Below are 121,896 nucleotides of genomic sequence, written 5' to 3'. Positions count from 1 at the left end.
CTGAGGAAATAAAATCATACAATATTTTTTAGAAACTCAATCACTCAATCACATACCACATGAGTATATGATTCAATAAAAAGCAAACAAGTTTGACACTCCAGTTACGGAACGACCTTCTTAAGAGCCACTGTGTGGACCAAGGACCTGTTCCAGGAAATATCCACATCCTGCATGGATGCCACTTTCAACAACCACATGTAATGTAGAGTACCAAACTACCAGGATAGTAAATATGACTAAAAAATAATCTGAAATTATTACTTTTCCTTTTAACAGCACTGCTACTACAACACAGATGGTGAAATAATCATTGGGGGGATTACATCTCACAATTATAACAGTGATCGCTGCCTGGTTGATCCAGGCTCTGGAAGTTCTCCCACCCTGCAGGAGTGTCCACTGGCAAAAACGAATGAACTACACATGCACTGGGACTTCAAACAAGATCTTGGCCTAGACATATTGTTTTTAGAAACACTTGCTGTGCACTGTCTCATAACGTCTGTCAACCTGTGGCAGGGCCAAGCAATCATAGACAAAGCAACAAACAGATCCCTTGAAATCGCCCAGAGAGCAAACTTTTACTATAAACTCATCATTCAGCAGTGCAGTGGGCAGAGCTGGAGGATCGAGCATCTCATCACAAGTTTTTAGTGCCGTTTTTAACATGAACATCTGTTATAGTCAAGTGTGCTCAAGCTTGATCTTATGAACACTTTTCACAGATTAAAACAAAATAAAGATCAAAATTATTTCTAAATACCACTAATAATGTTTTAATTCCTACAGTACTCACTACAAATAACTGGGCTGCACATTTTCCACCTGTGAAGCATCTGCATGATTCCAGGAGTTTAAACAGTTCAGGCTGAATGACATAATCATGAACAAATAACTGAACATTTTGAAGAGATTTAAAAACAGTATATATTTTTTGTCCATTACATTGATGACTCTTTTATGACCAGTTTCAAGCTAATTTTAGGCTGTTCAGACATTTCAGTTTTGCTTTTCATCAGAGAAAATATGTGAGAGGTCACAGTCACTTTTTTGGGAGTGGAGGGATGTTGACGCCTCTGCTCAGCTAACGATTTTATGACATTCACATCAGGAGTTACAGTGTCAGTTAGGTCAGTACTGTGTGTGTTTTTGTGTGTCCTCTGACGTGTTATTATCTGGCTAGAAAGTCGGTGTTATCAGAATGAGGGTAACATTGACAAAGCGACTATTGTTATTAGTGGGCACTGGAGATGGGCAGTAACGCGTTACTTTTTTAAAGTAACGAGTAAAGTAAGGGATTACTATCGCAAAAACTTACTTTCCCGTAGGAACGCTGCGTTACTAAAACTGTGATTTTTTTGCGAGAATGTCTCATGACAGTGGTTCGTGACAACAGCTGTGTGCAGATCAACAATGGATCATATATGGAGTGCAGGAGAGAGTATGAGCATGCAGCATTTAAAGCGTGGAAGTACTGACCTTACTTTGAGTTTGATTCCATAAAAAGTGACAAAAACATTAGTGTCCGCTGTGCGTGGGAAGAAAACTTCTTTTTACAGCGAAAAAACCCTAAACCTCCGAACAAGCACCGAGTAGCTACGAGACGTGATGGGAAACTCACAGAGAAACTCGCGGATTCTTCCACTGACCGCGGCACACCTGCACCAGGGTAAACCTCCGCCTACCCCACTCCTGCTTTACAGGTGAAAATAGAGCAACAGGACCGCTGAGTCTTTGACTTTATTTATTTTCTGCTGTGTTTTACTTGCATCTATTTGAAAGACTGAGTGTAAACACAAAAAATATTTTATTTTATGAGCTGGAATGTGCAGAAAATAGGTTTAAATGTTAAACTAATTTCTTCCAGTCAGAGAATGTTGAATATAATTAAATGTTTGCTTGATGCATAAAGTTAAAAGATTAAAACTAATAAAACAAGTTTTAAAAAGAGACTTTTCCATTTGATTACATTTTATATGATGGATTATGTAGAAAAAGTAGAATTGGGCTGAAAGATCTATCGCTTTATCACCTATTCAGGTTGTAAATCGTGTTTTTAAAAAGTAACTAAGTAACTAATTACTTTTGAAAATAAGTAATCAGTAAAGTAACGGGATTACTTTTTGGGGGAAGTAATCAGTAATTAGTTACTGATTACTTTTTTCAAGTAACTTGACCAACACTGGTGGGCACTATGGGGGTCATGCTGTACTTTGGCTTTCTGAAGAATGGAAACCAACATAATAATAATAATGGATTGGATTTATATAGCGCTTTTCAAGGCACCCAAAGCGCTTTACAATACCACTATTCATTCACTCTCACATTCACACACTGGTGGAGGCAGCTACAGTTGTAGCCACAGCTGCCCTGGGGCAGACTGACAGAAGCGAGGCTGCCATATCGCGCCATCTGCCCCTCTGGCCAACACCAGTAGGCGGTAGGGTAAAGTGTCTTGCCCAAGGACACAACGACCAGGACAGAGAGCCCAGGGATCGAACTGGCGACCTTCCGGTTACAGATACGCTTCCCAACCCCCTGAGCCACGGTTGCCCTGACATAGAGAGGAGACTGATAAAGAGATAGACACACGGCAAGAGCTCTTCCGATCTGGAGGAAATGATCAGTAATCTCAGTGATTTAAGTCAGGGGTTAATGTTCCTCATTATTATTATTATTATTATTGCATGATAACCATGGGACTTTAAACCAAATAAAGATACATATGGTAATGCAGTTTGTTAATGACAGATGAAATCAAATTACAACACAGGTCTCTGTCCGTCTTCTATAAATGTGTTTTATACTGTAATTTTAAAATTTTGTTGATGTCTCCAATTTGTTATCGTTTTCAACTGAAGACGATGCACTCAGACGTTTTGAGCAAAAACAGGATGTCATGCAAAAAATGCTGGGAGAGCACAGAGACGAGCAAAGAAAATCTGCAGAGGTCCAACAGTCCAAAAGCAGACATTGAAGCAGACAGAGGATGATGCAAATATCCAAACCCAAAACAAGGAGACCCAAATGAAAAAGTCTGAAAAACTGTTCCCTAACTCGGCCTTGTTCAAGACATGGGGGGAGGATCTCTCTGAGGGTGACCAAAGAGAGGCTCAGAGCCTGTATGAGAAGTATGGGTACAATGTTTATCTGAGCGATCGCCTCCCTCTGGATCGACCTCTTCCAGATACCAGAGATCCTCGGTACAACTTTCATTTTATATGATTTCAATCTTTCATTCTCTCTTCTGTACATACAAAGAAAAAAAATCCAGACAGTTTAGTCCACTCAGTTCATTTCTTGCTCAAATATTTCAAATTTCTAAACAAATACAGTGGTATTTCATATAATTCTTTTTAATAAATAGGTGTTTGAAAAAGAGTTACCCCAAGGACCTGACAAGTCTCAGTGTGGTGCTCATGTACCTGGATGAAGCCCTGTCTGTTCTCCAAAGAGCCCTGCGCAGCATCATCGACCGCACTCCTAAAAACCTGCTGAAGGAGATAATAATAGTGGACGACAATAGTTCTAATGGTAGGCTGGTTATAAAGAAAGAACATCTGTGACAAAAAAAAGTAATTATAGGGCATGCAGATTATTGTAAGTCAATACAGGCTGTTAACATGTTGTTTTATGTGCACGCCTCTCATTTTCCTTTCCTGTTCACATCTGCCAATTCAAACAAACCATCAAAAGTTGAGTGAAGATCATCATGTCACATGTTTGTGACTAGTTTTCTTGTTTGGACGGCTTATATACATATCTGTGAAAACTGGTGTTCACTCTGTGTTGTAGCATTTTGATGACACCCAGTTTGTGCTCCAGTGGATGATGAGAGTCAAACCTTAAATACTAATCTGTATGCGTAGGTTTACGTCAAAGACTGATTTCTAGAACAACAAAGTGACCAAGTGTTCCAAGCTTTTGCATAATTTAAAAGCTGAACATGGGTGTAGTATTTTAATTGTAAAAGACACCAAGTGCAGGTGACTTCCACTTAATACCAATATTTACCAGCTGCCATTAGGGCTGCCACGATTAGTCGACTAGTCACGATTACGTCAACTATCAAAATCGTCGATGACTAATTTAATAGTCGACACGTCGTTTGACGCTTTGTAAGATCCCAAAAGCCGCAGGAATAAGTAGCAGGATTTAAGAGTGTAATAACGGACTGAAACAGAAGATGGCAGCACTGCATGTACAAGGAACCAGCTGCCGTTAAACCCCGAAGAAGAAGAAGAAGAAGAAGAAGAAGCTGTATCCCAGAATTCATAGCGCAGCCCAGCTCAGTTTCCAACAATGGCGGCAGCTAGTTAGTTTTAATATTACTCTTATTATTCTTTCTGGGTCACAAAATAAACGTTTAACATATTTTCAGGTAAGAATGTAGCTGTGTAAACCTCAAATATCTGCTCAGTTTATCAAGACACCGCATATTTTCAAAAGCGCTCCGACGTTTTCGGAGACGTCTGTTACCCACTAGCTCGTTAGCGAGCCGGGGGCGAGGCTAACTAGCGCCGTGAGAACACCGGACTCCCAGCAAATCGTCTTCAAACCCACCGCCGTCTTTCGCTACTCAGGTTAAACATGACATATGAGTCACTTAGATAACTTAAAAATGTTATTGTTTGGCTTTTTTTAGTATTTTATTTGTTCCTGAGTAAATCTGTTTGGCTGAGATTAAAGTTGAAAAGAGATTTAAGATGCTCGAGAATTTACTCCGGTGTCCTGTTATATTTTAGATAGCAAGGAGTTTATTAAACTCCACTGAAACAATCTGCAAATTTCATTAAAATTTAATAAACTATCATCTTGTCTTTATTTTTAGTTAGCACAGACCTTAAACGCTTAAAGCTGTAAGCTAATGATAGTTATATAAGAGCAGATGCTGCTGGTGCAATAAGCTGTACGTTTTACGTCCAATGGATGATGATCTGATTAGTCGACTAATCGCAAAAATAATCGGTGACTAGTCGACTATCAGAATAATCGTTTGTGGCAGCCCTAGCTGCCATCCAGAAGTCACAATCAAGCATCATGACGTGATTGAAAAGTATTGAACAAGACATCTCACCAGCATTTGAGAAAATTTATTGTGTGAAATTGTATGAACCATTTCCTTTTTTCCCCTCCTTCATACAGGGCTGAACCTCTGCTGACACAGATTAAAGCTGACAGAACTGTGGTGGCTTCCCCGGTGTTTGATAGAGTCAACTTTGATGATCTCAAAGTTATTAAATATCATCCCAGTGCACACGCCTTCGACTGGGCTCTGTGGTGCATGTATGAGAGTTTTACACCCGAGTATTACAAACTTAATGACGGTTCACTGCCTGGCAAGTAAGTTCAAGTGAAATCAGCATTTAGCCAATGCAACAGCCTTATTAACTTTATTTTTTTTTTCAATCTAACTGGTTTATTAAATATTGTTATATCAGTATAGAGCTGTAAAATATGGTTCTCTTCTTTGACTTTAGGAGTCCATCTGTCATGGGGATCCTGGTTGCTGATAGAAAGTTTCTGGGGGAAATTGGAGTCCTTGATGAAGGAATGAAAGTGTATGTTGGAGAAAATGTTGAGCTGGGAATTCGTGTGAGTAAAGATCATAGAGTCATGAAGTTCTCTTTCATGGTAAAGTAACTATGATTTCTGTATTTGTCATCTACTTTTTAAGAAAATGCGTATTGTGGACTATAGTTGTAGTTGCATTTTTTATCCTTGCAAAGTGCAATTTTATAATTTTTAAGTTACACTTTGTTCATGTAGGTATGGACATGTGGAGGCAGTGTTGAAGTTGTTCCATGTTCCAAGATCGCCCACATCGAGAGGGCCCACAAGCCCTACATGCCTGACCTGGGTCCTGCCATGAAGAGAAATGCCCTCAGAGTTGCAGAGATCTGGATGGATGAATACAAGCACAACGTTAACGTGGCTTGGAACATCCCATTTGAGGTGTTTTGTGGCACTGACACAAACAGCAAATGACACTTTCTTTAAGGGATATTTTATTCTTCTATTATTCTGACAACGCCACCTAGGGGAATTTCACCCCCAGGAAATATATATTTAAGAAAAATAGATAAAAGGAATAAAAAGAGGCCGCACACATTCAAGGATGCACACCGAGGCAGGTTGGCTCCAATATTAATACAGTTTTATTTATGGTTAAAATAAATGAAATATTAGAAAGCAAAATGTAGCATCGTTGTTGACAGTGTCCTAAAGTGAAAATAAAACAATCGTGGAACTTGGACTTACCAGCAGCCGTGGACCCAAAAGAAAATCACACAAAAAGAACACAAGCCGGTCTGGCTCCCCACAGGCTGAGATCGGCAACTGAGGCAGTTTAAGGTTCCCAGCACGACACTCGGGCAGAGGATCGCTCCAGCCCGATCACAGAGGCGTGGGTACAAGCAGCAATCCAGAATAAAATAAAACCAGGTGAACCAGAAAAAGGTAAGCCTACTTAATAAAAACAGTTTCACGACAAGACAAGACAAGACAGCAGGCTCCACTGAGGAGGAGCCCTCACAACAGCAGCTGGGAAGGTGTTTCACTCTTCCGATTGAGGTCGGGCAGTTTGCCACAGAGATGTGAAGGCAGCAATCAAACCCTAAAACAACAGATAAATATAACCTTAGCCTCCGGTAATTGTGAATGCTAATAAAAGTAGTTTTAACGGCTTACCCCAGGACCGGAGGCGCTATACTCTCACTGGTGGAGATAACTCGAACACCCCTCTCCGCAACGCCGGGATAAAACAGAAACTACAATAAGCCACAAAAACTATATTACTACAGATTCTAGTACTTGGAAACTTTGAGGCTGTCAGAAAATATGAAATAGAATTACACAGTTGTGAAATCTTAGCAGGGTCTCGCCAAGTATATGTCTTTACTATGGTGGCATGAGTTGCACTGCATTTACCTACAACACCATACCTCATGCAGCCACACATGCACACCCTGTACAACAAATCCATTTTACTTCACATATTCTATCCCGGTGCACATAAAAGTAAAATTCATAGGAAATATGGAAACGTCTTTGCCACGCTTTTCTGCAAAACATCTATTATGACAGTTAATGGATTATTGCTTACTTGGTTTGTTCTGTGAAGAGGTTTAAGTTTTATAAGCCTGGTTGATGATCCTGAGGGAGAGTTTGAGATGGCACTGTAGGATTAAGTGCTGGCTAGTAGACTAAGAGCCATGGAGTTGTAAGTTTGCATTTTGCAGCTTTCTTATTTTGTGGTTCATACCACCAACCTGCCTTGTTGTCAGCATCTGTAAATAAATTGCATGTTGGGTGAAGAGAATTCCTGCTTCCAGGTGTTCGTCCTTCACTGAGGTGCTATTACAATAACCATCTGACCTTTCTTTTTATTTTCACACACATTTTATTGCTTTACTGTGTTCAACTTTTGGTTGAGAGAAAGAAGAGAGAAAAATAGAAATGGACAACAAGCATAATCTTATCTGTAATATTTAATGCTTCAAGGCTGTCATTTATCCTAAATGTGCTAATATTTTTACATCAATTACCAAGCCTCATAGTGCAGGAATATGAGGTGAGGCGCACACTGAGGGCAGTGAACCCCAGGAAGGCCACCGGACCAGATGGGGTAACCGCAAAGGTCCTAAAAGAGTGTGCAGACCAGCTGGCTGGGGTCTTCACTAAGATCTTCAACACTTCACTGTCCCAGTCCTGCATCCCGCCGTGCCTAAAGTCAGCCACAATTGTCCCACTGCCAAAGCGTACCAACATTAGCAGCCTCAACGACTACCGACCAGTTGCTCTAACACCTGTTATAATGAAGTGCTTTGAGAAACTGGTCCGACGTCACATCATGTCCTGCCTGCCACCCACACTCGACCCGCTCCAGTTTGCATACAGAGCTAACAGATCAACTGAAGATGCCATTGCTACAACGCTCCACACCACCATCTCTCACCTGGAAGTGCAGGGCCGTTACGCCAGGCTGCTCTTTGTTGACTTTAGCTCTGCTTTCAATACGATACTCCCGGACAGACTAATAGATAAACTGCTGGAAATTGGACTTCCTTCCACCACCTGCCGCTGGATCAGAGACTTCCTCTCAGACCGTGTACAGAGAGTTAGAGTGGGGCCTCATCTTTCCTCAGCCCTCAGCCTCAACACCGGCTCTCCACAAGGCTGAGTCCCCTACTGTACACTCTGTACACACATGACTGTGTTAGTTCCCACCCAGACAACACAGTCATCAAGTTTGCAGATGATACCACTGTGGTGGGGCTCATCTCAGGGGGAGATGAGACTGCATACAGAGCTGAAGTTCAGAGGCTGTCAGATTGGTGTGCAGACAACAACCTGGACCTCAATACCACCAAAACAAAAGAACTGGTAGTTGACTTCAGAAGGAGGAAGTCCGAGCTGCAGCCTGTCAGCATCAACGGGGAGTGCGTGGAAAGGGTCTCCAGTTTCAAGTTTCTGGGTGTGCACATAGACACAGACCTCCAATGGAGCTCTAACACCTCTGCGGTCTTAAAGAAGGCCCAACAGCGTCTCCACTTTCTGAGAATCCTCAGAAAAATGGACCTGAAGAAGGAGCTGCTGACCGTCTTCTACCGCTGCTCCATTGAAAGTGTGCTGACATATTGCATCGGTGTGTGGTTCTCCAGCTGCACCACAGCACACAGAAAGGCACTCCAGAGGGTCATCAACATGGCCCAAAAAATCATTGGACATCCTCTTCCCTCCCTGAAGGACCTGTACAGCACTCGCTGTCTCAAGAGGGCACGCAACATTCTACGGGACTGCACACACCCAGGACACCGGGTGTTTAAGCTGCTGCCGTCTGGCAGGAGGTTCAGGCTGCTGAGGTCCCGAACAAATAGACTCAAGGACAGCTTTTACAACAGGGCAACAGCCCTGATCAATGTAAATAGCTGACCTGACTGGATACCTCCCTGGACTTTTTAGGGGGAGGTAACAATGTTTAAAACGATAACAATAATATTTATATTTATAACAAGGTGCAATAATAATTAATGTGCAATAATAACAGTGTGCAATACACATACACTTATTCTTCTTTTTTATACTAAGTTAATATACTGTGTTGTGTTGTTTGTTACGTTGTGATGTGTCATATCGTGTCGTGTTGTGTTATATGTAGTGCCGACGTAGGACAGTTTTTCCAATTTCATTGTACTACTGTACTATGTATGACTGTGCAATGACAATAAAGAGTTATCTTATCTTATCTTATCTTATCTTATCTTATCTTAAAAGAAAGGAGGCTGAGTAAGTTTTACAAGCACATGAAATTTACTGTGTGTACTTTGAAACCTTTATTGTTAGCCTGATAACGGTTGTTGGCATCACCTCTGCACCTTTACGTCAGTAAAAGACTATTTAATAGCTGTGTGAGTTTTTTTTCTTTCAGAAATGTTTAAACTTTAAGATAAGATATGATTTATTATACAGCTTGAGTTTTAAAGCCTGTTCAAACGGACACAGAAAGCTGAAATGCTGCAGAGGACATAATTACACTGTGATCCTCTGTGAGAAACCACAATGAAGCTAAACATACGAAGAGTTGGAATAATCGGATCATTTCTGTTGTCACTATACATTTTCATCATCTACACAAATAGAAGTTGTACACCCAGAAAATCTATTCCTGAGGGAGTAGCTGATCAAGAACTTTTAAAGAGAAAACTGGAGAGGATCGAACAGACTCTAAACAAACTGAGTGAGTATCAGTTTCAAAGTTCACATTCTCACACGCTGACTTCTTTTCAACATTATTGATAAAGTTACCCTTCAGTGAAATAGCTTAACCTGTTATTAGCTATCACATTGTAAAAATCCACCATTCACAAGAAATGTATGTGTGTCAAAAGTAAATGTGTACTCCCAATCTCATGGCTCTCTTTTTATGAATAGTTGCTCTGTTAAGTCATGGTGGTGTTGGTTGGTGGTTGGTCTGGAGGATGTGCTTCCAGTGTAGAGCAAAATGCTATTGGGATTCTACATCGCCACCACCGCTACCATTACCTGAAAGCAGAACTGAATGAGACAGAGCAAGCCAAGACTGCTAACTATAAGGGTTGCAACCAATGAGAAATCTCCTTTCAATGCTTTTTCATTAATGCTATTCATTGCATAAAAAAAGAATTGTCCACTAAGGTTTCCTGTGTATAGTTTTCTTGGCGAATGTTGCTGTTAAACACAGCTTGGTCCATCTCATATGGTCTTCAAGCGTATTCATCCATTTTTCATTTCTATAGACATTGCTTTACCCTGCTCATGTTTTGGTTGTTGTATTTAATCATAACAAATAAGATAAGATAAGATAAGATAAAACTTTATTAATCCCTCGGGTGGGTTCCCCTGGGAAATTCGGTAATATAGATATAAATATGGCCATGATGAAGGTGGTGTTGTACTTTTTTTTTTCTTTTTCAATGTTAGGAACCCAAAGGGGGAAAGATGCATGCTAGATTTGATCTGTGTGACGAATTTTTGAAGAGCACTTGATAAGTCGAAACAATTCTGCCAATTTCTTCTTTTTTTGCCCCAACCATGAATAACAGTTTTCATCCTTCTGTTTTTCAACCTCCACAAAAGCAAAGCTAACCGAGGTTTTAGGTCAAAAGAATTTCACAAATTCCATTTTACGAAATGTGGACAAAGAAGAAGAGAAGATCGTTATGCCAAAGTTATACCCAAACTCCGTCCTGTTTACCAAGTGGGGCGATGGCCTGACAGAACAAGAGCAGAAGGAAGCTGAAGGTCTGTTTCAGATTTATGGATACAATGCCTTCCTGAGTAACCAGCTGCCACTTGACAGGAAGCTTCAAGACACAAGAGACAGCAGGTACATTTTATTAATGAGATCCATGACGGTCAAGTATTTTTAGTTATTTATTTATTTTCTGCTGCAAATTCCAATGTTGTCATCCTTTGTCCTAGAAGAGCTTAAAACTATCTCACTACTCCCAAGTAAACCTCGAAAAACGGGGCTGGGCTAATGGTCTGTTTGAGCTTACTAAAACATTAATCTAATACACACCATCTCACGCCGTTTAGATGTCTGGCAAAGAAATATCCCAAAGATCTGCCAAGCATCAGTGTGATACTCATCTACATAAATGAGGCCCTGTCTGTCATTAAGAGAGCAATACAAAGTATAATCACCCACACTCCAAAGAAGCTGCTGAAAGAAATCATTCTGGTGGATGACTACAGCAATTACAGTAAGCTTACAAAGATAGTCCTCGCTAATGTCACTCAGTATTTTGAACTACATCAGCTTTGTCACAGATCTCTATTTCAATTCCAGATGACCTTGGAAAACCCTTACAAGACTACATAGATCAAATTAACAAAGAGATGCCCGGATTATTGAAGAAAGTGAGACATACGCAACAAATGGGCTTATCACAGTCCCGGATATCCGGTTGGGAGCATGCCACAGCTGACGTTGTGGCCATTTTAGATGCCCATATTGAAGCCACAGAAGGATGGTAAGTACATGTTTTAACTTTATGGTTTGTTTTTTCCCCCAGGAAAACAAGAGTAAAGTAGGAAGTCGAGGAACACATCCTCCACCAATGAAGTACCTGTTTCCCTCCTTATTTAATGAATTATTTCTTTTGCTAGCGCTTCAAGTTCAGATAAAAACAGTAATTTTGGATGAAATCTTATGAACAGAAAAATGACATACTGGAAAGTTCTCTTGGTGTCTTATTTGTTCCTCTTCTGCAGGGCAGAACCTTTGCTGGACAGGATCAAAGCTGACAGGACTGTTGTAGTGTCCCCTGTCTTTGATAAGGTCCATTTTGATGACCTACACGTGGAAAGATATATCCCATTTTCTCATGGCTTTGACTGGGCAATGTGGTGCACATACGAGCACTTTAGCTCTGAGTGGGTAAAGAAGATGGATGAATCACAACCGGGGAAGTACGTGAAGCGTGCAAGCAAAGAGGCGATAGAGACAGCATCACAAAATGTATCTCAAGTGACATTGGATTGCAGACAATATAGGTAGAGAATTGTTGGGGAAAAAAACTCATGTGTTGGTTTTTGCACAGGAGTCCCTCTGTTATGGGAATCTTTGCAGCAGACAGAGCTTTTCTTGGAGAAATTGGTGGGCTGGATGGTGGGATGACAGTTTATGGTGGGGAAAATGTTGAACTTGGAATTCGTGTAAGTTATTAGTAATAATATTATAGTCCACGCTTTTAAACTATTTAAGATTGAAGATTTGCCGATCACGGCCGTCTGATCTGTGTCTACTCAGGTGTGGCTGTGCGGAGGAAGTATAGAGGTTGTGCCCTGCTCGAGGATAGCCCACATCGAGAGGGCCCATAAACCATATGCACCTGATCTCAGCCCTGCCATGAGAAGAAATGCTCTGAGGGTGGCAGATATCTGGTTAGATGAATACAAGAAAAATGTATTTATCGCGTGGAACGTCCCACTGGAGGTTTGTATGATGATTTATAATCTAAAGTTTATGTTTAGTATAGAGATGGACCGATCCGATATTACGTATCGGTATCGGTCCGATACTGACGTAAATTACTGGATCGGAGCGAAATAAAAAATGTAATCGATCCATTAAATATCAAAAAAGCACCTCACAAAACTTGCGACACGCCGTAACTCGCCTCATAACTGTAGCACTTTGGAGCAGTATGCATCATGTGATAGAGCGGTTGTGGCGTGTGAGACCTGTCGGCGGTCTGGTTGAGTATTTGGAGCTTCGCTACCAAACCAGCATTTCATCTCCGAGGAAGTTACCCCAGAGAGAAGTAAAGCAAGTGTGTAAGTTCATCTCTGAATGTTTGTAAAGCATTCCAGCGTTAAGCTTATCAACCGATATATAGAGCGACTGCCTCTCTCTCTCTCTCTTCTGCTGCTACTTCAATGTGAAACTGATCAATGATCAGCTGATCGGCTTTTCTGTCGCGAGTCCGTGTCTCTTGTTTGTTTTTGGCCCACTTCGTGCCAGAAAGAGGAAACCAGCGGCTGAACAACAGCAGCACGTTTAAGCTTGATCAGCTGTTGTTAGAATGTATTTAATATTACTTTCTACACCAGGATCTTTTTCTACGCAGCTGACAGCTGGTAACTGTGCAGGGGCGGATCTAGCAAAGTTTAGCCAGGGGGGCCGATAGGGCATTAACAGGGAGAAGGGGGCACAAAGACATACTTTTCTTTCTTATTCTCATTTAAAATGTCGAGCTTTTAATAAATAATTATCTGAATCTTACACCCAAAGTTTTAATCTGATGTAAAATGTATAGAAGTCCATAACTGTATATAGTAACTGTTAAGTCTAATATACCCTAGTACAGTACTTTTTCCTTTGGGAAAGTACCATCTCTGCAGTTCTGTTGAAGAAAGATGTTGAATCTATTTAATTATTCTTGAAAAATAATTGATTTCTGTGCATTGTTTTTCACACTGCATCAAATTAAAGTTGATTACATCGATTAAGCATCATGAGGTGGAGGGGGTTCCCTATTTTTTTTTGCTGGGAGTTTTAGAGCCCGATTAGTTAGGATGCTTACTCTTTAAAATACCAGAATAGGGAGGATGGAGCAGGTTTAAGTTTATTAGATTGATCAGTTTTGCTGAACTATGAAATTTTTTGGGTGCAGTGTATTTTTTGCATACAGGTTTAACAGAATAGCTTTAGTGTTTTGTTTTGTTTTTAACTTGAGTATGAACTTATACAAAAAGCAGCAAGATATTAAAAAACAGTTTTATTGATTAAAAAACACTATATCGGATTCATATCGGTATCGGCAGATATCCAAATTTATGATATCGTATCGGACATAAAAAAGTGGTATCGTGCCATCTCTAGTTTAGTATATGTATTCTTGAGTGTTTTACTTGTCAAACTCATTAGATTATAAACAGAACATGTGAAATCTGTCCTTCACATGAATACGCTGTAAAATTTTGTATTCTTGAAACATTGTCTGTTAAAAATACTGCATATCATGTGTGCTAATGATCTAAAGGTGTTTTCACCTAATTCAACTTCTTCACACACATTTATTAATTTAAATTGTACCTACTGCACTCTTGCTTTTTTCTGTTATGTATTGGATACTCATCTGAAATGTGACTAGATTTCGAAATAATTAGCTCAGTATGTGTAAATGCAACCCCTGTTAGCTTAATTTGCAATGTTTGTTTCCAGTCTTGTGCTAACATTATGTCAGTTTGGCACAGATTTCCTTATATGGTCACCGCAGACATGAGGAGGCGGGGTTTTCAAGCACTGAGTTCTGATAAGAAAATGGTAGCTAATCAATCGAAAGTGGGCTTTCAGGGAGGGGAGTCTAATGGAAAATATAACATGTTACTTCAGACAAAAGGTGAGGCTGTATAAAGTTATTGGTGGAGTCACCATATAGGACGACACATAGTGTGTAAAAGCCACCAACACTGGTGACTCAGAAACTGGAGAGTTTCAAACCTCATCTGGCATTAAGATCAGTGTGCCACGAGCTTAATGGTATTAGTTTCCATGGTCTGCTGTAGGTGGGGTCTCAAACCCCTACTTGTGGTACTTATAGACGTGAAGAAATATAATGCAATTTGGCCCCTGAAATTTTTTCTTGGATTTGTTTGTTGTTGAGTACAATGTTAAAAATGAGTTAATATGAAGGCAATATGAGCAGAGAAACATGTTGAGGGATTGGCTGTGTTAGTTCAGTGACAGAGTCAAAAACTAATGTGTACACTTATTTCTGCATTTTTATTTTGTTAAATAGAAGCCAAATGATAGCAGAAGTGCTGCTACATGTCTGGCCAGAAAGAGAGGACCAAGTGCTCGCAAAATCGCTAGCCCGACGTCCCGGGGCTAGCGATTTTTCTGTTCGGGCCACCAAAATCCATCTCAGCCCTGCCCGTCAGGCTGTCATAGGAAGAAAGAATATGTCAATGCTTTTGCATTCTTTGGCAAACGTAGCTGTCAGTATGTGACATATTGAAATCGCGTTTGAATTTCCGCTTGTTTTTTGCTTCACTTTCACTTTGCGATGGCGCAAACTGTGAGAGAGCGGCAGCTACTGATTGGTGAGTGACAGATTAGTTGCGCACCAGTTCCTCTGACATCGTCTTATCACTCATTAGCTTACTATTCAAACGTGACAAGTGAAATCTCCCGCAGCAAGCTTAAACCTGTGATGCAGGTTGATTGCGCAGAGAATCGCTGATCATTATGCAAGTGCCTGTGTAAAAGCAGATGGATTTATGCAGGTATTTTAGTTCTGCAGAGCCAAATAAGACAGGTCAGGGTGAAGAAGGGACCACCAAAGAAAAGCCGATCACAAAACGGAAAAGATATGACAAATCAGGCTATGAGGCAAAAACAAAAGCGCAGCTTTTTTTGGTTTCATGGACAAAAGAATTTCTGTGGCTGGAATATGACGAGCTAAATAACATCATGTTCTGCCGGGTGTGTCTTGTTTCCCTCGATTTCTGAGTCGACAAGCACCTTTGTTACTGGGACCAGTAATTTTAAGAAAGACCCCATTAGAACCCATGAGAAATGCAAGAAATGCATTATTGCTCAGTCTGCAGTATCTTTCCCAGAACAAACGCCAATTGCAAAAAAACTACTAAAAATAAACCAAGCACAACAAGAAGTCCAGAAGAAACGCAGAAGAAAAAGCTGTTTAGAACAGCGCGATGTTGCAAAGAGTGAACTACCTTTGGCACAATTTAGCAGCCTTTGCAAACAAAGCAAATGATCTTGGTTCCACTTACCTCTTACCCGTGACTTCAGTGGAAATGTCAGATTCAGGATCTGACACAGACTGATCCATGTTCTACACAGTTCTTACAAGTTCATAGAAATTTCTGTTCAATTAGAACCAAATATTTGAGTTGATGATTGTATTCTTTTACAGTTGTTGTAATTTGTGTTTTAACAATTTTTTAAGTCAATCAAAAAATTGTCCTCTTTTTTTTCAGGCTACTTAAATTTATTTTGGGCTACCAAAAACTGAAGAGTGTCTGCCGGAAGGGCTACCAGAGATTTTGAAATTTTGCGAGCCCTGATTTGGTACTTCAATGAAAGACTTCAGTTAGTTAAGAGGGAGGGAAAAAAGTTGTGTTCACGTTTGCAATTTTGTCTTGTTATACAGTATTTGAAAGACTACATTTTCAGAAATATTTGTGAGTGTTTTCTTGTTTGTTTGGTTGGGTTTTTTTGTACTACTTGAACACTAAAGTGTCCCTCACATGACATGACAGTGCCAGCAGGGGCCCACAGCTCATTTAAGTTTGAGACCCACACAAACACAAACTGCAAATCTTGCAAGGCTACTCTAACAGAGTCCAAGGATATAGATATGGACCCGAACATAAGAAAAGTAGGTATCCAATAAAGTTTATTTCTATATGGACAGATCTGGATCATCACAGCTGAGTATGTATAGCCTATATCAGGGGTCAGCAACCTTTAACACCCAAAGAGCCACTTGGACCCGGTTTCCAAGCAAAAGAAAACACTGGGAGCCGCAAATACTTTTTGACACCTAAAATGAAGATAACACTGCATATATTGTTTGTTTGTTTTTTACCTTTATGCTTTGTGTGAACAACTAAAGTAAGTAAGTAAAGTTTATTTGTTAAGCGCTTTTAACAGACAGGCAGTCACAAAGCGCTGTACACAAAGATTAAAATAAACAATACAATCAATAGACATTATACGCAATGTAAAAGATCAAATGTAAATAATGTAAAGAATATAAAATACGTGGATCAACAAAAGGCTTGTTTGAAAAGAAAAGTTTTTAACTGCTTTTTAAAAGAATCCACAGAGCAACTAAGGTGTGCTGCTTGTGAAATCCATGAAGTGCTACAGAGAAAATTACATTTTATTTATGTAATTAACACATTTTGAACTCTTAAAGAAATATAACAAAAGGAAAGCTGAACTACAATGATCCAGCAAACAAAAACTGTTGTGAGCCGCCCCCCTCATATCGCCTTTGGGCTTTTGGAGCCTTGACCTGACTTTTAAAAAGTAATTGGAAAAAAAGCACCATGCTGCTAAAAAAAATAGATATTTGCAAATTTCTGCCTAAATATGTATTTTACCTGAGATGTTGAAAAGTGTGTTCATGGAAACATCGTCGGGTCTGCTGTGGTATGTTTACAATGGGACTTCTGCTCCTGAACCTCTGCGCACAGCGTCTGCAAATCGGGGCTGTACGAAGTCACTTTCATCTTTACGAAGGACTGTAAGCTGTCATCTGTAAGGTGTGAGCGGTGTTTGTTTTTAACTTAGTTCACAGTGAAGAACAGCTGCTGGCATAATGTGGATCCGAAGATCCATAATTGCCCTACCTGGGGTTGAAAGTCTCGATAAATGCACGTTGTTTCGGCGGGTACACCGGCTTCCGCGAGTGTGATGCTTATTTTGAGCGATGAAAAATAATAAAATATAATTTTATTTTTATATTTCAATATCACAATAATCTTCCAATTTAGAGCTACAAGTTAAAAAAGAACTAAAGACAAATAAAATACACTTCAGCTAAATACTTCTAATTTATTTTCCCAAACCACGCGGAGCCACACTATAAGGACTAAAGAGCCGCATGCGGCTCCGGAGCCGCAGGTTGCCGACCCCTGGCCTATATTATAAATTACTTTATAATGCAAATTAGCTTACACTACCAATTACAAGCTTAAACTGAGGAATGTCTTTCTTCAACTTTTTTTGTACCTGGCATACTATTTGTCCTATTTATTCAGGAGAGATGCTTCCTTTTAGTGGTTGGCTGTTTTGTCCCTAAATATATTGTTCTATTTAAAAGTTCACTGTATAAGTCTATACAATACAATAAAGTCTATACAATATTTTCTTCTTATTGATCAGAAATATCATCAGAAATAAGAATGTTACTGTGGAAATCATGCTTTCTGGTGTGACATCTGACACACAGGATCACGTGGTCGATATTGGTGATGTGTCTCAGAGGAAGGAGCTCAGAGAGACGCTTAAATGTAAACCCTTCAAATGGTACTTGGAAAATGTCTACACCAGTCTGTCAACATGGGATAACATGTTGGGTTATGGTGTGGTAAGTGGCTTTTTATTTTGCTTTTTGAGCACTTTGTCACAAGGACAAAAATATCTATTAGAGTAAGTTCAAGATAAGAAATGTGGTTGTGTTAAAAGTTCAGTTGTATTTCAGGAGGATTTCCATGATTTAAGACTCTAAATGTGGTAAATTAAAAAAAAAAAAAGTTTAAAAAAACATGTAGTAGCAAAGCCCAGGAGATTTAAATATATATTTGAGAAACTGTACCCACACAGTGAGTATATGATTCAGTACAAAGCAATTAAGCAATTTTGACACTCCAGTTACGGAACGACCTTCATAAGAGCCACTGTGTGGACCAAGGACCTGTTCCAGGAAATATCCCCATCCTGCATGGATGCAACTTCCAACAACCACAGGTAATGTAGAGTACCAAACTACCAGGATAATAAATATGACTAAAAAATAATCTGAAATTATTACTTTTCCTTTTAACAGCACTGCTACTACAACACAGATGGTGAAATAATCATTGGGGGGATTACATCTCACAATTATAACAGTGATCGCTGCCTGGTTGATCCAGGCTCTGGAAGTTCTCCCACCCTGCAGGAGTGTCCACTGGCAAAAACGAATGAACTACACATGCACTGGGACTTCAAACAAGTAAGATCTTGGTCGATAACAATCATGGTAATGTTTAAATGGCATCCCTGTATAGTGTCTTTTCAGGTGCCACTGGTGGGAGGTGCTAAAGTCAAAAATGTTCAGATGCTCCTACTGACATACTCCAATGTTTTTTTTTACAAACACTTGTTGTGCACTGTTGCCTCATACTTTCTCTCAAACTGTGGCAGGGCCAAGCAATCATAAACAAAGCAACAAACAGATGCCTTGAAATCGCCCAGGGAGCAAACTTTTACTATGAACTCATCATTCAGCAGTGCAGTGGGCAGAGCTGGAGGATCGAGCATCTCGTCACAAGCTTTTAGTGCCGTTTTTAACATGACCGTCTGTTATATTAAAGTGTGTTCAAACTCGATCTCATTTAAAATACATTTCTTTTTTTTAAAAAAAGGTCAAAACCATTTAAGCGTGTTTTTGCAATGACATCGCTGACTACCCTGGAAAATGTTTGCAATTCTACAGTGCTCACTACAAATAACTAGAGTACACATTTTTCTACCTTTCCTGGAGTTTGAACAGTTATGACATAATAATGAACAGCTAATGTGCAAATTCCAGAAATTGACATTTTGAAAAGAGGTTTATTTGATTCATGAAAATATAGTATAATATATCCATATGTTGTGATACAATAATTATGATATAGTGTTGTGCAAAATATTGAAAAACACAGGTGTGCAGGTGCAAGCATTCAAGTTCATTAGACTGGTGTGTCATCTCTTTTTACCCCTTCTATTGTGCAAATAGCCACAAGTAAAAATAGCTTTATTGCTCCGGTTAAATGTAGTCACGACCTGTAGTCTTTGTCAATACACAGATCCACAGATAATACCTTTTAAGAATTATCTTTCACAGAACTGACATTGAACAGTTGCAGCAAGAAAAACAGGAATGCATGATGACTGTACGGCTTGGACGTCACCTGTGAGTGAATAAAAGGGCTCTTTGTCCACTTTATGTAAACCTGATTGTGCTGCAATGCTAAACTCCAACTCCATTAACTCTGCATAATTTTACAGATGCAAAAACAATACTTTAATTCATTTAAGATTTAATCTCTTTATTGTATCGTGTTTAGATTTGGAATTTTTAAATCTCTTTTGTATATTTAAAATTTAGTTGAGCTCATTCTTTAGTGTACTTTTTCATTCTGAGATATTTATCTTATTGAGCTAAGCTGTGGGTTTTTTCATGTTTTGACTGGTGTAACAGTAATTTCCCAACTTTAAGGACAAATTAGGTTTTTGTTTTCCTTCTTTTTTGACTGACTATAGATTGACTATAGATTAACGAGCAATTTTAATTTTTTATTTTATTTTAACAAAATTATGAGTGAGGTGATGGTGTGATATGTATCTCAGATGCAGTGGAGGGGTGGTCCAGTGGGTCCTGGTGTGTGGTGTCCTGGCAGGCATTGTGTTATTAAGCCTTCCCTATTTGAGTAACTGCTGGAGCCCAGAGAAGATAGAGAGAACAGGACAGAACTGTTCTAAGCACATATTCAGCTGCAGAGAACAAACAGCTTAAAAAGCAACAGTGAATAAACATGCATTTACCTTGTACTGCTGTGTGCGCCAAATCCTTTGCCACAACAGCCTCACTAAATCAATTAACGTCTGGCTCGAAAGGGAAAAACTATGACCAAAAACAACAATTTGCTGTAAATGTATGCACTCAATTGACTACTAAAAGTCAAATGTAGTCTGGAAGGTTTCTAGGTGTGTAGTTGCCATCAAAGTGAAGCCATTGTTTAAAACTTTGTTGGATGTGACTCATAAATACTTGGAAAAAGGTACAGGAAATAGGGATGTGTTCAGCTGGAGCACCTATTTTTGCACACACCTATGCATGTGCCTCCCTGTCTGGCTATGGACAGAATTTCTAAATGGAATAATGTCACACAAACTCAAGATGAAGTTAAGAAACTTTACAGGTATGTCACTGACACGAAATTTACAGCTCAATTGAAAGATATGGGTGGTCTAAGACATGCTGCTGATAAATGTAACCTGTTTCATAATGGAACCGTAACAACCGTGACAACATTATACTTTTAACCTTGGGTGTGTCTGTGGTTTTTGTTCCAAGACATGCAAAGTATGAAAGACCACAAAGGCAGTTTTGAAAACAACATTAATCAATATTTACACTCTTTCACTGTCAAGCTTTTACATATTAGGATTTAAATTTAAAGAAAGAAAGAAGGATAAAAGAAACATAAACAAAATATCATCTGATCTTTAGAAGGTCTGGAGGATTTGGGTGTGTGTCTGGGAAGGGTTACAAGTTTCAAATACTTTGAAGTTCATCATTCCACACCGATAAAGATTATTCACGAGTGGAAAACAATGTCAGACACATGCCAATCTTCCCAGGACTGGACATCTCAGCAACATCACCAGAAGGTCAAACTGTGCAATGTTCAGAGAAACTGGAAAAGAAATGCACATCGCCGACTCTACAGGGCTCTATTAGAATATTCAAGTTAATGAAAGACTCGCTTGTTTGGAAGGATTACCAGGAGAAAGCCTCTAAATTCTAAAAAGAACATGGCAGCACAGGCTAGGGTTGGAAAATTGTATCTGAACCACAAGATATCTGCAAAAATGTATTTTGCACACACAAAATCAAACTATGATATTGAGCTATGGTGCACAGTGCCACAATTGGTGAAAATCAAACGCAGCACATAAACTGTCAAGCAGAGTGGTTGATGGGTAACAATTTATTCTTGTTGTGCAGCCACAGGACCTGGGCACTTTGCACTCACTGAGGTGACCAGGAACGCCTCTGTACATCAAGTATTCTAGAGTGAAACGTGAGTCCATCTGTCGGACTTGACCAACAGAGCAATGATGCCAAACACACCAGTCAATCTAAAACAGAATGGCAGAAAAAGCTGTTGCAATGGCCCAGTCAATGTCCAGACCACATTCAAGCCAATTAAAAGGCTGAATGAGCTCTAAAGAAAGCTGCGCACACACAAATGCCCAAGGACTTCAATGAACTGGAGCAATTTTGCAAAGAGGAGTTGGCCAAGATTCCTCCATAATGGCATGAGAGGGAAGAATTATTTTAACTTATTGGTGCTAAAAAGTATTGAATTATGGGGTCTACTTAGTTTACACACTGCTTCTGTTATTTTTGAACCAATAACGAGAAGGTATAACAGGTCACATGTTGTTCATCTGGGATTGTAAAATAAAGTTATTTTAAAACCTGAGGAGGACTCGATTATTTTTTATTATTAAGTAAGTAAGTAAAATTTATTTATATAGCACATTTCACAGATAAAAATCACAAAGTGCTTCACAATAAGATCAGGCATACAAGTTAAAATTAATTAAAAACCCGTTTGTATAAAAATGTCTTCAGCTGCTTTTTAAAGGAGTCAGTAGAGTCTAGACAGCGTAAAGACAACGGCAGGGAGTTCCACAGCCTCGGTGCCTGAAAAGCTCGATCCCCACGTGTTTTAAACCCGGTACGTGGGACCACCAGTAGCCTCTGACCTGAAGACCTAAGTGCTCGGGATGAAGCACGAGGTTTCAACAGGTCAGAGTTATACTGGGGAGCTTCACCGTGCAGAGCTCTAAAAGTTACAACTAAAATTTTAAAATGAACCCTAAAATTTACAGGCAACCAATGAAGAGAAGCCAGAACTGGAGTAATGTGTGACCTCTTGTTTGTACCAGTTAAAAGTCTTGCCGCTGCATTCTGTACAGACTGAAGGCGATCCAGAGCTGGTTTGTTGAGACACGTAAAAAAGACTGTTACAATAATCCAAACGAGAAGAGATAAAAGCATGAATCATCTCAAGTTCTGCCTTTGACACAAGTAGCCTGAGTTTAGAAATGTTTCTTAGATGATAAAAACAGTTCCGGACAAATTGTTTAGTGTTTCTCAAGAGACATCGAACTGTCAAATATAACACCTACGTTTCTAAGGGTCTAAAAAACGGATATGCTGCCTAATTTCTGAGAGCATGTGATCAGGTGCAACAATCAAGGTTTCTGTTTTATCTGCATTTAACTGAAGGAAACTGTCATTTAACCATTGTTTGATTTCTGACAGACAATTATTTAAACAAGACAATTTATAAAACTCAGAAGTTTTGAAAGAACAGTATAACTGAATGTCATCAGCATAGAGGTGATAAGCAATATTATTGTAACGTCTGATAATGTGGCCTAGAGGGAGTATATACAGCAAAAAGAGAATAGGACCTAAAACAGATCCTTGAGGTGCCCCAGAAGGCAGAACTGATGTTTCCGACAGCACATGATTCATACAGACAGTAAAGGATCTCTCAGATAGATACGACATAAACCATTTTAAAACAACACCAGTAATCCCAAGCAAGTCCTTCAGCCTATTTATCATGATGCTGTGATCAACAGTATCAAAAGCAGAGCTGAGATCCAACAGAACCAGAACGGTGTTCTCTCCAGTGTCTGCTGCCATCAGAGACACTTTAAGCAAAGCGGTTTCAGTGGAGTGCAATTTGCGGAAACCAGACTGGAAAATGTCCAGAACATTGTTCTTCTCCAAAAAGTTGTTAAGTTGTTCTGCAACTGTTTTTTCCAAGATCTTTGACACCAATGCTAATTTTGATATTGGCCTGTAACTGCTTGGAAGAGATGGGTCCATATTTGGTTTCTTTAATATTGGTTCAACAATAGCTTGTTAGCTGGGAACTGAGCCAGTATAAAGAGAAGTATTAATTATTTCCAGAATACAGGGGCCAATAGAGTCAAACACACTAATGAAAAATGATGGAGGACGTACATCAAGGTGGCTTGAGTCAGTTTCATTTGACCAAGCAGAGCACTGATGTCCTGTAAGGTAACAGGAGTAAAAGAGGACCAGATATCAGCAACGTGTCAGTGTGTTACTGAGAGGATGGTAAATGGCCTGTATTTGTATAGCGCTTTTACTAGTCCTCCCTAGGGACCCCAAAGCGCTTTACACACCCAGTCATCCACCCATTCACACACTGGTGGAGGCAGCTACAGTTGTAGCCACAGCTGCCCTGGGGCAGACTGACAGAAGCGCCATCGGCCCCTCACCAGTAGGCGGTAGGTGAAGTGTCTTGCCCAAGGACACAATGACCGAGACTGTCCGAGCCGGGGCTCGAACCAGCAACCTTCCGATTACAAGACGAACAAGACAAACACCCAACTCTTGAGCCACGATCGCCCCGATCGAGGATGATGGAGAAATATTAGACCTGACGGCAGCGACCTTATTAATAAAATAGTTTAAAAATTCATTACAATCAGATTTAGTATAGACTGGTACATGAGGAATATCAGGAGAGACAATGTTTTTAATTGTATCAAACAATACTCTGGGATTTTTCTTTTTTGAAGCTATTAGATTAGCAAAATATTCAGTTCTGGCATTTTTTATCATGTCGTTAAGTGAGGAAATTGATTCCTTGAGATGTACCCTATGGACCTCAAGCTTGGAAGCCTTCCATAAACGTTCTAATTTGCGACAATATCTCCTAAAATTTCGAATATTTTCATTTATCCAAGGACAGAAATTTGAAGAATGGACAACATTTAGTTTCAGAGGTGCCACCGTATCTAAAATAGATTTACATTGATTGTTAAAAGACAAAATAAGTGAATCCATATCATTTTGAGCCATGCGAGGGTCAAACATGGCAGAGAACCTAGCAGCATCCTGGTTTATAATCCGCCTTTGGATCATCAATTTAGGAGGTGAAGGATCCACGTAAAATGACAAATTAAAGAATATACAACTATGGTCACTCATGTGGACATCTTCCACACATACATCATGTATATTTAAACCCAGGAGAAAACAAGATCCAGTGTGTGGCCCTTTGTATGTGTGGGGCCAGAAACATGCTGCTTAAAGTTAAAAGACTCAGTGATAGTGATGAGCTCAGCAGCAGTGTTACAGGAAGCGTCATCAATATGAAGGTTTAAGTCTCCCAATATTACAACCTTCTCCAGTTTAATGATCGATGTCAGAAGGTCGTTAAATTCAGTTAGAAAGACCCCAGCAGGTCCAGCAGGTCGATAGATTAAAATACAGTAAAAGGTTTTCAGAGAACCGACCTTCATCATCTGTGACTCAAATAAAGAAAAGAAGTCCGAGGTCATCGGTTTGCATATGAGTCTGTCCTGGTAAACAACAGCGGCATTAATATGTCCTTATATGTAAAACTTAGACATACGTTTATGTTATCAGTATGATAAATGCAGAAATGTACAGCCTCTCAGTCATCATTTCACCATAATTTCTTTCTTTAATCCAGTCACATCTTACAATCAGTACTTAGAAATATTCAGGGTTCAGGGTTCACACATACTTAGAAATATGAATAAAAAAGAAAAGACACAGTTTACTTGTGGACTCGTAATATTAATGAGATGAAGTAGGAGTTGATTTTTGTCATTAGATTTATCCTTTAGCCACTGAGGAATGTAGTCATTTTTGTGTGATAGTCTGTTGTGCACCTCCCCTCGTCATCTGGTAATATGGTGGTGTTTTGGTCTTTGCAGACTTTTCTGCAGACCTCTTTTTAGTCCTTATCAAGTCTGAGATTTCTGCCCGCTTGGACTACAGGCTAATTGACTGGCTATTCAATGAGGAGATGAGAGTTGTTTTTAATTAATTTGGCTGGACCATGTTTATTAACACACTATTCTTACAAAGAATTCTTAAATATACAATATATCTTTTATTGTCTGTTACATTCACGAGGCACAGTCACTTTTTTGGGCAGGTCTGGACGCACAGGGCCCGCCCATGACCCTGACGCTGCTTGCTGCAGGGCGTACCTGCCGCGATGGGCGGGTAGCGATGTTCACGTGTCTGCTCAACTAACGATTTAATAGCATTCACATCAGAAGTTATCAGCTATTTGATCTCGTCCAGTCAGTAGATGAGCTGTGTGTGTGTGCTTCTTTGTGTCCTCTCACGTTGGATTGTCTGGCTGGGAGGCTGGTGTGTTATCAGAATGAGGGGAACGTGGATAAAACGGCTGTTGTTGTTAGTGGGAGCTGTGGGGGTCATGCTGTACTTCGGCATCTTTCTGAAGAATGGACACCAACATAGCGTGGACACTAAAAACGAGATGGACACACCGCGCATGAAGACCTCGTCCAACCTGGAGGAAAGAATCAGCGATCTAAGTGAGTTCAGTCAGATTAAAGTTTCTCTTTTAGATGATTATTATTATTATTAAGATTAAATGCTACCTGTGGGTTTTATACAAGAAAGAAAGTTAAATATGGTAATAAAATTAAGCGAAATATCAATTAAATTCAGAGGCAGTTTTACATGCACATGTATTGAAGATATGACATTAAGTCAATGCCCGCCAATGATTTATTAGTAAAAAGTATAGGGGGAAAGACATTAATGAAAGCACTGGTTATAAAAAGAAATAAATAGGTCTTTTGCAGTTTATTGTTGACAAATGAGATAAAATGATAACACAAGTTTATGTCCCTGTTCAATTAAAGTGTTTGTTGAGCTTGAAGAGTTTTCTTCTTCTTCGGCCATGTTCTCTTAATAATACACTCACTTGGTTGATTACTTTGCCCGTTTCTTTTATTGTTAGCAACACAGGAAGGGAATGAGATACATCATTGCTGCAGTTCGCGCCAACTGAACACACACACGGAACAGGAAGAGGAAATGAAAAAACAATCACCAAAGTAAAATCTCTTTCAAAATAAAATGATAATCAGAAAACGACAATCAGAAAAAACGTCTCTCCCAACATAAAATAAATCAATATATTTACTCATGAGAACACAAATCTAACACCCCCCCTTGTTCTCATGCTATCAACCCATAGCATCTTATGAATTTCCAAAGAACCATTTTTGAAACTTTCTGAGTCTCACTCTTGTGACTGGTTTTGTTAGTATGTCTGCAGTCATTTCTTCTGATGGACAGTATTCAATGCAGATTTTCCCTTCATTTACCGCCTCACGAATGAAGTGATATTTCACATCAATGTGTTTGGACCTCTGTCTCTTCACAGGGTTTTTACTCAAAGCAATGGCCCCTTGGTTGTCCCCAAACAGTTTCGTGCATGTGTATCTTTTCTTGTCCATGCCGTTTAACAGTTGGGTTAAATACATGCTCTCCTGAGTAGTGGTTGCAAGACCAATGTATTCAGCTTCACATGTTGAGAGTGCCACTGTAGGCTGTTTCTTTGTTTTCCAAAATATTACTGGTCCCTCTTTAGTAAGTGCACAACAGTAGCCTGTTGTACTGCGTCTGTCTTTTACAGAGGATACCCAGTCAGAGTCACCGTAAGCAATTAGATCTAGATCCTCACTGCTTTTCTTAAAGATCAGTTCAAAGTCATTTGTACCTTTCAGATACCTGAGGACTTGCTTTGCCATTACTAGGTCCTCTCTCATGGGTTGAGCTAGTGTTTGAGATAGTCTGCTAACAACCCAGCTTATATCTGGTCTCGTACACGTCATGGCATATATCAAGCTGCCCACTATTTCTCTATACTGTCTTGAGTTAACAGTCTCATTTCCATCATTTTCTCCACACGTGGTAGTATCCGTTTTTAGATCACACGGTGTGGATCTGGGTTTGCATTCAGATGTCATGTTTGCTGTTGGTGCAAATGTCTCTTGGTAGTCTATCCCTTGTGTCTGGTTGTAACCTTTTGCTACAAACCTGGTTTTGAATATTTGTCCTTGTTAATTTTCTTTGAGGGCGTAGACCCATTTTCCTCCAATGGTATTTCTACCGGTAGGTAAAGTAGTCAGTTCGAATGTGTCATTCTCTTTCAGAGGGTTGATTTCTTCTGTCATTGCCTGTTTCCTCCTTGGTGCTTCTGGTGATTTCAGCGCCTCTTTATAGGTTTGGGGGATTCCACAGGTTGCTCTGTAACAGTAATCAACACTCACAGAGGTTACATTTGTTAAATCTTTGCAGTTAGATGTGTAATCCTCTAGATATTTGGGAGGTTTCCTTTCTCTGTTAGGATAGCGCTCAGTTTGTTTTTGCTCATCATCCTCATGTCTTTCTATGTCAGGGTTTGGTTCGTTTGTGGTGGTTTCCTCATCTCTAGGGGGTCTGTTCTCTGTTTCATTTTCGTTTTGTTGTCCTGTACTTTCTTTTGAGGGTACTACAAACTCATAAGTCTGAATTTCTGAGTCATATTCATCAGTCTGTGTTTGTTGTTCAACAGTGTTCTTCTTGATAAATCTCACAAGCCTGTGTTTTGACACTTTTCCTGTGCGAGGGTTATAGACCAGGTATGCTGAGCTATTTTTACTATAACCCACAAATATTCCTTTTTCACATCTGGGATCAAGTTTCTTGTGGTTATGTATGTATGCATAACAGTCTGATCCAAATATCCACAGTTTTGAGAGATCTGGTCTTTTCCCTGTTAACATTTGATATGGTGTACTTTTAGTCCTGTTACTGTAGCATCTGTTGCGGGTGTGAGCTGCATTTTGAACGGCGTAAGGCCATAATTCTTTTGGCAGCTCTTTTTCTAGTAAGAGACACCTCCCCATTTCAAAGAGAGTTCTCCATTGCTTCTCAGCTGTGCCATTTTGATGAGGAGAATATGGTGCAGATGTTTCATGCTTTATGCCTTTTTCCCTTAAAAGAGACTGAAAGGAACTGCTTGTGAACTCTGTGCCATTATCCGATCTAATGCACTTAACACTGCCGTATGGTGCACAGTCGGCTAGAAACTTTGCTGTGGCCTCTGTCGTGTCACTTTTTTGTTTTAGGAAGTAAACTGACACTGCCCCTGAAAAATCATCGGTAAATACTATAGCGTATTTATGACCACTTTGGCCACTTGGTTCAATAGGGCCGGCTAGGTCAGTGTGTACCAACTGTAATGGTTCACTCGCTTTTGGGTCGCTTTGTCTGTTTCTGTTGTTAGTGAATTTCCCTTCTGTGCACACATTACAATCTAGCATCCCACTGCCTGTGATTTTCATGCCATCTACAACATCAGGTAGTTTTAACACATCGCTAACATTACAATGTCCTAAAATTTCGTGCCATGTTTTTACATCACAAGCCAGATTAACAGTATCACAGGACATTATGTCATTGAGTGATGTTTCAATGTTTACCGTTTTCAAATAGTAGAGTCTGTTGTATTCTTCGATGGGGAAGACTGTCCCATCTTTGTTCACTAGTTCGTTCTGTCCCTTCTTGAAGATCACCTGTGCTCCATAGTTTGTAGCTGCCTTCACTGAAAATATGCTCTGAGGGTAGGATGGGATGAACAGAGCATCTCTTAGTGTGATGGTAGTACAGTGTCCTTGTGTGTCTCGTAGAGAGACGTTCGCGTCTCCCCTCTTGAGTGCAACGTTGTTTGTCCTGGATCCATCAGCGAGCTCCATGTAGTGTTCCCCAGGATCAAAGGTCTCGTCGAACTTTATGAACTTATTCTTCTCCGTAATGACGTGTGAAGTCGCACCACAGTCCACCATTAGTCCTTCTCTCATTATGTCAGTAGTCAGAGGTCTTTGACTGACTTTAAATACAAAAGTCTGCTCTTCTTTCTTGCCCTCTAGTTTTACTACAGTTAGTTTTGCGTCATCTCTGTACTTGGTTTTTCTTCTACATGTCTCATCACTGTGTGTCGAGCTTCTATGGTAGTTACACCACTTAGGTGTTCCCTTTTGGCGACAATCTTTTACAAAATGTCCTTTGTTTCCACATCCATGACAGGTGATTGATGTTAAATCAACCTTCATCACACTATCCACTTTTACTTTGTTGTCAAATTTTTCTGTTTCCTCGTAACTTCGTAGGTTGCTTTTGAACTGTGTGAATGTTAAATCTTCACTGCTTTGAGTTGTGTGGATAGCAAATGGCTTGTAAGTTTCAGGAAGCCCCTTTAGAATCATAGCGATAATAAGTCCATCACTGATGACTTCTTTTGCATTTCTTAGAGAGGTCACTGCTTTTTCAGCTCGGATAATATAATCTGTCACTGTCTCATCTGGTTTCTCCTGTAAAGACGTCAGCTCTGTGTACAGTGCGATGATTCTGGGCTTGCCTTTACTATCGTAGTGGTCACGTAGTATTTTTAAAGCTTTTCTTCCGTCGTCAGCCGCATCTCTCATTACCAGTGACAGACTTTTATCATCGAGAAACTGTATCAGTTCAGCGTAGCATTCAGCATTCTTCTCTGCATCTGGGTTAGTGACTGATAATATAGTGTCCTTTAGGCCAATGATCCGCATGTGGCCGAGAAACTTCGCCTCCCAAAGTTCGTAACTGTTTTCGTCTCCGTTGAACACTAACCTCTGCCATCTTCCTCCTGTTGTGTCACGCCTGGGCCCATAACCTGTTGAGCTTGAAGAGTTTTCTTCTTCTTCGGCCATGTTCTCTTAATAATACACTCACTTGGTTGATTACTTTGCCCGTTTCTTTTATTGTTAGCAACACAGGAAGGGAATGAGATACATCATTGCTGCAGTTCGCGCCAACTGAACACACACACGGAACAGGAAGAGGAAATGAAAAAACAATCACCAAAGTAAAATCTCTTTCAAAATAAAATGATAATCAGAAAACGACAATCAGAAAAAACGTCTCTCCCAACATAAACTAAATCAATATATTTACTCATGAGAACACAAATCTAACAGTGTTTAATACTGCAATTTTAGCTTTTGAACGTGCAGTGTATTTTTATTTATGCTTTTGTTTTTATCCTTCTGTATGCATGTAAACAGAGGTAGGAAATGTAGCAGATGAGTGCATGTATGAAAGTTACTCATTCCATTTCTTTGATCATGTTTTTTCTTACATTCTCTTTTACTGAAGACAAAGTACTCAGAGGTTTTGAGAAAAAGCAGGATATCATGCAGAAAATATTGGAAGAGGACAGAGAAAAACAAAGAAAATCAGCAGAAGTCCAACAGCCAGCAGTTCAAAAGCAAGCAGAGAAGAAGAAAGATGATGCAAATATCCAACCCCAAAATGAAGCAGATCAAATGAAAAAGTCTGAAAAACTGTTCCCTAACTCGGTCTTGTTCAAGGAGTGGGGGGCAAATCTCTCTGAAGATGACCAAAGAGAGGCTCAGAGCCTGTATGAGAAGTATGGGTACAATGTTTTTCTGAGCGATCGCCTCCCTCTGGATCGACCTCTTCCAGATTCCAGAGATCCTCGGTACAACTTTTACAACTTTTCATTTTAATCTTTCATTCTCTCTCCTGTACATTCAAAGAAAAAAAATTACTCTATCCAGTCTATTTCTTGCTAAAATATTTCAAATTTCTGATCTTTTTAATAAATAGGTGTTTGAAAAAGAGTTACCCCAAGGACCTGCCAAGTCTCAGTGTGGTGCTCATCTACCTGGATGAAGCCCTGTCTGTTCTCCAAAGAGCCCTGCGCAGCATCATCGACCGCACTCCTAAAAACCTGCTGAAGGAGATAATAATGGTGGATGACCATAGTTCTAATGGTAAATTGGATACAAACGATTGGTTATAAGCCAATTCAAATATATCATCAAAAGCTGAGTGAAGACTATCACATCACACATGTTTGGGACTAGTTTTCTTCTTTAGATGGTTTGAATCTGCTGGTATCACTTCCTTACCCACACTTCCTTCAGAAAAAAACATAACTATCTTTTTCCATTCAGACAATCTGAAGGGTGACCTTGACGTTTATGTGAAGTTGCTTGAGCAGGAGAACCCTAATCTCCGTATTGTGAGAGTGAGGCACAGTGAGCAGAGAGGTCTCGCTCATGCCAGAGCATCCGGGTGGAGGGCTGCTACTGCTGACGTGGTGGCCATCCTGGACGCACACATTGAAGTCCATGAGATATGGTAGGAACATGGCAGAAATACATATATTCAGTTGTTGGTTTAAGTCTTATATTTTCTGTTTTCTTTTATCATTATATTACCACATTGTGTTAAAGAACATATCAATGCTGTCTTCATGAGATTAGCTACAAGTTTACCAAATATAAATTGCCATCAGTGATTTTTTGAGGCCATGGATGTGTCAAAGTTTCACGACAGATTTGCTGAGAGTAATACGTTTTTCTTTCTCACATACAAACACTTTACATGTCTGGTGATCTGGTCCTCCTTTCCCCACATCCCCACGGTCTGCCAGCCAGACTGTGACACATAATTCCAGTTTATACCAGTTGCCATAGTCATGCTGCATAGTGTGATTGAAGAGTGTTGACCCAGACATGTCAGCAATTAATGAAATGTACACATTAGTTGACTAACTTTTCCACCTTTTCTTTGTTCCCCTCCTTCATGCAGGGCTGAACCTCTGCTGACACAGATTAAAGCTGACAGAACTGTGGTGGTTTCCCCGGTGTTTGATAGAGTCAACTTTGATGATCTCAAGGTTACTACATATCATCCCAATGCACACGCCTTCGACTGGGCTCTGTGGTGCATGTATGAGAGTTTTACACCCGAGTATTACAAACTTAATGATGGTTCACTGCCTGGCAAGTAAGTTCAAGTGAAATCAATGTTTAACAATATAACAGCCATATTAACTCTATCATTATGATCTAATATCAATGTACAATAGTTAAAATAGAGTTCTCTTCTTTGACTTTAGGAGTCCATCTGTCATGGGGATCATGGTTGCTGATAGAAAGTTTCTGGGGGAAATTGGAGTCCTTGATGAAGGAATGAAAGTGTATGGTGGAGAAAATGTTGAGCTGGGAATTCGTGTGAGTAAAGACCACATGGTTATAAATTCTCTTTCATAGTAAAGCAAACATAAGTGTCTTTGCCATCAGATTATATAGAATATTTGTGCAGATGGACCTTCTGGATTTTGTTATAATCACCACAGGTGTCCGAATCTGCAGATCATTTAAAATGGCTATAAACATACCATAGAAACTGAAGGTGCAGGTAGCAAGTAAATGAATTGCATTATGTAATACAAACAAGGAGATGAGGTCCAAAGTTATATCTTAGCCATGGAAAGAATAGTGACTGAGTTTTATTGTGCTTTTTTTTTCATGTAGGTATGGACATGTGGAGGCAGTGTTGAAGTTGTTCCATGTTCCAAGATCGCCCACATCGAGAGGGCCCACAAGCCCTACATGCCTGACCTGGGTCCTGCCATGAAGAGAAATGCCCTCAGAGTTGCAGAGATCTGGATGGATGAATACAAGCACAACGTTAACTTGGCTTGGAACATCCCATTTGAGGTGTTTTGTGGCACTGACACAAACAGCAAATGACACTTTCTTTAAGGGATATTTCATTTGTTTACTTACATGACGCAAAAAAACATTGGTTAATTAACAACTTTATGAGACTTTGAGTGCTCTTAGCTTTTTCTACATTGACATTCAAAGGAAACCTCTCTTTAGATTCTTCCTCAGTCACATGAAACTATAAGCTGATTAACACCTTATTTTGCTTTTTGCAGAATCATGGAATTGACATAGGCGACATTTCAGAGAGGAAGAAACTCAGAGAAAGGCTGAACTGTAAACCTTTCAAATGGTACCTGGATAATGTGTATCCTAAGCTGGATCCCTGGGACGACCTCCTCGCATACGGAGGAGTACGTTTACTTTTCTCTGATGCTTAGTATGTTTGGTACAGAGAGGTCCTGCACAATGTGTGGGAATCTGTGTTTGATGATTTGCCTGTTTCCATTTGTAATATTCATAATGTTCTCCTGATGACAGATGAAGAACCTTGATGCTGACATGTGCCTAGACCAAGGTCCAGTACCAGGTCACACACCGATAGCCTACAATTGCTACTACTATGGACCTCAAGTAAGTGAAGCACCTTATAATTATGTTGATAATCATGATTATAAGGCAGTGCAGTTGTAAAAAACAAAAATCAAAACGAAAAACACTATAAATTGATTAAATCTTTTAACGCATACTGTATCATATTTGATACAAATTTGGGAGTTTTTCAGACTCCCCCCCTCCCCCCCAAACAACCTCAACAAATTGCACAACACAAGTTTAAGCAAAAAATGAAGAAAAAATAAATTTGGAACTCATATTTTTAAAATTTTTAATGGTAAACACTCTATTTTCTATTTTCAAAACCTTTCTTGCAATTATTTCATGGTTCAAGCTTTAAAGGGTTACAACTGAGTAATTTTGTCTTTAAGCTTGTCTCTTTGTTAAGCTCAGGATTGTTGACAGTGCAGCTGGTATTTTTAGATCGCACCCAGGATGTCTCTTTCAAAACACAAGCATTTGTGCGTGCAATTCCATCTGAAATGAATGTCACAGTCCACAGAGATCGAAGAAGTTAATTATTGTTCCTTATTGTCTGTTGTTAGCATTTTTAACATCCTAATATCATTTTGCCCTCTGTATCGCTCTGTCTCTTTCTCTTTCTTCCTTTCTAAGTTCACATATTATCGTGGAACGGGTGAGCTCTACATTGGTGGCATGAAGTCACATAAGTACAATGACAACCGATGTTTAGCTGACACGGGCACAAAAGAAACTGAGCCTGGCCTGTACAACTGTAAAGAGGCTATGCAGAAAGGAATGGGGATATACTGGGACTTCACTCAGGTACTACAAAGTTGTTTGCTGCATCTCAGAACAGGTTGAATGAGCACTGTTAGTCTTAAAACACTTTGCTTTCTTTCCCAGGGCGAAGAACTGAAGAACAGACAGACAAAGAGATGCCTGGAAATTATAAACAAGAAACTTATAATACAGGAATGTACAGGTCAAAGATGGACAATTCAACACATAATCAAACCCTTTTAAAGTGTGTTTGAGCTCTGCTCATTGGGCAGTGGATAAGTTACACCTGGGTGCTCTATTGAGAACAATACATTTACTTTTGCTTCCAATACTTTTAATGTGAGTGTGTGTATTACAGATTTTAAAGCCAAGATATTTGTAAAAATACCTTAGATATTAAATAGGTTTTGTATCAAAGATTTTCAGTCTAGAGTAGCACAACAAACTTTGAGTCTTTTCAACATTCAAGACAAAGTTAAACAGTTGTGAAATCCTAGCAGGGTGTTGCCAATTATATGTCTGTACAAGAGTTGACATGAATTGCAGCAAATCCATGTTCACATATTCTGTCCCAGTAAAACTCATGCTTGGTAATTGCAGTTTTAAAGTGATGCTTTACTTATTAAGTTTCAGCTACAATGGAGACCATAAAATAATATCTTTTAATAACACATTTGCTCTGTCTGTTAGAAGTTTGAAGGACTTGAGTTTCCAGTATTTTAACAGTAGTTACCGTAGCAAAATCTATAATTCATATCTGTCCTTGTGATGGCCAAACCCGTGGCCACACTCTAAAGTTGGTAACTTTTGTATTTTCTTTCTTCATTTGAACATAGTAATACATTTTAGTTTCCAATAACTTTATTGATTGGTTTGGATACATTTGTTCTATTTGTAAGCGCGCGCATTTAGTTTACTTATGTATTCATACTTCATTTCTTTGCTTTCTGACTAACCTTTGTCTTTTTATTTCTTACCTGCCATAATCCCTGGGAGTTGCTGGACAAAAGATGGTAGCCAGGGTTTGAAACCATTAAATGAAAAGAAGATAATTGGACCACACCACCACTTCCTGCTGAAGGGGAGAATGGGTGTTTTCTTTACTTTAAAAACAAAGTATTTGTATTTAATTAAATATTTGAGTTTAGGGTTTAATGGGGTTTTTGATTTTCTTCTTTAGTGTTTAGTTTATTAGCAAACTAGGTTGTACTGCATCGTTTGTGATTTATGATTGTGTTTTGTTTGTTACCCCTCATGTGTCACAATGGTCTGATCAGCCATTATACAGGGAGTGCAGAATTATTAGGCAAATGAGTATTGTGTCCACATCATCCTCTTCATGCATGTTGTCTTACTCCAAGCTGTATAGGCTCGAAAGCCTACTATCAATTAAGCATATTAGGTGATGTGCATCTCTGTAATGAGAAGGGGTGTGGTCTAATGACATCAACACCCTATATCAGGTGTGCATAATTATTAGGCAACGTCCTTTCCTTTGGCAAAATGGGTCAAAAGAAGGACTTGACAGGCTCAGAAAAGTCAAAAATAGTGAGATATCTTGCAGAGGGATGCAGCAGTCTCAAAATTGCAAAGCTTCTGAAGCGTGATCATCGAACAATCAAGCGTTTCATTCAAAATAGTCAACAGGGTCGCAAGAAGCGTGTGGAAAAACCAAGGCGCAAAATAACTGCCCATGAACTGAGAAAAGTCAAGCGTGCAGCTGCCAAGATGCCACTTGCCACCAGTTTGGCCATATTTCAGAGCTGCAACATCACTGGAGTGCCCAAAAGCACAAGGTGTGCAATACTCAGAGACATGGCCAAGGTAAGAAAGGCTGAAAGACGACCACCACTGAACAAGACACACAAGCTGAAACGTCAAGACTGGGCCAAGAAATATCTCAAGACTGTTTTTTCTAAGGTTTTATGGACTGATGAAATGAGAGTGAGTCTTGATGGGCCAGCTGGATGGGCCCGTGGCTGGATTGGTAAAGGGCAGAGAGCTCCAGTCCGACTCAGACGCCAGCAAGGTGGAGGTGGAGTACTGGTTTGGGCTGGTATCATCAAAGATGAGCTTGTGGGGCCTTTTCGGGTTGAGGATGGAGTCAAGCTCAACTCCCAGTCCTACTGCCAGTTTCTGGAAGACACCTTCTTCAAGCAGTGGTACAGGAAGAAGTCTGCATCCTTCAAGAAAAACATGATTTTCATGCAGGACAATGCTCCATCACACGCGTCCAAGTACTCCACAGCGTGGCTGCAAGAAAGGGTCTAAAAGAAGAAAAACTAATGACATGGCCTCCTTGTTCACCTGATCTGAACCCCATTGAGAATCTGTGGTCCATCATCAAATGTGAGATTTACAAGGAGGGAAAACAGTACACCTCTCTGAACAGTGTCTGGGAGGCTGTGGTTGCTGCTGCACGCAATGTTGATGGTGAACAGATCAAAACACTGACAGGATCCATGGATGGCAGGCTTTTGAGTGTCCTTGCAAAGAAAGGTGGCTATATTGGTCGCTGATTTGTTTTTGTTTTGTTTTTGAATGTCAGAAATGTTTATTTGTGAATGTGGAGATGTTATATTGGTTTCACTGGTAAAAATAAATAATTGAAATGTGTATATATTTTTTTTTTGTTAAGTTGCCTAATAATTATGCACAGTAATAGTCACCTGCACACACAGATATCCCCCTAAAATAGCTCAAACTAAAAACTACTTCCAAAAACATTCAGCTTTGATATTAATGAGTTTTTTGGGTTCATTGAGAACATGGTTGTTGTTCAATAATAAAATTATTCCTCAAAAATACAACTTGCCTAATAATTCTGCACTCCCTGTATATACCCTTGTATGTCATTTCATGTTTAGGTCAATTATGTATGTTTGTAGCAGTCATTTGGTTTGTTACGTTTGCAGTCTTTGCCTGAGTTCAGTTTTGTTTCTTTGACCTCTTTTATGAGCTCAACATTTATTATTCTTGTAAATATAATTTTTGGGGGTTAAATAAATGGAAACTATATTTTTCTAATAATTCCTGGGACTCCTTTTTTTCAACTCGGTCCATCACAGTCCTGTTGGCACTAGTGGGTAGTTAAAAGATTTTGAAATGTATTTTATAGATCTTATGTCTGTTATGTTACTAATGAAAAATAAATGTGGTAAAGACCTATGAAGGAATATCATTCAACTGAAATATAATATAATTTAAATATTTAATTTAAACATGACTAACATCAGGATGCATGCCTAAAAGGGAACAGATATCTGACTATTTTGTAGAGTTCTCTGGAATGTAGTGCATCATAATGAAAAACTAATACAAACACACAGTCCTGAATAAAACTGCTCATTTATTTTTTCCTAATGCTTCAGTGTAACTGATTCCCATTACTTTTAAGCAGATCCCATTCTGTTAAAGGTGCTCCATTACACTGTTCATACCGACACCACATTGCCTGTTTCAATTTTAAATCAAAAACTTTCTACATTAGACAGACAACATTCCCCCCTCCGTGAATCGCTACCTTCTGTGTCCCAGGGATCCCAAGGGCTATATTGTCGGGGGGAGGGGGGTGGGGGGCTTTTGCCCCCTGGTAGGGTCTCCCATGGCAAATTGGTCCTGGGTGAGAGACCAGACAAACAGCAATTCAAAAGACCCGTATGATTATACAATTAAGGGAACAGTTTACCCTGCCCAGGATAGGGTGACCGGGGCCCCGCCCAGGAGACAGGCCTGAGGAGGGTGCCCGACGGCAAGCGTCTGGTGGACGGGTCTTTGTTCCCCGTTGGGCACAGACTGGACATGGGCCCATCCTCCTTTAGGTCCACCACCCGCAGGAGCTGCCATAGGGGTTGGGTACAATGTGTGTCATGCAGCTGCCAGGAGCAGGGGCTCTGGTGGACCGATCTCCGTCTTTTTTTTTTTTTTTTTTCTTTTTTTTTTTAAATGACATCAGAAACAGCAGTATGCGACATTACGTGATGGCAGAGCTTCAGTTCATCCTTTGTCATTTTTTTTTTTTTTTAATAAATAGGACAGGGGGAATGAATGAGAGAAAGAGGGGGAGAGAAAGAAAGAAAACCAAAGGGGAGAAGAGACGGTGAGAAGGGGGGGGAAGAGAGAGAGAAAAAAAAAAAAAGAACTCCTGGGTCACCTGTATGGAGAAAAAAAAAAACAAACAAAAAAAAAACAAACAGAGGAGACAGCAAACAACAAAGAGCAACATAATAATAGAGAAAACAAAGCACCATCACAATAAACTAGCTAGCCATAGATATCAATATTTACTAAATAATAAACGATATTGTGCAGCACGCAAGATAGACAGCGCACAGTGTGCTTTGAGGTAGCAGCCAAGAAAGCTTTAGTCCGCGTCTGTGAATACCCATGTGTGCATACCTGTGTGGATCAGCATGCTTGCATTCCAAAGGTTTCTCCATGTAATGATCTGCTAGGGAGTGTGGGGGGGCCACAGCCCCGTCCTCCAGGGTGTGAAGCGGGTATGGAGGAGATCAAAACTCCAGACATCCAGAGGCCCCCAGAACACAAGAGACCATGGAAGACCAACAGAGGGGCAGCCGCGCCACTGTTCCAGTAAGAGCTGAGGAGAGTCCCAGATGAGGGCTCGCCCAGCAGCCGCGGAGCAGAAGTCAGGGGGAGTTGCAGTGACGCGCCCGTGAGCTCCGCCGGCCCCCAGCTGCGCCTGAGTGACCGAGCCCCAGGCCGAGAGGCCGGGGGCACCCCACCTCCAAAGGGGCCCGAGCGAGCCCCAGGCCCCAGGCCCCGACAAGCGGCCGCCAAGGAGTGAGCCGGTGTGTACCCGGACGCCCACCCCCAGACACAAAGAACCACCAACACACCGACACCTGAGGGAGTCCGCCACCGGCAGGGGAAGTGGTGGTGGGTGGAGATAGGCCTCCAAACCTTGGAGGGCCTGAGGTGTCCCCAGAGAGGTGGCGTCTGATACCCAACCTGACATATAGACACAGACATACAGGCACACACAGACACAAACATCCATTCCCACCCTCATGCTCTCATATGCACTCACTCCACACTCAACCAACGTGGAGACAGACATAAAGAGACGTTGTACACACAATCACACTCCCCAAGCGTACTCTACAATCGATCTCCGTCTAACAAGACTCACAATTGGGATATGGAATTTCACATCTCTGGTGGGGACGGAGCCTGAGTTAGTGCATGAGGTTGAGAGGTGCCAGCTAGATATACAGGGAGTGCAGAATTATTAGGCAAGTTGTATTTTTGAGGAATACCACTGCTTGTAGAAGGTGTCTTCCAGGAACTGGCAGTAGGACTGGGAGTTGAGCTTGACTCCATCCTCAACCCGAAAAGGCCCCACAAGCTCATCTTTGATGATACCAGCCCAAACCAGTACTCCACCTCCACCTTGCTGGCGTCTGAGTCGGACTGGAGCTCTCTGCCCTTTACCAATCCAGCCACGGGCCCATCCATCTGTCCCATCAAGACTCACTCTCATTTCATCAGTCCATAAAACCTTAGAAAAAACAGTCTTGAGATATTTCTTGGCCCAGTCTTGACGTTTCAGCTTGTGTGTCTTGTTCAGTGGTGGTCGTCTTTCAGCCTTTCTTACCTTGGCCATGTCTCTGAGTATTGCACACCTTGTGCTTTTGGGCACTCCAGTGATGTTGCAGCTCTGAAATATGGCCAAACTGGTGGCAAGTGGCATCTTGGCAGCTGCACGCTTGACTTTTCTCAGTTCATGGGCAGTTATTTTGCGCCTTGGTTTTTCCACACGCGTCTTGCGACCCTGTTGACTATTTTGAATGAAACGCTTGATTGTTCGATGATCACGCTTCAGAAGCTTTGCAATTTTGAGACTGCTGCATCCCTCTGCAAGATATCTCACTATTTTTGACTTTTCTGAGCCTGTCAAGTCCTTCTTTTGACCCATTTTGCCAAAGGAAAGGACGTTGCCTAATAATTATGCACACCTGATATAGGGTGTTGATGTCATTAGACCACACCCCTTCTCATTACAGAGATGCACATCACCTAATATGCTTAATTGGTAGTAGGCTTTTGAGCCTATACAGCTTGGAGTAAGACAACATGCATGAAGAGGATGATGTGGACAAAATACTCATTTGCCTAATAATTCTGCACTCCCTGTAGTCGAGCTCACCTCAACGCACAGCTTGGGCTCTGGAACCAGTCTCCTGTAGAGGGGCTGGACTCTGTCTCAGTCTGGAGTTGCTATTGGTGAGATGCGGAAGACAGGGGTATCTCCTTGGCTTGCTGCCTGTCCTTTGTGGTTTCTCCTGGTGGACGAGAGGGTTTGTTCCCTGCAACTTTGGATCGGGGAAAAGGTCGTCTGTGCTTTGCCCTCATATGGGCAATGACAGTGAGACCTGGAGGGGCGTGATTGGGAGGAAAGGCCTACCGGATCTGATCCAAAGTGGTGTTTTGTTGTTGGATTTCTGTGCAAATCACCATTAGTCCATAGCAAACACCATGTTCGAACATAAGGGTGTTCATAAGTGCACGTGGCACCAGGACACCCTAGGTCGCATTGCCAAAGCTGCTGCATTGAGCTGCAGCCACAAGATAGTTTGTGCCTGTCATGGTGATAATCAGGTGTGGGAGGAGTTCCGAGAGGCCATGGAAAAAGACTTTCGGACTGCCTCGAAGAGATTCTGGCACCTCAAGATTGGCAGAGGTACCAGGGTACTGGAAAGGAGAGTCCGTCCATTAGTCGAACCTCCTGTATCCGAGGTTCCATTAGTCGAACCTCGGATACAGGAGGAACAATGCGGTTTTTGTCCTGGTCATGGACCACTGGACCAGCTCTTTACCCTCTCGAGGATACTTGAGGGTTCATAGGAGTTTGACCAACCAGTCTACATGTGTTTTGTGGACCTGTAGAAGGCATTTCACCATGTCCCTCAGAGTTTCCTGTGGGAGGTGCTTGGGAGTATGGGGTGTCTGGCGCATTGCTACTGGCCATTTGATCCTTCTACAACCGTTGCAAGAGATTGGTCCGCATAGCTTCTGCTGTGAAACATTTACATGAATATTATATACATTTAATGCCCTTTGTATTGTAGATGATTGATTTGATACATGAGTTTCTGAGAACTCTATCTCATCAACATGATCAATTGCCATAATTTCAAAATGTTACGCACAAAACTCTTTCGTTAGTCTATCTATCAATCAATTAATCAATCAATCAATCAATCAATTAATCAATCAATCAATCAATCAAAGCTTTATTCGCCACATGCAGGTTGCCCTGCAGTGAAATGGGACCCCCCCCCCCCCCCCCCGACCTTACACACACAACACAGACATTACATGTCCATACAAGTCGGAGAAAAACACTGAAATGTACACTACAATGGGAAAGTACAAGAGGAAAAAAAGAGACCTCTACTCATGCTGTGCTTCTGTTACACCCCTGAAAACAGGGGGAAAAGTATCACGAGAGTGATTATGACTTGCATCTCTCATGCAGTAGTTTAATGCAGTGAGGAGAATGCGCGAAAGCCCCCTAGTGGAGAATAGAGACACTACTAATCGATCCCAGAAAAGGCTTACTAGCCGATCACTGATGTATAGATTGTAGTTCTCTTAAGTAACATGAAAGCCATTAATATAACATGAAAAATAATAAACTCTTAACCATTTTCTTACCATATTTACATTATTTTCGTCCTTATATCAACTAATATGAATTAGTATTAACTGAACAGTTTTATATGCAGTAGTCCTTCAACCTGTCACACTACTACTGCTACTACTGCACATTCACCCAATGTATATACTACAAATATATATATATATATATATATATATATATATATATATATATGCTGTACGCTAAGCGGAAGGAAGGGGGCCGGGACTGGTGAGTGTCAGCACCACAGTCAAGGATGAGACAAGGAACATCCAAGAATACATTGGGAAGATGGCCCCAACTGACCGAGTGCTCAGTGAATACCTCAGGCAGCAGAAACCCAAGAAAGAGGGGGGAGACGAGGAACCATCATGGAAGGACAGGCCCCTGCACGGTATGTACCACCGGCAGATAGAGGAGGTGGCTGATATCCAGAAATCCTACCAGTGGCTGGACAAAGCTGGACTGAAAGACAGCACAGAGGCACTAATCATGGCAGCACAAGAACAAGCTCTGAGTACAAGATCCATAGAGGCTGGGGTCTATCACACCAGGCAAGACCCCAGGTGCAGGCTGTGTAAAGATGCCCCAGAGACAATCCAGCACATAACAGCAGGGTGCAAGATGCTAGCAGGCAAGGCATACATGGAACGCCATAACCAAGTGGCCGGCATAGTGTACAGGAACATCTGTGCCGAGTATAACCTGGAAGTCCCGAGGTCAAAATGGGAGATGCCCCCAAGGGTGGTGGAGAATGACCGAGCTAAGATCCTGTGGGACTTCCAGATACAGACGGACAAAATGGTGGTGGCTAACCAACCGGACATAGTGGTGGTAGACAAACAGAAGAAGACGGCCGTAGTGATCGATGTAGCGGTTCCGAATGACAGCAATATCAGGAAGAAGGAACACGAGAAGCTGGAGAAATACCAAGGGCTCAGAGAAGAGCTCGAGAGGATGTGGAGGGTGAAGGTAACGGTGGTCCCCGTGGTAATCGGAGCACTAGGTGCGGTGACTCCCAAGCTAGGCGAGTGGCTCCAGCAGATCCCGGGAATAACATCGGAGATCTCTGTCCAGAAGAGCGCAGTCCTGGGAACAGCTAAGATACTGCGCAGGACCCTCAAGAACCCAGGCCTCTGGTAGAGGACCCGAGCTTGAAGGATAAACCGCCCGCAGGGGCGTGCTGGGTGTTACAGCAGTGAGCTTGAACTCTGGGTCAAAGATTCAAGTTGCAGTTATTTATATTTCCTGTCACCTAAAATCTTCACTCAAAGACAAGCATCTTTGACAGTGTATATACAGATGTATTATACATAAGAGACAAATATTGTTCGTTTAACATGTTGGCATTACATTACATTTGGCTCAATGCTTACATATATGTGTAAAAACAAAATGTAGGAGCTGTGAAAACTTTCTGATAGAATGAAGAGTAGACTGATATAAAAACATTATACATATATATATATATATATATATATATATATATATATATATATGTTTTTCCTCTACACCCCCCCCCCCCCCCCCCCCAATTTTTTTGCACATGTCGAGGAGCGTGTCAGGCTACATTTCACTGTGTGTTATACTTGTATAACTATGCATGTGACAAATAAAGAACCTTGAACCTTGAACCTTGAACTCTCCCCCACTCAAAAAACGTCGTCTCGACATTATACCAACAAGATGCTTTTCAGTCTATATTCTCTTGTAGTCAGGACATCAACAGCAGGGTGAACCAATGTCCTCAATTCTGTGGGTTTAACACCTGTTTCACCACAGTCCATCACTGGTGACTGAAGACAAAGTCTATAACCAGTCCATATGTGAGTCTTCACAAAGTCTATTGTCTATGGTTATAATCCACAGATGGGGAAAGGTTCATGTCTTTTTCTTGATGACAGTCTGTAAGTACAGTTCTCAAGTCATCAGTGAAAAAGTGTCAACTTACATTTGCTGGAGTTCATACAAACCAATGGGCTGGGTGCAGTATGACTGCACAGCTGGAAACCATGGAACCAGGCCCGGGTACACAGGAAGCAGTTGCGGTGCTGGCTGAACACTGTAGCAAGATGGGGTGCCCAGTTGGTCATACGTCATCCGTCTTGGCGGGTGTCTCTCTCGCTGTGGCCGCTGAGGTGTCTCCTCCTCAAGTCTCTCGAGTACAACAGGTGGAGGAGGGGCAGGTATGTCACCTGCAGCGGGCTCTGCCTCCTCACAAGTTGTCCCCACGGCAGCTGGGTCAGGCGCCTCCAGATGGTCTCCAGCAAGAGGCTCTGGTGTTGGTGCAAGAGCAGGGACTGAAGCTGCGGGCTGAGACGTTGCTGTGAGACGTTCTTGTTCTGATGGCTGGGACACAGGTTGAGGTGGTGCGTAATGACAGCGGTATTCATCAACACTGCCCTCATCATCAGAGTCTGGCACAACAGCGACGGGTTTATCAGTCTTTTTCTGTTCATGTCTTGTACGATTATCGTTTTCAGGCACTTATTCAAAAGGTAAGTGGTCACATGACATAAGCAAGTTTCTGTGAAGCACTCTAGAGCGCCCTCTGCCTCTCTCCGGTCTTACCTCATAGATCGGGAGGTCAGGCCCCATTTGTCTGACTACTGTGTGAACAGTGTCCTCCCAATAGTCTCTCAGTTTCCCTGGGCCTCCTCTAGGTGTCAGGTTTCTGACCAGAACTCTCTCGCCAGGTTGTAACACAGAACTCCTTACTTTTGTGTCGTAGTGTCTTTTGCCCTTTTCAGCAGCTTTCTTTGCATTCTCATTTGCTATAGAGTATGCTTGTTCCATGCCCTTTCTCCATTTTTCAACGTAGTCTCTGTGGTCACTAAAATCTGTTTCTGAGTACAGTCCAAAGAGCATATCTACTGGTAGCCTGGGTGACCGTCCAAACAGTAGGTAAAATGGGGAGTAGCCAGTGACTTCACAACGTGTGCAATTATATGCATACATTAGCTTGTTGATAGATTCCTTCCAGTTTGACTTTTGTGTTTCAGTTAGCGTTCTGAGCATTTGCAACAATGTCCTGTTCATACGTTCAACGTGACCGTTCCCCATTGGGTGATAGGGTGTTGTCCTAGAACCGGCCATGCCACAAAGTTTCTTGAGCTGACTGAATAGCTGATTTTCAAATTCACCTCCTTGGTCATGGTGAATGCGACAGGGGAAGCCAAACTTTAGGGCATAGTCATTGAATATCAGGTTTGCAGCAGTTTTGCCTGACTTTGAGGTGGTGGCATAGGCTTGCGCAAAACGTGTGAAGTGGTCAGTTATCACTAGAATATATTCATAACCGCCTTTGCATTTTTCAAGATGGAGAAAGTCTATACACACCAGCTCAAAGGGCTGCGTAGTTACAATGTTTGTTAAAGGAGCTCTTGTTTCATGGCTGGGCTTTTTCTGCTTTACACAGGAACAAACGTTGGTCACATAATGCTCGATGTCTGCCTGCATGTGTGGCCAAAAGAAGCGTTCACGTATCAAAGACATTGTGCGATCAACACCTTGATGGCCCATATTATTGTGCAGCTCTTCAAGTACAGTCTTTTTGAACTGATCTGGCAGGACTAGCTGTTTCCGGGCAGAAGTGAGCCTGTACAAGATGCCATTGTTATCTAGTCTTAACTTGCCCCACTCTCTGAACAAACATTTTGTCTTAGGGTCAAATGTTCTTAGCTCTTTGGGCAGTGGTTTTGAATCTGTCTGTTTACACTGTAATACAGGGCTTATAACAGGATCAGACTTTTGCGCTTCATTAAGCTGTTCTTTTGGTATGGGTGTGAATGTTGCTTCTGCTGGCTCACCTTCTGCTGTGACTGACATTGCTGCAGCTGAGAGTGTCCATGCAGCAGGTGTGTCTTTCTGTACCTCAATGGCCTGGATAGCAGCTGCAATAGTGTCCGGTGGCACTTCCTCAGAGCAGTCTCTCATCAAGGTTTCGACATCAAGTGGCAGTCTTGATAAAGCATCTGCATCACTGTTTTCCTTCCCTGGTTTGTACTTAATGGTGAAGTGAAAATCAGCGAGCTCAGCGACCCATCTTGATGTGGTGGCATTCAGTTTGGCTGTTGACAGAATGTACGTTAGCGGGTTGTTATCGCTATAGACAGTAAATGTTGGGGCATAGTACAAATAGTCTCTGAATTTGTCAGTGATAGCCCACTTCAATGCTAAAAATTCTAGTTTTCCTGCATGGAAGTGGTAGTTTTTTTCAGCCGCTGTTAGAGTACGGGAGCCATAAGCAATAACTCGCAGCTTACCATCTTGTCTCTGGTACAACACTGCGCCTAGCCCTTTGTGTGAGGCGTCTGTGTGTACGATGAACGGCTGTGTGAAATCTGGGAACCCCAGCACTGGTGGGTGGAGCAAACAGTCTATTAGTTCTTCAAGCGCACTTTGATGCTGGCCAGTCCACACGATTTGTTTTGAGGAGGGCACAACTTGACTGGTTCTCTTTGGTCTTGCCCTTGTCCCTTTTGTGGTGTCTGAGTTCTCTGTGGTTTTGTCAGCTTTTAACAGTTCATACAAACAACCTGCTTTTCTGGAGAAGTCTTTTATGTATTGTCTGTAGTAGGTCCAAAGGGGATGCGAATCCACTCATATAATCCCCAGGGGGTCACAAAAGCAGTGAGTGGACGACTTCCTTCTGACATGAACCCCTGGTGGTACGCTTCCCCCTGATCTAAAAGCGAAAACCAGCAGTTTCCACCCAAACTGTCCATAATGTCCTGGACGCGTGGGATGGGCTGGCGATCAGGATGGGTTTTCCGATTCAGGTCTCTGTAGTCTATGCACAGTCTTAAAGTACCATCTTTTTTTCTAACACAAACAACTGGTGAGGAGTATGACGAGTCTGACTTCCTGACCCAGCCTTGTGCTATTAAATCATGCAGGTAACTTTTCATCTCTTGGTAGAGCGGCCGTGGCACAGACAGGTATGTGCGTTTGACTGGTTCGTAGTCTTTGAGTGATATGGTCATTTTCAGTTTTTCAATACAGCCTGTCTATCATTGTCTGTTTTAGAGAAAGACTGGCATTCCTCTCTGAGCATCTGTTTCGCTAATACTCTCTGCTCTTCACCCAGGTGGCTAAGATCTACAGGTGGGTCCCACTCTTCACTAGCGCAACACTGGGCTTGTGTATTTGTCTGGTTAACAGTAGCTACAGATGTGGCTTTTTCAAACACCTGGGCAGGTAAAACAGCTGTAATAGTCTGAACCGAGCCAACTAATGTACGGCCTGGAATGACAATTTCATGGTCAGTTGGGTTAGAGACACCTAGTGTTATGACGGGTAAAGTACCCTTCTTAACTTTAACCAAAGTGTCAAAAAACTCAAGATTGTCTGGCCACTGGGGGTTTAAGTCTGGCTCAAATATCATGACCATGTCTTGTTTAAATGGTCCTGCTGCTATACGACCCTCAACATGCATGTGGCTTTTTTTAGGTACAGTAATACAGTCTTTCTTTGTCATCACTTTGTACTCGTCAACTGCATCTGCACTAACAGCCTGTATAAAAGCTTTCACCTTGTGTCTTTTGAGGCTGGGAAATGCTTTTCTCACTGTGCTGTACAGTTTAGCTTGGTCAGTCTTATTCACAATGTATTCAATTACGTTGTAGCCTATAATAGGGCATGTGAGCTGAAAACCTTTCATTACCAACATGGGGATGGTCAATTTCTCAGTTTGTTCCGTTCCGGAAACAAGTTGGAAGGTTGTCTCAACCCACCCAAGATATGGCATGTTGGTCCCATTTGCTGCGGTCAGGGTGAGTTCAGATGTGTCCATAATATCTGCTACATCTCTCAGCTCTGTGTGTGGCAGATAGTCCTTTTTCCACTTCTCATCGATGATTGATACCTGTGAGCCTGAGTCCCATAGAGCTTGAAGCCTGTGGCCGTCCAGGAAACACTCAACCAGACACTGCCTGCCCACCAGAGATGTGACTTTGTGAGGGGAATAATTTACATGAGCTGGCGACAGTGGTACCTGGACAGTCTCATTTTCTTTCTTAATCTTTAAGCCAGTGCATTGTCTCTTATGTTGTCTCCAGTGTTGTTTCTGGCATGTTCTTGAACAATAAAGTGCGTTTTTACATGCTGAACACTGTCTCATGCCTGACTTTTCTTGTTTACAGTTGGAGCAATGTTGGGACTTGTGGATGATGGGCATGGTTAACACTCGTCCCTCGGTGGTAACCATTGCTGGTTTAAATGTTTCTCTTTATATGGTCTCATACCTCAGCTTCTACATCCAGCCTGAAAGTGTTCTCTACTCCCACAGAGGTAGCAGTGGGTGCAGCGCTCGTTGACTCCATTCTGCTGGCAGATGTGGCACCTCCTCTCACGGCGGGCTGGACTACCTGTGTAGTGCTGTACAGGATACTGAGGGGGTGGTGGTCTTTGACGGGGGCCCTGGAAGCTATAATACTGCTGGTCCCTATCATACTACATAACTGGTGGTGGGGCATATGACTGAGGACCAGCCACCGGCTGCTGTAGAGTCTCTTTAATCTGAGCTATCTCTGCACTGAGACCTTTCAGGGAGGCTACACCTGTCTTAAGCTCCGCTAACTCAGTTAAAAGATCGGGTGGTATCTTAGCTTTAACTTCTTTCACAGGGTTCTTAGCTGGTGACACATCATCTGACTGCACTGCACTCACACTTGTAGCAGTCTGTGATGCTAAACATCTCTTCTTGTTTTTCCTTTCTGCCTCATTGGCACAAGCCATATTTAACCTCTCTAACAGGAGTTCATCAGGTGTCTTAGAGTCTAACAGGAGCGGCTGCATATCTATCCTGACACTGTCACTCTGGAAGCCTGTGAGTATGGTGTGTAAACACATACGCTGGACTAAAGCTGGGTCGTATTTGAGTCCTGACTCTGACTCTTGGGAAGCAAATAAGACCTTCTGCTTTAGATCTAAGACTCTCATTAGAAAGCTTTGAGCAGTCTCTTTTGGGGTCTGTACCTCAGAGGCAAGTTGTTTATACAGTTCGGTGGCGCTCTTCTCCTGGAAATGGGAGCGCAGTATGCGGCGTAGAGTCGGAAGGGTGAGTTGAGCTTTTCCCTCCAAATAGCTGCGTAGTTGCATACCTGGCAAGATAGCTCTGATGACAGCATCTACAATGTCAAGCTCTGAGTAGCCTCTGCTCAGTCCATTTTCGATCTGGTGAGCAAGACTGGAAAATGTCAGTTTATCTTTTTGACCTGGTTCGCCAATCTGGCCTGATATTTTGAAATCTTTCTGCCAGTAAGGGCTTGGTCGTTGGGGGGTACTTGACAGAGATGAGTTAGGGACAAAGCGATTACCTTGGGAGTGAGAAATAACCGCTGTGTTGACTGCATTAGCTGTCTCTGTTACCAGCGTGGTTGCAGTGTTTGGTTTCTTTCTGTGTCCTGAATCACCCTCTTCATTTGCATTTGGTTCAGTCTCAACAATTGTCTCTTTCATTACTTCAGCAATCTTATCATTAAGCAACAACAGTTCTGACATTCCTTCATCTTCAAGTACTGTTATACCTTCTCTCTCAATGTGTATTTGGATGTGTGTTAGCAGTGACAGTCGTGTTTTTCTGCCAACATCTATTTTCTCTGCAATGCCAAGGAACTCGCAGATTGACACTAGTTGATCTTTGGACAGAGTGTGCATTTCATGCACAACCTCTTCTCGCAGCTCTTCCACCGAAGACATTGTGGCAGTAGGCAGGAAGAATTTTACATGTACGGGTGACGCTGAGCTGAGTCGTTTTTGTAAGGGTTTCATGAGTAAACTGGCTATTGTTCTTACTTGGGGGTCATTGGGGTCATTTTCAGTTGAATTTACATGAACCACAGTCTGTACAAACTATCTCAGCAGTTCAGTAGCTTAATGTCTCTGAAGTTTTATTATCTGACTAGGAGGTCAGTGCGTTACCACCATGACGGGAATGTGGACAAAAAGGCCTTTTTTTTTACTGGGGACCATACTGGTCATCCCCTTTTTGGGAATGTTTCTGAAGAACGGATACAAACATGGTGTGGATACCAATAAACATTTGGAAACACCGCATATGATTGACTTGAATTGATATACCTTTATTAGTCCCACAAGGGGAAATTTCATAAGGCTGCCGACCTATTGCACACAATGGCAGCGCCATCTTACCCTCCGACCATACATACATTACACAAAACATCACATGGGGAAGACAGGTCAGAGAGGTATAACAATGGAAAATGCACCACATGAGGAAAGATAAGGAGAAAACAATAACTCCCCCCAGACTGAGCTCCAACAGGGAGATCAGTTTGAGAACAGAAAAAAACACCTCAGCACATGAAAAAACTCTTAATACACCAAAGAAACACATGACAAGCAACAGGAGTGGGTAAAGGGTGCAGCATCGGAAGGGGATAAGCGTCGAAGGCGTTTGGAAAGGGAGGGGGGATGAGTGTGTGCATATCAGTGTATATGTATGTGTGTGCGTGTCCAGAGTTCACCTGAGAGAGTGTCCTTCGTCCTGCCAGGCTAAGTAAACAGTCTTCCAGCCAACCCAGGTGGCCTTGTATGGAATGGGAAGGAACAGACTAAACACAGTCGTTATCAGGGTGTTTTTGTTCAGCTCCAGCCTTGAGACCGCAGCTGGCGCCAAAGGGGGTATCCGCATGAAGTGATGGTGGTTTTTACTTTAGTGCGAACAGCTCATATGAATTTCAAAGCTGTTCTACAGTCCAACACTGGTCTCTCAATCTTCCGTTGGAGAGCCGCGAGCTTTGCCATACTTGCGCTCTGTGATGTTGTCATTCTTGTGCTCAAGGAGCTGATTCTGAGAACACACGACAGTGTGCCTCCCCAAGATGTCATCCAATTTGCACCCAGAGATGTTATTCTGAGCGAGCCCTTCCGAGATGTATCCAGTCTACAGTCAGAGATCTTATTCTGAGTATTCACAGCAGCCGTAGCCTCTCCAAGATCTTATCCGTACTGACTCAATGAGCCCATTTTGAGAAACTCACGCCTCTTCCCATCGTTTCAATCCCAGCGGGCAGCCTTGTGGGGGTTTGAACAGCCAGTTCTGCTTTCTTAATTCTTTGATAAGTCAGGGCCAAGCCAGCTCCAATCAGCCAGAACCCTGTTATCATGGTTCCGAATAGGTAGATATCTTCAGCACTCAGGCTCACCCGAGCCCAAACTTCTCGTTGAGAAAGGGGTGTCAATTGCATTTAGGGACCAGTTGATCAAATCCATAATTCCTCTTTTAGGTTTTAGAGAGCAGACTGTGAGAGAGTGTTCCAGGGAAAAGTAATACAAAAAACACGAGACTAGACAAGGACATAAGAGGCTAAGCAGGGAAGCTAAGGGAGAGGAGGAGGAGGAGAAAAGTGCGACCGCCTTGGTCAAGAGCAAGAGCAGGAGTTTTTCCAACCTATCTAAGTGAGTTCAGTCACATATTAATATTAATTATGATTTCATGGTACCCATAGTATTTGCACCATAAAAAAGAAAAGAGATCAAGTAATAAAAGGAGTTAAAATCGTAAAAATAAATTGACGCAGTAAAGGGTATTGCCTGCACATGTATTGAATACATGACAATAAGTTGTGATAAAACAAACAAACAAACAAAAACATTCATGGAAGAACAGTATGTGTAGTTATGAAAGAAAGAAATGGCTTTTAACTGAACTTTTGCAGTTTGTTAATGACATACAAGGTCAAATTATAACACAAGTGTTTGTCCCTTTTCTATAAATGTGCTTTTTATGCTCTAGTTTTCAGTATTTTCTTGTGCAGTGTTTCTTTTGTTGAGTAGGAATGTTAACTATTGAAATTCCTTGATTGTGTTTTTTTACTCGTGTTGTTTTCTACTGAAGACTATGCACTCAGATGTTTTGAGTAAAAATAGGATGTCATGCAGAGGATGTGTGTTCCTTCTGTACTGTCTTAGTTTTGAGTCTCTGTGTTCATGTCACTTCCTGTTTTATTTTGACAGTGCCATGTCCTACATTAGTTTGTCTAATTTTGCTTCCCCTTGTCTCATCATGTCCAATTCATCCCAGCTGTGACTCCCTCCTGTCTCCCATTCCCTGATTGCCCTGTGTGTATTTAAGCCCTGTTTTTTCTTGTGTGCGTTGCTGGTTTGTCTGTGTAGTTCCCTGCATTTTCCTGTGTAGTTTCCCTGAATCTCCATTTCTGGTCTTTTCTTAGTTTTCTCCAGTTTAGGTAATCCTTAGGTTCGGTGTCATGCCCACTGCGTTTCTCTTTGTTTCACCTCCCTAATAAAACTCACTCGCATCTAAAATCTGCCTGCATCTTGGGTCCTTCGTTAAATTACACACAGCCTGCCCTACTAGCCGTGACAAAGACAGCGACAGACAGAAAATCAGCTGAGGTCCAAAAGCAAGCAGAGAAGCAGAAGAAAGGTGATGTAAATATTCAACCCAAAAATGAGACAGCTCAAATGAAAAAGTCTGAAAAATTCATCCCTAAGTCATTCTTGTTTTAGCACACCTCTGTTGCTTGTGAAGCTTGCACACAAGAATTTCAGTTGCATGTGCTGTACCAGTGTACCTGCACATGTGATGTGACAATAAAAGCGATTTAATTCGATTTGACAAATGGAGGGAAGAGAGGCTCAGAGCCTGTTTGTGAAGTATGGGTACAATGTTTTTCTGAGCAACCCCCTACCTCTGGATCGACCTCTACCAGATACCAGAGATCCTCTGTACCACTTTTATTTTTCAGGATTTTAATCTTTCATTCTCTCTTGTGTACATGCAAAGACAATTTAGTCCACCCAGTCTATTTTGTGCTAAAATCAATATGAAGAACGTGAAAGCAATTTGGGCTAAATGTGGAAGGAAAATTTTTCATTGCCATTTAGTGCTGTATATTGCTGATTATACTGATTTGTTGTTTTGCATTGTTACATAAAGATACATGTTAGAGGGGTTTTTTGGAGGTTATTGGCGCCCTCTTGTAAGAATAATTGGATTGCAGATAGGGGGCAGGTGCTAACAAGAATTTATTCTTCTTCCTGCTCCTTTTCACCCATGGGTGCAGTGGTATATTAATGGGAAGGAGGATCTGTATGTAGGAAACGAAACACTGTTGAACCATGTGTGAAATAAATAAAGAAATTAAATGATGTTAGAAATCAGGGCAAGTCCAATAGATCTTTGGTAAAATTGTATGCCATTTTCCATGTCACTTTGTACCGATAAAGGATAAGACAAGGGAAAGTTAGAAATTTGTAATGGTGGCAATTTAAAATATAGTATATCAGAAATACTAGCATATTTCGTGATTAAAATTACAGGTAAAAGAACTGGCATATCAGTGAAACATGGACGCAAATATCCTAAGTGATGGGACACATTCTCAAGGGCTGGACCAGACTGGTTCTCAGCCTACATGAAACTAAACCCAACTTTGTCCATTAGAAGTGCAGAGGCTACAAGTCTGGCAATTCAATTCAATTCAATTTTATTTATATAGCGCCAAATCACAACATAAGTCGCCTCAAGGCGCTTCATAGATACAGAGAAAAACCCAACAATCATATGACCCCCTATGAGCAAGCACTTTGGTGACAGTGGGAATGAAAAACTCCCTTTTAACAGGAAGAAACCTCCGGCAGAACCAGGCTCAGGGAGGGGGCGGGGCCATCTGCTGCGACTGGTTGGGGTGAGAGAAGGAAGACAGGATAAACACATGCTGAGGAAGAGAGACAGGTTAATAACAGATATGATTCAATGCAGAGAGGTCTGTTAACACATAGTGAGTGAGAAAGGTGACTGGAAAGGACCACCAGTTTTAATAAACACAACGTAGCAATGTGTGACAGGTGAGACCTGGAGACTTGGGACCACCCCTGGTGGGCGGAGCTGGTCTTCGCTCCTTTCATAAGCGCAGGTGTGGGCAATTGGGTATTCCTCTGCAAACCTGAAACTGCGAGTGCTTGGTCCGAGTTGGGCAAGTTGGTGTTTCTTAACTACGAAAGTCTGATACGGGTCTTCCCCTAAACTTCTGTTAGAACGGTAGGTTACACAAAAATGTACCACTTGAGCTCTGGCTGTTGGCAGAGGTTTACAGTTATTTGCACCCTTGTAGGTGGGAAACATTGCTCCCGTGAGAACGGTATAGTGGACTTCATCGCCACTGACCCACATTTATTAGGGTGTGACACGAACTTGTGGACAGGTAACAAAACCAATTCAGTGGAGGAATATTCCTGTGTTTTATTGTCCAGCTAGTGATCTCCTGCCTTTTATTCACAGAGTACCGAGCTGCTGCTTTGCCAGGTGGATTTCTGGCTGCGGGCAAAGGACCCGACACATCAGTGTGTTTTAATTTGTTTTAAACTGGTGTAAGCCGACAGACTGACTGCTGCGGCTGTCGATGGTTTTGGTTTTTTGTTTTACTTTTTCTGTATCAGTAGGCACCACAGATATTGATTCGCAGGCGGTGAAGGCGCTGCAGGGAAAACAAATCCTTTTTTGTCTCCCCGCTCTTGCATGCACAGCGGGGGGCCCGAGTGAAGACGGCACCGAAGATTTGCCTTTTTTTTCTATAGTGTTTTACCCATTTGGGGTCATGTGTGAGTTGCCGTCCATTTTTAACCTGTGTGCTATGTCGATTTGTTTTTAAACTGTTCTCCGCAGCGCTTGTCCTGCCTCACGGGCAATCATACAGTCTTATCGTTTTTTTAATAAGGTAACGTTTTTAATTGTTTTTAGGTGCTGCTGTTACACTGTTTCTTTTATTTTGTATTAAAAATTAAACTCTTTTAAACTGACTGTGCGCCTACGGCTCTGTCCTATTTTAAATAGGTACCTACCACGGGTCACAAACTGGCGTTGTCGGACAGGACGAGCCTCTAGGTGTGCACAGCGATTAGTCAGTTGGTTTGTGTAAAATTTTTATTTTTATGGGTGTGTGTTTTAAACTGTTTTATATTTGTATTTTTTTTTTATTTAGGCAAAGCAGCAGCTGGTAAATCCTGGTGGTAACAAAGTGTAATCTGCATTTAAACACAGTAGGCACTTACTGTTGAGGGTTTTTATTTTTTTATTATGGAGTCCCAATCAGGCATTTCTAGCCCCTGTAGACCTCATGACTCTACCTCTATGGAGGGCTCTCTCCAAGAGAGGCTGGTTTATATCCCTAGAGAGAGGTCGTGCCCCCTGTTTAGTGGAACTGGGGAAATTGGTGTCCAAAGTTGGGTGGAGGAAATAAAATCTGTAATGCGCACTCGTAGACTTGCCCCTGTTGATAGAGCCCATTATGTCTATGATCATTTGACTGGTGATGCTCGTGAGGAAATAAAATATAGGTCCCAGCAAGTAAGAGAAGATCCAGACTGCATTTTTGATATTCTCCTTAGCCAGTATGGTTGCCCCATGTCCTTTATTGCTGTTAAGGAAGCTTTTTATGCAAGAAGGCAGCAAGAAGGAGAGTCACTGAGGGAATTCTCCCATGCATTGTTTTCTCTCATGGACAAAATGATCCAAAGTTGTCCAGAGAGGCGAATTCCTGAGGCTGCTAGACTGCTTTCTGATCAGTTTGTAGAGGGTGTCCGGGATGGAAATTTGAGCCGCGAGCTTAAAAGGATTGTTCGCGAACATCCAGATTATGACCTCCATACTTTAAGAGATGAAGGCCTCAGGTGGGAGCGGGAAGGCAGAGTAGGAGTAGAACCCGGCCGGTTCAGGACTTATTCTGTCCCAGCAGTCTACAGCATTCAGCATACAGGACAAACAAAGGGGCCAAGGGATACTATTGGGTCAGAATTAGCAGAGGTTAAGGAAATGTTAAAACGGCAGCAGGCCCAGATTGATCAGCTTACACATGAGTTGAGAGTTGCCCATACATCAAGTAAGTCTAGGTTCACGCAGAGAGGAAGGCAGGTTATTTGCAGACGGTGTCAAAAGCCTGGCCATTTTGCTAAAGACTGTGATAATGAGAGGGTAGTAGCCTTTGAATCTACAGCCCCTAGCAGGAGCTCATCTGGGCAGGGTACGTTTTCCATGCAGGCGGAAAACTAGCACCCTCTGTTATGCTGAGCCACATATCAGATGGGGACATAACTGGCTCCAACAGTTGTAATGCTCAAATGTCTGGTCCCCCACCCAAGTTGGTAGGCTCCTGTCCAAAGGTTACCATTAATATGGGAGGGGTAGATGTCTCCTGTTTATTAGACACTGGATCCATGGTCACTACCATCACGGAGAGTTTTTTTGCCAAACATTTTAAGAACTGGGGTCCAGAGAAACTGAAAGCATGCCATTGGCTGCGGTTACGGGCAGCTAATGGGCTAGATATTCCCTATGTTGGCTACCTGGAGCTTGATTGCCAAGTGTTAGGGAGGCAAATACCGAAACGTGGTGTGTTAGTTGTTAGAGATCCTTTGGAGCCCAGCCCCAACTCAGAAATATGTGGAGTACTCGGCATGAATGTGATCCGTGAGTGTTATAGGGAGCTGTTTTTGGAACATGGCTCTGCTCTTTTTGACCTTCCTTTAGTGCAGGAGGATCCTTGGCAGCAGGCTTTGCAGCGTTGCCATACAGCGCAGCTACAGCCTGAAGCACAAGTTAGTGGCCCAGTGAGAGTTAAGGGTAGGAGAAAAATTTGCATCCCCGCAGGCACAATGAAGTTTGTACCAACTACATGTCGGAAAGTCCCTTCAGCACACACTGGAACAGCGCTTTTCGAACCATTAGATGCCGGTTTGCCTCATGGTCTCCTTTCTTCTCCAGCTTTGGTCCAGGTGGTCAGTGGCACTGCATTTATCCCAGTTACCAATGTGGGATTAACTGAGGCCATTTTGCCACCTCGCAGTCAGCTTGGCACCTTGTGCCAAGTTGAAATTGTCAGCCAATCGGATGGCTCGACCAGGCTCTTGGAAGATTTGGGAAAGGAAAAACGTGTTACCGTGGCAACCCAGAGTGTGGAATCCAACCCTCTGAAAACTGCAATTAATGCAATTGATCTCTCAGCCCTCACTGTACAGGATCAGGACAGGGTAAGGGCCCTTTTGCGTGACTACCAATCTGTTTTTTCTTCTCATGATGGTGACTTAGGGTGTACCAATTTGATGACTCATGAGATCCCACTTTTAGATGAGACTCCGGTCCGCCAGCGGTATCGACGGATTCCACCTTCAGAGTATGAGAGCGTTAAGGCCCATATTCAACACCTGTTGGAGAGTCAGGTGATCAGAGAAAGTTGTAGCCCTTTTGCATCCCCAATCGTGGTAGTACAAAAGAAGGACTCCAGTATTAGGCTTTGTGTGGATTACCGTCTGCTGAACTCAAGGACTAGGAAGGATGCTTTTCCCTTGCCCCGAATTGAGGAGTCCTTGGATGTGTTGTCAGGTGCATGTTGGTTCTCTACCTTGGACTTGGCTAGTGGCTACAATCAGGTCCCTGTTGCTGAGCCAGACAAAAAGAAAACTGCTTTCTGTACTCCTTTTGGGTTATTTGAGTTCAACCGCATGCCGTTTGGCCTCTGTAATGCACCAAGCACCTTTCAGAGATTGATGGAGCGAATGTTTGGTTCCCAGAATCACCAGTCTTTGTTGTTGTACTTGGATGATGTGATTGTCTTCTCTACCACAGTAGACGAGCATATTCAGCGCCTAGGAGCAGTACTGGAGACCTTGCGGGTACAAAACTTGAAGGCCAAGTTGGAAAAATGCTGTTTTCTGCAGACAGAGGTAAAGTACCTTGGACATGTGATCTCCAAGGACGGGGTAGCCACGGACCCAGACAAAATATCTGCGGTGTCTAATTGGCAAATTCCTAGCTCTGTTGCTGAATTGAGATCATTCTTAGGGTTTGCTAGTTACTATCGCCGCTTTGTTCCAGGTTTTGCATCCCTAGCTGCTCCGCTCCACCAGCTGGTGGCCGAACTGGCTGGGACTAAGCACAAACGCCCCTCCAAGCGTGCATTGCAGGAAGTTTGGACCGAGCAGTGTGAAAATAGCTTTCAAGAGTTGAAAGCTCGGTTGGTGCATTCCCCCGTATTGGCTTATGCTAATTTTTCACAACCTTTTATCTTGGAGGTTGATGCCAGCCACTGGGGTCTGGGGGCAGTGCTTTCACAACAGCAAGCTGATGGCAAGGTGCGTCCTATAGCTTATGCTAGTCGAGGGCTAAAGCCCACGGAACGTAACATGTCCAATTACAGCTCCATGAAACTTGAATTCCTAGCCTTGAAATGGGCTATGACTGAAAAATTCAGAGAATATTTGCTGGGTAACAGGTGTGTTGTCTATACAGACAACAACCCCTTGAGCCATCTGACTACAGCAAAGCTTGGAGCTTTGGAACAGCGCTGGGCGGCTCAGCTCTCTTCTTTTGATTTTTCAATTAAGTATCGTCCGGGTCGTACAAATGGCAATGCAGATGCTTTGTCCCGACAGTGTCAGCCATCCGATCAAACTGTGTCTTTAGAAACACTGCTTCCTGGTACTTCCCTTCCAGACTCTTTAGTGCAAACAGTTTTACCACCCCAGCAAGTAATCCAATCTATGATTTCGGTTTTACCCTCTCATTCACTTGCAGACCTTGCTACTTTGCAGAGGGAGGACCCCACGATTAGTGGTTTTTTGAAGTTTTGGCGCAGAGGAACTGGCCCTACTCGCCAGGAGAGAAGAGATTTGCCAGCAGCAGTGCTGGAAATGTTGCGCCAGTGGAGGAAACTGGTAGAAAAGGAGGGCGTCCTTTATCGGCAGATCTTTCAGCCAGATGGGGGGGAACCAGTGTGCCAATTAGTGGTCCCTCAGAGTCTCAAGAATGAGGTTTTACATGGCTTGCATAATGACCATGGTCATCAGGGAACTGACAGGACTGCAGACTTGATACGCAAGAGGTGTTATTGGCCAGGTATGTCTAAGGAGGTTCAGGATTACTGTCAGCAATGTGAACGTTGTGCGCAGGCTAAAGCAGTTTATCCCAAACCTAAAACAACCATGGGTCACCTCATGGCTGCGAGGCCCAATCAGATTCTGGCAATTGATTTCACATGCCTTGAACCCTCCGTTGATGGCCGTGAAAATGTATTGATTCTTACTGATGTGTTTTCAAAGTTCACTCAGGCCATTTCTACTAAGGATCAAAAGGCAACTACTGTGGCCAGTGTTTTGGTTTATGAGTGGTTTTATCGCTTTGGTGTTCCCTCTAGGATCCACTCCGATCAGGGGAGGAGTTTTGAAGGAGCATTAGTTCAGCAGCTATGCCAGTTATATGGTGTGGAAAAGACTCGCACCACTCCTTACCACCCACAAGGTAATGGCCAGTGTGAGCGTTTTAATCGGACTCTGCATGATCTGTTGAGAACCCTGCCCCCTGAGCAAAAGCGTCATTGGCCCATGTATTTACAGCAGCTCACCTTTGCTTACAATACCACAATCCATCAAACTACCGGTGAGTCACCCTATTTTCTTATGTTTGGCCAAGAGCCCCAGCTCCCAATTGACTTCCTGTTAGGCAGAGTGGAGGAACCCACCCATGGCCCGGTGCACACTTGGGTCCAAGAGCATCAGAAACGTCTAGATGTAGCTTATAAAGGTGTGAGTAACCGCACCAAAGCAGCAGCGACGCTGCGTGCAGATCGTCAACCTGCCCCAGCTTCTGACCCCTTGCCATTGCATCAGTTAGTGTATTTGAGAGATCATAGCATTCGGGGACGGAATAAAATCCAAGATTTTTGGGGTGTTACACCGTATTGTATTGTCCGTGCCCCTGCTGATGCTGGTCCTGTGTATACAGTGGCCCCACTCCATGATCCAGAACAGAAAAGACAGGTTAACAGACAATTGATCAAGCCGATCCCTGCTGATATCTGTGAGAAAATAAGGGCAGAGCTCCAGCAAACTCCTAACCCTAGAAGTTCACCTGACCGGTTACCCTTGTCTGAGGATGAGGGAGACTTTTATGTGTGGCAACGAAGGGAGTCCCCAAGAGGTGACCCCCAAAGTGTACAAACTGATTCTGCAACTTGTCCCCAACAACCCCCAGAAGACCTGGCTATAGTAATGAGGCCGCAGTCCAGTGGGACTGAGCCTGGTACCCTGACTCCACAGTGTAGTGTCCCCACTCCATTAGCTGAAAGTGGTACAGTTAGAAGAACGACACGCTCAACAGCTGGCCACCATTCCAATCCACATCATCTGCCCCAATCAGCTGAAGCCAGGCCACCTACTGTACATTCAGTTACAGCTTTTTATAGACCGTGGCTTTAAAGTTTTATTGTCGGGTCGCCAATGCAAAAACCAGGGGGGAGAATGTGACAGGTGAGACCTGGAGACTTGGGACCACCCCTGGTGGGCGGAGCTGGTCTTCGCTCCTTTCATAAGCGCAGGTGTGGGCAATTGGGTATTCCTCTGCAAACCTGAAACTTCGAGTGCTTGGTCCGAGTTGGGCAAGTTGGTGTTTCTTAACTACGAAAGTCTGATACGGGTCTTCCCCTAAACTTCTGTTAGAACGGTAGGTTACACAAAAATGTACCACTTGAGCTCTGGCTGTTGGCAGATGTTTACAGTTATTTGCACCCTTGTAGGTGGGAAACATTGCTCCCGTGAGAACGGTATAGTGGACTTCATCGCCACTGACCCACATTTATTAGGGTGTGACACGAACTTGTGGACAGGTAACAAAACCAATTCAGTGGAGGAATATTCCTGTGTTTTATTGTCCAGCTAGTGATCTCCTGCCTTTTATTCACAGAGTACCGAGCTGCTGCTTTGCCAGGTGGATTTCTGGCTGCGGGCAAAGGACCCGACACATCAGTGTGTTTTAATTTGTTTTAAACTGGTGTAAGCCGACAGACTGACTGCTGCGGCTGTCGATGGTTTTGGTTTTTTGTTTTACTTTTTCTGTATCAGTAGGCACCACAGATATTGATTCGCAGGCGGTGAAGGTGCTGCAGGGAAAACAAATCCTTTTTTGTCTCCCCGCTCTTGCATGCACAGCGGGGGGCCCGAGTGAAGACGGCACCGAAGATTTGCCTTTTTTTTTCTATAGTGTTTTACCCATTTGGGGTCATGTGTGAGTTGCCGTCCATTTTTAACCTGTGTGCTATGTCGATTTGTTTTTAAACTGTTCTCCGCAGCGCTTGTCCTGCCTCACGGGCAATCGTACAGTCTTATCGTTTTTTTAATAAGGTAACGTTTTTAATTGTTTTTAGGTGCTGCTGTTACACTGTTTCTTTTATTTTGTATTAAAAATTAAACTCTTTTAAACTGACTGTGCGCCTACGGCTCTGTCCTATTTTAAATAGGTACCTACCACGGGTCACAAACGTTTTTCAAAAAATTTGATGAATTGCTAAAGAGACACAACTTAACTGCAAATGACATATGGAATATTAACCCCAGACAGAGTGATTGCAAAACGTGGCACTAAACAAGTTGGGGCAATGACATCAACAGAGAGAGGTTCACTGGTCACCCTTGTATGTGCAGTCAATGCCACTGGCAACACAATTCCTCCGATGTTTCCCACACATATGTTATGCAGACCACTTTGTCAGAGATGGGCCAGTAGCAAGTATTGGCAGTGGAAATCAATAAGGATGGATGCAAGAAGAAGAGTTCCTCATGTTTCTGAAGCACTTTGCAAACCACACCAAGGTCCGCCATGAAAAAGTGATTCCTCTCATGGATAACCACAGTTCACACCTGTCAGTTGCAGCCATTGACTTCTGCAAGAGCAATGGAATTGTGATGCTCACATTTCCCCCTCACTGTCGTCACAAACTCCAACCACTCGACAGGAGTGTTTATAGCCCACTGAAAAAGATGGTGAACAGTGCAAGTGATTCCTGGATGAGAATGAATCCAGGAAAGACCATGACAATATATGAAATACCAGGTCTCGTCAGGATGGCACTTCCAGCAGCAGCTACGCCAAAGAATATACAGGCTGAATTCCAGTGCTGTGGAATTTGGCCATACAATCCAAACATATTTGAGGAAAGTGACTTTGCTCCATCACAGGTCACAGATTGTCGTTCTCCAACAGTCCATATGGACATTTCTCCAGCTGACCAACAGTCCGCTCTTCTTGCTGCTCATTTCACCAGTCCTACAGCTGACGACATGACCACTCCTCCAGATGCTCACATCTCCAGTCTTCTAACTGACCTCCAAGCTGCTCCCTCATCAGGCTGTGATGAAAACCAACAGACCTGCTTGGGCTTTAACCCAGAAGATGTGCGACCCTTACCAAAAGCTGGATCTAGAAAAACCCCTTTAACGGGAAGAAAACGGAAACAAACAGCAATACTCACCGATATGTAACACACCCAAAGAAAGATTCTAGGTCTAATCAACCGTCTCTGTCGTGGGCAAAAAGATGACAGTCAATAAAATTCTAAAAGATAATTTATTGACAAAAATATATATCAAGAGATAAAAGATAAAACAGTCCAGTGTCCCATTTATGAATCATATAAAAAACACACAGTCTCAAGGCCAGAGCCAGCTATGCCACACGGCCAGTTGCACTCCACGTGTTGCCTGTAACAGGGTTAGAAGTTGTCCTTGGAGACCCACCACCCTGCAAGCATATAGCCAGTGGTCACTCCAGCCTCTGCAACTCTGCTACCTTTAGGCTGTGGCATATAATAGGCCCTGGCCTGCACAGAGAGACAAAACGACACTTTCACTATAGAATTCATAGGACAAAACCCATCCATCCCAAACATATCTGATTTCATCACAGTACATACCTGCACAGAGAGACAAAACGACACAGCAGTGTTTGTAGTGTGGGCTATAAGTAGACCAGTGTATCAGTGCAATCAAGTACACCTGCCTCTAATTAGTCCAACCCCATTCCAGCCATTGGCTCACCAAAAATGTGACACACACACACACAAAACCACTCCCAACCCAGTGCAACTTCACACAATAATATGGAGCTGAATTAACACAGGCACATTAGTCTACCATGTTACACCCCTCCCTGCTGAAATGGTCATTGTCCCAATGACCATGTAATCTATAAATATTAGTCTCCAAATCTCTGTGGAGGCAGTCCTTTGGTTGTTCTTGTTGACTGTCTGGGTTCTTGATGAATGAGTCCTGTCTCGATGCATTCAGCCTCGAGAGGGATTTCTGTAGGAAGCCAAAACCCAACCCAGGGTGGAGCAGCTGGAGATCTACCAGTGTGTGGCAATGCATTTCCAGTTTTTAAATCTTCCTGCCTGGCTGTCTCCACCTCACTCCTAGAGTTCTGCATATCTTGTTGCATAGGTAGCAAACAAGGTCTCATTAAGTTACGATGCATCACTTTCTCAACATTTCCCCCTTCTTGTCTAATCACATACACCGGAAATCAGGATCTGCTTGTTTTATGACGACATAAGGTCGCTGCTCCCACCTATCTGCCAACTTACCTCGGCCCCTTGCTCTCAAGTCCTGTAGCAATACTCTCTCTCCAGGCAGCAATGGAAGAGCATCTGCTTTTAGGTCATGATATTTCTTTTGCTGGGACATTTCAGAGTCTCTATGGTCTTGAGCTTTTCGGAAGGCATACTGCAGCCGTCTCTGATGGTATTGCACCCAGTTGCTTACAGAAGAGCAGCCCGCATTTTCAGTAAGGCCCATCAGCCGATCCTGGGGAAGAAATCCATGCCTTCCAAACATCAAATAATGTGGTGAATATCCTGTAGAACTGTGCACTGTATGGTTATATACCTGGATCATCTCAGGCAGGTGATCTCGCCAGTTTCTCCTCTCTTCACCTAATGTGCCCAGCAACCCCAGAAGAGTCCGATTAAGCCGTTCACAGGCCCCATTTCCAGCTGGGTGATAGGGTGTTGTATGATCCTTCTTTATACCATACAATTCACACAGCTCCTGCACTAGTTGCGATTCAAAGTTAGGACCTTGATCTGACAGCAGTTGTCTCGGTGCACCGAAGGGCTGAATTACCTTGCTCCAAAGTGCTTTAGCTGTCGTCACTGCAGTCTGATCTTTTGTAACTGCAGCCCAAGCAAATTTACTGAAGTGATCCACCATGACCAAAACATTATGATACAGATCTTCTGGACCACCTATAGACAAAAAGTCTACAGACAACAGTTCCATGGGTGCAGATGTCTTAATGGGAATCAAAGGAGCATGTTTCGCAGCAGCCGCTTTACGCAGTACACAGGCCTTACATTGGGAACACCAATTTATAACATCAGCATTTAATTTGGGCCAGAAATATCTTCTTTTAATGAGGGATATTGTTTTTTCTGGGCCCCAGTGTCCTGCATATTCATGGTACAGTTGCCATATAGAATACTTCTCACCCTCAGGAACCAAAATTTGAACTACTGGATCGACCTCCTTGGTATCATGTGATGTCCGACACAGCACTCCATCTTTTAGTGACAGTCGTTCCCAGTGCCACAGAAGACAGAGAACAGGTTTAGACTCCTGTTGCCTCTCATGCTTATTTGGCTGATGGCCCCTCCGTAGATACCAGGCCACCCTTCTTAGCGTTGAGTCCTCCCCTTGCAAGGCAGACCGCTGAGATGGCGTGCGTTCAGGAAACAGAGGCACACCACAGGTTACATTTTGTAAACCCTCCTGGTTAGAGTTGCTTACGCCAACACACATTGCTCTGACCACATTTACTTCAACCTGTTTAAAGGATGGAACCTCTACTTCTTCCCTTTGTCCCTCTGTAGCCTCGGATACTACAGGTGATGGATATCTGGATAGTCCATCTGCACTCTGATTAATACGCCCTGGCCTATATTTGATCTCAAATTGAAAACTAGCCAGACGTGCTGCCCATCTCTGCTCTAAGCTACCAAGTTTGGCTGAACTCAAATGTACCAAAGGGTTATTGTCTGTGTAAACTGTAAAGGGTACACAATACAGATATTCAGCAAATTTCTTGGTTACTGCCCAGGTCAAGGCCAGAAACTCAAGTTTGAAGGAGCTATAGTTCTTATCATTTTTCTCAGAAGGGCTCAAACTCCTACTAGCAAAAGCAATTACTTTCTCTTTTCCATCCTGAACTTGTGCAAGTACAGCTCCTAAGCCCTGGTTGCTGGCATCTGTGTACAAGATGAAAGGTAGATTAAAATCAGCAAAAGCCAACACTGGTGCAGATGTTAGAGCCATTTTTAAAGAACTAAAGGCTGTGTCACATGTAGAGTTCCATTTAGTGGACAAGGGAACATCCTTCCTCTTAGAATTTTGTGATGCTCCAACTAATATTTGATTTAATGGTTGGGCAATTCTTGCAAAATCTTTCACAAATCTCCGATAATAGCCTGCCAGACCCAGAAATGATTGTAATTGTTTCACAGTTGGAATAGGCCATTCTTGAATACATTTAATCTTGTCAGGGTCTGGAGCAACCCCTTTTGCTGAAACACGATGACCCAAATACTGAACCTCTGGTTTTAGAAGACAGCACTTCTTGGGTTTTAATTTGAGGCCATGCTTTGACAGTTTACCAAGGACTGCATCCAAATGAACCAAGTGGGTGTCAAAATCTGGAGAATAGATTACTACATCATCTAAGTAGACAAGTACAGACTGTAAGTTTTCTTCACCCAGGTGTGGCAGGATGAATGTTATCCCGCGGTCCAACCCACTTTCAGCCTGGCCCATTAGGGGGCGCTAGTATAAATAGTGGCCATTTGAGTGTCTCTGGATCGCTTGCCTGTGATCTCCTTTTTGGTCACCTGACTTCCTCGGTGTGGTAGAGATCGTTTGTGGGTTATTCTTCTGAAGCCTCCATCGCGGCTGGTCGTAGCTATAGAAGCCTCCTCTGAGCTATTCTGCTTACGTTCTGTGACCCGGCTTACTTGGTACGTAATCAACTTTTGTTACGCTCTCTGCCTTCTATTGTTCTTTTATAGTAATTATTTATTATGTTTTGCAGGAAGTGTGGACCTTAGTTTTGCGCCAAGTTACGTGAACTGAAGTGCTGCTGTTTTGCCTTGCTGTGCTTTTACCGTCTGTTCCCGTTGTGAGAATTCTCTCCCTGCTGCTGTCAGCTTTTACAGTGGACGTCGGCGTGGACAACGGCCATATGCATGCCGGTTATCGGAGTCAGCTGGCGTGCATATTGATTGACTGTTAACTTATCGTCGTGTGGACGGCAAGTTGGAGCAGTACGGCGATTCCGTTTGCTCCAGATTTTAGAGTTTTATTCAGATTGTATGTGGTTTTATTGCTTTTTGATTTGTAGTTTGGATTCTCTGTTACACCACTGGTGGGAGGCCCTTTTTCTAGCTGTGGATCACCAGTGTGGTCCTGCAGTTGGGTTATCCCCCGGTGCTACACATTAGTTTGTTGTAATATATTAAAATTTTCTTTCTTTCTTTTTATTCAGATGCGGAGTGCTGACGTGGAGGAGACTAGGGTGCCTTGGTGGTGGGATCCCTTGAGTGTACACACCTGCCTTGTTTAGTTTATTAGTGTGAGTGTGTGTGATAGTCTGTTGCACTTGTGTTTTGGGTGTGTTTTCTTTCTTTAGTTTGTGTGTGGCATCCCTGCCCCTCCACTGGTAAGCCTCAGCTCTGAATACCTTTTTAAGCATATTTGTACTTGAATATTTATGATTGTGCTTTTATATGGTGTTTTAAATAATTATTAATAAATTGTGAATTTGTTGATCATTGAACCTCGTCTCTGGACTGAGTATAGCGAACCTAAGTGCCTTTCTGGTGATTTAGTGTCATTTCCAGTATTCTCTGGGTGAAATTCCCAGGGTGGCGTTGTCGTTCTTTAAAACTGAAGAGTATTTACTTTATATCCCAACCTTGTCTCGCCACACAGGCATACATGCATCAACCTTTGGAAGGTGGCTGGTGCATTTGACAAGCCAAAGGGCATTCTGGTGAATTCAAATAAACCCATGGGTGTAGTGAAGGCTGTTTTTTCTCTGTCTGGTGGGGACACCCCAACCTGCCAATATCCACTGGCAAGATCAAGTGTGGAAAAATACTTTGCGTTACCCAAACTGGCAAGTGACTCTTCTATTCTTGGAAGAGGGTAAGCATCTTTATGGGTCACAGCATTAAGTTTACGATAATCCACACAAAATCTAAGTGTCCCATCCTTCTTACGGACTAACACAACCGGAGAAGCCCATGGACTGCAACTAGGCACAATGATGTTAGCATCCAACATACCTTGAATAAAACTCTTCACCTCCTGATATAACTTTGGTGGAATTTGTCTGTAGCGTTCACGGACTGGTGCAGCATTGCCTGTAGGAATTGAATGCTGCATGGTTCTTGTCAATCCATAATCTTCCTCATCAGAATCAGAATCAGAATCAGAATACTTTATTGATCCCTGGGGGAAATTATTTATGCACAGCAAACACTGCTCGGTGCTTATGCAATAAAGCCTGCAGTTTCTCCAATTCCTCTGTGGACAAATGAAGATCAGTTAAATCAGGGAACATGCATTTATCCTTGGGCAGGGCTTGCGTTTGGTCCATACTCACTCTAACTGTGTTTACACCAACACGAGTCATGTTCACACTATTCTCTTGTATGATATCTGCTGGGTCAATAATAAAAGTCTTAGCCAACTTCTGATGTCTGTAAAGGTACATTGGTGAGTCATTAAGGTTTTGGACCCTAATCAAAAGCCTCCCATCATGGACTGTAGATAATGTTCTAGCAATTAAGACTTCACCCACCTCGACAGGTTCCACCAGGCATTGATAATCCCTGCCATCCACTCCAGTCTTCGTACGACCCCAAACCAACATCTCACTCCGAGGGGGAATCTGTATAGGATGGCGATTTATGGTACGTACATACCCAATGGACCCATCTGAAGCTGCAAACCGTGCCTGACTGGCACAAATCTGAAAAGCAGTAGTCCAAGCTCTCTGTTCGGCCCCACTAGAGGAGAGGTAGGCTAATGGCTTCTCCTGATCCATTTTTTCATAACACTGTGAAATAACATTCATACCCAGGACGCCTTCACTGTCGGTTAAACATTGGTCCTTAATCACCAAAAAACCACATTCAGGGAGTTCCACCTGTCCAATCTTCACATGTAGCAATACATAACCCAGGTATGGAATATCTAGTCCATTAGCAGCCTCGAGCGCCAGCCAGCTGCTTGCATCCTTCAATTTCATCCCATTACTGCCAAAGTGTTTAGAGAAGTAGCTGTTCTTTATCAGTGACACATTTGATCCAGTATCCAGAATACACTGTATTGGGACATCATCAAGACACAAGCTGACTTTAGGAACTTTTCCAATCAGTTTTTTCACATCAGTTTGAGGCCCATTGGCATTGACACAACCCACTGTCTGGGCCGCCACAGTGGTGTCGTCTAGTTTAACGATCCAGATCTAGGCTTGCTTTTACAGAACCGAGCTATGTGGCCTGGCTGGGAACACGTGTTACAGATGGGGCTACCTTGTTCATCATACCTGTTTGAGTAAACTCTGGGTCTGCTCCCTCCTTTCTTTCTTGATCTGGACTGGTCAGTCTGTTTCCAGTCCAAAGTCTTTTGTGTAGCTTGATGAAGTTCTGATCGGATTTCTTTGATCAAAGTCTGTGATAAATCATTGAATTGTGTGGTCATTTGCTTGTTCATGTCCTCCCACAACTCTGATTTGATCTGTTCCATATCCTTAGCATTACAGGTCTTGTATCTACCTTTGGCAGCAAAACACTGGACTGGATCAACCATTTCACCATAAACGTGTTCCCTCAGGATTAGTTCTGCTTTAATTTCTGCAAATGTCAACTGAGCATTCATTAGAATTTTTGTTCTGAATTCACCTCTAAGGGCAGTGTCTCTCAAGCCTTCAACCAGATGATCTCTGAGAAGAATATCTTCGTCATTCATACCTCTAGGGTCCTTCCTCTTTAACCTGAGAAAATGTTCTTGTAATCTCAGTGCAAATGAACTGATGTCTTCATGTGTTTCTTGATGAGCATTGAAGAACTGAGAGCGCAGGACCGAAGCAGTTGTTTTATCCCCATACAACTTCTCTAACTCATTAAAAATTAGCTCAGGTGAATTACGCTTCTCTGGTGCTAGAATTAAAATCTCTCTTTTAGCCTTGCCTTCTAAGCAACAGAGTGTTAATTCTGCTCTAAAATCTACAGGAACTCCTTGCAAAGCAAATGTTGTCTGCAAATTACTTTTCCATTCACCTAGACTAATATCTGAATCCTTCCCTCTAAATTTAGTTGTGACCATATTAAACATAGGGATCATACCAAAGGGCCTAAACCCTGCACTAGAAACTGGTGCTTCTCTATTTGGGCCAGACTGTGATTCACTCTGATCAGTCATCTTGCTTTTGCCCACTACAGATTATGGTAGCCAGATCCTGTCGACAACGCCAGTTGTAACACACCCAAAGAAAGATTCTAGGTCTGACCAACCGTCTCTGTCGTGGGCAAAAAGATGACAGTCAATAAAATTCTAAAAGATAATTTATTGACAAAAATATATATCAAGAGATAAAAGATAAAACAGTCCAGTGTCCCATTTATGAATTGTATAAAAAACACACAGTCTCAAGGCCAGAGCCAGCTATGCCACACGGCCAGTTGCACTCCACGTGTTGCCTGTAACAGGGTTAGAAGTTGTCCTTGGAGACCCACCACCTTGTAAGCATATAGCCAGTGGTCACTCCAGCCTCTGCAACTCTGCTGCCTTTAGGCTGTGGCATATAATAGGCCCTGGCCTGCACAGAGAGACAAAACGACACTTTCACTATAGAATTCATAGGACAAAACCCATCCATCCCAAACATATCTGCACAGAGAGACAAAACGACACAGCAGTGTTTGTAGTGTGGGCTATAAGTAGACCAGTGTATCAGTGCAATCAAGTACACCTGCCTCTAATTAGTCCAACCCCATTCCAGCCATTGGCTCACCAAAAATGTGACACACACACAAAACCACTCCCAACCCAGTGCAACTTCACACAATAATATGGAGCTGAATTAACACAGGCACATTAGTCTACCATGTTACAGATACACCAGTTAAGATGGCCCTTGAAGCAGACCAGAGAAGGAGGAAAATAAGTTTCCCAAAGAAGAGGCTGTGCCAGAAACAAGGCAAATCCACTTCCACAAATCTAAAACAATCCAAGCTTTCCACATCACGAAAGAAAAATCTAAAAATGAATAACACTGAACAGGACAACACAGATTCCTCAGATGCTGTTGAGAATTTCTGTATCGTGTGCATGGATAACTCAAAGCCAGAAGAAGCTTGGGTTAAATGCCTGGCCTGTACTCTGTGGGCTCATGAGGCCTGCACTCCAGGAGTGCCATACATCTGTCACCACTGTGATTCCGATGGTGATTAAAAACTTGACAAAAACACATGCAGATCAGTTGATGAAGCTGGTCCAAAGCTACATTTTTTTCAGCTTTATTATTATGTTCAAATGTTAGTGCAAGAGTTGCAGGTTATAATGCCCACTGAGCCAATGAGGCCAGACTCAATGAAGGCCAAACAAAATGATTGAAATATTCAGTTGGTGAAAAGTTGCCTTTTTTTGTTAGAATATGTTCAAAAGCTATATTTCTGCACTCTGTCAAACACTCCTACACACACACACACACACACACACACACACACACACACACACACACACACAGAGAGAGAGAGAGAGAGAGAGAGAGAGCTACATAAATGTTTATAAGTGCATTCAGGTGTTGAATAAAAAAGATTACATGTTAAGATTTTGTCAGTACCCTTGTTTCATTGTGTTACATCTCACCCCAGGGTATGTTACAACTAATCCAGACTATAGGGTTAATTGTAACATTTCACTCTTTGTGTTTGAGACGATGCCATGCGATTATCAACTGCGTTGCAGAGAGAATAGCTCTACTATTTAATAGCAGAGACATGTAAATACTTTGCATTGTATTTTGAATCCACTACCTTAAAAGATCTCCAAGATACAGACAGAAATGTCACAACTGTCCCCGGTCTCCCCTACATGCCTATCACATTCCTTTCCTGTTTATGTCTACTAGTTCAAGCTAATCATCAAAAGGTAACTGAAGATTATCTGTTAGATGCACAATACACTTCTAATCATTCACAATATATTTACAAACAGATAATTACAAAACACTGAATCATACTTGGTCTCTCTAATCAGTTAACCTTTAAAACAGTGGTTTTGCAAATACACTTTTCCTGCAGAAGCTGTGACATGTCACACATGTTTGTGGTCAAACTAGTTTTCTTGCTTGGTTCATTTAAAATGATCCACCAATCCAGCCAGTTAGCCATTCAGTTTTGTTTGCTTATCCAGTTCAGGTTCATGAGAGGGCTGAAGCCTCTCCCACCTGTCATACAGCAAGAGACAGTGTACACTCTGAATAGGTCTGCTGTGATAAACCACGGCAGACCGGGCAACATTTTTTTTTCTGCCTGTCCCATTTGGTTCTTTAGCCATCAGAATTGTTGTCTGAAGACCAACAAGGATACCCAATGGATTTACTTTGCCAAATGGATCATCGTGGCATTGCCGTATTGGTCCATTTGGTCGATCTTTGTTTTTATTATTTATTATATTTTATTTTCAGATGTTACAGACGGGACAGACATGAGTGAGGGATAGGAAAGGGAGAAAGAAAGAGGAAGGAAAGGAAAAACAGAAGGGGGGAGGGACAGTGAGAAAGGGGGGGAGAAAAAAAATAAAAATCTCCTGGATCACCTGTTGAGAGAAGAATAGAAAACAAGCAAAAAAGACAAAAAAAAACAAAAAACAAAGCAACATACTAAACACAACACCATCGCATTAATCTAGCTAAGTGTAAACAGCAGTAAATACTAAATATTGATTGTTGTTGTGCAGCACGCAGGACAGATGTGCTTCGAAGTAGCAGCCAAGAAAGGTGTAATTTAAGTCTACGAGCAGTGAACACCCGTGTGCATACCTGTGTGGATCAGCGCGCTTGTATTCCAAAGGTTTCTCCATGTAACGATCTGCTAGGGAGTGTGGGGGGGCCACAGCCCCGTCCTCCAGGGTGTGAAGCAGGTATGGAGGAGATCAAAACTCCAGACATCCAGAGGCCCCCAGAACACAAGAGACCAAGGAAGACCAACAGAGGGGCAGCCGCGCCACTGTCCCAGAAAGAGCTGAGGAAAATCCCAGATGAGGGCTCACTCAGCAGCCGCGGAGCAGAAGCCAGGGGGAGTTGCAGTGACGCGCCCGTGAGCTCCGCCGGCCGCCAGCCGTGCCTGAGTGACCGAGCCCCAGGCCGAGAGGCCGGGGGCACCCCACCTCCGAAGGGGCCCGAGCGAGCCCCAGGCTCCAGGCCCCGATAAGCGGCCGCCAAGGAGTGAGCCGGTGTGTACCCGGACGCCCACCCCCAGACACAAAGAACCACCAACGCACCGATGTCTGAGGGAGTCCGCCACTGGCAGGGGAAGTGGTGGTGGGTGGAGATAGGCCTCCAAACCTTGGAGGGCCTGAGGTGTCCCCAGAGAGGTGGCGTCTGATACCCAACCTGACATATAGACACAGACATACAGGCACACACAGACACAAACATCCATTCCCACCCTCATGTTCTCATATGCACTTACTCCACACTCAACCAACGTGGAGACAGACATAAAGAGACGCTGTACACACGATCACATTCCCCAAGCGTACTCTACAAACCGGGTCTAGGTGCCCTCGCCCCTGGAGGGGGGAACTGCACCCAGACCCAGGTGGTGTTACCCTTTTCCCTGCGGTGGGGGGAGGCAGACCGCCCCGACTCCGTAGCAGCAGGGAGGCCCCACACTCCAGACCGCAGTCGGATGGCCAACTCCTCCTCCTAGCCCCCCCGCTCCAGCAGGCCTCAGAGAATGGGGGTGGGAGAAGACTCCAAACCTCCCTCCACCCGCTCATTGTAGTGTTGATGCATGTGTGTTCTAAGGTGCAATTAAAACCCAGGAGGGCATGGAGCTACCTGCCAAGGAGCAGCAGGTAAGCACATAGTCCCTCCTGATAGCCCTCAATGTCTAAGTGTCTTTAAAATTGAGAGGTGGGCAACGACGCCAGGGGTGAGGTGTACACCCTGATGGTAATTTGGACTCCGTGATTGTGCCCATCCCCAAGATCCTATATGTATGTGTAATGAGAGTGTGAATAATGTGAATGTCTAAGTTGTGGGATAAAATTGAGGCAGAGGCAGCCAGAAGGGGACGGGGGGGGGGGGGGGGGGGGGGGGGGTAGCCTCCTCTGCACCCTGGTGGTGTTAAACACACACGAACCGGCACAGCTTTCCTGCTGCCAGCCGCACACATCACCAACACAACAACTCAAACTGAGCAAAGACTTCTAAGTTGGCGAGGCATGATAGTAGATGCTAGGGCTGGGCGATATATCGAGTTTTTTTAAAATATCGATATATTTTCATACGAGATATAAGATGTGACAATATCGTTTATATCGATATAGCCTATGTTATGTTATAATTATACTTGTGGGGCCGCAGGTTTGCCTCTCTTTCGTCCACTTTTGTCTCTACGCAACGTTACTCGGCCTCGCCTCTCCTTCACTGAACACAACTCCCCCTCCCCCATAGCTTCACCTGCAGGCAATGACAAGATGAAGGCGGAAAATCTCCGTTAGCGAGTTACCGCGGATCGTCCCGTGCGTGGGGCTGGACGGCGTCAACGTGTTAGCGAGCTAACCGCGCTAACGAGCTAACCGCGCTAACGACATGCAGCCCGGAGGAGCTGCACGGCCTAAAATCCTTTCATTTTCTCAAAACTCGACAGTGCGCCTTATGTATGAATTCTGGTTGTGCTTACTGACCGCGAACCGATTTTATGTGGTACACAGCGCTCATCAATCTGTCCAAAAATGTTTTAATATGACTTTGCTAAGCTACGGAGCTGCACCGCTTGATGGATTGTCGGAGGATTACGGCTACCGGGGAGGAGCCTCGCGGAGTGATACGTACTGTGCTTCAACGTAATATTACCGTACTGTGTGTGTATAAGGACCACAAATGGCACCTGTTCAGAGACGTGGTGCAGCTGTGAAATCTGTCTCTTTGTTATTATGCTCAGCGTCTATTAGTTTACATTTTGACTGCACAATTGTGAGCTTTTTGTTATGCACAAAAACAACATTGTTTTCTTTTATTTATGGACCATGATTATTTAATAAATGCTGATAATTTATTTTTAAGTAATTTCTTCATGTACATCTACGCTGTATGTAAATAAAAGTGCCCGTGTGACATCTGGGACACAGTGTGACTAAGAACTCTCTTTTTGTTCTTAACTTATGGCTTTTTAAAAAAAAAAAAATCGAGATATATATCTTATATCGCCATCCAGCTAAAAAATATCGAGATATGAATTTTGGGTCATATCGCCCAGCCCTAGTAGATGCCATGCAGGTGCGTCCATCTCACCTGCAGCAACATCGCAGACCACGCCCCGCCACAGTCGCCTGTCTGTTGCAGTGCCAAAGTATGACTCACTGACTGTAGTGTCAATGACCCACCCAAAAACCCTGGGAAAACAAAAAAACAAACAAAAAGTTCTACGAAGGATCTTTTTCTTTATACAATTCAGAAAATCTGAAGGGTGACCTTGATAGGTACATGAAGTCGCTTGAGCAGGAGAACCCCAGAGCATCCGGGTGCAGGGCTGCTACTGCTGACGTGGCGGCCATCCTGGACGCACACATTGAAGTCCATGAGATGTGGTAGGAACATGGCAAAAGTGCATGTTTTCATTCACTTGTTCATTCCACTGATTTGAGGCCATAGCTGGCTGGTGTCACGGTTTCAGAATCAACTTGCTGAGATTAACATGTTTACCTTCTTAAACACACACAAGCGTTACACACAGTTGCAACTTCCCAGTAACCCACTGAGCAGTGATCTCTGTACAACTACACTATGGTCTTCAAACCATTGAGCAGATTTACTGAGACAGTAATTAACTTGTGTTAGGGTGCTGGTGGTGATGACGCAGATGCTGCTTAGACAATCTTTTTGTTAAAGAATTATTTTTAAAAGAACAAACTGTCACAGCATCCCAACCCTGTGCATCAGTTAAAAGTTGACAGGTGGGTGTATCTTTTGAAAAATAAAGGAGATCAAGTGAACTGACCATTAAATGCCACAGCTGGGTGTGTGATTCCACTGAAGTCTTTAAGGGTGTGACTTCCACTTATTATGTAACATTTTTTGAACCATCATTTGTTCCCCTCCTTCATACAGGGCTGAACCTCTGCTGACACAGATTAAAGCTGACCGAACTGTGGTGGTTTCCCCGGTGTTTGATAAAGTCAGCTTTGATGATCTCAAGGTTACTACATATCATCCCAGTGCACACGCCTTCGACTGGGCTCTGTGGTGCATGTATGAGAGTTTTACACCCGAGTATTACAAACTTAATGACGGTTCACTGCCTGGCAAGTAAGTTCAAGTGAAATCAGTGTAACCAACATAACAGCCTTATTATCTCTATCATTATATTTCAATTTATTTTTTATTATAATAACAATATACAGTAGTTGTAAAATAATTTCTCTTCTTTGACTTTAGGAGTCCATCTGTCATGGGGATCCTGGTTGCTGATAGAAAGTTTCTGGGGGAAATTGGAGTCCTTGATGAAGGAATGAAAGTGTATGGTGGAGAAAATGTTGAGCTGGGAATTCGTGTGAGTAAAGACCACATGGTTATAAATTCTCTTTCATAATAATGATTTTAAAGAAGAGTTGTGGAGCAGTCATGAGTGATGAAATATGTATTTGTTTTTAAGGTGCACTTTTTTTTCATGTAGGTATGGACATATGGAGGCAGTGTTGAAGTTGTTCCATGTTCCAAGATCGCCCACATCGAGAGGGCCCACAAGCCCTACATGCCTGACCTGGGTCCTGCCATGAAGAGAAATGCCCTCAGAGTTGCAGAGATCTGGATGGATGAATACAAGCACAACGTTAACTTGGCTTGGAACATCCCATTTGAGGTGTTTTGTGGCACTGACACAAACAGCAAATTATGTTTTCTCTAAAGGATATTTCATTCTCCTGTTCATAGAGTCATGAGGCCTTTGAGAGCTCTTTGTGTTTTCAGCATCGACATTTAACGAAAATCTTTCTTCAAATTCTTCCTCAGTCACAATCTATGAATCGATTCACATCTTTTTCTTTGTTCCTGCAGAATCATGGAATTGACATAGGCGACATTTCAGAGAGGAAGAAACTCAGAGAAAGGCTGAACTGTAAACCTTTCAAATGGTACCTGGATAATGTGTATCCTAAGCTGGATCCCTGGGACGACCTCCTCGCATACGGAGGAGTAAGTTGACTCTTCTCTGTTGCTTAGTAAGTTTGTTACAGTCGAGTCCTGCGGGATTTGTGGGAATCTGTGTTTTTCCATGATTTGCTTTTATCCATCATATTGACAGATGAAGAACCTTGACGCTGACATGTGCCTAGACCAAGGTCCAGTACCAGGTCACACACCTATTGCCTACAACTGCCATTATTATGTTTCTCAAGTAAGTGAAGTAGTGACATGTTTGTCCAGAATCATGAGTAACAGAGGTGCATTCGTAAAGTTAAGATAAAAACAAACAAACAAAAAACACCAACAAAAGTCAACCATTTTAAACCTTTGTTCAACCTGAGACTGCTTCCAGTGCGGCTGGTATTTTTAAATCACACACAGGATGTCCCACTCCAAGCACATGCATTTGTGTATGTGCAGTGGCATTAAGATAATTTCTTGTCCACAGAAACACAAAGTTGCTTAAACTGAAGTTCCTTCTTTGCTACACACTGGTTGAGCTCAAGAACCATCACAAAGGCACAAATGTAAAACAAATGAATGGGACTTCCAGAGAGTGATGTTTAATTTTGCAGTCCTGCTGGAAGCAAGGAGGGCGGAGCCAAATTCAGATTACGTGTATTTATTATGTATATTAAAACACATACATACATAAGTTACACATGCTTATGATCATCCCTTGTGGTCTGAAACCCTGTTGTCTGTGTCATTTGTTTAACTTTTTTACATCTTGATATCATTTTGACCTTTGTCTCTTTTATCTTTTAAGTTGGCATATTATCGTGGAACGGGTGAGCTCTACATTGGTGGCATCAAGGCACATAAGTACAATGACAACCGCTGTTTAGCTGACATAGGCACAGAAGAAACTGAGCCTGGCCTGTACAACTGTAAGGAGGCTGTGCAGAAAGGAATGGGGATATACTGGGACTTCACTCAGGTACCACATAATGAAGTTTTGTTTTTTTAAGTGAGGTTTTTTTAAAGTCATGATATGTGGACCACAGTTATGGTTTACTGCTTCTCAGAAGAGGTTGAATGACCTGAGTGTGGCTACATGGCTACAGACAGACAGACAAATAGATACCTGGAAATTATAAACCAGAAACTTCTATTACAGGAATGTACAGGTCAAAGATGGCAAAATCAAAACACAATCAAACCCTTTGAAAGTGTGGTTGAGCTCTGCTCATAGAGCAGTGGAAAAATTAAACCAGGATGCCCTCATGTGGACATTATTTCATTTTCCCTAAAATATTTTCAATGTCAGAGTTCTCATAAAAAAATTTAAAAATGAAATGTGAAAAATTGAAAATAGTTTATACAAAATGAATTAATGTCAAATTTGTTATTTTAAAGAAATATCCTAAAAATTTAATTATTTTGTGCCAAAGATTTTTCGTCCATGATAGAGCAGCAAACTTTGAGACTTTTTCAAAATTAGAAACAAAGTGACGCATTTGAAATCCTAGCAGGATGTTTCCAATTACCTATGCCCTTACTAGTAGTGGCATGAATTACATTGCCTTTCAATACAACAGCATATCTCATGCAGCCACACACTGTACAGCAAATCTGTTTTCCACAAATACACCTTCACATATTCTGTCCCAGTACACACATAATAGTAAAATCATGCTTGAATATCGCAGTTTTAAAATGTTGTTCTTTTCTTACTCAGTTTCAGTTCCAACACAGATCATACAACTTTTTTTTTTTTTTTTTTGGGGGGGGGGGGTATTTTAATTAGACATTTGTTCTGTCTGGTACAAGTTTGAGGGACGTGCGTTTCCAGTATTTTAATAGGTATTACCGATGCAGTCTTAGATAGCTCCCCCGACGATCAGCTGCAGGTGCGTGGCATGATCTTCAGGTGTGGCCAGCCATCTGGTAGGGCCAGAGACAACAGACGTTGCATGTTACCCAAACAATCAACAGCCAGTAAAATGAAAATTACAATATATTCAAAGTGTATGTTCACAACAGTTGTCTATTCAGGGCGACCGTGGCTCAGGGGGTTGGGAAGTGCATCTGTAACCGGAAGATCGCCGGTTCGATCCCTGGGCTCTCTGTCCTGGTCATTGTGTCATTGGGCAAGACACTTCACCTACTGCCTACTGGTGTTGGCGCGATATGGCAGCCTCGCTTCTGTCAGTCTGCCCCAGGGCAGCTGTGGCTACAACTGTAGCTGCCTCCACCGGTGTGTGAATGTGAGAGTGAATGAATAGTGGCATTGTAAAGCGCTTTGGGTACCTTGAAAAGCGCTATATAAATCTAATCCATTATTATTATTATTACTCATTGAGCAGTATGTTAAAAATGAGGGTGTGACATGGAACTTCAGGTGTTTTATTAAAGGAGCAGTGACATCAGCGCACACAAGGATCACCTGTGTCTTGAATGGGTGGGCAGGGATGCCAAAGAGTCTGCCCATGTAGAGTTAACCCAACCGTTTTATACAATGCAAAGTAGGTACAAGCTAGTCGATCCCGTCAGGTCAGTAGCTGAGCTTTGCTGTACGTGTTCTCTGAGGTGTTATTTCCTTGTTAGGCATTCTATGTATTATCACTATGAGGGGAGCGTGGACAAAGCGGCCATTCTTTTTACTGGGGACCATAGTGGGCCTCTTGTTTTTAGGCATGTTTCTGAAGAACAGATGCCAACCTGGTGTGGATACCCATAAAGATTTGGACACACCGCATATGATCAAAAGTTTATCCAACCTGGAGGCAAGCATCAGCAATCTAAGTGAGTTCTGTCACATATTAATATTAATTATGATTTCATGGTACCTATATTACTTGCACCACAAATAAAAAGAGATCCAGTAGTAAAAGGAGTTGAAATCTTAAAAATAAGTTGAGAGGCAGTAAAGGGTATTGGCTACACATGTACTGAAGATGTGACAAGTTTTTAGACTATTTATTAATAAAAAGAAAGAAAAAATACAAAAGGCAGTCATGGAACAAGAGTATGTACAGTTATTAAAATAAATAAATAAATGGCTTTTAACTGAACTTTTGTTATTAACGACAGATGAGGTCAAATTTTAACAGGTGTTTGTACCTTTACTATAAATGTGTTTTATGTTGTAATTTTCACATTATTTTGTGCAGTGTTTGTTTTGTTTAGTAGGAATATTAACTGTTCCATTTCCTTGATCATGTTTTTGCTGATGTTGTTTTCTACTGAAGACGATGCACTCAGACATTTTGAGAAAAAGCAGGAGGTCATGCAGAAGATGCTAGAAGAAGACAGCCACAGACACAGAAAATCAGTAGAGGTCCAACAGCAAGCAGAGAAGCAAAAGGAATGTGATCCAAATATCCAACCCCAAACCAAGGCAGCCCGAATGAAAAAGCCTAAGAAACTGTTCCCTAAGTCATACTTGTTCAAGACATGGGGGGAGGATCTCTCTGAGGATGACCAAAGAGAGGCTCAGAGCCTGTATGAGAAGTATGGGTACAATGTTTTTCTGAGCGATCGCCTCCCTCTGGATCGACCTCTTCCAGATACCAGAGATCCTCGGTACAACTTTCATTTTTCATGATTTTAATCTTTCATTCTCTCTCGTGTACGTGCAAAGAAAAGAAAATCCAAATAACTAAGTCCACCCAGATTATTGCTTGCTAAATATTTCATATTTCTGAACAAATACAGTGGTATTTCATATAATTCTTTTTAATAAATAGGTGTTTGAAAAAGAGTTACCCCAAGGACCTACCGAGTCTCAGTGTGGTCCTCATCTACCTGGATGAAGCCCTGTCTGTTCTCCAAAGAGCCCTGCACAGCATCATCGACCGCACTCCTGAAAACCTGCTGAAGGAGATAATAATGGTGGACGACAATAGTTCTAATGGTGAGTTGGTTATTTTAAAAAACAACTCTAATTATTGGCCATGCAAATTACTGCCAATGAGTGCAGACTGACAATGTACCTGTTGTCTTATGTACACGCCTCTCACATTCCTTTCCTGTATATGTCTACCAGTTCAAATTAATCATTGGAAGCTAAATAAAGATTATTTGTTAGATGTACAAAACACTTGTAATCATTCACAAGCATGTCATGCATGTTTGTAGTCAAACCAGTTTTCGTGCTTGGTTGAAGCTTCCAAAGCCTCTCCCAACTTTCATACAGCTAAAGACAGTTTTCACCCTGAACATGTCGCCTGTCTGTTGCAGGGCAGAGATTGAAATCACTGACTATAGTATAACTGACCCAGCCGAAAATTCAGGGGAAAGCAAAACAAAAAACAAAAAAACAAAAAATAATTTTCTCTTTTCCATTCAGAAAATCTGAAGGGTGACCTTGACATGTATCTAAAGTCGCTTGAGCAGGAGAACCCTAATCTCCGTATTGTGAGAGTGAGGCACAGTGAGCAGAGAGGTCTCGCTCATGCCAGAGTATCCGGGTGGAGGGCTGCTACTGCTGACGTGGTGGCCATCCTGGACGCACACATTGAAGTCCATGAGATGTGGTAGGAACATGGCAGAAATATATGCTTTCATTCACTTGTTTAGGTGTTTTATTTTCTGTTATTAGGATATTTCTAATAGTTTCTTTAATTATATTACAACATTGCAGTATAGAACACATTTATATATGATATTTATGACATAAATATCTTTACCAATCACAAACTTCCACCACTGACTTGAGGCCATCCCATACGGAAAAGAAATAGAAAAAAAACTTATAAAAGACTTGCATCAGATTTGGCCTACTTCATATAGTGAATAAGGCTCATATGATTTGCTAATGAAAGTGGCTACTTTCATATATTGTTTTAGTAAGTATCCAAAACATACAAGTTTCATTTGTATAATTTTTCAAGGGATCTTATATCTGTTTTCACTAGGGATGGGTATCGCTTAGGTTTGATCCGATACCGGTGCCAAACCGGTACTTTTGAAATGGTGCCGGTGCTCAAACGGTGCTTAAAGAATGGAGAACACAAAATTGGTCCAAAAACCTCTCATGTTCAGCTGTTTTTTTGTAAAAAGATAACAATGTTAGCCTTTTCTGCAGCTATAGGGGATTTATGGCATCACTCTTGGCTGGAAGCAGTGCTTAAACAATGGAAAAACACAAACTTTGTCCAAAAACCTCTCATGTTTAGCTGTTTTCCACTTTTTCTTTGGTCATTTTAGCCTTTTTGGCCAGGGTGAAGGGAGCATCTGCCATCAAACAAGAAGACAGCCGCATGTAGCTATGATGGTGTTTGCTAGTTCACCTTACATGCATTAATGTAATAACGTGGTTAGCCTACTCAACGTAAATTACACACGAACAACATTAAACTACTCACGCAGAGAAGAACGGCTGCTGCTGCATCATCATCCTCATCATTTCTGCTACACTGGCAGGGCTAGGGGCCAGGACTCTCCTCTTCGGGTTTTTGGGGGATGTTGCTAACTCCGGGTCCGATAACTGGCACCACACCCGCAGTAGATGTGCTCGGAGTGAGGTCTCGCAGCAAGCTATCAAATACGGCGCATTTCTCGGCTTTAAAAAAAACGCTATGCGTCGCCAGGTGTTTCATCGGATTTGAGGTGTTACCTCCTTTGACAGCATCACAGTATCAGCTTAAAGCACTTGTTGCAGGCTGCTGAGTTTGCATATTTTGCTGTGAAGTACAGCCAGACTTTTGACTGCTTCGCCTTGGGCATTTTTAATCTGTAGCTCTGCTCTAACAGAACGTACGTACCTGGGCCCGCCTACTATCCTCAGAAACGTAAAATGATTGGCTAGAATCTAAAGTGTATCACAGCTCAGGAAATAAAGCACCGAAATAAAGCACCGAAATGTGCGCTGCTTTTCGGTCTGGTTACTACCGTTTATGTCAGAACCGGTGCCATCATGGCACCGGATACCGGTACCCATCCCTAGTTTTCACTCTTGTATGCTTTTCATACAAGTTTCACACAAGACAGATACAAACTTTATAAGATTTATATATATCTTTTCCACATGGGATAGCTGGCTGGTGTCATAGTTTCAGAATAAACTTGCTGAGATTAACATGTTTACCTTCTTAAACACACACAAGCGTTACACACAGTTGCAACTTCCCAGTAACCCACTGAGCAGTGATCTCTGTACAACCACACTATGGTCTTCAAACCATTGAGCAGATTTACTGAGACAATAATTAACTTGTGTTATGGTGCTGGTGGTGATGACGCAGATGCTGCTTAGACAATTATTTGTTAAAGAATTATTTTTAAAACAACAAACTGTCACAGCATCCCAACCCTGTGCATCAGTTAAAAGTTGAACAGGTGGGTGTATCTTTTGAAAAATAAAAGAGATCAAGTGAAGTGACCATTAAATGCGACAGCTGGGTGTGTGCTTCCACTGAAGTCTTTAGTCAAAGTCAAAGTCAAAGTCAACTTTATTGTCAATTCTGCCACATGTACAGGACATACAGAGAATAGAAACTTCGTTACTCTCAATCCCTAGATAAAATAGAAAATGAACATTTAAATATAAGAGTGATTAAAAATGCAAGTAAAATATTTTAAAGTAAAAAAATTAAATAATATAATACAATGTTACATATAACAAGAAAGCTATACAATATACAATATAAGGGTAAATGACATTGAGTGCAAACCAGGCAGAGTAGTGCAAATAGGCAAATAGTGCAAATGGAGATTTGGTAATGTACGGTATGAGATAGTGTAACACAAAGGGTGTGACTTCCACTTATTATGTAACATTTTTTGAACCATCATTTGTTCCCCTCCTTCATACAGGGCTGAACCTCTGCTGACACAGATTAAAGCTGACCGAACTGTGGTGGTTTCCCCGGTGTTTGATAAAGTCAGCTTTGATGATCTCAAGGTTACTACATATCATCCCAGTGCACACGCCTTCGACTGGGCTCTGTGGTGCATGTATGAGAGTTTTACACCCGAGTATTACAAACTTAATGACGGTTCACTGCCTGGCAAGTAAGTTCAACTGAAATCAGTGTAACCAACATAACAGCCTTATTATCTCTATCATTATATTTCAATTTATTTTTTATTATATCAGCAATATACAGTAGTTGTAAAATAATTTCTCTTCTTTGACTTTAGGAGTCCATCTGTCATGGGGATCCTGGTTGCTGATAGAAAGTTTCTGGGGGAAATTGGAGTCCTTGATGAAGGAATGAAAGTGTATGGTGGAGAAAATGTTGAGCTGGGAATTCGTGTGAGTAAAGATCACATGGTTATAAATTCTCTTTCATAATAATGATTTTAAAGAAGAGTTGTGGAGCAGTCATGAGTGATGAAATATGTATTTGTTTTAAGGTGCACTTTTTTTCATGTAGGTATGGACATGTGGAGGCAGTGTTGAAGTTGTTCCATGTTCCAAGATCGCCCACATCGAGAGGGCCCACAAGCCCTACATGCCTGACCTGGGTCCTGCCATGAAGAGAAATGCCCTCAGAGTTGCAGAGATCTGGATGGATGAATACAAGCACAACGTTAACTTGGCTTGGAACATCCCATTTGAGGTGTTTTGTGGCACTGACACAAACAGCAAATTATGTTTTCTCTAAAGGATATTTGTTTCTCCTGTTCACAGAGTCATGAGGCCTTTGAGAGCTCTTTGTGTTTTTAACATCGACATTTAACGAAAATCTTTCTTCAGATTCTTTCTCAGTCACAATCTATGAATCGATTCACATCTTTTCTTTGTTCCTGCAGAATCATGGAATTGACATAGGCGACATTTCAGAGAGGAAGAAACTCAGAGAAAGGCTGAACTGTAAACCTTTCAAATGGTACCTGGATAATGTGTATCCTAGGCTGGATCCCTGGGACGACCTCCTCGCATACGGAGGAGTAAGTTGACTCTTCTCTGATGCTTAGTATGTTTGGCACAGTGGAGTCCTGTGGGATGTGTGGGAATCTTTGTTTTCTCATGTATTGCCTGTATCCATTTGTAATATTCATAATGTTCTCCTGATGACAGATGAAGAACCTTGATGCTGACATGTGCCTAGACCAAGGTCCAGTGCCAGGTCACACACCGATTGCCTACAACTGCCACTATTATGTTTCTCAAGTAAGTGAAGTAGTGACATGTTTGTCCAGAATCATGAGTAACAGAGGTGCATTCGTAAAGTTAAGATAAAAACAAACAAATAAACAAAAAACACCAACAAAAGTCAACCATTTTAAACCTTTGTTCAACCTGAGACTGCTTCCAGTGCGGCTGGTATTTTTAAATCACACACAGGATGTCCCACTCCAAGCACATGCATTTGTGTATGTGCAGTGGCATTAAGATAATTTCTTGTCCACAGAAACACAAAGTTGCTTAAACTAAAGTTCCTTCTTTGCTACACACTGGTTGAGCTCAAGAACCATCACAAAGGCACAAATGTAAAACAAATGAATGGGACTTCCAGAGAGTGATGTTTAATTTTGCAGTCCTGCTGGAAGCAAGGAGGGCGGAGCCAAATTCAGATTAGGTGTATTTATTATGTATATTAAAACACATACATACATAAGTTACACATGCTTATGATCATCCCTTGTGGTCTGAAACCCTGTTGTCTGTGTCATTTGTTTAACTTTTTTACATCTTGATATCACTTTGACCTTTGTCTCTTTTATCTTTTAAGTTGGCATATTATCGTGGAACGGGTGAGCTCTACATTGGTGGCATCAAGGCACATAAGTACAATGACAACCGCTGTTTAGCTGACATAGGCACAGAAGAAACTGAGCCTGGCCTGTACAACTGTAAGGAGGCTGTGCAGAAAGGAATGGGGATATACTGGGACTTCACTCAGGTACCACATAATGAAGTTTTGTTTTTTTAAGTGAGGTTTTTTTTAAAGTCATGATATGTGGACCACAGTTATGGTTTACTGCTTCTGAGAAGAGGTTGAATGACCACTGTTTGTCTCCTAACTAAACAAACTGTAAGTTACATTGAGAACCATGGAATAGGAATACAAGCGGGCTTACAAACACAGGTGCTCACACCTGTACAGTTATTTCATTTTTAAGGCAAGGCAAGGCAAGGCAAATTTATTTGTATAGCACAATTCAACAACAAGGTGATTCAAAGTGCTTTACAGAGACATTAGAAACAAAAACAAATAAAAAGCATGATTTAAAATTGATTAAAACAAGCAAACAAACAAACTAACTAAACACACACATTTCACACCTGTTCGCGCGATCTGAACCCTTATCGTAAGGGGAGCTACCAGTCCTTCTGTGGATGAGCTACTTTCTATTTTAAATTCCCTGAATTTAAAATACTCTCTAGACCCAGTCTAGACCCAGCTGGGGAGCTACCCAGAGCTCTAAACCCACTTAACAAACAAACAAAACAGTATATAAAATCAAAACAGATAAAATCAGAAATAGATAAGATCAGTAGTTAGTGTAAGTTTTGAAATTTAAGCTTAAAAGTGTGGATTTGGTGCTTTTTAAAGTCATGATATGTGGACCTTAACCTTTAACCTTAATTTATATTTTATTCCTTCCTAGTTAAATTTACCCTTTTTAATTTTTCATATTCATTTCCTATCTTATTCATAGCCTTTTCCTTTAGGTCACGAGCAGTTGTCCAAGCATTTCACTACATATCGTACTGTGTATGACTGTGTACGTGACAAATAAAATTTGAATTTGAATTTGAATACCTGCCTGTGTACAAACAGGTACTCACAGACACATACTATCTTGGTTGGCTGCTGCCCCTAAACATATCATGCATTATCAGTCTTGTATGCTGCTCGGTAACATTCAGTACTTATTATTTACTGTTACTCATGCTTATGTTGGTTGTTGCCGTGATTTCCCTACTGTGCTGTTTTGTTTTTTCTTATTCTTACTAGGTTATCTAACTAGTTTTTAGTGTCTTTTTCCTCTCTCTCTCTCTCTTCTCCTCTATTTGTCTTTCTCTCTCCTTTTGTTAATTGTCTTCCCGACTTTTCTTCTTCTTTCTCTTTTCCATCCCCCGGTCCTATCCGCTCTGATTGTAATGAGTTAAAAGTTAAAAAAAATAAATGAATAATAAAGATTGAATAAACTATGACAATCAAGTGGTACAGTAGAGCAAAAGTCATAATGATCCACTTGGGAAAATAAATCTGTTGGGCATTTTTCTTGTCCTTCAGACAATAATTCTGATTGTTACAGATCTTGACAGGGCAGGCAAAAAAAATAAATGAATAAAAAATTAAATAAAATGGCTGAATTTATAACTCTTTGTGTTTTCTTTCCAAGGGCAAAGAACTGAAGAACAGAAAGACAAAGAGATGCCTGGAAGTTACAAACCAGAAACTTCTAATGCGGGAATGTACAGGTCAAAGATGGCAAAGTCAACACATAGCCAAGCCGTTTTAAAGTGTGTTTGAACTCCGCTCATAGAGCAGTGGATAAATTACTCCAGGATGCTCTCTTGTGGACATTATTTCATTTTCTTTAAAATATTTTCAATGTCAAAGTTCTTATAAAAAAAAAAAACTAAAAAGGAAATGTGATTTTTTTTTTACCAAAGATTTTCATTTTATAATACAACATCAAACTTTGAGACTTTCTCAAAATTCGAAACAAAGGGACACAGTCGTAAAATCCTAGCAGGATGTTTCCAGTTATATATGCCCTTACTAGAAGTGGCATGAATTGCACCGCATTTGTCTGCAACACACTGTACAACAAATCCATCTTTACGTATTCTGTCACAGTACATGTAAAAGTAAAACTCATGCTTGGAAATTGGGGTTTCATAATGTTGCTTTACTTATTAAATGTTTAGCTACAATGGAGACCACTGTGGAGACCAATTCTTCTTGATGTTTTTAGTTTAATAGCACATTTGTTCTTTCTGGTACAAGTTTGAAGGACTTGAGTTTCCAGTAGTTCAACATGTATTACCATGGCAACATTTATAATTTATCAGAATCAGAATCTTTATTGTCATTGAGTCACGGCTGCGGCAGCAGTCGTGTGTTGTTTGTCAAGGAAGGACCCAAAATGTAGGCAAATGCTGTGATGCGAGTGAGCATTTATTTACAGGGGTGGCAAAGCGGCAAAAACAGGAAATGAGGAATGGGGAGCTACCAAAACCTAGACTGGGGAAAACTAAAGAACAAACCTGAAATGAGTAGTAGGGAGAAAGTTGAAAATCAGTGAGACATAGAGAAACAACAGTAAAAGGCAACCCCACACTATAAATACACACACAGAGGAGCACGAAATGGCAAACCAGAGGGAGGCACAGCTGATCCTAATTAACAAGACGAGACACAGACCTTCAAAGTAAAACTGGAACCCACAGATTTGAACTACCAACACAGACTCAGGGATGTGAAACAGATATATAATCAATAATAATAATAATGATAATATTAATAATAATATTAATAAACACAAAACATGGGTCATCGACCCGGGACCATGGCACATTGTGCTTTAAGGAAAGGAAAATTGTATGCAAACGCATGCAGTGCAAGGAAAAAGGCACGCTATTAAGCAAGAAAACCCCCCCCAAATATATATACAATAAATTAACAAAAATTAAATAAATAAAATGAAATAAATAAATACATAAAAATAGTATATAGTATATACACAAGACTATATATAAGAGTGATGTTAAAAGACCAGAGGTACTCCAAAATTAAAAGTCTACTCACTAAATTACTGGTAAATGTCTGTTTTGATTTTGGTGAAAGTTTCATGAGAATTGACAGTTGAAGTAATGATTATGGAAGTTTGAAAGTGACAGTACTGAGTTAAAGAGATAAAGAAATGATAAGAGAAAACAGTGAAATGTTTAAGAGCATTTACTGTAGAGTAATTGGTAATTGGTGAAGTTTGTGACAACAAAGTCTCAATTGAATATAAAGCCGGGCTTGGGCATCAATATAATTACTTTTGTGATTTTGTGGGGTGTCTTTAAAGTAATTAAATTTGTAGAACGGAACTCAGGGAGTTCTAAGAAGCGCAGGGTTCGGAGGTGATGCTCCAAAGCGGTCTCAGACGTGGGTCCATTTCCTCTGGAAGTAGGGATAGTCCACCTGGCAGGTGAGGACAACTGGGGACGGTCCTAAATAGCTAGTGACTGGGTCACTTTCTACTGTCGGGGACAGTAGGTTGCGCTTTTTTGGCCAGCAGAAACCGGGTTTTGGGCGTGAAACCTTAACTTAAAACTTCGGGGAAAGCCTTGGCTGTGAAATGCCAAACATAGAGCTTCAGGCAAAGTTTGGGTTGGTTGACGCTAGGGATGGGTACCGGTGTTCTGACATAAACGGTAGTAACCAGACCGAAAAGCAGCGCACATTTCGGTGCTTTATTTCGGTGCTTTTTTTTTCCTGAGCTGTGATACACTTCTAGCCAATCATTTTACGTTTCCCAGGATAGTAGGCGGGGCCAGGTACGTACGTTCAGTTAGAGCAGAGCTACAGATTAAAAATGTCCAAGGCGAAGCGGTCAAAAGTCTGGCTGTACTTCACAGCAAAATATGCAAACTCAGCAGCAACTAGAAAAATTTGCATTTCCTGCGAAAATGCAGTGTGGATGCTTTAAAGCTGAAGCTGTATGCAAAAAGTAGCTGAAAAAGCTGAAAAGTTGCAAAAATTGTAAAAACTTTGCAGAAGCAAAGGAACTTTGCTAAAATGGAATAACTTAGCAGAACTGCAATATCTTAGAGGAAACATAATACTTGGCAGAAATACAATAGCATAGCAGAACTTAGCAGAAATATTGTAACTTACCAGAAACATAACTTCTCAAAAATACAAGAATTTAGGAGAAATAGTATAAGATAACAGAAAGAATATATTTAGACAAAAATACTTAAGCATTACAGAAACACTATGATTTAGAAAAATAGTACAACATAGCAGAAATACTGTGATTTACCAGAGACACTGTGATGAACTATGAATATTGTAATTTTAAATTAAGACTATGTTTTAGCACAAATATTATAATTTGGCAGAAATACTATGATACAGCACAAATACTCTGGTTTAGCACAAATATTATAACATAGCAGAAATACAATTATATAGCAGAAATGCTATATTTAGAAAGAAAAATATAATATAGTAGAAATAGTATGATTGAGCAGAAATACTACAATATAGCATAATAACAATGATTTAGCAGAAATACTATGATTGAGCAGAAGTACTAAGATGTAGTAAAAGTACTTTGATTTAACAGAAATACAATTATGGAGGAGTAATACTTTAAAATGGGAGAAATATTGATACACACACACACATACACAGAGCCTAAAGGGAAGAGTATTTGTGCCATGGAGTGTTAAGAATGTGAGGTCCATATTAGAAAAGCTGGTAAAATCATAAAAGTTTGCAGAATTGTAATAAATGATGAATATGAATTACTGGTCTGTGACAGTGTATTAATTTGTAGGGAAAAAAAACATGTTGACCAAGGTGGAATCGAACCCACGATCTTTGGCTTGCAGACCCGTGTCATTACCAACTGCGCCACTGGGAAAGAGAGGAGCCGTTTTGAAAAACAGGGTGATGAGCAGTCAGAATTAGATCCCGGTGAGAGGCGAAAAACGCTGTTTTTTGGAGTTACAAAACGTTGTGTAACTCAAAAACTAGGTGGACTAGAGGCATAATTCTTGTACTGGGTGAATCAGCGGACTTTGGTGTACTTTGACTGTGATTTTCATTGCTCTTTGTACAACCGTCGCTGAGATATGACGAGAGAGGAAACGGAAGACCTCAGACATGATTGGCTGGCTGGGAAGCCGTGCAGGCCCTGATATGTGATATGTGTCTGAGTCCGCACAGAGGATTGGCTGCCTGGCAGAAATATATAGAAATAGTATGATTAAGCAGAAATACTACATTTAGCAGAAATACTATATTAAGCACAAATCCTATTAAAAGCAGAAATAGTATATTAAGCACAAATCTTATAAAATAGCAGAAATAGTATGATTTAGCACAATAGTAATAAGTTAAACAGAAAAATTGGAAAAGCAAAATGGACAGCTGAAGAAATGCTGAACATGCTGAGGGTCCCTCAAATATACTTGTTAAATGAAAAAAATCAGCAAAAAATATATATAACAGCCACACAATCAGAAATATGTACACATAAGGAAACACACATGCACAGAGAGACACACACACAAGATCCAATTCAGTCAACCAGTCTAAATATATTGAATTTGAATCTTAGAATGAGATCATCCCATTAAAAGGCCTTCTCTCTCTCTCTCTCTCTCTCTCTCTCTCTCTCTGTCACACACACACACACACACACACACACACACAGGGAGAGAGAAGTAAGTTTCTAGCTCAGTCAGCCTGGGAGCTGCTGAATTTGAATCCACCAATCAGAGAGCCTGTGCACTTTTTCCCGCCAAAACAGGTGCATCTATTTACACACGCAGCACAGAGAGACACAGGATTATCCGGTTGTTCAGTCTGACGTCACTAGCCGTGTCTGGGTCTAAACTCCGCTGCAGGTCCATATATCAAATGATCACTATGGCATTACTGTGAGTTGAAAAACTGTCTAAAGTCTTTCATCTTTAATAAAATGATCAGCGTTCTGCTCTACCAGGTGTAACAATTGAGTTTAACATCCAGGCATCCATGAAAACAGAATTTATGACATTTAACGGAGTTAGAAGTTAGCAGGGAGTTAGCTCGCTAGCTTCTATCTAAATACAATATAGCATGTCCTGACTGCGGGGTTTTGGAAACAAATTAAAACGTACAGCTCTGTTATCACTTCCAACATAAATGAAGACAGAAAGCTAAACAGCAGTGACGTTTGTAGGGTTACTGAAGTTTGGCTAGCTGGTATATAATGATGTGCTACGTGACCGCTAGCGACACAGCTATGTTAGCATAATATAAACAAGCTAACTTTTTTTCCACTTGATAAAAGTTACCGTGAGTGTTCTCGGTGGTCAGGAACAAATGTAATTGCATGGCAGGATGCTGTAAACGGACCAAACTTCAGCCAGGAGAACAACTGAGATAATCCATCCACAATACGAGGTTAGTCATTCATATACTGCTGCATGGGCTGGGCTGTAGTTACATCCTAAGGTTTTAAAAACTGAGCTTAAATAAATGATTAGCGGTAATAAAAGCCGAGGGAGGTCAACAGTGATCGCTGACTGTTTTAGGAGCTTTTTGAGATCAAATAGAAGAAAATACATAACATTAAACATGTTAACAACACAAATTCCATATTAAACGCAGACTACTTTAGACCCGGAAGTAGGATTCGTCACGTCATCACTGAACAACCGGATTGCAGTCTATTTCTCATAATGACAACTCCCCTCAAACAAATGACCATAATTTCCTAACCGTAGGGGCTAGAGCGGTCATTCTTACACCGTTTTGTTCAGAAGAGATGGGGGAATCTTCAAGTGTTGACAATTTATCATTAAAATATGAATTTTTAGAGATACATGACATGGATGACTTGTTGACTTAGAAGCCACGAATTCCCCAATATGCAAATTTGAATGCCTCAGACCACATATATGATTGGCTGGCTGGGAAGCCGTGCAGGCCCTGATTTGTGGATTTGAATTCCTCAGCCCTCAGATATGATTGGCTGGCTTAGAAGCCATGAAGGCCCCAATATGCAAATTTGAATGCCTCAGGACACATATATGATTGGCTGGGAAGCCGTGCAGGCCCTGATTTGAAAATTTGAATGTCTCAGTCCTCACAGAGGATTGGCTGCCTGGGGACCTGGCAGAAATATATAGAAATACTATGATTAAGCATAAATACTACATTTAGTAGAAATACTATGTTTTAGCACAAATACTATAAAAAGCAGAAATACTATAATTTACCAGAAATACTATATTAAGCACAAATCCTATAAAAAGCAGAAATAGTATGATTAAGCATAAACACTACATTTAGTAGAAATACTATGTTTTAGCACAAATACTATAAAAAGCAGAAATACTATAATTTAGCAGAAATACTATATTAAGCACAAATCCTATAAAAAGCAGAAATAGTATGATTAAGCATAAACACTACATTTAGTAGAAATACTATGTTTGAGCAAAAATCCTATAAAAAGCAGAAATACTATATTAGGCACAAATCCTATAAAAAGCAGAAATAGTATGATTAAGCATAAATACTACATTTAATAGAAATACTATGTTTTAGCACAAATAGTATAAAAAGCATAAATACTGTAATTTAGCAGAAATACTATATTAGGCACAAATTCTATGAAAAGCAGAAATAGTATGATTAAGCATAAATACTACATTTAGTAGAAATACTATGTTTTAGCACAAATCCTATAAAAAGCAGAAATACTGTACTATGATTTAGTAGAAAAACTATAAATAATCAGAAATACTATATTTTGCACAAATCTTATAAAATAGCAGAAATAGTATGATTTAGCACAATAGTAATAAGTTAAACAGAAAAATTGGAAAAGCAAAATGGACAGCTGAAAAAATGCTGAACATGCTGAGGGTCCCTCAAATATACTTGTTAAATGAAAAAATCAGCAAAAAAATGCACAGGGAGAGAGAAGTAAGTTTCTAGGTCAGCCTGGGAGCTGCTGAATTTGAATCCACCAATCAGAGAACCTGTGTACTTTTTCCCGCCAAAACAGGTGCATCTATTTACACACGCAGCACAGAGAGGCACAGGATTATTGCAGCCTATTTCTCATAGTGACGACTCCCCTCAAACAAATGACCATAATTTCCTAACCGTAGGGGCTAGAGCGGTCATTCTTACACCGTTTTGTTCAGAAGAGATGGGGGAATCTTCCAGTGTTGACAATTTATCATTAAAATGTGAATTATTAAAGATATTTGACTTCTAATGCACCATAACTGAGTAGAGCGAAGCAAAAACTGGCTTGACTTGCCCTCAAACAACGCTTTGTAACTCGAAATCTATTTGGAGTATCGATATCATTCTTTCACCGTAAGAGACAGCAGGCTTTGGTGGAAATTTTCAGGTCTCTGTGGAAATCCAACAAAAAGTTATGACGAGAGAAAAAAGTGGCTCATTTCCAGGGTTTGAAATCTGAAGAAATCTGAGCGACGGACGAATTTCCTACCCTCAAACAAGTCCAACTCATTTCAGAACGGTAATACGTGAGAAAGAAATTCTTGAATTGTGAGCGTCACGAGTGTCTGAAGATATACCGGGACAAGCCTCATGTCTTAACTTTGCTTCGTTAAGGAGATATGACGATTCGAATATGCCTCTCATTACAGAAATGCAGCGGTGATTTTGAACAAACTCTCCATTGACTTTATATGGAGAGTTTTCCGACATTGTGTTGGTCTGAGGAGATTTGCGAAAGTTCTATGAATACCACAACAATGATAGTGACATTTTCGGAAACCCAGCAAAAATACCTATGTTTTGATGTATAATTTGTGGAAGTTGAGTGAAGATTGAGCAAGTAGCAAGAAGTTGTTCGGACATGAAGAGAAGACTGCAAAACCTTCAGTGGCACACTGGAAGCCAAGTGCATAGCAACCATAACAACGCATGTATTTTGTGAAAAATCACAATTTTGCAACTGAAAACTTTAAGAGGCATAAAGGTAAAACGGTAAAAGATTTGAAAAAGCTGAATCATACCTGAATAGCCCAATAATTTGAGAACATTTTAAAGTTTGAATGGTTGTTCTACGTGAAAATATGAGGAAGTAGTTAAGTTTCAGAAACAAGCAAATTTTAGCAGAATTGCAGAAGTTTCCCATTCATTTCAATGGGACAAATTAAGCTTAATATTTTAAAAAGTATAATAGTTAAAAATACCAAAAGACATAGCAGGAATTAGCAGAAATAGCAGAATATTTTAAAATTTGAACGGTGAAAATCGGCTGAAAATTGTGGAAGTAGTTAAGTGCCAAAAAGTGTACGGAAGTCCCAAGAGGAACTCAAGAGTGTGGATGCTTAAAGCATCCACACAACAAGTGCTTTAAGCTGATACTGTGATACTGTCAAAGGAGGTAACACCTCGAATAAAGATACAAAACAATACAATACAATACAATACAATCCGATGAAACACCTGGCGACGCATAGCGTTTTTTTTTAAAAGCCCAGAAATGCGCCGTATTTGATAGCTTGCTGCGAGACCTCACACTGTGCACGTTGGGTGGGTTGCCAGTTATCGGACCCGGAGCAACATCCCCCAAAAACCCGAAGAATAGAGTCCTGGCCCCTAGCCCTGCCAGTGTAGCAGAAATGATGAGGATGATGATGGCAGCAGAAGCCGTTCTTCTCTGCGTGAGTCGCTTAATGTTGTTCGAGTGTAATTTACGTTGAGTAGGCTAACCACGTTATTACATTAATGCATGTAAGGTGAACTAGCAAACATGATCATAGCTACATGCGGCTGTCCTCTTGTTTGATGGTAGATACTCCCTTCACCCTGGCCAAAAAGGCTAAAATGACCAAAGAAAAAGTGGGAAACAGCTGAACATGAGAGGTTTTTGGACAAAGTTTGTGTTTTTTTTCCATTGTTTAAGCACTGCTTCCAACCAAGAGTGATACCATATATGCCCCATAGCTGCAGAAAAGGCTAACATTGTTATCTTTTTACAAAAAACAAACAAACAGCTGAACATGAGAGGTTTTTGGACGAAGTTTGTGTTCTCCATTCTTTAAGCACCGGTTTGAGCACCGTTTAAGCACCGGCACCGTTTCAAAAGTACCGATTTGGCACCGGTATCGGATAAAACCTAAACGATACCCATCCCTAGTTGACGCTTTTAAATTCAGTTAGGGCACTAGAAATCGGGCCACCGTCCGGGACGGATACTGGTTAAATTGATCGCAAAAAACTCAGGGAGTTTATCAGTTGGACCGTTATGTTAAATTTGTCGAAATTGTGTAGGTGTTAAAATGTCAGGCCTGATATTGGTGGTTGTAATTATCGGACGTCTATGTAATATAATGTAAGAAAATTTCTGTGGAGGTCCGGTAATGGCGGCTGGCTGAAAGGACGTGCCCACTTCTGCTCCGCTATCTTTCTGTAAAATCCTGAATAATACTCATTTGTTAGACATTGAACGACACCTAGGACAGCTGTGATGCCTCTCTCGCAAAGGAAACCCGGGAAAAACATTGGTAGACCGACTCAATCGAAATTATCTGACTTCACTTCTAAGTTGAACTCTGAGGCTAGCTGTGAAGCTAGCGTTAGCCGTGAAGATAGCGAGACTAATATTAACGCTAGCCAGGCGGTGGAGGAGGGAAATGATGAGCCGACTGAGAGAGAAAAGACGGCCGAAGGCTCAGACGTAATACTGGCGGCTATTGCAAGCTTGAAATCCGATTTTTCCTCCAAACTTGATGGTATTTTGTCAGCAATAGAGACCGTGAGGAAGGATGTTAATGAGTGTGCCAAGCGGGTCAACGAGGCGGAGGCCCGGATATCTGCAGCAGAAGATAGCATTACCACCTTGGAAGCAAAGGTACGGACTCTTGAAAATAACAACAAAAACCTCGAGGACAAAGTGCTGGATCTGGAGACCAGATCGCGACAATCTAACTTGAGACTTGTTAACCTGCCCGAGGACGCAGAAGGAGAAGACGCGTGCGCTTTCTTGGAAAACTGGCTACCGGAGGCTCTGAACTTGGCGCCGCTACGAACCACTCTGACGCTGGAGAGAGCGCATCGGGTCGGCCAGAAGAATATGTCAAATACCGCTGCACCAAGGACTATGATCATGAAGTTTCTAAATTACAAGGATAAAATGACCGTGATAAGAGCTGCCAGGGCAAAGGGACAGATTCTTTTCAAGAATCGCCCGGTGAGATTTTATGAGGACCTAGCGACTGGAGTGCACAAAAAACAGAAAGAGTTTGACGCCGTGAGACAACAGCTTCGCTCCATGGGTATCCGGTATGGCATGATTCCTCCTGCGCAACTGATAGTGACACACAACGGACAGTCCCGCATCTTTAACCTGCCAGGTGAAGCGGAGAACTTTGTGAAGGCTCTGAGGTCAGAAAGTGGACCGGGGTGAGATGATGTAATCATGGTCATACTACAGTGTGTTGGCATGGAGGGGTGATTACTGAGCTTTAAGTTTAAAAAGAAGTGAGAGGGAGAGAGAGAAAGGCCAGTTTGTTATATTTATTTGTTTATTGGTCCAGAGGCTCACAGCCACTATTAGTACCCTGATTTTCTTATCGTATTCAATAACGAGTTTTTTGTTTGCATAGCGGGGTGGGGTAAGGGACAAGTGTTCAGGCACAGTCGGTTGATCCTCACTTTTGGGTGGAACAACCTTTAGCTGTTAGACAGGTGCCAATATGTATAGGGGGAGGGAAATGGGTGCCCAAGTTCAAGTTAAAGGGGCATATTCAGTATTCATTGTTATGGATGTAGTTTTTGACATTCAGGTATTATTTGTTTCTCTGTCCTTTAATATTTCAAATGTGTTGGGAAGCTCATTCAGTGTTATATGTTATGTCTGGTGGGATAAGAGTTAAAATTTCTTCTTGGAACTGCAGAGGACTACAAAAACTGGAGAAGGTAAAACAAGTAATGTCTAGGCTGAACTCTATGCACTCTGATATCATGCTGCTACAGGAAACGCACCTGTTGTCTAGTCAAGAGGCGAAGATTAGGAGGAGGTGGCAAGGCAGTATATATTCTGCGCCCTTCACTTCTCAGGCAAGAGGTGTTATGATCTTGATCCACAAATCTATACCATTTCAGGTGACAAGGGTTATTAAAGACAAGGCTGGGAGATATGTTATTTTACAGGGCACACTTATTACGGAAAAAATAATCCTGATAAATATCTATGCTCCAAACACTGATGACCCAAAGTTTTTTCCATAATCTTTTTCTTACAGTATCATGTCTGTCTGGTAGCCTTATTATAGCAGGGGATTTTAATTGTACGTTGAACCCAGAATTGGATAGGAGCTCAGGTATTGATCTCTCTCATCCTAAAAGTAGGCAAACTATTCAACATTTTATGAAAGAACTTGATCTGAGGGATATTTGGAGGGATATGAACCCTAAGGTCTTAAAATACTCCTGCTATTCACATACACATAAATCATACTCGCGTATTGATTACTTTTTAGTTTCTGCCAATTTGAGTTATAAAATAAAGGACTGTGACTATGATAATATTTTAATATCTGACCATTCGCCAAACTCGTTAATATATGAAGATTTGAGACTGAAGAGAGATCCCCCTAGGTGGAGATTTAAACAAAAGTGGCTCCTAGACTCAGAATTTATATCTTTCATAGATAACCAAATAAACATTTTTTTTGATACTAATAGGGATGAAACATCACCCTGCTCAAGATGGGAAGCTTTTAAGGCCTACATAAGGGGTCAGATTATTAGCTTCACAAGTTATAGAGCAAAGCAAACTTATCAGAAAACAAAAAAGTTGGAGGCAGAGATTGAGATGCTTGAGGGAGAATATTTTCAAAGTTTTTGTCCAAGAGTCCATCAAAAGCTTCTGTTACTAAGAACACAGTATAATGAACTTTCTGCTTCTAAGGCAGCCTCACATCTTTTGCGTCTTAAACAGACATTCTATGATCAAGGGGAAAAGCCCGGGAAATTATTAGCCTGGCGCCTCCGTCAATTACAGAATGAGAAAAACATTGCCTCAGTTGAAAACAGTGATGGACAGGTTATTGTTGACCCTCTAGGAATTAATGAAACTTTTAAGGTTTTTTTTGAAAAATTATATAACTCAGACATAACACATATGGGACAAGAGCAAGATCTCTTCTTAGATACCCTTCAGTTGCCCAGCATTTCAGGACTAATGAGCGCAGATCTTGATACACCTATAACAAAGGAGGAGATATCTATAGCAATAGACCATTTGAAAACAGGTAAAGCCCCAGGCCCAGATGGGCTGCCGACAGAAATTTATAGGGTATTTAAAACTAAACTGCTGTCCCCTCTTTTTGACATGTTTTCGGATTCATTTGAAAAGGGAATCCTTCCGGTCTCATTAAGAGGAGCCCTGATAACTTTATTGCCCAAACCTGGTAAACCGTGCAATAAATGTGGTAACCTAAGACCAATAAGTCTTCTTAATGTGGATCTAAAGATACTTTGCAAAATTTTGGCTCGAAGACTGGAGAGATTTTTACCTGATCTAATTACCTGTGATCAGAATGGGTTTATTGCGGGTAGACAGGGATTTCATAATGTGAGAAGAGTGTTGGATATTCTTCATAGTCAGGAGGGAAAACCGGACACTGCTCTACTATCATTAGATGCCGAAAAGGCCTTTGATAGAGTTGAGTTGCCCTATTTATTTGAAATATTAAAAAGATTTGGCTGTGGGGATAATTTCTGTCGGTGGATTAGACTTTTATATAATGAGCCATATGCTGAAATACTGACAAATGGAATTATATCTAAACCGTTTGAAATTAAACGGGGCTGTAGGCAAGGGTGCCCTTTGTCCCCTTTATTGTTTATTTTAGCAATCGAACCGTTTGCCATTGCGGTGCGGTCCCATAAGAGCATAACTGGTCTATCAGTAAACCAACAGGAACACAGAATTGCTTTATTTGCAGATGATGTTATTCTTTTCTTGGAAAAGCTGAAGGAGTCTATCCCAGCCTTGTTGGATCTACTACACATATTTGGACGGATATCAGGATATAAAGTGAACAAAGAAAAATCTTCATTAATGATACTTAACTCAGAAGAGAGAGAGGGTGCTGGAAATTCTTTCCAATTCAAAATGGTAGACTGTTTTACCTATCTGGGGATTAAGATAGTGCCATGTTTGAGAGACATTGTTGGAGCTAACTACACCCCTATGGTAGACTCAATCACCTCATCCCTAGATAGATGGAAGCCCTTGCCCTTGTCACTTATAGCGAGAATTAATGTTCTTAAATTAAACATAATGCCCAAACTTTTGTACCTGTTCCAGAACATCCCATTGTCACCCCCTGCTAACTTATTTTCACACCTGAAGACAATTTTTGTACTTTTTTGTGGAATGATAGACGACCAAGGCTCCGTTTATCACTCTTGTACTTACCGTATGAAAGAGGAGGCCTCAAATGTCCCAATCCACTTTGGTACTATTGGGCAGCCCAATTGAGGACTATGATGTATTATTTTACAGATAAATCCCCCCCGCCTTGGACAAATATGGAAAACAGTTCAGTACCTCTTCCCCTTCCCCAGTACCTATACTCAGCAAAAGTCAAAATGTTGAAAAAAAAGACAAAAAATCCTATAGTCAGAAATATGATTATGATCTGGTATCAGGTTAAAAAATACCTGGGTGAACCCACCTCTTTCGCACGCTTTAGCCCAATATGGGGTAATCAATTTTTCCCTCCAGGCAGAGCAGACCCTGGTTTTAGGAAGTGGGCTGACAAAGGCTTAAAGACAATAGGGGATCTCGTGGGATCAGAGGGTGAGATTTTGATGTCATTTGAGGAGTTGATTTCCAAGTATGATATCCCATGCAAACATCGATTTAAATATCTACAAGTGAGAAACTTTATTAGATCATCTCAAAATCAGTGTTTGTCAATCCCTCCGTTTTCCACTTTGGAAACAGAAATGAAAAGAGATTGCTTTGGAAAGGGAATAATCTCCAAATTATATAATATGTTAGTAGAGGGTTCCCCTGAATCTTCTTTAGGAAAACTTAATGCCTGGAGGGAAGATTTACAGGAGGACTTATCCTGGGAGGAGGCATGTGCTGAAGCACAAACACAAACTACCAATACTCGTCTCAAAGTATTGCAATATAATTGGCTAATGAGGACGTATGTGACTCCAGAAAAGCTTAATAAGTATAATGGTGATATCCCAGACTTGTGTTTCAGGTGTGGAGAGGAGAAAGGGACGTTTTTCCACTGTGTCTGGGAATGCAATAAAGTACAACGGTTTTGGAAAGAGATTAAACAAGCTCTGGATATTATATTGGGTACACAACTAGCTCTTGACCCTAAACTTTTTATTTTAGGGTTATATCCTGATGGACATCTTATGTCTAGAAAGGTAATTACCGCCCTGGACTTATGTCTACTGCTGGCAAAAAGAGTCATAGCACTCTCATGGAGGAAGACCAGTAAACCAAAATACATTAACTGGATTAAGGAATTGTCCACAACTTTACCTATGGAAAAAATTACTTACATTATCAAGGGGAAACTACCACTTTTTCAAAACATCTGGGGTCCCTTTATGCAATATATGGGAAATATGGATCTTGGCAGTATGGTGGATGGGGCAGATGGGGTGTAAATGTTGGTGGTCCTCTGCAGTTTCCTAAATTAATCTCTTTTATACTTGATCTTTAATGCTGTGTGAATTGTACATTTGAGTTTGTAACTTTGAACCATGCACAATAGTGTAACCGAGTTGATGTTGAGCAACCCTTGGAAATAGAGAAGCTTATTATTATTATTATTATTATTATTATTATTATTATTATTATTATTATTTATATATATATTTATAAAAAAAAAAAAACACCCAGCACGCCCCTGCGGGCGGTTTATCCTTCAAGCTCGGGTCCTCTACCAGAGGCCTGGGAGCTTGAGGGTCCTGCGCAGTATCTTAGCTGTTCCCAGGACTGCGCTCTTCTGGACAGAGATCTCCGATGTTGTTCCTGGGATCTGCTGGAGCCACTCGCCTAGCTTGGGAGTCACCGCACCTAGTGCTCCGATTACCACGGGGACCACCGTTACCTTCACCCTCCACATCCTCTCGAGCTCTTCTCTGAGCCCTTGGTATTTCTCCAGCTTCTCGTGTTCCTTCTTCCTGATATTGCTGTCATTCGGAACCGCTACATCGATCACTACGGCCATCTTCTTCTGTTTGTCTACCACCACTATGTCCGGTTGGTTAGCCACCACCATTTTGTCCGTCTGTATCTGGAAGTCCCACAGGATCTTAGCTCGGTCATTCTCCACCACCCTTGGAGGCATCTCCCATTTTGACCTCGGGACTTCCAGGTTATACTCGGCACAGATGTTCCTGTACACTATGCCGGCCACTTGGTTATGGCGTTCCATGTATGCCTTGCCTGCTAGCATCTTGCACCCTGCTGTTATGTGCTGGATTGTCTCTGGGGCATCTTTACACAGCCTGCACCTGGGGTCTTGCCTGGTGTGATAGACCCCAGCCTCTATGGATCTTGTGCTCAGAGCTTGTTCTTGTGCTGCCATGATTAGTGCCTCTGTGCTGTCTTTCAGTCCAGCTTTGTCCAGCCACTGGTAGGATTTCTGGATATCAGCCACCTCCTCTATCTGCCGGTGGTACATACCGTGCAGGGGCCTGTCCTTCCATGATGGTTCCTCGTCTCCCTCCTCTTTCTTGGGTTTCTGCTGCTTGAGGTATTCACTGAGCACTCGGTCAGTTGGGGCCATCTTCCTAATGTATTCTTGGATGTTCGTTGTCTCATCCTGGACTGTGGTGCTGACACTCACCAGTCCCCGGCCCCCTTCCTTCCGCTTAGCGTACAGCCTCAGGGTGCTGGATTTGGGGTGAAACCCTCCATGCATGGTAAGGAGCTTTCTTGTCTTTATGTCAGTGGCTTCTATCTCCTCCTTTGGCCAGCCTATTACCCCAGCAGGGTACCTGATCACGGGCAGGGCGTACGTGTTGATGGCCCGGATCTTGTTCTTACCATTCAGCTGACTCCTCAGGACTTGCCTGACCCTCTGCAGGTACTTGGTGGTTGCAGCTTTTCTAGCGGCCTCTTCATGGTTCCCATTCGCCTGTGGGATCCCCAAGTACTTGTAACTGTCCTCTATATCTGCAATGTTGCCTTCTGGTAGTTCAATCCCCTCAGTTCTGACTACCTTCCCTCTCTTTGTTACCATCCGACTACACTTCTCCAGTCCGAACGACATTCCAATGTCATTGCTGTATAGCCTGGTAGTGTGGATCAGTGAATCGATGTCTCGTTCACTCTTGGCATACAGCTTGATGTCATCCATGTACAGGAGGTGGCTGACAACTGCTCCGTCCTGTAGTCGGTATCCGTAGCCAGTCTTGTTAATGATCTCAAAAAAAAAAAAAAAAAAAAAAAAAAAATATATATATATATATATATATATATATATATATATATATATATATATTTTTTTTTTTTTTTTTTTTTTTTTGGGGGGGGGGGGGGGGTTGTGTTTTCCTTTTCCTTTGTTTGACTAAGTTATTATTTACAGGTGATATAGTTTGTACTTCCACTTAACTGTTGCTCTCTAACATCTTATAAGTGTCTGATTTGCAAGGGAGGGCGATTGACTGTTATACAATAATTTAGCTGCCCTGGATGTTTCCTTTGCTGTGGAAGTACTCCAATTTCTGTATGTAATTTTGAAACGCAATAAAGATATTGTTGGGAAAAAAAAAAGAAGATTTCTGTGTGTAACCAGTCTGTCATGCTGACAGTGTGTTGCAGTGCTGCAGTCTATTTTTAGACGGTGTGTGTAAATGCAAATGAGTCTAAAAGAGGAAGCTGCTGTGGAGCGCACAGAGGAGTGTTACTTTCTATTTAGCGTGCTATCAAGTTTTATAAGTATTGTTTGCAAAATATTGTTAAATATCTGTGATTAAGATGCTGGTTTTGCTGATCATAAGAGTGTAAATACAGTTTTGATTCATTGCTGTGAATGTATGACTGGTAACGGCGGTTGGAAGCAGAAAATAGAAACTGTTTATGTACTAGGCCAGTGTTTTGGTCAGATGATTTAAGGTGGTTTTGAAGGTTTTGAATAAGAAATAAAGGCATGATGCAAGAGAGGATGTTTTAAAGTTTGAAAGTGCTTTTAATTCACATCATGCAGAAGTAATGTTATAGATGTTTGAGTCTTTTTAGCTGTCTATTACTGATGAATTAGTTTGTTTTTTGAGTTTTTTGCTGAAGTTGTATGATTACTTGCTTTTTGATTGATGGTTGTGATTGAATCTGATTGCAAAGTTGAGTCTCTTAAGAAAGCAAGACCTTTCTAATTCACCTCAGACCTTTAAGCCATAGTCTAAATTGTAATCATAGTGTATGGTTATTGATTAGAGCAGATTATATGAGACTTTCAGTAGAGACTGCTAAAAGATATGAGCTGTCTTGATGCAGAGAAAGTGGAGTCGTTATCCTTGAGGATTGAATGATGCTCTGCCTCTGTGGTCAAGTTCAGACATGGGCTTTAAGCAACCATGAGCCACCGTACGAGTTTACTGTGTCAGCAGAAATAAGGAAGTCAGAATTACAAGACTTTTTGTGTTGTTGTTTTCTGATATTTCAGTGCTTAGTTGATTATTGTGAAAGCCCAGGACGGGAACCAAGTGAGGCGGAGCGGTCATTCTTTCGCTTGTGTGAGAGCACATTTGATGATTTTCAAATCCAGTTTTACTGGAGCAGATGGACCGCGCCCTAGTAATTTCCATAACGAGAAGTAGAGCTGTCTCCGATTAAAACATATTGGGGTTAAAGAGTGCTCGAGGTTCTGGGGAGATTGGATTTGGCTTTTCTCTCTCTCTTCCAAAAGTATAAATTTTATCCCTCAAAATTGAAATAGAGCTGATTCTTCTGTCCTCACACACTCAGGATCTGAAGTTGTTCTCTTACATTTTTTTCAGTATTACAGTACACTACAGTACTTTAATCCATACTTCCTGATTAATGAGGAGTTACTGAAGTACAAGCTTTTTTTTAAAAAAAAAAGTTACTGTCTTTACAGATGTGGCAAGAGACTGAAAGCATGCTGTTGTTTGCACATTTAATATTCAGCTCTGCACAGGAGCTGAAGCAGGATGCAGCCTGTTGCTTTTACAGTATAATACTTGTAATAAAAGTACAGTAACAGTAATTAGTGACTGAGTAGCCCGGGGCGTTTCTCTTGATTTCTTTAGTCGGTGTAAATTCATTCACCTGCACGGGTTAGCTAAACGAACCCTGACAGCTGAGTGCTCATTTTAGCTAGCTAGGTCGCAGGAGCTAGCTAAGGACGGTAGTTACGGATTAGCTTACAAACACGTTTAACTTACCGTAAAAGTGCAGCAGGGCCTCGGGTCCTTCTGTCGGGTAGTCCAGTTTACTGAAGAACACCTCAGGCTGTCAGGTTAAAACACTCGGTCGTGTTTTCGTAGTGTAAACGTTGGCACTCCTCTCAGAGCCTACGCTCTATCTGCTATTCCCGGACAGAGATACGCAAGTTTCTCCGTGATTGCAGCTGCCAGTCAAAGCTGTTATGATGACGTTTCACCCCAATTTAACATCACCGCGGTAGGAATTAGAATCAAACTTATGGGAAAGGAGACTCATTGGACATCAATCAGCGTGATGAGAACTATTGATAACAAAAGAAAGAATCTTTGGAAAAAGTTTATCTTAGGAGAATTAATTTATTTTAGTCTGACCCCAGTCCCATCCACTAACATGGAGGAGGCGGGATTTATGACCTATACTGCAGCCAGACACCAGGGGGCGATAGAGACGTTTTGGCTTCATTTTTGGGGAGCTGTCGCGTCGTCCATCTTTTATACAGTCATTGATACGCACCTACTGGCATGCCCCTTTAAATTTCTTCATAAATGTTATTTAATGTTATTATTACGGCAGCACGGTGGTTAGCACTGTTGCCGCACAGCAAGAAGGTCCTGAGTTCAATTCCACCAGCACGCCAGGGTCTTTCTGTGTGGAGTTTGCAGGTTCTCCCTGTGTTTGCGTGGGTTCTCTCCAAAGACATGCAGCTTGTGGTGATAGGTTAATTGGTTAATCCGAATTGCCCATAGGTGTGAATGCGAATGGTTGTCTGTCCCTGTGTGTTGGCCCTGCGACAGACTGGCAACCTGTCCAGGATGTACCCTGCCTCTTGCCCTATGACGGCTGGGATAGATTCCAGCACCCCCTGCGACCCTTAAAAGGATAAGCGGAAGCAAATGGATGGATGGATGGAATGTTATTAATATCTTTAAAATGATAGCACCACAAACAAAAATTTTTGCAGCACAAACATAGCACAAACCTGTGACATCAACTTTTGTTTAATTTAGGTGATGTGGGGGGCTGGTTGACCTCTGATGACCTCTAGAAATTTTCTTGAATATCTTTAAAATGATAGCAGCACAAACGAAAATTTTTGCAGCACAAACCAGCACAAACGTTTGATACCACTTTTGTTGGATTTGAAGAAGGTGGGGGGGGGGGGCAACTTCACTCACATTGGATAATTTTGCCGCAAAATACAGCAGACGGCAGAAGGGAGCGGCCGAAGAATGAACTGTCAAAAGTAAGTTCTGAATATTATGTCACTTATTTATGTGCGAATGTTTAATAACAAAGAACATTAAAACATTACTGTTGGCCACATGTCGGCAAAGTTATGTGACATTAGTGATGTTTGTACTTTCAGCGTTAACTTGGTTTTAAAGCCTCTACTTCAAAATATATATATGATCGACCTTAATCTTACAGAGAATGTGATGATTTGATGGATAATTAAAGTCAGTCATATATCCACAAACACAACAAGCTGAAAGTCAGTGATGCTGCTCGTTTTGCAGTCCTGAACATCACGGCACAAGCAGGATCCACTGCACTGTTAATGTTAGCTATGTTATATTGCTGCCTCTGTTCGGTGGTGTCGAGCCAAACGGACTTTAACGTGTGTTTGAACGAGCTGACGGTTCACTCGTTAAGCTGAAAGAAAGATGCTTTAATCACAGCAGTCACACATGTGTCCACTGCACCATCTGGAACTCTTCTTGTTTACACTCGTAATAACACAAACACTAAATCCTGCTTCTCTGGTGCTGTTGTGTAGCAGTGTGTACACCTGAGACTGTCACCTGTCTGTCTGTCCTGCACTCTCTCTCTGTTTCTTTCTCTCTGATTGTGGAATAAAAGTATGAACATGTGTTTATAAGTTGCACTTGTGTTTGAATCCTGCAGCTTATCACACATTTGATGTCCATGTGTGACGACTGCAAGTGTCCAGAGTGAGGACAGACTGAGGGACCCACTGCTGCACATCATCTGTGAGGCTTTGCACTAGAGCAAGGCGATATGGCCAAAAATATTTATCACGATATATATTTGAAAATTTGCGATAACGATATAACCGACGATATAATTGATGCGAGACAAAATACAACTCCACAACATTACTAGCGCAAAAAAACAATCTTCCATTTATTTTCACTTAAACAAGAAGCTGGTTTTTATGTACATTAAAGCTTTATAAAAATGTAACAGTGCAAATGCAAATTCCTTGCTGAAAGTTTAACCAAAAGGCATTTCCAGTAGAAATGGGCTGACATATCCTGAGCATAACCATGTATAATATCCACTGAAGTTAAAAAGAGGTGCTTTGCAACATTAAACTGCAGTGTGCAGTATGTATTTTTCGGACCATAAGGTGCACAGGATTATAAGGCACATTAAGCGAAACAAAGCAGTCAGATAAATCAAACTTTATTAAACTCATTCTTCTTGCTTCCTCCACTTCTGTACCATTGATTCATTAATGTTGAATTCTCTGGCAGCGGCTCTATTCCCATGTTGTTGCAGTATATTAATGACTAACCTCGTATTGTGGATGGATTATCTCAGTTGTTCTCCTGACTGAAGTTTGGTCCGTTTACAGCATCCTGCCATGCGATTGCATTTGTCTCTAACTATCAGGAACTTTAACGTTAACTTTTATAAGTGGAAAAGTGTTAGTGTTCGTCCTCCAGCTTCACTGTTTATGTTATGCTAACATAGCTGTGTCGCTAGCGATCAGGTAGCACATCATTATATACCAGCTAGCCCAACTTCAGTAACCCTACAAACGTCACTGCTGTTTAGTTTCCTGTCTTCATTTATGTTGGAAGTGATAGCAGAGCTGTACGTTTGATTTTTTTCAGAAATCTCAGTCAGAACATGCAATATCATGCTTAGGTAACTAGCGAAACTAGCGAGCTAACTTCCGCTAGCTTCCTGCTAACTTCTAACTCCGTTAAATGTAATAACTTTTGTTTTCATTGATGCCTGGAAGTTAAACTTTATAGTTACACCTGGTAAAGCAGCAATGCTGATCGTTTTATTAAAGATGAAAGAATTTATACAGTTTTTAACTAAGTGATGCTGCAGTGTTGTTTGACCTGAAGAATACGGAGTTTAGGACCCAGATTACTCCCAGATTTAAGAGCATCTTAGTCCGACAAATATGACAATAACAACGGCCGCTTGCATGTTCTGCAAAAAAATGTGCTTTGTTGTGTATCTGACGGACAAACACCAAACCAGTTCCACATCACGGAAGTTGCACCATTTTTACAAACCAATTCTGGTTCATCTGTTTCACTCAACAATCGGCCATGTGCGTATGAAAACAAAGGCACTGCGCATGCGCGTTTTACTCCCATTCTATCGCGATATTTCATTTTCCTATCGTTGCCTAACATTATACCGGTATTACCGTGAACGGTATAATATGGCCCAGCCCTACTTTGCACCCCTGATGATCCACCAGGACAAACTCAGCAGTGTGTGAGGAAGAGGAGGAGGAAGAGCCAGCAGCAGCTGACAGATGGAGAGAATAGACAGACTGTTCCCTGTTTGTGAAGGACTGCTAGGAAAGTTTAACATAACTGTCTGTCCTGAATCAGTCTTATTAGGTAATGTTCAAATAATGTTATCATGCCAGTGTTTTTTCAGTGTGGGAGAAAGTACTCAGGGCCTTCAAGTTACACACTATGAAAGGCAGCAACAAGTTTAATGTTCAGAAACCTAAAGTATGTATCAGCAGCAGAATGGAGCTAAAAATAAATGTTGGTTTCAGTTCTATGAAGCTTTGAGTATTTTGGATCAGTAGCTGCTGTGTTTGTTGCATCATATTGCTGTAATTGTTTATATGCTTTATATATTCTGAGCTAAGTTGATCTATAGTGTTACATCATATTCTATAAGGATGTTATGTGTTTGTAGACCTTCTGCCCAGTTTGACCCATTTAACAGAAGTCAGCCTGTTTAAGGCTCTGATATCTATTCTGTATGACTTAAAGCAGTTATGACAGGGTCTGATTTTCACACCCAATAAAGGAATATTTCATATATCAGTCTACTCTTCATTCTATCAGAAAGTTTTCACAGCTCCTACATTTTGTTTTTACACATATATGTAAGCATTGAGCCAAATGTAATGTAATGCCAACATGTTAAACGAACAATATTTGTCTCTTATGTATAATACATCTGTATATACACTGTCAAAGATGCTTGTCTTTGAGTGAAGATTTTAGGTGACAGGAAATATAAATAACTGCAACTTGAATCTTTGACCCAGAGTTCAAGCTCACTGCTGTAACACCCAGCACGCCCCTGCGGGCGGTTTATCCTTCAAGCTCGGGTCCTCTACCAGAGGCCTGGGAGCTTGAGGGTCCTGCGCAGTATCTTAGCTGTTCCCAGGACTGCGCTCTTCTGGACAGAGATCTCCGATGTTGTTCCCGGGATCTGCTGGAGCCACTCGCCTAGCTTGGGAGTCACCGCACCTAGTGCTCCGATTACCACGGGGACCACAGTTACCTTCACCCTCCACATCCTCTCGAGCTCTTCTCTGAGCCCTTGGTATTTCTCCAGCTTCTCGTGTTCCTTCTTCCTGATATTGCTGTCATTGGGAACCGCTACATCGATCACTACGGCCGTCTTCTTCTGTTTGTCTACCACCACTATGTCCGGTTGGTTAGCCACCACCATTTTGTCCGTCTGTATCTGGAAGTCCCACAGGATCTTAGCTCGGTCATTCTCCACCACCCTTGGGGGCATCTCCCATTTTGACCTCGGGACTTCCAGGTTATACTCGGCACAGATGTTCCTGTACACTATGCCGGCCACTTGGTTATGGCGTTCCATGTATGCCTGGCCTGCTAGCATCTTGCACCCTGCTGTTATGTGCTGGATTGTCTCTGGGGCATCTTTACACAGCCTACACCTGAGGTCTTGCCTGGTGTGATAGACCCCAGCCTCTATGGATCTTGTGCTCAGAGCTTGTTCTTGTGCTGCCATGATTAGTGCCTCTGTGCTGTCTTTCAGTCCAGCTTTGTCCAGCCACTGGTAGGATTTCTGGATATCAGCCACCTCCTCTATCTGCCGGTGGTACATACCGTGCAGGGGCCTGTCCTGAAACCCTCCATGCATGGTAAGGAGCTTTCTTGTCTTTATGTCAGTGGCTTCTATCTCCTCCTTTGGCCAGCCTATTACCCCAGCAGGGTACCTGATCACGGGCAGGGCGTACGTGTTGATGGCCCGGATCTTGTTCTTACCATTCAGCTGACTCCTCAGGACTTGCCTGACCCTCTGCAGGTACTTGGTGGTTGCAGCTTTTCTAGCGGCCTCTTCATGGTTCCCATTCGCCTGTGGGATCCCCAAATACTTGTAACTGTCCTCTATGTCTGCAATGTTGCCTTCTGGTAGTTCAATCCCCTCAGTTCTGACTACCTTCCCTCTCTTTGTTACCATCCGACTACACTTCTCCAGTCCGAACGACATTGGAACGACATTGGATATATATATATATATATATAAGCCATATTATATTTACATTACAACAGTGAGATGATTTTAGTCTCATGAACAACATTAGCTAATTGTTATTTACTAACTAATCTTAAATGACTGCTTAGTACATAAATGAAGCCCAACAATCATGTTTTACAGTCCTGTGGTCTCAGCCTCAGATACTCAACTAATCAAAGTGATGTCATGACAAAAATGAACTAACAAAAAAAACATTTTTCTCCTTCATTTCTGTCACACAGTGCTGTATGTAACGTTTCTCGTAGTTAGTATCATGGTTGCTAGGCAACCTGAACAGCGCGAAGAAGGGTAGACCGTCCCATTTCACAATCCTCTCACTTCCGCACTTCTCGTACGCACCGTACGTAGTACGCGTATGTAACCGGTGTGATTCTGCGTTGTGTCTGATAAAAAAAGGTAAAAGAAAGAAAGACCTCCAAGTAAATAATTTGCCCACTCCAGCTCCTCTCCCACAGGGGAATTGTAGAAAAAGGGGCTGGCATTTATTTTTACATTAAACATAAAATATGCATTTACACGTAACATATTTGACATAAGATAAAACAAAAGCAACATGAAATCCGACATACCTGATAAAAAAAGGTAAAAGAAAGAAAGACCTCCAAGTAAATAATTTGCCCACTCCAGCTCCTAGACCAAATACAAACAGTGGGGAAGAGGGTTAGCTCAACCCACCACAGCTCCCAAGCTAGCAAGGAGTATATATTCATGCTATCATTTATGGCGCCTAAAACACATTTATGATACACACATACTACACACTTATAACATCTTACAAAAACAGGCTTAATAATGACAATAACTGAACTAACATCGCAATCATAAACATCAGGGTGGCTAAATATGAATTATGTGTGTTTCAAGGTGTTGGAAAGAAATTACACCCACCTCTCCCACAGGGGAATTGTAGAAAAAGGGGAGAGGCAAAAGGGGTACACTGTATTGCACCAAAGAAGAAGAAGAAAAGAATGAGGAGGGGCTCTAACTGATAATGAACACAACTACAGGCTTGGAGGTCCTAAAAGTCCGGTATAAAAGGAGCAGTTTGGGGGTTTAGAACACATATTGTGTAATTATAACAATGTGATTTATGACCCGGTTACACGTAGTGCTCGTACTTCAAGCGTGCGGTCTCTTAATTGGGACACAGCCACAGCCAATCTGACCACTACCTACCGGCACACTTTTGCACCGGAGGTTTTTGTAAAGCTTTTATTTTGGTATTTCCGTTGATCCGTATAGTATATAGTTAGTTTCCTGTAACAATGACATTTAACATTTAGATTTAACATTTAAAATTGTGTTTTAAATATGAAAACTTACAAATATTTTACTAAATGGTGTAAAAAATGACTCGAAAAAACATGTTTTTGTAAGGTTTTGAGCTAAATGTGGAAAAATGTTGCCGTTAATTTCAGCATGTTTCACTTTACAAACGGCGCCCCATAGTGAAAATGCAGCCACCAAATAGCGAGCGACAACAGATGCCGTCAATGAGCATAGGGAGGGAGGTGATAGAGCCTGGCTTAAACCATCCTGCTACATGTGTAACGCTGATAAGGTCTCATAAAGTCTGCAAATTAGGTCAGAAGCTTCATTGTAACCAAATGCAGACAGACTAGCTAATATCACCTGTTACTTTTATCAGTGAACTCGTGCTTCATGACGTGTCCTAAAGGAAAGTGAAATCAGCAGGACTGGGAAGCATTTGTGCAGGCTGTCCAGAACTTTCTTGCCAATCAGAGAGCAGAGAATTATGCTGAGCTTGTGTATAACATGCTGGAAGCATTTCAGCTCATGAGTACCAGAATGTCAGTGGAGATGCACGTTTACATTTCTCATCTCAACCAAATCACGGAGATGTCATCGATGAGCATGGGGACATATGTCATCAGTGATGGGAAACCGACATCAGGGAACTTTTAATCTGAGCGTGATGGGAAAATACTGTTGCGTGTCCCTCAAACATCTTTTCTTTAGAGCTTAAGTGGCAGGAATGTGCTCTAACGCCGAATAGAAACATCAAAACTAACATTCTGGGAGAAGGAAAAAGGATCGATCGGATAGTTTGGTGATGTTCATCTCAAAAACGTGACGAGCAAATGTGAGTCGGTCTGCTTTCATTAGCTGAAATGTTTCGATCCGATGCATCTGGGGTGAGTGCTCCGGAAAAAGCCGAGGTCTTACGACGGCTCGCGAACACTGGTGTCTTAGCAACCAGTGTGTTTGAAATCTAAGTTTCCGATGGGAGCAAATCCTCAGCTAAATTGTAGCCACCGCTGAGCCAAAATGCTTAAAAATGAACTACTTTCAGAGCGCCTCGCCAGAGCCAGTCTGGAGAAGCGTCGCAACATAGAGACTGAAAGAAAAGAAAGGATTTTTAATGACAAGCTGAGGACGATCGGGGTGCGTGTTTGAGGCTCTGCTGTGGGTCTGAATTAAACAGAAGTGGAAAGTCCGCGGCAGAGGAGCTTAACGCACTGTGTTTGTCTCTAAATGACTGTTCTACAGGTTGACAAGGAAGCCCTGGATGAGCAGGTGAAAGAGAAAAGGGAACAAGTAGAAGCTGCAAAAAAGGAACAAAACGCTTATGGTGAGTTACTTCAAATTTGTTTCCTGATGTGATGTCATTCAATCCTTCATTAAAGTGAACTGTGATACATGTGTGTCATGTGATCGTCATGCAGATGCTGATATGCTCCGTTATGGCAAAGTAGCTTGCATTGTCGACAGCCGCCAAATGAAGGAGAAGCGTGCACTGGAAAAAGCCGTTGTCGCCTACAGGCAGCAATACCAGCACCCTGAAGATCGGCGAGAGTATGATTTGAATGATCCCAGCCGTATTAAAAAAGTAGAGCAGAGTGATGCACAGATGATGCCTCCTGGCCTGGTGGGTGAAGACCCAGAAAGTAAGATCAGGCAGCAGAACCAGAGGGAACAGCTCAGAGAGTGGCTCACCCAGCAGCAGACTGAGCAGGCAGCGGAAAGGCATCAACAAGAGCTGGAAGGTGGGTTTTGCCTTAAAACCATGCTTGATACACATGCTCAGTTCAAACACAAAAGTCAAGCTCACGTCATAGTCTCTACTGAAATTTTTAGAGCAGCGTTATGACCAAAGCAGAGTAGGAATGGACAACAGAGCTGTGCAACTTCAGAGCCTTGAGATAGAAAGGAGAAAGGCAGCTGCCATCGCCACTAAAGACTTCAATCGGTCTATGGTGAGTCAGAGGAATTTAACTGCATTAAACGCTGCTATAGGCTTCAATAAACATTTTTTATTTCCACCTTGTTACTCATGTGTCTCCACGGGCAAAGGCTGAAGAAAAGCGCTGTCAAGACAAAGAAATCAATGGCAGGCAAAGCCAGTTTCAAGGTACCCCGAGTACGGTGGCTGTGCCCGGCCTGAGTCCCAGCAGTGACAGGAGAACAGCTCCTGAGAGCCTGCAGCAGATCATTCAAATCCAGAAACATCAAATGGAGGAGAAGAGGGTAAAAAAAATACATGTTTGCACTCAAAGTGTGGATTATTTAAAAGTTAGCCCATATTAAGCATTTTTCTCCTAATGTGTGTGTTGTCTGTGCATGTAAAGAGAAAAGAACTGGAGAAGAAACAAGAAGAAGAGCAGCACGATCGCGTGCGCCTGAACTCAGCTCGTACCACTCTGCTTATTGAGCGGCAGCAGGCACGAATGAACAGGCAGCTGAGGCGAGACCTGGACAGCGCCAACGCCCAACTGGCCGAAACACACAAACAACAGTTAGTAACTTTTGAGCAAAATTGTTTTTATTAAATTTAACACAGTGTACACTGTCTCGCTGTTTTTAACAACGCTTCATTTTTAAGGAAACCAGACATTAAAAGAGGATGTATTGATGACAGCTTCTTCTCCAAGTTCAACACCTGCAGCAGATGAGGGGTGATGCACCGCTCTGATACCAGTGATGGTGTTGCATAAAAAGAACAATGAATAACCAGCTGCTTTTATGTGAAATGTAGTTCAGAACATTCATGTTTGCATGATTTGAAAACTATTAATTAAATTTCAGATACTGCTTTAAAAAGTAGCCTCTGAAAGATGATTACTTTTTGTGTTTCAAGTCTTTCGCGCAGTTTTGCCTGCATAAGCAAATATTAATTACTAGTCAGTTGAAGGCATAAGTGTTAAAATTACATTCAAGTAAAAAGTCTTACAGATGTTTTTTTTTTTTTTTTTTTTAAATGCTGTCTTTAAAGGAAAATGTTCCATAGGTCATGTGATTTAAAACACACACACAAAAGCTACCTGTCACGCTTATGCAACATGCGAGAGAACCACAGAGAATAAAACAGCAGTTAACAGCTCAATCACTTAAAGCTGTGTGACACCGTTACTGTATTTAACATGGCATTGTGAGTCTGTTCTACCTTTTTTAAAGGCTTTTTTTCCCCCACAGTAGCCGACATGTTATGACACATTATTTCATTCATTACAAAACATTGTGGGCAACAACACTATATTTGTGCCGACCACAAACCTACTCAGTGGCTGTTTCAGCAGTTTTTGACATTTACACTCATGATTCAGCTTCGACTGTCCTACAAAAGGCCCCTTTCACAGCAGAAAGGACTGCTTGTATCATTGTTTGTCGTTTTCAAATGCAAGTTTACTACTAAAAGGCATTTTCGGAGACAAACTTATCCCATCTTCTCTGCCACAGAGACAGCGCTTTCTCCTTTTGCTCGGGACTCAAAGAACTATACCTGAAACACAGACACAGGAACATCAGTCACCCAAAAGCATGCTAGCGCACACAAGTCACATCTTAGCAGAGCTTCACCTGATAGAGTTTATGGCCAGCTGTTTAAGGGAGCCTACATGGGAACGCATGCCCCCCAAACCAACGAAAGCTTCATAGAAGTCATAAGAGAGGCCAAATGCACCAAATATGGCGGGGTCATCAGAGCTGATGACAACCGGGTGGTTTTCAGACATTAGTGCAGCAGCTGGATGGTTTCGCAAGTCTTTGACCAACTTCAACACCTGGGTAAGGGTATGTGGAAGGAGAAGATGAGACAAAGGGTTTTAGTCCACTCGCACTACAAACAGGAAAACATTACCATCCATGTACAGCAGGGGTGGGCAACTCCAGGCCTCGAGGGCTGGTGTCCCTGCAGGTTTTAGATGTGTCCTTGAACCAACACAGCTGATTTAAATGGCTAAATTAGCTCCTCAACATGTCCTGAAGTTCTCCAGAGGCCTGGTAACGAACTAATCATGTGATTCAGGTGTGTTGACCCAAGGTGAGATCTAAAACCTGCAGGACACCGGCCCTCGGGGCCTGGAACTGCCCACCCCTGATGTACAGTATAGTGGCAGATAGCAGTGTACCTGGTTGGAGATGGGGCACACCTCCACAGCAACCCCATATTTTCTAGACCACTCTTTGGCGACTGGATGGCGCGTTAGTGCAAATCCATGTCCAATGCGTGACGTATTAAAGAGAAGAGCATCCAATATGTTCTGATCTACTTCCGTACCCTGAGAATCTGCACACAGTAAAGACAAAGAAAATGAATGACTTACAAATACTCTTTTGCACTCTCTGGATTAAACATATAGTAAACTTCACATTTGTGCAGTTTTACATATGGGGGTTAAAAACAAACTTGTGATTGTTATACTGGTACACTGGAATCATGATGAATTCTCACTTGTCTCTCCAGCATGGAAAAAGAAAGGAAGTGGGACCCCTCTCTCTACAGGGAGTGACAAGGCATCTCTGTAATACCACAGGGGTCTCCCGCCATCCTCCCAACCCACCTGTAACGCAAACACAAGTTTTCGTGTGTTCTTGTTTTCAACATATATAGAAGCCATGACACCATTTCAGTCCATTTGGGATCTTCCAGCATGTTTTGTTTTCAATGATTTCAAACTGTAAAAGTGTTTCTTACCAGATCAAAACCAGCCATGATATCAGGAAAGTCTCTGTACAGCTCCATAGCCTGCTCCACAACTTTAAGCATTGTGTTAGTGTTTATTGTCCTGAAATACACAGGAACAGAATACTTTATCAATTCCAGTTGCTCCAAGACGGTAAGAACAGTAACTAACTAAATTAAATAAGTTACAAAATATAACAAAATAGCTCCAATAGTTACAACCCAATCGCTTCCGTTTATCCTTTTTTTTCAGGGTCGCGGGGGGCGCTGGAGCCTATCCCAGCTGTCATAGGGCGGGTACACCCTGGACAGGTCGCCAGTCTGTAGCAGGGCCAACACACAGGGACAGACAGCCATTCGCACTCACATTCACTCGCACATTCACACCTAGTGGCAATTTGGATTATCCAATTAACCTATCCCCACAAGCTGCGTGTCTTTGGACGGTGGGAGGAAGCCGGAGTACCCGGAGGGAACCCACGCAAACATGGGGAGAACATGCAAACTCCACACAGAAAGACCCGGCCTGATGGTGGAATTGAACTCAGGACCTTCTTGCTGTGCAGCAACAGTGCTAACCACCGTGCCGCCCCAGTTACAAATACCTCTAATTATTATAGGCAGAATTGATCAGTGATTAAATCCGCATTTTATCTGTCAGAAGCAGTGTGGAATTATAAATAAATAGTACTGACTAATTTTTAAAAGCACTCAGAGCAGCAACCTTTTGGCGGTAAAGATGATTCTCACGCCAACAAAGTCAGGATGGTTTGCTACAAACTGCCTTGAGATGTCCTGGCAGGTCTTCAAAATCCAGGCCTTGTCATAAGTGCGGCCATCCAAATCATATATCTAAATATAACAAAGAAGAAGAAATTAACACGTGTGAATCCATTGGGTACATCAGACACACAGGGAAATCAGTATATATAGAGTATAGTTAGAATGTAAGTATTAAAATACCTTTGGAAGTATAGCGCGAAGTTCAAGATACATAACATTGTCCATGTAGAACTGGCTGAGGCCCTGGTAGAAATAGTCTTTGAACACAGGAGCATAAGTAACCAGACCATACGCTGCCTGGAAGGTCTCTTCAAATATACTCCACACCACAGTCTGAGTGGGGTACACTGCCTCTGGATCCTTATCAGTGAAGAGCGTCAGATTGCCCATGATGCTAAGACCAAGTATGCAGATATGGTTGTGATAAGACCAACAACTGGCTTATACTCCATACATCAAACATGCACAAAACATTATATTGTTAACATTTTCCTGAGGTTGAAGTTAAAACTATGCAGGATTATTATTAACTCTTTGAAAAACAACAATCACTACATTGTCAAATTAAACCGTCCTACCTTTCATAATAGCCGGGCTGTTTATGATTACGATAACAGACTTCATTCCCTTTAATGAGACTTCACCTTGTTCCTAATAGTTTCAGTTAACTGATAATATCCGGATGTAATATTTCACAGATTTAAAGCCACTTAGTTGTGCCAATAAAATACAAATACAAGAAGGACAAATAGGGATGGGTATCGTTTAGGTTTTATCCGATACCGGTGCCAAATCGGTACTTTTGAAACGGTGCCGGTGCTTAAACGGTGCTCGAACCGGTGCTTAAAGAATGGAGAACACAAACTTTGTCCAAAAACCTCTCATGTTCAGCTGGTTTTTTGTAAAAAGATAACAATGTTAGCCTTTTCTGCAGCTATGGGGCATATATGGTATCACTCTTGGCTGGAAGCAGTGCTTAAACAATGGAAAAACACAAACTTTGTCCAAAAACCTCTCATGTTTAACTGTTTTCCACTTTTTCTTTGGTCATTTTAGCCTTTTTGTCCAGGGTGAAGGGAGCATCTGCCATCAAACAAGAAGACAGCCGCATGTAGCTATGATGATGTTTGTTAGTTCACCTTACATGCATTAATGTAATAACGTGGTTAGCCTACTCCAGGGGTGCTCACACTTTTTCTGCATGTGAGCTACTTATAAAATGACCAAGTCAAAATGATCTACCCACTACAAAAATCCAAAACGTATACTTATTTATAAATATATTGAGGATTCTTTATATCTACAATGTATATACATGCATAACCGCAATATCCAATATTTCACAACACAATTAACTATGTAAATTTTTTTGTCATTACCTGAGTTTACTCTGATGACTTGCACTGAATTGAATCAGCCAGGGATGCATAGTCCGGACAGTAGCTGCTGACGGCCAGGTTTAAGAGAAAAAACCGAGAGCTAAAAATTGGAGTTAACTCGCTGACTAGCTTGTCAGTTTTACTACACTTTGCGCCGCTGTTTGCGCATGCGCAGCGACCTAAGCGTCAGAAAAAAATCTGATGTCATCTGACTGGCTTCCCTGTATCAATCAAGTGACGGGATGGATGATAGGCTGGCATCTATTTTTTTTAATGCCATGCGATCTACCAATACTACCTTTGCGATCGACTGGTCGATCGCGATCGACGTATTGAGCACCCCTGGCCTACTCAATGTAAATTACACTCGAACAACATTAAGCGACTCACGCAGAGAAGAACGGCTGCTGCTGCATCATCATCCTCATCATTTCTGCTACACTGGCAGGGCTAGGGGCCAGGACTCTATTCTTCGGGTTTTTGGGGGATGTTGCTCCGGGTCCGATAACTGGCAACCCACCCGACGTGCACAGTGTGAGGTCTCGCAGCAAGCTATCAAATACAGCGCATTTCTCGGCTTTTAAAAAAACGCTATGTGTCGCCAGGTGTTTCATCGGATTTGAGGTGTTACCTCGTTTGACAGTATCACAGTATCAGCTTAAAGCACTTGTTGCTGCTGAGTTTGCATATTTTGCTGTGAAGTACAGCCAGACTTTTGACCACTTCGCCTTGGACATTTTTAATCTGTAGCTCTGCTCTAACAGAACGTACGTACCTGGCCCCGCCTACTATCCTCGGAAACGTAAAATGATTGGCTAGAATCTAAAGTGTATCACAGCTCAGGAAAAAAAGCACCGAAATAAAGCACCGAAATGTGCGCTGCTTTTCGGTCTGGTTACTACCGTTTATGTCAGAACCGGTGCCATCATGGCACCGGATACCGGTACCCATCCCTAAGGACAAATTGATACTGTTGCCTATTAATTTTAGGAGGCCAGAGGTCAAAAATCAGAGGTGCACTCGAGGCCATGTGTTACGGGGGTGCTCTCACACATGATCTCAGCATTGACAGGAAAATGTATGGAAATGCAGAGAAAACTAAATATACCAATAAGAAGCCTCACAGAAGCTTAAAGAACTCGGTGGGACGATTACATAAAAGTTACGCAAGAGTGTTTCTGTCTCTTTCTAAATTATTATTTTTTGCAACACAGACAAGATCACCTGTTGTCGAGATCTGTGGTGTTCACGGTCTTGGCCCTGAGGCTTTCCAGCAGGGACCAAGAAGAGCAATATGGCAGAGGCTTCGGTTGCTGAGACGAGAAGATGAATCTGACGGACCGGCTAGTAAAGCAAATATAGCAATGTGGCTGATAGCTCGCGTTCTTCACCAGCCATTCTACATCTACCATGGAGAAGTCATGGAGATGTAGAGCTCCGCCTGAAACCGTGAATAATAAAATTATAATGAAATAAAAACTGTGATACTCTGCATAAATATTTTGCAACATTTCCTAAATGAGAATTTTGTTATTTTCCAATATCTTTTGAGAATACAATATTATTGTGTCAAAATTAGGTTCTATCCATGTTTCTGTCAGTAGCTACCTTTAGGCATTTTCTGCAGCAGCTTGAAGATGGGACTGTTCCTGATGAGTTCCCTGGCTTTGAAGAAGTGCATAGCAGGAGGGAATTCCTCTCTTTCCATCTCGTCTTGTTTCATTTTTAACAGGCGAGCATTCAGACGCTGTTCGGCGTCAGTCAACACCTGCTGCCCACCTGTCTGCATGGAGGACTCCTGCTTTATTAGAGCCTCTCTCTGCTTGGGGTCCGGGATGGACATGCCACCGGTCAAGTAGAGTATCGACAAACAGAGCACAGCCGCGTGGGGTCGCTGTAGCAGGGCTGCCATTTTAGGTAGAGAAGGTGGGAGCTGGTTTAAGACAGAAAACGCCACGAGTTAAAGCAAACTGCACTGAGAAAGCACGGCAGCCTCTTTGCGGAACAGAAAACAGTTGTTCTGGGGTAAAAATAAAACGCCAACCTATAACACCGGCGAAACAGAGAAAACAACCAGGTGCCGCTTCCTCAGCGGTTATTTCCCTTACAAAATTCTATCGTAATCAGAATTACTTTTTAGAAGACAAATTCACAACTTATCACAGCAGACTAAACACAGAAAAAGAAACAGGGGCTATCGTTAAGTTACCTTAGGCTAACAGCAGCCCGACTTACTCAGAGTGTTGGTGCACAGCGACTAGCTTAGCTGGTGAAGACGACTTTGTAAACAGTCCCGGCGAGAGTCGCTTTATGAACAGAGATCATCGGAAAACCTTGCACGACTATGTCAGCTAAAAACGTCCGCATTCTCTTTTAAGTTGCGCTTTTAAGACGACAGACTCACGAAAGTAAACACTCTGCGAGACGCTACAACCTCCGTTGTATGTTTTCTCTTTCTCACTCCGTCGCTTTGCTTAGAAGCCTAATGATTGGCTAAAGCTTTTCCCTGGAATAATTTGATTGGTTACTCTAACAGCGGAAACCAGTCGTCAAGAGAGAAAGAGAGAAAACAAAGTAACGATTAACCAAACAAGAACGAAAAAATATTTTTGCTGGTGACATCATAATTACCCTGCAAACAAACAAAAAAAGAGGAAAAATACGGAAAATTCATTTCACTGTTTGTAAAACAAAACAAAAACCTTATGGTTTTGTTGATAATAAAAACGAGCAGTGGGTGGGGCAAGAGATACACACAGAACTTGCCATCCTTGTTTCCTTTGTATAAAAGCAAAACAAACTTTGGTTATTGTTCCCACAGCTTCATCAAGTCAAGTTTTAGTACATTTTGATCATATAGTAGTTCTTTAGCATTACTGGCATGTTGCGTTTTGCATTTCCGTATTTTAAAAGCTAGTTGCACAACAATGTGCGTAATTGGGCTCAATTAAAGCGCCTTAATTACATGCCTCATTTGCATTTTCTTTCTAATGCCAATTTTGGCCTCATTAGGCCTAAACAAAAGAATATATTACTTTTTATTAGGAGGAACCCTCTGACGTCACATCTGTGACTCCTGCTGACAGGAGAAGGGTCAGACAAAGCAGCATTCAATCTGTGGAGGGTGTTCATCACGAGGATAAACACTAATCAAAAGTGATGGTGTAAAGCCTCCAAATACATTAATGCATTGTCATGCATCAGCCGTCACATTGTGGACTTTTTCATTTCATTATTTTTAACGTTTCAGTTGCTCCAAGAGTCATTTAAAAAAATAAATAAATAAACCCAACCCAGTGTTTATTTCTCAAAAAAAAGGCCAAAGTGATGTTTGAGAAACATTTTTTTTAATTCCTAAGAAATGTACAGTAGAGAAAATACTCCATTCCATTTCCAAAATAATCTATGTCAGTCAGATAAGAACTTGTAAACGTCACTTCAAAATGAAAGACAGGTCTTTTCTTCTCCAATGGCTACTGAGGTAAAAGACGACTGCTTAAAAACATCAAAAACATTGAGAGAAAAAAAGAGACAGACGCCAGAATTATATTAAAACAAAGTCCAAAAATGTACAAAAATTCTTAAAACAGCAAATAAATATGATTCACATTTAATCACGCCTAACTGGGTTACAACTAGTGCAGAGATGACAGCAGAGTAAAGTGAAAGATGAACGCGCACTTCCAGTCATCTGGTGCCGATTGTATGCACCAGAAGAGAAAAAAAAAACCCAAAAAAAACATCTGTACACACAAACACACACACACACCTGTACATCATAAGATAACATCACAACCTTACAGACCTTATTAAAAAAAATAAAACAAACTGCCCTTCATACATTAGACAGCACGAGTGAACACACTACCTCCTTAGTGGCCCCACTGAGCTCACCAATACTGCCTATTTTAACAAAATAGCAAATCATCTATGACAGGTCTTCTGTGATACATTTACAAAATTGTCTCATAGCGTCTAGCTTTCATCGACCCAGCTTCTTTTCTTGAATATTTCATTACAACATCCTATAACTTAAGACATTCTAATGCTGCC

The 121,896-nt window shown here is 41.7% G+C and overlaps 7 protein-coding genes and 2 long non-coding RNA genes across 11 annotated transcripts; 8 read left to right on the top strand and 1 right to left on the bottom strand.

Annotated features, from left to right (window-relative positions):
- The first annotated feature begins 1,619 nt into the window (after positions 1-1,619).
- LOC113027500 (putative polypeptide N-acetylgalactosaminyltransferase 8) lies at positions 1,620-19,335 on the top strand. Its single transcript, XM_080303956.1, has 10 exons — positions 1,620-3,206; positions 3,371-3,537; positions 11,336-11,519; positions 11,761-11,958; positions 12,090-12,204; positions 12,299-12,484; positions 17,979-18,116; positions 18,401-18,496; positions 18,576-18,743; positions 18,935-19,335. The coding sequence occupies exons 1-10, from the start codon at positions 3,031-3,033 to the stop codon at positions 19,067-19,069; spliced, it is 1,563 nt and encodes a 520-aa protein (XP_080160082.1). The 5' UTR covers positions 1,620-3,030; the 3' UTR covers positions 19,070-19,335.
- LOC145429832 (putative polypeptide N-acetylgalactosaminyltransferase 8) lies at positions 4,148-6,453 on the top strand. Its single transcript, XM_080303957.1, has 4 exons — positions 4,148-4,586; positions 5,149-5,346; positions 5,484-5,598; positions 5,773-6,453. Exons 2-4 carry the CDS (start codon positions 5,288-5,290, stop codon positions 5,989-5,991), a joined length of 393 nt encoding a protein of 130 aa, XP_080160083.1. The 5' UTR covers positions 4,148-4,586; positions 5,149-5,287; the 3' UTR covers positions 5,992-6,453.
- A 6,309-nt stretch (positions 19,336-25,644) lies between the features above and the next one.
- LOC113027498 (putative polypeptide N-acetylgalactosaminyltransferase 8) lies at positions 25,645-37,633 on the top strand. Its single transcript, XM_026177116.2, has 11 exons — positions 25,645-25,933; positions 30,585-30,930; positions 31,059-31,225; positions 31,409-31,595; positions 32,049-32,246; positions 32,359-32,473; positions 32,777-32,962; positions 33,187-33,324; positions 33,452-33,544; positions 34,142-34,312; positions 34,394-37,633. The coding sequence occupies exons 1-11, from the start codon at positions 25,684-25,686 to the stop codon at positions 34,511-34,513; spliced, it is 1,971 nt and encodes a 656-aa protein (XP_026032901.2). The 5' UTR covers positions 25,645-25,683; the 3' UTR covers positions 34,514-37,633.
- A 15,774-nt stretch (positions 37,634-53,407) lies between these two features.
- Positions 53,408-56,430, top strand: LOC113027136 (uncharacterized). The gene is made up of 2 exons (XR_013910162.1): positions 53,408-53,961; positions 54,035-56,430. It is a non-coding gene; the product is annotated as an uncharacterized LOC113027136 (long non-coding RNA).
- A 9,068-nt stretch (positions 56,431-65,498) lies between these two features.
- On the top strand, positions 65,499-66,564 carry LOC145429831 (uncharacterized). Its single transcript, XR_013910163.1, has 2 exons — positions 65,499-65,746; positions 65,821-66,564. It is a non-coding gene; the product is annotated as an uncharacterized LOC145429831 (long non-coding RNA).
- Positions 66,565-74,514: 7,950 nt separating this feature from the next.
- LOC113024977 (putative polypeptide N-acetylgalactosaminyltransferase 8) lies at positions 74,515-77,335 on the top strand. The gene is made up of 7 exons (XM_080303311.1): positions 74,515-74,618; positions 75,139-75,336; positions 75,466-75,580; positions 75,704-75,889; positions 76,084-76,221; positions 76,331-76,423; positions 76,982-77,335. The coding sequence occupies exons 1-7, from the start codon at positions 74,515-74,517 to the stop codon at positions 77,180-77,182; spliced, it is 1,035 nt and encodes a 344-aa protein (XP_080159437.1). The 3' UTR covers positions 77,183-77,335.
- Positions 77,336-77,942: 607 nt separating this feature from the next.
- LOC113027135 (putative polypeptide N-acetylgalactosaminyltransferase 8) lies at positions 77,943-86,952 on the top strand. Its single transcript, XM_080303954.1, has 11 exons — positions 77,943-78,960; positions 79,407-79,740; positions 79,905-80,071; positions 80,507-80,693; positions 82,975-83,172; positions 83,302-83,416; positions 83,538-83,723; positions 83,917-84,054; positions 84,185-84,277; positions 84,840-85,010; positions 86,461-86,952. Exons 1-11 carry the CDS (start codon positions 78,783-78,785, stop codon positions 86,578-86,580), a joined length of 1,887 nt encoding a protein of 628 aa, XP_080160080.1. The 5' UTR covers positions 77,943-78,782; the 3' UTR covers positions 86,581-86,952.
- A 24,771-nt stretch (positions 86,953-111,723) lies between these two features.
- ribc2 (RIB43A domain with coiled-coils 2) lies at positions 111,724-113,967 on the top strand. Of its 2 annotated transcripts, none has more exons than XM_080303953.1 (7): positions 111,724-111,862; positions 112,270-112,351; positions 112,446-112,766; positions 112,858-112,976; positions 113,074-113,247; positions 113,349-113,515; positions 113,603-113,967. In XM_080303953.1, exons 3-7 carry the CDS (start codon positions 112,454-112,456, stop codon positions 113,670-113,672), a joined length of 843 nt encoding a protein of 280 aa, XP_080160079.1. In that variant the 5' UTR covers positions 111,724-111,862; positions 112,270-112,351; positions 112,446-112,453; the 3' UTR covers positions 113,673-113,967. The 2 variants fall into 2 exon arrangements, with proteins under 2 accessions (XP_080160079.1, XP_026032471.2); XM_026176686.2 differs by lacking the exon at positions 111,724-111,862 and adding an exon at positions 111,957-112,164.
- On the bottom strand, positions 113,521-120,326 carry ada2a (adenosine deaminase 2a). Of its 2 annotated transcripts, none has more exons than XM_026176684.2 (10): positions 120,079-120,326; positions 119,452-119,776; positions 119,068-119,284; positions 116,645-116,858; positions 116,406-116,533; positions 115,694-115,784; positions 115,451-115,559; positions 115,128-115,285; positions 114,577-114,779; positions 113,521-114,499 (listed from the first exon to the last, which is right to left on the bottom strand). In XM_026176684.2, exons 2-10 carry the CDS (start codon positions 119,753-119,755, stop codon positions 114,409-114,411), a joined length of 1,515 nt encoding a protein of 504 aa, XP_026032469.2. In that variant the 5' UTR covers positions 119,756-119,776; positions 120,079-120,326; the 3' UTR covers positions 113,521-114,408. The 2 variants fall into 2 exon arrangements, with proteins under 2 accessions (XP_026032469.2, XP_026032470.2); XM_026176685.2 differs by having other exon boundaries at positions 120,053-120,195.
- Positions 120,327-121,896: the final 1,570 nt, after the last annotated feature.

Source organism: Astatotilapia calliptera, chromosome 7 (assembly GCF_964374335.1).
Source record: "Astatotilapia calliptera chromosome 7, fAstCal68.1, whole genome shotgun sequence".
Lineage (NCBI taxonomy): Eukaryota > Metazoa > Chordata > Actinopteri > Cichliformes > Cichlidae > Astatotilapia > Astatotilapia calliptera.
This window is presented reverse-complemented; position numbering and strand designations above follow the sequence as displayed.

Bases quoted from the DNA above. Each gene is read 5' to 3' on its own strand.
- LOC113027498 (XM_026177116.2), top strand. From the start codon at position 25,684: ATGAGCTGTGTGTGTGTGCTTCTTTGTGTCCTCTCACGTTGGATTGTC. The intron at 25,934-30,584 runs GTGAGTTCAGTC...CTTTTACTGAAG, and splicing joins GGAAAGAATCAGCGATCTAA to ACAAAGTACTCAGAGGTTTT. The intron at 32,474-32,776 runs GTGAGTAAAGAC...TTTTTCATGTAG, and splicing joins ATGTTGAGCTGGGAATTCGT to GTATGGACATGTGGAGGCAG.
- LOC113027135 (XM_080303954.1), top strand. From the start codon at position 78,783: ATGAGGGGAGCGTGGACAAAGCGGCCATTCTTTTTACTGGGGACCATA. The intron at 83,724-83,916 runs GTGTTTTGTGGC...TTGTTCCTGCAG, and splicing joins CTTGGAACATCCCATTTGAG to AATCATGGAATTGACATAGG. The intron at 84,278-84,839 runs GTAAGTGAAGTA...TTATCTTTTAAG, and splicing joins GCCACTATTATGTTTCTCAA to TTGGCATATTATCGTGGAAC.
- ribc2 (XM_026176686.2), top strand. From the start codon at position 112,048: ATGCTTAAAAATGAACTACTTTCAGAGCGCCTCGCCAGAGCCAGTCTG. The intron at 112,977-113,073 runs GTGAGTCAGAGG...CCACGGGCAAAG, and splicing joins AAGACTTCAATCGGTCTATG to GCTGAAGAAAAGCGCTGTCA. The intron at 113,516-113,602 runs GTTAGTAACTTT...TTCATTTTTAAG, and splicing joins GCCGAAACACACAAACAACA to GAAACCAGACATTAAAAGAG.
- LOC145429832 (XM_080303957.1), top strand. From the start codon at position 5,288: ATGTATGAGAGTTTTACACCCGAGTATTACAAACTTAATGACGGTTCA. The intron at 5,347-5,483 runs GTAAGTTCAAGT...CTTTGACTTTAG, and splicing joins GACGGTTCACTGCCTGGCAA to GAGTCCATCTGTCATGGGGA. The intron at 5,599-5,772 runs GTGAGTAAAGAT...TTGTTCATGTAG, and splicing joins ATGTTGAGCTGGGAATTCGT to GTATGGACATGTGGAGGCAG.
- LOC113027500 (XM_080303956.1), top strand. From the start codon at position 3,031: ATGAAAAAGTCTGAAAAACTGTTCCCTAACTCGGCCTTGTTCAAGACA. The intron at 3,207-3,370 runs GTACAACTTTCA...TTTAATAAATAG, and splicing joins CCAGATACCAGAGATCCTCG to GTGTTTGAAAAAGAGTTACC. The intron at 11,520-11,760 runs GTAAGTACATGT...CCTCTTCTGCAG, and splicing joins ATTGAAGCCACAGAAGGATG to GGCAGAACCTTTGCTGGACA.
- ada2a (XM_026176684.2), bottom strand. From the start codon at position 119,755: ATGGCAGCCCTGCTACAGCGACCCCACGCGGCTGTGCTCTGTTTGTCG. The intron at 116,859-119,067 runs GTGATCTTGTCT...ACTTGGTCTTAG, and splicing joins ACCACAGATCTCGACAACAG to CATCATGGGCAATCTGACGC. The intron at 115,286-115,450 runs GTGAGAATTCAT...TACTGTGTGCAG, and splicing joins TTTCCATGCTGGAGAGACAA to ATTCTCAGGGTACGGAAGTA.
- LOC113024977 (XM_080303311.1), top strand. From the start codon at position 74,515: ATGAAGTCGCTTGAGCAGGAGAACCCCAGAGCATCCGGGTGCAGGGCT. The intron at 74,619-75,138 runs GTAGGAACATGG...TCCTTCATACAG, and splicing joins ATTGAAGTCCATGAGATGTG to GGCTGAACCTCTGCTGACAC. The intron at 75,581-75,703 runs GTGAGTAAAGAC...TTTTTCATGTAG, and splicing joins ATGTTGAGCTGGGAATTCGT to GTATGGACATATGGAGGCAG.